This window comes from Schistocerca americana, chromosome 6 (genome assembly GCF_021461395.2).
Source record: "Schistocerca americana isolate TAMUIC-IGC-003095 chromosome 6, iqSchAmer2.1, whole genome shotgun sequence".
In the NCBI taxonomy this organism is placed as follows: domain Eukaryota; kingdom Metazoa; phylum Arthropoda; class Insecta; order Orthoptera; family Acrididae; genus Schistocerca; species Schistocerca americana.
The window spans coordinates 227,110,118-227,254,296 of NC_060124.1; positions in this window are offsets into that span (position 1 = coordinate 227,110,118).

The following is a 144,179-nucleotide window of genomic DNA, read 5'->3' on the forward strand; positions in this document are numbered from 1 at the left end:
TTGGTTCATCTGCCTTCCAAATGTGTACACAGCTGTTCCACGTATGCTTTTGAAAGTCAATTTCCAAAACTTTGTTACATCTGGTTTGTGTACGATAAAGATGGCATAGAAGAAGGGCACGTTTCCATTACGAAATCCCTGATGACGCAAACTGTTACTCTATATCCTGTTGTGGAAGTCTTCCTCGACTTCACTGAGCCATTGTATTGTCTCTGTGTGAATCTAGACGGCAGATAACGTCAGCATAGCCCCTTATCGTTCTGTCTCACCACGCACATGGAATCGCTCTAGATTCCACGAAAAAGCCTTTGTTGGACTAACGAGTCACACGTAGAAGATCCTTTTGAGTCAGCAGCGCCTCAGCACGTACGGAGGTTAGTAGCAGTCCTGAACACAGCGCCCACGTCACGATTGAAGTAACTTAAGAAAAACGTATTAATTCAAGCTGTAGCACATGAGTCCCCTTTGGCATGTCTCTCTATCTATCACTGTCTTATTGCAGGCGAAGGTTTCTCGCTTTCGGATCAGTGGCGCCAAGCAACCTGTTTGTAAACCGTTCTTACAATTTCGCATTCCTAGACTACATATACTTACATAAGAACCAACGTTTCACTATTTTTCCTTTTTATATGTAGAGGGCGAGCTACGGATACATGCATGCATGCCATACATTAGACGTGCATTTTTTAAATCAAAGCTTAAAATGCGAATTCTGCCACATTTGTCTCTTTCTCTCAGACAGTATAAAATGAGTCACCTTTTACGAAAAGAAAGTACAGAGTCACAGTTATTGAACTATATGGGAAAAAACATAAATTAGTTACAAAATACGGCGTGCGCACGCTTTATTCACCATGTAAACGTCACTACCGGTATTAGTATTTAGGTTAAGACATGTTCAATATGCCTGCCATCATTGGCAATGATGTGGCGCAGTCGAATAGCGAAATTCTGCATGACCCGCTGTAGTGTCGGAACATCGATGCCCTCGATGACCTCCTGAATGGCTGTTTTCAGCTCAACAATGGTTTTGAGGTTATTGCTGTACACCTTGTCTTTAATATAGCCACACAAAAAAGGAGTCGCATGTGTACAGATCAGGAGGATATGGCGGCCAGTCGAGGCCCATGCCAGTGGCCTCTGGGTACACCAGAGCCAGAATGCTGTCCTCAAAGTTTTCTCCAGGACATCAAACATTCTGCTGCTTCGATGGGAGTGGAGCTCCGTCTTGCATGAACCACATCTTGTCGAAATCAGAGTGACTTTGGATAATGGGGATGAAATTATCTTCCAAAACCTTCGGTAATCGCGTGCCATCAAGGAATATCTCACTGATTATTCCGTGACTGGACATTTCACACCACACAGTCACCCGTTGAGCGTGAAGAGACTTCTCGATCGCGAAATCCGTATTCTCAGTCCTCCAAATGCACCAGTTTTGCTTATTGACGAACCCATCCAAATGAAAATGGGCTTCGTCGCTAAGCCAAACCGTGCATGCGCATTCTAATTCCCATCATGCCCCGCGGCCAGCCGTGCAGTTTGAAGGTGCTAATGCAAACCGTTCAGAAGCTACGACGATTTTATTTCATATGGTTCAATAATTGTCACCCTCTACCTTTACAATATATCTAACGTTGTCATACATTTACGTTCTGAAAGCACGTGAGTCTCGCACTTTTACACACTTTGTGTTGCAGAGAGCGCCGTTATTCTGTGCTTAATACGAATCTACCCGTGGGACCCATTTCCTAGACGACTCAAGAAGGCGCTGCAATGTGGTACTAACAGTTGGAGGCTAATAATGCCCTTTATTATACATTTACTTGTTGTTTGCGGCATCACGCATGAGGAAAGGGCTAATAAAGGAAATTTGCTGTGACATTGAGTTAAAGCAGTCACAGTTTGCAGTGGGAACGAAGTAGCTGTAGATTGTCAAGACTGATTCAAATGTTTAAGAATAAAAAAAGGCTAGTAACATAACAATAATTTTTTAATTGGTAATTTTATGATCATGTTCTGTTTCTAGCTTTAATGAACGTTTTGATCAGAATTTCAGATAACTTTTAAAAGTTATTCAGGATTACGCAGTACCTCCAGACTTCGTTGCTTGTTAGAAAAAAGTCGTAAATATGTTCCAGCCGTCAGTTAACATCTGTAAATGTGTGGCTGATACTGAGAGAGCGGAAAACCGTATGTGCTGCTAGAAATTGGGCAGGGTTCTTGAGTCGGCTAATGTAGATTGTTCGGTGCTTAGAACATTTCTTTATAATTGTACTTGCCTGAAGATTTCTGCAAGAACATAGCAAGGAAAGGTACAGAATACGCGGAAAAACGTGTTAGAAAAACATTTACCTGAATCTGTTTCTGGTGTCTTTAATTTCTTTCTAATTTCCAGGTTATCCACAATATGAGAGATGAGATTGGCGATGCCTCCGTTTAACTTGCTGTAGACGAGACCACCGACTCACTGTAACATAGTAGTTTGACTATAATTGATAGTGAACCTGGAACACCTCATAATGTTCTTACAAGGGAAGCATCTACTTATCGGGTTACCAATTTTCATATTTTTCGCACGATCAAAGTACATACTTACAGGTAACGTATACTGCTCTTGTACGGTGCGCTTCTGACGCGCTTCGGAGAAATCGAGAGCCAAAGTATTACTAGTCTGTTGGGTACCATACGAGAGCATCAATCCCAGAGCAGCGGCGTTAGCACAGTCCAAAGTTTACTATTATTGTTGCATTTTTTTTTTGTTTGACCTACTCAGAACCACATATATAACTTACGTTTTCTTTCTTTTTTCTTTTCTTTCTAGTACTTTCTTCTTTTTATTCAATATCCACAATGTTTTCTTCTTTCTTCTGTCTATATTGCGCATATTTCTTTTCTCTTGATATCCCTTCGGAATTTTTACTTTTCTTCTTAATTTTCCTCTTTTTCCTATTTCTTCAGCCTTTATTTCCAATTCCCTCCGTTCTGCTTGGATTTATTTGATCCACGTCAATGATGTATTTGGGTCTCTATCAGGGAGTTAAAAATTGTTTTTATTATTCTTTTATTATCTATCCTTTTGGATGTCCGTGGAACATAACTCTCCTCTTATTCACTTTGTCTAAAATTCGTTCTAGTTTTTCATAGACATCTTTATTACTTTCTTGACTTCCATTACCCACAATCATAGTGTGGTCCCAAGATTTTCGTGACCATTCTCCTTCTTTTCTGTTTCACATAAAAATGCGAATGGATTTAACAAGAGGCATTCTGAAGCATAAAGGCACACTGGTCTAAGGAAGTAGTTTTAGAGCCGGAGTTTTGCTTGTACCGGTAAAGATTTCTTACTATACAAGTTTTTTGTTAACTGAAAACCCACTTTCATTTTGATATCTCTAGCTAAGTTAGCTTCTTTGTCCGAAGTATTTAGTTGGATTGTTTCAATTACGAGTAACTATTTAAATATTGAAGTCTTTTTTATTCTCCCACAATCAGTTTTCATGTTCTCCGTCGTATGATTTTCCTTCTTTTTTTTGTTTTTTTTCCCTAAAGATGAACGTTGGCCTGCTTTTGAAGATGTTTCTTGTGGGAGATTTGTCTGCATTGTTGCATCTTCTGTATAGTTCGCCAAACTGACAAGATCGTCTGCAAAAGTCAAACATAAATTCTCACATTATCCCCTTTGCTTCTAACGATCTTTTAAACTCTTCCCTTCCTACTATACCTAGACACAAATGAACAGCGGTGAGTATAATTCATCTTGTCTTACAGCATTTTTGATCATAAAAACTTCGAAGGTTCCACTTAAAAATTTAATTTTGAATTTTATAGCTTTTTCGTCAGTCTTTCATTACTATTATTATACCGACAGTGATGAAGGGTTCCCTAAGGTGTGATGTATTCAGTTACAGATAAAGAGAGTGTCAGTCATTTGGAGGGGGGGGGGGGGGCGGGCAACAGTTAGGGCTGACAAAAGACGGCTCGCCATTGAACTTGCGCATCATATGTGTGTTGCGCGCGCGGCGTTGCAGATGTGCCGGAAGCAAACCGCTGGAGCAGCGATGCGTGCATTCCATTCCAGGACCCACTGTGGCCCGTGCCGCCCACTCAGCGTGGGAGTGCAGGCTCCGCCTAAACAGCGCTTTTAATGATGCCGGCTTGTTTGTTACACACACACATGTCCACCCACGCAGCAGCTTCTGACGCGAGCGAAGCAACACGCTTTGTCGGCTGGTTCACTTTTCAGCCCCGTGGCCTGCATCAGCAGAACGAAGCCGTGTTCCATGAAGCAGCTATAGAATGTCACTGAAATTTTACTCGAAGAGATTATTTTTCGCGGAGAGGGAGGGTCGGGGTTCTGTGACGCAGTCATATACAACGTTCCCAGAATATTATTCCATCCGTTGGCGTCGAGCCATGACCTTATTGCGTTCCAAACTGGCAATCGCAACTATCCTCACTAAATCATCATTATTTAGATTTTGATATTCTAATAGCAGCCGAATTTACATGACTAAAGTATAGGGATCTGGCTGCGCCTGTTATGCAAACAACTATAACACTAGCCAGTAGTGAAAATGTAACTGGGATGAAATAAATGTTTGTTAACTATATCGAGCACATTGACAACGACAAAGACAAGGAAAAACTCGAATTAGCTCTCGTTTCCAAATTAAAGAATGGTGATTTTAATTATATTTATATTTTAGTAGCATTCATTATCAATCCCTTCTCACATAGGCTTCGAAATCCCACTGATGGTAGACAAAATGACGAATTTTCAGGAAACAATACCTGTGTATATTTTTTCATCATACATAGCCTGAGCTCGTAGCAACTTTGGAGGAGAAGTGGACGGGAGGAGCGGACCATAGTTTCAGTCTGATACAAGGTGTGTTCCGCACTGAAGTATTGTTAGTGCGTTTGGTCATTGTAATTGCTGTTGGCTGTGAAATCGGGGACCATGACAAGCCCTGGACTCCTCATGTACGTTGCACATCTTGTGTCTCGAGTCTTCTCATTCATGGTTGAATCGTAAAACATCTTTCACGGTCTTTGCTATACCCACGATCTGGCGAGACCCATCTAACCATGTGCATGATTGTTGCTTTTGTATGACAGCTCCATTAACACATGGTATTTCCAAGAAGAAAAAGTCTTCCTTGACATATCCTAACATACCGCCGGCCACGCGACCAATTCCTCACGGAGACGGACTGGCCGTTCCTGTCCCACCTGATCGTGATAGAGACGAGGGCGGTAGTGAAACAACTGTTGCACTATCACCTTCAAAACCCAGTTCTTCGAAAGCCGCCGATTATATGTGTAACGAAGAGTGTGCAGAGATTCACAAAATAACACAGCGTGAACTGAACGAGCTAGCGAGAGATCTGGAGTTGCCGAAAGGTAAAGCTGAATTATTGGCGTCAACACTGGAATTCTACGCCGGCCGCGGTAGTCTAGCGGTTCTGGCGCTGCAGTCCGGAACCGCGAGACTGCTACGGTCGCAGGTTCGAATCCTGCCTCGGGCATGGGTGTGTGTGATGTCCTTAGGTTAGTTAGGTTTAAGTAGTTCTAAGTTCTAGGGGACTTATGACCTAAGATGTTGAGTCCCATAGTGCTCAGAGCCATTTGAACCATTTTTTGAACTGGAATTCTACATCCCCATCTATGTGGATACTCTGCAAATCACATTTAAGTGCCTGGCAGAGGGTTCATCGAACCACCTTCACAATTCTCTATTATTCCAATCTCGTATAGCGCGCGGAAAGAATGAACACCTATATCTTTCCGTACGAGCTCTGATTTCCCTTATTTTATCGTGGTGATCGTTCCGCCCTATGTAGGTCGGTGTCAACAAAATATTTTCGCATTCGGAGGAGAAAGTTTGTGCTTGGAATTTCGTGAGAAGATTCCGTCGCGACGAAAAACACCTTTCTTTTAATGATGTCCAGCCCCAATCCTGTATCATTTCTGTGACACTCTCTCCCATATTTCGCGATAATACAAAACGTGCTGCCTTTCTTTGAACTTTATCGATGTACTCCGTCAGTCTTATCTGGGACCGAGCGGGGTGGCGCAGTGGTTAGACACTGGACTCGCATTCGGGAGGACGACGGTTCAATCACGCGTCCGGCCATCCTGATTTAGGTTTTCCATGATTTCCCTAAATCGCTCCAGGCAAATGCCGGGATGGTTCCTTTCAAAGGGCACGGCCGACTTCCTTCCTCGTCCTTCCCTCATCCGATGACACCGATGACCTCGCTGTCTGGTCTCCTTCCCCAAAACAAGCCCCCAACCAATCTTATCTGGTAAGGATCCCACACCGTGCAGCAATATTCTAAAAGAGGACGGACAAGCGTAGTGTAGGCAGTCTCCATAGTAGGTCTGTTACATTTTCTAAGTGTCCTGCCAATAAAACGTAGTCTTTGGTTAGCTATCCCCACAACATTTTCTGTGTGTTCCTTCCAATTTAAGTTGTTCGTAATTGTAATACCTAGGTATTTAGTTGAATTTGCGGATATTAGATCACACTTATTTATCGTGTAACCGATGTTTAACGAGTTCCTTTCAGCACTCATATGGATGACCTCACACTTTTCGTTATTTAGGGTCAACTGCCACTTTTCGCACCACTCAGATATTTTTTCTAAATCGTTTTTCAGTTTGTTTTGATCTTCTGATGACTTTATTAGTCGATAAACGACAACGTCATCTGCAAACAACCGAATACGGCTGCTCAGATTATCTCCCAAATCGTTTATATAGATAAGGAACAGCATATGGCCTATAACACTACCTTGGGGAACGCCTGAAATCACTTCTGTTTTACTCGATGACTTTCCGTCAATTACTACTAACTGTGACCTCTCTGACAGAAAATCGCAAATCCAGTCACATAACTGAGGCGATATTCCACAATCAAGCAATTTCACTACGAACCGCTTGTGTGGCACAGTGTCAAAAACCTTCCGGCAATCGAGAAATACGGAATCGATCAGAAATCTATTGTCAGTAGCACTCAGCCCTTCATGTGAATAAAGAGCTAGTTGTGTTTCACAGGAACGAAGTTTTCCAAACCCATGTTGAGTGTGTGTCAATAGACTGTTTCCTTCGAGGTAATTCATAATGTTCGAACACAATGTATGTTCTAAAATCGTGCTGCATATCGACGTTAACGATATGGGCCTGTAATTTAGTGGATGACTCCTACTACCGTTCTTGAATATTGGTGTGACCTGTGCAACTTTCCAGTCTTTGGGTACGGATCTTTCGTCAAGCGAACGGTAGTATATGATTGTCAGGTATGGAGCTAATGCATCAGCATACTGCTAAAGGAACCTAATTGGTATACAGTCTGGACCAGAAGACTTGCTTTTATTAAGTGATTTAAGTTGCTTCACTACTCCGAGGATATTTACTTCTACGTTACTCATGTGGGCAGCTGTTCTCGATTCTAATTCTGGAATTGTCTTAATAAGACGTTCTTTAACCACCATATGCCATTCCTTCCATTTTTCGAAAGTGAAAATAACTTGGTATTTTGTAGTGATGTATAGGGACTAATGGCAGCTATGGGCACTGACTATAAAAGTGATCAGTGGATGATGTTCATCGAGTCCCCAAAGCAGCTTTTAAGTGTGTGCTACTGCATAGCGACAAATTGTTACTATCGATTCCGATTGGGTATGCACCTTAGGGGAAAGAAACATATGATAACATGAAACAATTGTTATTTCGATGGAATTATGACAAGTTTAAATGGCATATTTCCGGTGATCTGAAAGTCATAGGCATATTACTTGGACTACACCACGGTTACGCCAAATTCTTATGGCTCCTGTGCCACTAGGGCAACCGTGCCAAAGGAAAGGAGATTGGCCCAAACGTCGGTCACCTAAACCAGGAATCTCTCAATGTTATGTACGAAGAGCTTGTCGAATGAAAAAAATAATTTTCCCTGCTCTTCACATAAAATTGGGCCTAATGATAAACCTTGTTAAGGCCATGGCTAAAATTAGGGAAGCCTTTCTCTATCTGAGCGAGAAATTTCCACGTGTTAGTGAGGCGAAAATAAGAAAGGCGGTTTTCGTGGGTCCCCACATACGCAAACTGCACAAATCATCCTGACAGGTGATGAAAAGTTAATTTGGAATGCCTTTGTTCAATTGTTAACAAACTTTCTAGGAAATGAGAGGCCATAAAACTACAAGTCTCTTATGGTAATTCTGCTGCACAGCTGCAATATGCTATGGTGCAACATGTCCTTAATGTTGCGGTTCCTAGATTTCCACTTGTACTTCTTTCCTGACAACTGTGGTATTCTAACTGACGAGCATGGAGAACTCCTCCACCAGCAAATTTCGGACATGGAAATGAGATACCAGGGAAAATGGAGTGCATCAACGTTATCCGACTACTGCTGGACACTAATCAAGCAGATAACTACAAACACCAGGCAAAGTCCAGAATGAGATTTTCACTCTGCAGCAGAGTGTGCGCTGATATGAAACTTTCTGGCAGATTATAACTGTGTGCCCGACCGAGACTCGAACTCGGGACCTTTGCCTTTCGCGGGCAAGTGCTCTACCAACTGAGCTACCGAAGCACGACTCACGCCCGGTACTCACAGCTTTACTTCTGCCAGTACCTCGTCTCCTACCTTCCAAACTTTACAGAAGCTCTCCTGCGAACCTTGCAGAACTAGCACTCCTGAAAGAAAGGATATTGCGGAGACATGGCTTAGCCACAGCCTGGGGGATGTTTCCAGAATGAGATTTTCACTCTGCAGCGGAGTGTGCGCTGATATGAAACTTCCTGGCAGATTAAAACTGTGTGCCCGACCGAGACTCGAACTCGAGTTCGAGTCTCGGTCGGGCACACAGTTTTAATCTGCCAGGAAGTTTCATACCAGGCAAAGTGGTTGCGGCTTCAGTGACCTTACTCCAAGGGATAACACCAAGATAAATACATGCATAAGTTTATATAGGCAATAACGTTAAGTTGTTACAACTTTATATTGCATTTTCATTAACATTTCCGTTATCACCACATCCAAAAACATAAAGATTATCTGCTTTCGTGCCAGTTACAGAAAAAAGTATAATTTTGTTGCCCAGTCACAATTTTGCTAATCAAACATGTTTCAGCACATTTGTGCCATCATATTTAGGTCGTGTCTTATACATCTCTAATTCTCTAGAAACATTCTGTAGGACCTTCTTTACAGTAAACATACCTGGGCATAGTTTTCTCGCAGTACAGTATGCTTATCAGCATATTCGTCTCTTGCAGAAAGGAGTCACAGAAATATGGTACATATACTGCTCGACATTACCTTGTTAAGGCGTCAAATTCAAGATCGCGATTTTCCTGTTCCTGCAGTGTGCTTAATCCGTATTGATGTTCAGCTGATGAAAACAGAAGACAATGATAAAATCCGGTACGTATATGGGACGTATGTCCTCAAACCAGGTAGTGCTTTCCCTTTTAGAAATAAACAATTTTACAACTGTTGCGAATTTTATCACTGTCGACGGATCACATTTGTGGATGCCCCTGAAGAGAAACGTGCGAAAACAGAAGAAATTGTGATAAAACATTTTTGGGCAGATTGGCTGTTTGCATAATAGTAGAACACACTCGTTAGCTAAGCTTCTATTCGTAGACCCTACAATACTGTACTTTATATCCATCGGACCATACGTCAGTTGATACTAACACCTGATAGGCTTAAAGTCACATACACGGACAACAGGTAAAAAGACATTACTCTGTTGCATTAATCTGTCTTGAAATGCATGAAAAGAAAGAGAAAACTCAAGTCACGAATTGGCAGTCATATTCTGAACGCTGCTAACCCGTAAACGAAAGCTAAGAAAACATTTCGATGCCAATAGGACGTTAAAGCCTAACCTCCTTTCTTCAATAGAGCAATCTTTCAACATTTAGAGTACACCATCGAAATCCTGCACAAAACAGCAATAAGCTAAAGAGAGACACCAGTTATCAACAACATAAACCAAGCCCGCCTAACAAAAATCGGAAAATCAAGAATTCGGATCGAGTACGATGTATGTCAGCGAAGTAATTTAGTGAAAAACGGTTCCAGAATAGGGATAAAGTTTTAGCCATCAGTGCCATGTTCGAAGCGATTATTGATTACAGTAAGCAAAATTAATCTCTGCCACGATGTCCTTGATTCAAGGCTACCAGTCGTGGCAAATTAATCCTCCATCTTCTGGTATCTATTAAACATAACTAAATTATTGAGCTGAAAAATCATAAAGTAAATTAAAATAGTAGCCATATACACCCACCAAAACAAGTTAACCATATAATTATGTCTTAGACTGTATTTTTTTTAAATATTACGCAAAGGAAAACTGCACTATATGTTGGCTCAGAACCGTTTATGGAATGAAAAAGAAACATTTTTGAAAAAGAAAAAAAGTTGCAATGTCTCACAACAGCAAAAAACATAAAATGGTGTGTTCAGTGCACTGTTCAATAACGTGTAGGTCTTCCATGAACCCTTAGACACTTTTGAATGCTACGGGCCATGCTCAGTATCAATTCATTGATGGCCTCTTGAGACATATAGCCCCACTCCTCAATGGCAGCATTCCTGAGAGCTTCAATCGTTAATGGAAAATGCTGACGAAATCGTTCTTTTGAGTAAGCTGCATGCACGCATGCTCTACGCAATTCATATCTGGTGAGCATGTGGGCCACTCCATTCTTCAGACACCACGTCCTGTCAGATTTCGAGCACGATGACGTTGGGCTTTATCATCCTGTAGAGTGAGCCCCTCCCCTACAGTCTCTGCAAAACCGCTGACTATGGGTCTGAGAATGTTGTTTTCATACACTATAGCAATCATGTTCCCTTCGACTGGAACGAGTGGTGTTCGACGGCCATACATCATACCTGCTCAGAATACGATTGTGCCTCCGGATTGTTGATGACGTTCCATACTCATTGAGGTATGATTGCGTTCCCCTCTATACGCCTCCATACGCGAACAGAGTTTTCAGGGTGCAAGCCTTTTCGCACTTCGTCCGTGAAGAGCGTTTAGGTCCATTGGTCTCATGTCCAATGTCCATGTGCTCCAGCCCATCTTACACGAGCACCCCTGTGATGTGGAATGAGTGGTGGAGTCTTGAGAGGTCTGTGGCTGTGCAACAACCTCCGCCCCAGTTTTGGTACCTACGGTTGTCCCTGTGGCTTCTCGAATCTCGCGGCTCACATTAGTCGCTGTCTTTGTAGGTTGTGGGTGTAGATATCATTACATACTAGTCCTGATCTCCTGTAGTTTTGCGTGGGCGGCCTTCGCGATGTCGATCCATTACTGATGAATGCGTTTCCAGGAACTTTTTCTACAGTTTGGAGACAATACTTTCATTGACGTCAGCTTGTCTCATGTTTTGTCCCATCGATGTAATGATTTTAATACGATCTGCCATGGAGAGCCTGTTCCGAGTCACTGCGCTGAACTATGGTGTCCACGGGCAACCGTGCATTAACAAGAACTCAGCTCTAGTGTACTGCGTTTGTTAACAAGCCGTGACTGTAGGGCCCCTGATGAAGCAAAGAGGCAACGACGAACCAGTTCGCATTGAAGAAAGTTCACTTGACGAAAGGTCTGTTCTGTCTGTCCCTAAAGACTGGAAAGTAGCACAGGTCACACCAATATTCAGGAAAGGAAATAGGAGTAACCCATTGAATTACAGACCAATATCACTGATCTCAATTTGCAGTAGGATTTTGGAGCATATACTGTACTCACACATTATGAATCACCTTGAAGAAAATGACTTATTGATACATAACCAACATGGATTCCCAAAATATCGTTCTTGTGCAACACAGCTAGCTCTCTATTCCCATGAAGTAAGCTGTCGACAAGGGAATTCAGACCGATTCCATATTCCTAGATTTCCAGAACGCTGGAATATTGCTGCGCGGTGTGGGATCCTTACCAGGTAGGATTGACGGAGGACATCGAAAAAGTGCAAAGAAGGGCTACCCGTTTCGTGTTATCGCGCAATGGGGGTGAGAGTGTCACTGATACGATACGCGAGGTGGAGTGGCGCTCACTGAAACAAAGGCGGTCTTTTTGGCGGCGAGATCTATTTAGGAAATTTCAATCACCAACTTTCTCTTCCGAATGTGAAAATATTTTGTTGACACCCACCTACGTAGGGAGAAATGAACATCATAATAAAATAAGAGAAATCAGAGCTCGAACGGAAAGATATAGGTGTTCCTTTTCCCCACACGCCATTCAAGAGTGGAATGGTAGAGAAGTAGTATGAAAATGGTTCAATGACCACTCTGCCACGCACTTATGTGTGACTTGCAGAGTAACCATGTAGATGTAGATTATGTACACAACCAGCTTCCCATAAACACAAAAGAACGTCCATGGTGACTCTTGGTGGGTAATTTGGAAATACGCTTCACTTTTGTTGATGATCATGTTTGGATGGCATCTGGAACGGGCTACTGTCTTATTTTCTGGACACAGAGCCCAACAGAAGCACGTGACAGTCGTCTAAGGATGACCCTCGGTCAGTACCCAAACCAAGTGCATCCAGGTTGGCTGGCAGTGGCATGTATCCCGTACGCCAGCTGTCTTCCAGGACATACAATAACTACAATGATGGGTCCTACCACAATATAACCTGCACCCATAGCCCACTACCTATGAGAGTACTCTACACACCAGCTATTGGCCTCCTCAAGATACAACGATCTTGCACTTCCTGCTGGTGCTCATCCTTTTCAACTCTGCTGGTACAACTCCCACTGTTCCACGAGAATTAGTCGCCTCCAGGCATTGACATCGAGGTCACCCCATACCAGAACACGGACTGGCAGGTCAACCAAAGTCATGAAAGACATCTAGCATGTCCTCGGTACGAAGGAGCGTCTGAAAGGTCGGTTGCTTCAGACTTGGCGCGTTGGTTACAGCGCAGCGGTCCTGGCTGGCAAAACAGATTTAGATATGAGCGTTCTCTCAGAAAGGACGCCCCCCTCCAACCTTCAGGTGGAGACCCCACTGCACGCTGACTGCTCTCCTAGCAGAATAATCTCGCATACTCACTTCCAGCATGCAGGATAGCAGTAGACAGAAACTTACTATGAATCAACGAAATTACAAAACCGTTAAAGTTTCACAGAAATTTATTCTTATTTAAATGGTGACCAGTTTCTGACTTTTGTCCATTATCAAGTGTCCTACGATAGCACCATAATGTGAGTACGCTGGCTCCATTGCTTGTACGAGTAGCTAAGTGCAAGACACTATTTGTGTACGACAGTTCAGTGCTGCATACTGTCGCACGCAAACAGTATCTTGCACTTAGCCACTCATACAAGCAATGTGGCCAGCGTATACACATTATGGTGTTATGGTAGGATGACTTGATAATGGACAAAAGTCTGAGACTGGTCGTTATTTAAATAAAGACTAACTTCTGTGGAAGTCTGACATTTTTGTAATTTAACTGAACAATCAATCGTGTGGCCTAATTTTGTGCCACAAGGGTTCCTTAAAGAGACGACCACCTTACTCACACACTCGCACGCTCTGTCGAGTTATCTCTGTCTATTAAACTTTTGATCGTTTTGCACCTGTTATGCTGCCAACCATTACGAATTCTGTACCTTTACTAATGAGGTTCTTTCGATCAAATGTCTTTCAACAGCAAATTAAAACAAACGATACTAGAATGTGAAGTAGGACAAATTTCTGGGAGCAGTAGACCTTACCGTCCGTTGTGGTTATAAACTGCACCTCATGGACCCTTCTATTTACTTTGATAACATTTCTTCTTCCCCATGGTTGGTAATTATGTGGTCCTTTAAGCCACCTGACATTATACGTGGTCCCACCATTCGTTTCAGGAATATTTATTCCTCGTTTTTAATCTCTATACGCTCATTTGCTGCTACTGTTCAGGTGTCTCATCTTTCTCAAACCATCTATATACAGGGTGGTCCATTGATCGTGACCGGGCCAAATATCTCATCAAACGAAAAAACTAGAAAGAATGAAACTTGTCTTGCTTGAAGGGGGAAACCAGGTGGCGCTATGGTTGGCCCGCTCGATGGCGCTGCCATAGATCAAACGGATATCAATTGCGTTTTTTAAATATAGGAACCCCCATTTTTTATTACATATTCGTGTAGCACGTAAAGAAATATGAATGTTTCAGTTGGACCACTTTTTTCACTATGTGATAGATGGCGCTGTAATAGTTAACAATTTTAGACGAACAGTTGGTATCAGGTAGGTTTTTTTAAATTAAAATTCAGAACTTAGATACGTTTGAACATTTTATTTCGGTTGTTCCAATGTGATACATGTACCTTTGTGAACTTATCATTTCTGAGAACGCATGCTGTTACAGCGTGATCACCTGCAAATACTACATTAATGCAATAAATGCTCAAAATGATGTCCGTCAACCTCAATGCATTTGGCAATACGTGTAACGACATTCCTCTTAACAGCGAGTAGTTCGCCTTTCATATGTTCGCACATGCATTGACAATGCACTGACGCATGTTGTCAGTAGTTGTCGGTGGTTCACGATGGCAAATATCCTTCAACTTTCCCCACAGAAAGAAATCCGGGGACGTCAGATCCGGTGAACGTTCGTGCTTCGACGACCAATCCACCTGTCATCAAATATGCTATTCAATACCGCTTCAACCGCACGCGAGCTATGTGCCGGACATCCACCATGTTGGAAGTATATCGCCATTCTGTCATGCAGTGAAACATCTTGTAGTAATATCGGTAGAACATTATGTAGGAAATCAGCATACATTGAACCATTTAGATTGCCATCGATAAAATGGGGGCCAATTATCCTTCCTCCCATAAAGCCGCCAAGGTCGCTGATTTTCCACTTGTCGCAGCCATCGTTGATTTTCCGTTGCCCAATAGTTCATATTATGCCGGTTTACGATACCGCTGTTGGTGAATGACGCTTCGTCGGTAAGTAGAACGCATGCAAAAAATCTGTATCGTCCCGTAATTTCAAAAATATTCAAATGTGTGTGAAATCTCACGGGACTTAACTGCTAGGGTCATCAGTCCCTAAGCTTACACACTACTTAACCTAAATTATCCTAAAGACAAACACACACAGCAATGCCCGAGGGAGGACTCGAACCTCCGCCGGGACCAGCCGCACGGTCCATGACAGCAGCGCCTTAGTCCCGTAATTTCTCTTGTGTCCAGGGGTAGAACTGTACACAACGTTCAAAGTCGTCGCCATGCAATTCCTGCTGCATATAAATATGGTACGGGTGCAATCGATGTTATTGTAGCATTCTCGACACCGACGTTTTTGAGATGCCCGATTCTCGCGCAATTTGTCTGCTACTGATGTGCGAATTAGCCTAGACAGCAGCTAAAACACCTACTTGGGCATCATCATTTGTTGCAGGTCGTGGTTGACGTTTCACATGTGGCTGAACGCTTCCTGTTTCATTAAATAAAGTAACTATCCGGCGAACGGTCCGGACACTTGAATGATGTCGTCCAGCATACCGAGCAGCATACATAGCACGCGCCTGTTGGGCAATTTGATCACAATAGCCACACATCAACACGATATCGACCTTTTCCGCAATTGGTAAACGGTCCATTTTAACACGGGTACTGTATCACGACGCAAATACCGTCCGCACTGGCGGAATGTTACGTGATACCACGTACTTATACGTTTGTGACTATTACAGAGCCATCTATCACAAAGCGAAAAAAGTGGTCCAACTAAAACATTCATATTTCTTTACGTACTAGACGAGTATGTAATAAAAAATGGGGGTTCCTATTTGAAAAAACGCAGTTCATACCCGTCTGACCTATGGCAGCGCCTCTAGCGGGCTAACCATAGCACCATCTGGTTTCCCGTTCAGGCTAGACGAGTTTCGTTCTTTGTAGTTGTTTTGATGCTTATTTCGTGAGATATTTGGCCCGGTCACTATCAGTGTACCATCCTGTATATCACAGACTCTCATTTTCACAGCTTCCGTTATGATTTCGTCTACTAGGACACGTTGCACACTGTTATGAAGGCTTAATCAACTCGTTATAGTCTCTGTCGCTGCCTAATGCGTATAACTGCAATTTTAAGCTCGGATATTTGTTTAAATGAATTTGTCAGTATGTTACATCACAATCATTTCATTGTGTTTGTAGTATTGGCTGTTTATGATCTAACAATATTACAAATATTGTCGGACATTCCAGGGCCTCACGTCTGCTTTCCTTAATACCAGAGTAATTTATTCAACATTAGTAACATTTTGTTTCTTTGCTTCTTTCAACAATACATGGTCTTTTCAAATAATTTCGGAACTTTGCCCACAAAATTTTTCTGCGCTTACCTCGTACTTATTGAGCATGATCTCCTTGGTAATATTCTCCTCCATAACTGATACACCGCTCCCAACGCCGTTTCCACTTCCGGAAGCTATTTTGGTACCGCTCTTGCTGGATCATGCGAACTGCCGTCTGCGAATTTTCTTTATATCGTTGCAAATCTTCGTCCTTTCAACGGAGTTTTCTACTTTGGAAACAAAAAAAGTCCGCAGAGGCCAGGTCTGGAGAGTACTGAGGATGAGGCACCACAGTCATTTCGTTTTTTATTTTTATTTTTTCTGTGCAGTAGTCACACAACAAAAGGGATGAAAGTGCGGGTGCGTAATCGTGATGCTACAACGACGGATTGTCTCGCCACATTACAGGCCGTTTCCTTCTCACATTATCTCGCAGGCGTCGTAACACGTCCTGATAGAATCATCGATTAACAGTTTGTCCCTGTGGCACGAATTCGTGATGAATTACTCCTTCGAAGTCTTCAGTTGACGCCGAAGGGCGTCCTGAAGGAGGATCCTTAACTTCCGTCCGGCCATTTTTAAACCGTGTGAACCATCCGTTACACCGAGGACGAGTTAAGCACTCATCATCGTAGCGATACGGCATCGTTTGGTGTTTCTCTGTAAAAGTTTTCTTCAGTTTCACGCAAAATTTAATGCGGACGCACTGATCTTCTAACTCCATCATCTCGAAATTGGGAAACTGTGCGTCACAGCGTCCTACTCAATACAGCACTGAGCAACAACTGACTGCCCGCATCTCGTGGTCGTGCGGTAGCGTTCTCGCTTCCCACGCCCGGGTTCCCGGGTTCGATTCCCGGCGGGGTCAGGGATTTTCTCTGCCTCGTGATGGCTGGGTGTTGTGTGCTGTCCTTAGGTTAGTTAGGTTTAGGTAGTTCTAAGCTCTAGGGGACTGATGACCATAGATGTTAAGTCCCATAGTGCTCAGAGCCAACAACTGACAGGCATACTTCAATGAAACATCCAGCTGTCACACATTAAACACAGGTGTGTGCAAGGGTACCAACCGTATTTCGCTCTAACACACCATTGGCGCGAAATTAACAATGTTCCGTAATTTTCTGAACAGACCTCGTACATACGAGAAAAAGGGATTACATCGTAAGCAATGTCTCTGCCTTATCAGTGGACAAACTGAAGTCCGTGTAATTTTATAACTAAAGCAAAAGGACTCCCGCCCCTTCCGGGAGTGGTACTGTATTAAGGAGTCTGGTATGGTGATACACTACTGGCCATTAAAACTCCTACACCAAGAAGAAATGCAGATAATAAACGGGTATTCATTGGACAAATACATTATACTAGAACTGACATGTGATTATATTTTCACGCAGTTTGGGTGCATAGATCCTGAGAAATCAGTACCCAGAACAACTGAAACGTCCCCTTTGAACAATTATACACGACTGTGCTTAACCTGACACACAATATTTTGTTAGCGCAACGCAATCTGACTTTCAGAAATCCCTACAAAAGAATGGGCCCTGACTAACATTAAACTATACCTTTCAGAAATCACTTACCTCACAAAAATCTTCATTACTCGAACTACTGCAATGCAGCGAGCGCCACTACTGCCAGCTAAATAAAAGATTCAAACTACGGAAGACACTAACTACTGATAGGGATAGTTAGCAAATGAAAGATTTTAATAGAGAACAAACAATGTATTTACCTTAATAGTCATAATATATATAGCAGTTCATGACAAATTACAAAACTCCGCCATTTCTCTCCCCACATCCACCACTGCTGGCGGCTCACCTCCAACTGCGCAACGCTACGCGCTGTTAACATCCAGCTGCCGCTGCTCAACACTACAATGGCAGACAACAATGCAAACTAGACACAGACTGCACACAGCACAGCCAGTGATTTTTATACAGAGGTGGCGTTACCAATAAAAAAACCTAAACAGCCTACTTACACAACCACCTCTGGCCGTAATAACGGCCTTGATACGCCTGGACATTGAGTCAAACAAAGCTTGGATGGCGTGTACAGGGGCAGCAGTCGAACATTTTCTGTATTCAGAAAGGCCCGTACAGGACTTGCAACATGCGGTCGTTCATTATCCTGCTGAAATGTAGGGTTTCGCAGGGATCGAACGAAGGGTAGAGCCAAGGGTCGTAACACATCTGAAATATAACGTCCACTGTTCAAAGTGCCGTCAAGTGCCGTCGAGTACACCATCGCAGACGCTCCTGCCTGTGATGCAGCGTCAAGGGTAACTGCAGACATGGTCGCCGAGCAGATAGTCCATGCTGCTGCAACCGTCGTCGAACTGTTCGTGCAGATGGTTGTTGTCTTGTAAACGTCCCCATCTGTTCCGTGTTACCCTCCCGAACCCACCGATTCCATATTTTGCTAACAGTCATTGGATCTCGAGCAACGCGAGCAGCAATGTCGCGATACGATAAACCGCAATCGTGATAGGCTACAATCCGACCTTTATCAAAGTCAGAAACGTGATGGTACGCATTTCTCCTCCTTACACGAGGCATCATAACAACCTTTCACCAGGCAACGCCGGTCAACTGCTGTATGTGTATGAGAAATCGGTTGGAAACTTTCCTCATGTGAGCACGGTGTAGGTGTCGCCACCGGCGCCAACCATGTGTGAATGCTCTGAAAAGCTAGTGGTTTGCATATCACAGCATCTTCTTCCTGACGGTTAAATTTCGCGTCTGTAGCACGTCATCTTTGTGGTGTAGCAATTTTAATGGCCAGTAGTGTATAAAGGGAGAATAATGTATTCTTAAATGAGAAAAACTGATGACAAGTTATAATGAGCGTAGTGGGTGTGACGATGAAAAAAATGTCGCAATCTAGAAAGACCTGGGGACAGCATCAAATCAGTCTTAAGCACTGGGGACTCGAAATATACTACTTAAAAACAATAAAACTACAAGGATTGATAGTTGCGGTTTGCACCGTTATTTAAACCAACTCAGAAAGTTTCGTGTAAAATTTTTCTAAACGATTTCTCTTCTTTTGTTTCAGTAGATAAACAATTACCAGGAATGGCTACACCTTAAAAGAGATGCCAGTACGTGGTGCGGTATGCAGAAACGAAATCACCCACTGCTGCCCAAAGAAATCTCCACCGTGAACTTCAGACGCAGCCACAAGGTGTTGTGACGATTGAGGCCTGGTATGACGAGCTCCTACCGCTGGGAGTGTAAACAGACAGCCACGTTCTGACAGAAAACCCATATCAGATGAAGTGGTAGAGAAGACAGACCTTCCAAAGGCCCATTAATGTCAGTTCGCCGAGCATCACGAGACCTAGACATGAGTCGCTCAACAGTTCACAAGGTGGTGCATTAAAGATCTCAGTTGTACCGTCTATGAAGTTCAAATCGTGCAAGCTCTGAAACCAAACAGCTTCGTCACGAATTTCCTATTGGGGTGCTAGACCGGACTGGTCAAAACGCCAACTACTGAAATGTCATTTTCTCTAACGAAGCAAGCTTTCAAACATGTAGGAAGGTTAACGGACACAACATTCGCATCGGGGTTCAGAAAAACCTCACAGTTTTCGGGAGCATGTCAAGAGACAGCGAAAAGGTGAATGGGTGGTGTTCGACTGATGAAAGACAGAGTTAAGACAGTCCAGTGCCTATGTTGTTCCGAAGAACGATGCATCGTTCCTTCGGACAGGCACTGCGGCGACTACAGCCGTTATAAAATACGTGAAATGTACTCGCAGTTGAGAATATGGACAATCATCAGTTGTATAATGGAATGACGAGACGTTGTACCAGGCGTGTTTAAGTACCGTTTTGAAATTAAAAAAAGACGTGCTAAGATATCTGAATAATTTTAGTTTTACATGAAAGCCTGTACCTTAATCAACTTTCTACATAATTTCCGTCAATATTGATGCACTTGTCATAACGTGGTACCAGTTTTTGAATACCCTCCTCATAGAAGTCTGCCGCCTGACTTGTTAACCACTGCATCACCACTGTTTTGACTTCGTCATCGTCTTGAAGACGCTGACCGCCCAGGTGTTTCTTCAAGTGCAGGAACAGATGGTAGTCACTGGGCGTATGATCGGTTCTGTACGGAGGATGATCTAGAGTTTACCATCGAAAAGATGTGGTGAGATCTTTGGTCTGATTCGCCACATGAGGAAGGGCATTGTCTTGCAGCAAAACGATGCCCTTGCTCAACATCCATGGACTGTTGCTTTGATTCTGGTGTGACGTAGGCCACCCCTGTTTCATCGCCCGTAACAATTTGGCTTAAGAAATCATCACCGTCGTTGTGGTACCGCTCAAGGAAAGTCAATGCACTGTCTACACGTTTGGTTTTGTGCACACCCGTCAACATTTTCGGTACACAACGTGCGCACAATTTTCGGTAATTCAAGTGCTCGGTCACAGTGCCATACAAAACACTATGAGAAATATTAGGAAAGTCATCCCGCAAGAAGGAAATCGTATAGCGTCTGTTTTCTCTTACCTAATTGTCCACTTCCTGCGCCAAAATTACATTAACGACCGAAGGACGCCCACTCCGTTGTTCATCATACACATTTGTGCGGCCATCTTTAAATGCTCTCACCCACTTTCTTACCATTCCATCACTCATAATGTTTTCTCCGTAAACTGCACAGATCTCACGATGAATATGGATCGCTTTTAGGCCTTTAGCACTAAAAAATCTTATAACAGCCCGTACCTCACAGTCGGCGGGACTCACAATTATCGGAGGCATCTTAAACACACAATATACAACGTAAACAAGGAAGAATCAGACTGTAATGGCGTCAGTGCGTAGATTAAGGTACACGCTGTCATGTAAAAATAAAATTATTGTGATATTTTAGCACGTATTTTTTCAAATTTCCGTAAGGTACTTACTTAAAAAACACGCCTCTTAATATGCTTTGCAGCCATCATGTTCAGGTACAAGAAACTCTTCTTAGAGCAGTTGAGAAGGCAGAAGTCGACAGATGAGGTAATGTAATGTGAGGTACCGATGACAGATGATTTGTTCGGCACCGGTATTGTGAGAAAGACCGCCTAAATTGTGGTCCTTCTCCGCGATTGGCTGCTGCATTCGGAAGTTGCGCGCCAAAATGATAATCTTCGGTTGTTATTATTATTATTAGACAAACTAAACAGCGTATTCACTTGTATTTCAAATTTAAAGCATCTCTCAATAGCGTGCTATCATTCCATTACTTCACAATTATTACTAACCAGCACGATAATAAACAACTGCTAAACGAAAAGGCATACGAAGCACTTCGAAGATTTTCGAGTCGCGCCTAACTTGGATGGTGGACGTAGTGGTTCGGCTTTAAGATCAGAGTTGGTTCTGAAACCTTCGAGGACAGACATGTTGTCTGCCGCGGTCGGTGTTAGTTAAGACTTTATTAGCAGACGTTACATTGTAAGTAGGCTGTTTAGGTTTTTATGTTGGTAATGTCACGTAGCGCACTGCATGAAAATCACTGACTGTGCTGTGTGAAGTCTGTGGCTAGTTTGCATTGTTGGAATATTGTAGTGTTGTGCAGTTGGCTGTTAACAGCGCATAGCATTGCGCAGTTGGAGGTGAGCCGCCAGCAGTGGTGGATGTGGGGAGAGAGATGGCGGAGTTTTGAGAGCGGATGATCTGGACCTGCGTCCATCAGAGACAGTAAATTTGTAGGACTGGTTGTCATGAACTATATATATATATATAATGACTTTTGAACACTATTAAAGTAAATACATTGTTTGTTCTTTATCAAAATCTTTCATTTGCTAACTATGCCTATCAGTAGCTAGTGACTTCAGTAGTCAGAATCTTTTATTTAGCTGGCAGTATTGGCCCTCGCTTTATTCCAGTAGTTCGAGTAATGAAGATTTTTGTGAGGTAAGTGATTCGCGAAAGGTATAGCTTATTATTAGTCAGGGCCATTCTTTTGTAGAGATTATTAAAAGTCAGATTGCGTTGCGCTAAAAATATTGTGTGTCAGTTTACCAGCACAATCATTCATTAATTTTTCTAAGGGGACGTTTCAACATGGACGTTTAGCTGAGAACAGTGTGATTGTAATTGCAGAAATATGCAGTTCATTAATTTGATGAAAAATATAAATTACTTATGACTCTAAAGAAGAATGTACTTGTGCAGTTTCCCATGTTCTGCTCATAAAAATCGAGTGACATCTCGTATAAGCGAACTGACTGGAAAATTAATTATTTCTAAAATAACAGTTACTCGCTAAGAGTTTCTTGCAGCCTCAAGATAACGGATTCACGACCTACGTGCTGTTTTCCGTGCACGGGACAACAACTGTAGAACACTGCAGGTTGGTGAACATTAATTAGAACTTATTCATTCCACTCAGGGCGGTGGAAGCAAATAGGCACCTCCCGTATACTCCAGTCTTAGTGCAAATGGGATCAGTAACACGTCATCTGTGGTATCACAGAGGAGGGATGAAGGAGAGAAATATTTTTCAGGGAAGGGGTTTATTATACGCACGTATAACTATCTCTCGCTCTCTCTCTTCTTCTCTTTTTCAAAGTGCCGTAATGTATACTTCGGAACAACACATGCACTGCAATATCGTATTATCCTCCGACACCGGGAAAGCGACTTGCAGTTAAAATGTCTCTCACATACGGGAAAATATATAATAGATATATGAGTACAGTTTGTAGACAAATGGTTGACGACATCTGGAAGTTTGCGTTTGAGCATGTCTATGGCAAGGCGATAGCTCGTGTTAAGCGGGAAATCCAGGTTCGAGTCCCGTACAAATTTTCAGTGTCGCCATTCCATTCAAAATGGTTCAAATGGCTCTAAGCACTATGGAACTTAACATCTGAGGTCATCAGTCCCCTAGACTTAGAACTTCTTAAACCTAACTAAGGAGATCACACACACCCATGTTCGAGGTAGGATTCGAACCTGCGACCGTAGCAACCTCGTGGTTCCGGACTGAAGTGCCTAGAACCGCTTGGCCACGGCGGCCGGCGCCATTCCATTATATAGTTCGTTGTTGTCCATATTCGCAGCTGCGAGTACATGTCATGTATTAAAGACAACATAGGTGAAACATTTTTCTTTATCGAGCAAGCGGTAAGGGGAACCAATTATCTCGATATGTTTGAGCAATTTGCTGTCCTTCAGCTTCTTCCCTTTTCAGATTTTCTAGTTTCCCTACCACGTTCAAGCTTCTGACATTCCACGCCCCGACTCGTAGAGCGTTATCCTTTCGTTGATTATTCAATCTTTTTCTCATGGTAACCTCCCCCTTGGCAGTCCCCTCCCGGAGATACGAATGGGGGACTATTCCGAAATCTTTTGCCAATGGAGATATCATCATAACACTTCTTCAATTACAGGCCACATGTCCTGTGGATACACGTTACGTGTCTTTAATGCAGTGGTTTCCATTGCCTTCTGCATCCTCATGTCGTCGATCATTGCTGATTCTTCCAACCTTTAGGGGCAATTTCCCACCCCTAGGACAAGAGAGTGCCCTGAACCTCTATCCGCTCCTCTGCCCTCTTTGACAAGGCCGTTGGCAGAATGAGGCTGACTTCTTATGCCGGAAGTCTTCGGCCGCCAATGGTGATTATTTATCAAAATTTAGGCAGTGGCGGGGATCGAACCCGGGACCGAAGACTTTTTGATTATGAATCAAAGACGCTACCCCTAGACCACGGGTACGCCACGAACGCACATTGAATGCGTGAATTCGTCATCGCCATACTGGCATATCACCCAGCGTGTTGGTACGGGGTGCCATTGGCTACACGTCTCGGTCACGTCTTGTTCGCATTGACGGCACTTTGAACAGTGGACGTTACATTTCAGATGTGTTACGACCCGCGGCTCTACCCTTCATTCGATTCCTGCGAAACCCTACATTTCAGCAGGATAATGCGCGACCGCATGTTGCAGGTCCTGGATACAGAAAATGTTCGACAACTGCCCTGGCCAGCGCATTCTCCAGATCTCTCACTAATTGAAAACGTCTGGTCAATGGTAGTCGAGCAACTGGCTCGTCACAATACGCCAGTCACTACTCTTGATGAACTGTGGTATTGTGTTGAAGCTCCATGGGCAGCTGTACCTGTACACGCCATCCAAGCTCTGTTTGACTCAATGCCCAGGCGTATCAAGGCCGTTATTGCGGCCAGAGATGGTTGTTCTGGGTACTCATTTCTCAGGATCTATGAACCTAGATTGCGTGAAAATGTAATCACATGTCAGTTCTAGTATATATATTTGTCCAAAGAATACCCGTTTATCATCGGCATTTCTTCTTGGTGTAGCAATTTTAATGGCCAGTAGTGTAGTGTAGTGTCGCAGATTAGTAAGGAGTTGGAAACGTGGAATATTGTCAAAGTTTCGTTGCCTATGCCGAGAACCTGAGGCAGTAGGTTCGCCAAGAGGTAAGAGGATTGCACATATATCGGAATGTGTCGTCACGCAGGGGCAATGGACTGGTTACACACAACAGGCGAGAGAGAATTGCTTTGCACGTGGGTTTGTGTTAGACAGAGACTTTCGTAGAGTGTAAGACAGAGGTATAGCGTCAGCTGTACTGCATTTCACAACTTCGCGTAAGTCTGCCGCAACAACACGTAACTCTGTCGCAGGAAAACGTAAGGGGCGAGTACGATAGGTGAATCAGCAGTATAAGTGGAACGAAAGCGTTCATTACAAACGAGCATGACGTCAGGACGGCGCTCGTGCTTCCTTTAAATAGGCCAGCTTTGATAGCAACAAGGCACTCGCAGTTGCAGTTAGCTGTGTACTGGGTCGCTGCGTAGCGTTCAGCTCGTTAATCGACATGCTAATCTTTATTAAGGAGATGTTGCAGTAAGGGCGGCCCATCCAGCAGCAGACGTGAGAGGACAGTACCAGGTCTGATCCTCTCTGCTGCCGCTGTCAATCATCAACCCAGGAGTAGCAGACATCGTGGCAGACTCGCTCGCTGCCAATGCTGACCACATCAGTGAGCCGCCGTCGAGATCGTGCAGTTCCTAGGCCGTGTGCATCTGCCGTCAGAACTGGGTGAGCCGACGACGCTAGGGTACTGCAGCCCGTTCCGCCCGTTCATCGTGGACGAGCCACCAGGAGGGCGGGGTTGGATAGAGCACACTCCGCACTACGAGAACGCTTTTCGTTCCGACAGCGCCGGGACTCCTACCCGGAGCCTCCTGTCCAACGTGGAGCCGGCCGGCCAGCCGGGCGCCACCAGCCACGCGTGACCGAAGTACAAAGTAAGGACATTCCTCCGCTACGTCACAGCACGCGGCGCTGCGCTTGAAAGACTGGTGCGGCCCAGAGCTGGTGTAGTCGCTACGAGTCAGCGAGGACTCGGGGAGGGTCATTGATATCACCAAGCTCAGCCAGCCTGTGTTATGCGGGCCACATTGTACTCGGCAGGAATAAAGGTGTTATGAATTAATCATGTTTCTTTGGCGTTTCTGACGTGTCCACAGTCATTTCCAAGCATCCTGACAACTGGAGAGGTCACCACTCGGCCTCCAGTCCACCGTAGGCGACCGGGACCACCGGGGTGCCTACAGTAGTTATTCACAGTCATGCTTGTGATGTGCTCTGTAATTCCGACGTTACCTTTAATAGACGTTGACGCCTGTTCTGCTGGATGACAGCACATGATGCGAACTAAATCGGAGTTTTGGTTGATTATCGACACATAACGTCTGGTACAGATCTGAGAGTCTGACATCTGTAGGTTTGGGTGTCAAAAACTGGGCATAGCGTCGAGGCGGTTGCCTGCACCTAGAGACGTTAAACAGTAGCAACATAGAAACGCCGCGAGGCAGACGAAGAGAGGAGGCGTTCCACGAGCCGCGGGTAGCGCCTGGAGAGAGAGAGGTAGCAGCAGCTTAGGAGGTGGGACCGCGCCGCCCCACCACCTGCCGGCTCCTGCCGCCCATCTATCGGAAAGGAACTGGCGCTTTCGCCGGTCCCAAAGGACGCGCACGAAATATATAAGGACGTATTAGCGTCGTCCCGGCGGGCCGCGCGGGGCCGGCAGATAAGGAGCTCCCTCTTGCTGGGGCGCAGCTTATGAAGACGAACGGAAGGGCGTTCGTCTGGAGGAGCCGTGCAGCGACGCCCGCCGTTCATTAGGCGGCTTACGTGCCGCCCACCTGCCGCTACGGGCGCTTCTTCTTCATCAGGACGGTCGCCAGCCGCCGAGGGACGCCCCCAGGGCACAGGGCCTGCGGGAAATTAGCTTTACCGAACCTTTTGACGCTCCTGCACCGTACCTCCATCCTTTCGACACCACGCAAGTCTTGTTACGCGTTGTCAAAAATTGCTTGTTCTCAAATGTCAGCAAATGTCACGCCCGGTGTTCACTATCTCACCAAAATCACGTAAAATGATAGTGTCTCCATTAGTTAAAACTTCTAGCCTGAGAGGCCGTGGTCTATCTGTAAAACTTCTTCCCGATATTTCGTTGCCAACTGCTATCAATATCTTCCGAAGTGAGTCAACGACTGACTGCCAGCTCTTTTCTTTTTTTTTTTCTTCTTTATTGAGTTTCGAGGGACATGAAAGGGAAGCAGCTGTTGGAAAAGGAGTGAGACAGGGTTGTAGCCTCTTCCCAATACTATTCAACCTGTATATTGAGCAAGCTGTAAAGGAAACAAAACAAAAGAAAAGTTTGGAGTAGGTATTAAAATCCATGGAGAAGAAATAAAAACTTTCAGGTTCGCTGATGACATTGTAATTCTGTTAGAGATAGCAAAGCACTTGGAAGAGCAGTTGAATGGAATGGACAGCGTCTTGAAAGCAAAACGAGGATAATGGAATGTAGTCGAATTAAGTCGGGCGATGCTGAGGGAATTAGATTAGGAAATGAGACACTTTAAGTAGTAAAGGAGTTTTGCTATTTGGGGAGCAAAATAACTGATGATGGTCAAAGTAGAGAGGATATAATATGTAGACTGGCATTGGCAAGGAAACTGTTTCTGAAGAAGAGAAATTTGTTAACATAGGGTATAGATTGAAGTGTCAGGAAGTCGTTTCTGGAAGTATTTGTATGGAGTGTAGCCATGTATGGAAGTGAAACATGGACGATGAATAGCTTAGACAAGAAGAGAATAGAAGCTTTCGAAATGTGGTGCTACAGAAGAATGCTGAAGATTAGATGGGTAGATCACATAACTAATGAGGAGGTATTGAATAGAATTTGGGAGAGGAGGAGTTTGTGGCACAACCTGACTAGAAGAATTGATCGGTTAGTAGGACGTGTTCTGTGGCATCAAGAGATCATTAATTTAATACTGGAGGGCAGCGTGGAGGGTAAAAATCATAGAGGGAGACCAAGAGATGAATACTCTAAGCAGATTCAGAAGGATGTAGGCTGCAGTAGGTACTGGGAGATGAAGAAGCTTGCACAGGATAGAGTAGCATGGAGAGCTGCATCAAACCAGTCTCAGGACTGAAGACCACTACAACAACAACATTGAGTTTCGATTTCCACCGTAGGGGGCGGGCTGGCTGCAGCTTAGCATGCCGCTGTTCAGCTTACAGAATTTGTTTTTGATAGGAGAAGATAATAACTAATAAAAACCGGCGATAAAATCGGAGACTTAAATGGCAACATGGCGGAAAATCGTGGAACTTAATACATAGAAGAAAGGGTTGATGATGCTAATAAAATACATATGAAGCAGACAGGTAAAATAATAGACAGACAAAAAACACGGCGACAGTCTGGCTTCTGTTCGCAAGAGGTATAAAAATCACGCCCAGCGACAGCACGATTCCTGTTCGCAAAACTTTTCAAAGACGAACTACACTGAACATTCACTTGCACACTGCACTAAAAAGTTATCACAAATATGACATACCACAGCCGAGGGCAGATGGGGGAACCTGGACAGATGATGGGAAAGAAAAGAGGGAAGGGGAGGAAAAATGAAGGGGAGGGGGGAAAGGAGCCGATGGAGGACGAGGACCAATAAGAGGGGGAGGGGGGGTGCTGGGCAGATCCGACGGGGAGTGGGGAAAGGCAGAGGAGGTGTAAGTAAGCTGTTTAGGTTTTTTTATTGGTAACGCCACGTAGCGCTCTGTATGAAAATCACTGGTTGTGCTGTGTGCAGTCTGTGGCTGGTTTGCATTGTTGTTGGCTATTGTAGTGTTGGGCAGCTGGAGGTTAACAGCGCGTAGCGTTGCGCAGTTGGAGGTGAACCGCCAGCAGTGGTGGATGCGGGGAGAGAGATGGCGCAATTTTGAGAGCGAATGATCTGGACGTGTGTCCATCATAGACAGTAAATGTGTAAGACTGGATGTCATGAACTGCTATATATATTATGGCTTGTGAACGCTATTAAGGTAAATACATTGTTTGTTCTCTATCAAAATCTTTCATTTGCTAACTATGCCTATCAGTAGTTAGTGCCTTCCGTAGTTTGAATCTTTTATTTAGCTGGCAGTAGTGGCGCTCGCTGTGTTGCAGTAGTTCGAGTAACGAAGATTTTTGTGAGGTAAGTGATTTGTGAAAGGTATAGGTTAATGTTAGTCAGGGCCATTCTTTTGTAGGCATTATTGAAAGTCAGATTGCGTTGCGCTAAAAAAATATTGTGTGTCAGTTTAACCACAGTCTTATACAATTTTTCTAAGGGGACATTTCATATGTCGACCCTTAGCCGAGGATACCTCACTGGAATCTTCTGATTTTTTACTTGTAGTTTGTGTAATTAGTGTAGCTTTTGTTTATTGCCAGCGTGCAATTGTAGAGAGAATCTCGTTTGTAGTTGCAGTCTTTCATTGTTGAACAGCAAAACAGTTGAGCATTCATGTAGATTTGCACCAAATATTTCGCAGCTGCGCTTGCAATTAACTAGATATTATTTTCAGTGCTATGCTAATATGTTCTCTTATTTTTGCTCTTCAAATTGTGCTTATCTGGGTTATCGTGTGAAATATTGTGACAATAATGGCGTGTGAAAAACGTAACACTAGGCTCCAAAGTAAACTGAGAAATAATAGTGACGACGAACGTAGCTTATCAGCACCACTGTGTAGTGAATTAACAGACATTCGAAGTATTAATTTGGTAATTGTGCATAGGGAAATGGAGCGGGTGGCAAATAATGGTGTAGACAATGAAACAAGAAGTGAACAGGGAAGCATTATCGATCGATCGGTCGGCAACAGCTCGCCTCAGGAATCCGAAATGACAGAACACAATATTGCAAATACTGGAGACTTAGGTTTTGGTTCCTCACCATTTTCTCAAATGAGTCAAGACACATTTTCTGCTTGTCAAAATGTGAATGTTGCCGGTGAAAATGCACTGCCAAAAAGCATAGAGAAACAGATTCCAGCCACTAATACATTATTATTGCAATTAATGCAAAAAATGGAACAAAATCAGAAACAAGCACAGCAAAAGTTTCAAAAGTTAGACACCATGCATGAACAAACACGTGAAGATTTAACTACTGAGTTACATAACATTGAATCGAAATGTCAAAAAGTCTGTAATGACGTAAAAACACAAATTTGTGAGCATTTTCAACCTATTGTTTCGCGGCATGAAAATGCCTTACAGAATCACGAAGCAACCATAAAAGAACTGCAAACTATTGTTCATGAAAATCATGAGACCTTGCAAGCTAAAATTGACTCAGTTGCATCTACTGCTTCGGTTACGCAACTTGCAAAAACTCAGGAAAACTTAAAGGACAAAGTAGATACTCTGAAACTTGGTTCAGAAAGATACATGGAGGAAATTAGTTCATTATCAGAGAAAGTAGTTGAACTTTTGGATCAGCTAAATAACTTATCTACGAAGGTAGATGATAATCTGAATGACACGAAACCGGTAGTCTTTAATGACACAGAAGAGTGCGAACAAATTAGGAAATTCAAACAAAATCAGAATCAAATTAATTCGCAACACCAAAGAGAAATCCGGGAAGTACAAGATCAGCCGACACAGGTAATACAAGAATTACGTATTTCAGAGGACACTCGCGCTCCAATACGGGAAGAGGGACATAGAAATAGGGAACAACCACAAAATAATAACACGGGGAACTTCGGAAAATATGCAAGAAATTGGCAAGGTACACCGAATTTTGAGATAGAACCGCCGACACGACGTAACAATGACCGATATGCTACTCGCCGACATGATGATTTGGACTATAAGCTGTTTATTACTACACGTAAATTCAAAACATTTAAGAATTCCGGCAACGACATTCATCCACAAGCGTGGCTTCATCAATTCTCTCATTGTTTTCCTCCCAACTGGTCATTAGAGCACAGATTAGAATTTATGTGTGGCAATTTAGGGAATGAACCAGCTGTAAGAATGTGATCGGTCATTCACGATAGCCACAGTGACGGAGAATTTTATCATGCCTTCCTCTCAGCATATTGGTCTCAAGCTACACAAGACTGAGTAAAACATAGCATCATAATGATGAAACATTTCGAACAATCTGAATTTTCCAGTCTTGTGAAATATTTTGAAGACATGTCGCACAAGAATCAGTACCTGTCAAACCCATACAGCCCCTCAGAACTCATCCACATTTGCTTAATCAAATTGCCTGAACATTTAAGACATATTATTTTTCCAGGACGTTGCAAAGACGACATTGAAGTTTTTCAGGGACTCTTACAAGAATTAGAAATTGACACTGACAATCGCAGAATGCGAAAACAGGAGCACAATAATTACAGGTCACATCCGTCACAATTCCACGATGACAGAAATAATAACTGGACACGATAAGGCTATTCTTGCAGTGCAAATCGTGACCAAAGCAGACACCAATTGTATGACAACCGTTGGCAGAATAATAGTTACAAAGAAGGATCGCACTTCCATAGTAATGACCATGACAGAGATAACCATAGAAACAGACAATATGGGAACCAAAACAATTATTATCATGGGAGACAGAATAACGTCAGACACAACAGTTCAGCGCGCAGTTACGATTCAGGGAGAAATTCTCAACCATGTGACCGACAAGAAAGAAACTATGGAATCTACCGACATGACGACTGACGATATAATCGTAACGGCAGACCTGAATTTCATCAGAACTGGCGGGATTCAAACAGGGCAGGGCCCTCTCGACAAGGTAAATTTGTAGAAGTTAGGTCTCCTAATCCTAATAACGGCGCACGCCAACAAAGAGACAGACAATGACTCGCACCGCAGGCAGCCGCGTGCGCCGGCTGGCTCAGAGAAAAATAACATAGACGCTAACCTTGAGAAAAATTCCAGTATTCTTTACCGACGTATACCGCACGATATTTGCGTTCAAGTTGAAACTCTGAGTACTATGAAGAGTAAAGGATTGCACCACATTTCACATGTAAAACCGTTTATTGAGACATAATCTGTTTTTTAACTTAGTCTTTGCTATAAAATTTTTCACTTTACATTACCAGTATGCTTTGTCAGACTTAGAAACTTTTAACATGCAACTATGTTTTAAAATAAACTATCCAGTCTAGAACCTAGGGAACATATTTAGACAGTATTTACGAGTGCATTGTTATAGTGAACAGACGACACAGTGTTATTGTGTGTGTACATTCTTGCTTGTTAGTTGCACGATTACATAACGACTATAAGGCTTACATACTTAGAACATATACTGGTACTGCTAATGAGATATTAATGCAACATTTTAGTTTACTTGAAAATACATTCTGGATTTAAATTACTTTCTGTGAGATACCAGATGACACTGTGGTTAGTTTATGTGACAGCTACACGATTTTATCATGACGCTACTAATGGGTGACCATTTACAATGTTGCTTTTGCGGTGTATCTGTTTTATATCTGCACAGTTTTTATGTATTATTCTGGAAAGCAAAACATGTTTTAGTAGTAACTTTTGTGGTATAGCTACAATGAGACAGCCTTTTCCCTAGCACAACAATACGTTACATTATAGTACTTTCTTGATCATGGTAAGGTACGTAATAACTATGATATCTATACACAAAGCATTTCATTTTCGTTTATGATGAGGTAAGTACATTGACTTCAGCAGAACTTTGCTTACAGAGGACGATAACTACGACACTTCCACAGAATTATCTTACAGCAAGACGCACATTTAGCGCTACAGGACATGCATTTGAGTGATAAATTTTGTACTTAACCATTTATTTTTCAAGATTTTTGAATTACAAAGAAAGTTTTGCGTGATACATTTCATTCCATTGCTGTAATTTGTAACACCTGAGGGTATAATTACATTAATCCCCAGGGGGGTACACGCTTACTTTATGTACCATGTGTGTGGCAAGCACAAGGAGCCCCAGCTAATATGGTATTTGCTTATACAACTTTACACATCGGTACCATATTTCTCTAACACATAAATTACACAGCTATCTGATCATTTAACTGAGAGAGACAAATATTTATTTTACTACATCAGTGACAGATGTTTACATAATTACACATTTGGATATCTTCACACTTATGAAATTGTATTTTGTCTGTACTTTGTGTAATGTTCATATTTTTTCGAAACCATTGTGATACTATGAGGGCTTTGAATGATGTATTTGGTATGGGATCACGATTTTTAAAGTACGTTGGAGGTAGATGACACTATTGAAATGAGCAGAGAATTTTTTTTAGGTTTTGAAATTCTTGGAGGAAGCTACGACGATTTTGAGATTTGGCTGAGGTTTTATAATGTTATGATGACGATGTGTATTACGCTGTTGCGGTATGTTTATGATCAATAAGCTGATGCTATATGAGGAATTTGATTATGCTACATATTTATTATGATGAAATATTGAAGAAGTGTCGACGAATATTTACATGTGTAACAAGGTAAGGAATAATGAGAAGTGGTTAGGGAATCTGGTTTGTGAAAAAGGATGTTGGAAACCGAGAATCGTACTTTAAGAGTTACGAAATGTGTGTATATGCGTGAATGTATCACTATGCTGGCAAAAATTTTTTGAACACTGTTATATTTACAGGATTTTGTTTCTACAGATTTGCAACGCAAATTCTCGAGCTGCGAAATTTTTATATGAGACTGTCACTGTAGTGCAAACTGGTGTTGTAAATATTTCAGTAAGAAAGTTAAGTGACCACCTTCACGTAATGCGTCGTGGGCACCCAGCTGCACGACAATCGCCTGGAAAAAAGCATTAGTGTGTGCCTTTCAAAGGCACAGGTGGAGGAAGAAAAAGAGGCCATTATCCTCGCTATTGACATTCCTTTGTAGAAAGCATTGCAAATACAACATGCTCATTACTTGGAAAGATAGTTACATCTGCACACCTGATTATGACAAGCATCTTTCTGCGAGAGTTGAGAGAATTTCTACTAACTTATGAAATGCCACCTGACTATTGAATGATATTTTTATGCTTTACTTTGTACATAGTTGCTTATTTCATTTGATATCTGCTTTCCAGCTGTGTTGCAACATTGGTTTTATAAAATAAAATAAAATGCATTTGCTAATGTTAACACTTTCTGCCAACAGATCTATTAAACAATAATTTTATGATCCACATTCTTCGAAAAAGGAGCACTTGGAATGGGAAGAACAATAAGAAGGGATTAATAACAGTAACTGCATACATAATTTTCTTTTCAACTACACTCCTGGAAATTGAAATAAGAACACCGTGAATTCATTGTCCCAGGAAGGGGAAACTTTATTGACACATTCCTGGGGTCAGATACATCACATGATCACACTGACAGAACCACAGGCACATAGACACAGGCAACAGAGCATGCACAATGTCGGCACTAGTACAGTGTATATCCACCTTTCGCAGCAATGCAGGCTGCTATTCTCCCATGGAGACGATCGTAGAGATGCTGGATGTAGTCCTGTGGAACGGCTTGCCATGCCATTTCCACCTGGCGCCTCAGTTGGACCAGCGTTCGTGCTAGATGTGCAGACCGCGTGAGACGACGCTTCATCCAGTCCCAAACATGCTCAATGGGGGACAGATCCGGAGATCTTGCTGGCCAGGGTAGTTGACTTACACCTTCTAGGCGTGAGCGGAAGACGGCCTAACGGTGTGCGGGACCGTAGCCCAGCTTCATGGAGACGGTTGCGAATGGTCCTCGCCGATACCCCAGGAGCAACAGTGTCCCTAATTTGCTGGGAAGTGGCGGTGCGGTCCCCTACGGCACTGCGTAGGATCCTACGGTCTTGGCGTGCATCCGTGCGTCGCTGCGGTCCGGTCCCAGGTCGACAGGCACGTGCACCTTCCGCCGACCACTGGCGACAACATCGATGTACTGTGGAGACCTCACGCCCCACGTGTTGAGCAATTCGGCGGTACGTCCACCCGGCCTCCCGCATGCCCACTATACGCCCTCGCTCAAAGTCCGTCAACTGCACATACGGTTCACGTCCACGCTGTCGCGGCATGCTACCAGTGTTAAAGCCTGCGATGGAGCTCCGTACGCCACGGCAAACTGGCTGACACTGACGGCGGCGGTGCACAAATGCTGCGCAGCTAGCGCCATTCGACGGCCAACACCGCGGTTCCTGGTGTGTCCGCTGTGCCGTGCGTGTGATCATTGCTTGTACAGCCCTGTCGCAGTGTCCGGAGCAAGTATGATGGGTCTGACACACCGGTATCAATGTGTTCTTTTTTCCATTTCCAGGAGTGTACTTGGTAATTTTTTTGGTAGAGTAAGTTATGGTGATGCATCACTCTAGTGTTAAGATGTGACATAGGTATTAAACATGGCCATTTTTACTGTAATATTTTTTCTGCTTGAGCTTTGTCATGTTAAGGTTTAAGTTATTGCATGTTCTGCTGCTGTTTGCCAGGCATAGTGCTACTAAATTTCAGTTTGTATTACTCTGTTAGGCCAGATTTACTACTGATTAATTTTTCTTGTTGCTGCAGATTGGCTCATATTAGTGATAATGTTGCATTTGCTTTGCTAACTTATATATATATATATATATATATATATATATATATATATATATATATATATATATATATATTGCTGCTTGCTTTGCCAATTAGAATTTTTTGTCATTGCTGTTTGTGTTAACTGTTTTGTGCTGCTGCATTGCCTCGTCCCTCAGTTTAGCATCTGAGCTCAGTAGATTTAAGTTAGCTTAAGATGGGGTAGGCTATATAAGAGAACGAGTTGTGATGAATTGGAAGAAATGCATTGAGAAGCTATAAGAAAATGGTTTGGCCAAAATAGTAGTGTACAGTGGAGAAAAACTATTTTTGAAAGAGGATGTGAACAGAATACAGAAAGCGTGTTTGGATAGGATTTTTTTTGGTGGAAACAAAGTTGAAATAAGAGAAAAGATCTACGGAATGAAGTTTCGGGTTGGACTGCGGTACCAAATATTACACTGAAAACAAACCCTGCCCTTTCCTCTTGTGTTATTCTGCTAAGTGTTTGTGTACGCTTGTGTATTTGTGTTTTTCCTGTCTTTATGTGTTTAGCTGATGAGAGTTATGTTGTAGAATTTTTCTAATACTATGTTATTTACTTTGTAAAGATGTTTATACATTATTTATCTGTTCTGCTTTCTTGCTCATATGTGAAGTTGATGTTTCAAATGTTATTCTGACCTTTTTGTATGCACTTACGTCATAATTTTTGTAAAACTGATGTGCATGTTTATTTCTATTTTTTTGTAAAGGCTGTTTTACTACAAATGTTATCTGTATTGTTATGTTCTTTAATGATGTATTTTGTACCTTTGTTATTGTATTCTTATGTTATAAAATTGTAATTGACACTAGTTCATCAAATTAAGTGACTTGTAAGTTACATTTCACTGCACACGATTCTGTTGGTCATAGTATATGGACAATATGTGAGAAGTAGGGACTGTTAGTGTTTGCACGTGTGTTGATAATTCAGCAAGGGACTGGTTAAAAGCAATGCTGGTTCTAAGGACAATTCCAAAAACTTTGTGCGTGCACAAGTGGTGGTTGATGGACTTGCTATATTCTCCGCAAGACTCTTCGATGGTGATTGTGCACCTGCACAGTCGCAACAGATGGCTGCTGGCCATCTCTACAAGGACTGCAGTGGGTCTGCACCTTTGATGACCCACCAATACTATTATTTCTACAAGCACTACAGTGGGTCTGCACCTCTGGTGGCCCACCAATACCATAATCTCTACCAGGACTACAGTGGGTCTGCTCTGTGATGACCTACTTACAAATATTCTTCAAAACTTCGACTGACTCTGCAGTGGGTTTGCTCTGTTGTGGCCCATTACCTGTCTGCATGTCAAGAGTCAGTACTGTCTTTCCGTTGGAAGGACAACACTACTTCTTCAAGACTGCGTGGAAATCCACTACTTCTGTGTGCATTTTCTTTTACTGCTCAAACTTTGAGAAAAACACTGCTATTTTACTGTGATGAACGATCGGGACTGTCTTTATGGACCATGAGAAATTTTAGCTTTTGACAAACATTGTATCAATAAGTGTGTTCATTTGATTTCTTTGTTATTGTAATTATGAAAAATATTTCAAATCTTTATTGGCTACTGCCCAAAACAATTTGTAAAATTTGTTGTGGGGAGCATGGGGGCTATGTAAATAAGATGTTTAGGTTTTTTATTGGTAACGCCACGTAGCGCTCTGTATGAAAATCACTGGCTGTGCTGTGTGCAGTCTGTGGCTGGTTTGCATTGTTGTTGGCTATTGTAGTGTTGGGCAGCTGGATGTTAACAGCCCGTAGCGTTGCGCAGTTGGAGGTGAGCCGCCAGCAGTGGTGTATGCGGGGAGAGAGATGGCGCAATTTTGAGAGCGAATGATCTGGACGTGTGTCCATCAGAGACAGTAAAAGTTTAAGACTGGATGTCACGAACTGCTATATATATTATGACTTGTGAACACTATTAAGGTAAATACATTGTTTGTTCTCTATCAAAATCTTTCATTTGCTAACTATGCCTATCAGTAGTTAGTGCCTTCTGTAGTTTGAATCTTTTATTTAGCTGGCAGTAGTGGCGCTCGCTGTATTGCAGTAGTTCAAGTAACGAAGATTTTTGTGAGGTAAGTGATTTGTGAAAGGTGTAGGTTAATGTTAGTCAGGGCCATTCTTTTGTAGGGATTATTGAAAGTCAGATTGCGTTGCGCTAAAAATATTGGGTGTCAGTTTAAGCATAGTCATGTATAATTTTTCTATGGGGACGTTTCAGAGGGGAATACAAAAGGACTTGGGAGGGTGGGAGAAGGGAGGCAGGGAGAGGTTAGGCGGGGAGAAAACAGGATGGAACGGGGGGAGAGGGAAAGGACAGAGGAAAGGAGAGGGGGGTGACGATCAGAGTTGATAGGAGGGATAAATAGAGGGAGAGAGGGCACCATCCGGGAGGGGGAGTTGACAGAAGCCATCTTGGGAAAGGAGATGAAGGGTGAGGAGATGAATGGTAGGGGGGACACAACAGTGAAGGCGTGGCAGAGGGCGGGGATGGGAGAGGAGAGGAGCATCCAGGGGGTGGGGGGATCAAGGTGGCGGGAGATGTAGAGCATGCAGATATGTTCAAGGAATATGAGCAGATGGGGGAAAGGAATGAGGCCGTAGAGGATCCGCGTGGGGGATGGGAGGCGTATACGGAAAGCGAGGCTGAGTGCATGGCGCTTGAGGATCTGGAAGGACTTATAGAAACTGGGGGGGGGGGGGGGGGGGAGGGGGCAGCTGTAGGTCATGTGGGACCGACTGTAAGTCTATCTCTGACTATCGTCATTATTCTCGATTGAAGGTAACCGACTGTCACATCTTTGCATCAACAATGTGACAATCAATGACCGCCATATCTTACCTAACTTTAAGCCTTCCTCTTTTCTATTAAAATTATTGTCGTGTTGCTGAATCTCTATAGCGTCTCTATACATGCCTGCATAATAAGGCGATGTCCTGGATAGCACACTCATCTCACTGAATTTTATTTCATGATCACCGTCTTTAAAAGCATGTTCCGCTACAGCTGATTTGACGGTATGTCCCAGTCGGCAGCTCCTTTTGTGTTCGGCCAAGTGGGTATTGACACTTCTTTTCGTTGTTCCAACATAAACCTTCCCACAGATACACGGAATTCTATACTCCCCAGCAGTTGCTAAGGGGCGCCGACATTATACACTCACTAACGTTTTTGGTGGGTCTAAAGATTGTTTCAACTTGAAACTCGGCCAGAACTTTCCCAATACGGTCCGTAATATTGCGAATAAATGAAAGAAAAACTTTTCCAACAAACAGTTGTTGTTGCTGAATATTGTCAGACGCGGCCTCTCAGCCCGGAAGTTTAAACTAATGAAGACGCTGACCGTGAAACCCTACACGTTACGATTAGAGGTGATACCTAGTTGCCAGCCACTGTGGCCGAACGGCTCTAGACGCTTCAACAAGGAACCGCGCTGCTGCTACGGTCGCAGGTTCCAATCCTGCCACGGGCACTGATGTGTGTGATGTCCTTAGGTTAGTTAGGTTCAAGTCGCTCTAAGTCTAGGGGACTGAGGACCTCAGATGTTAAGTCCCATACTGCTTAGAGCCATTTGAACCAATTTGATACCTAGTTTTTGTATGTCCATTCTTGTGACTGGAGGTCTGGTGGCCTATGGCCGTTCACTTTTGTAAGGAAATGAAACACTTACAGCCGCCTTTAAGGCGTTATTTATTGTGCAACTACCAGTTTCGGCGCTTCAGCGCACCATCTTCAGGCCTTAGTTGATGCTGAAGGGGTTATCACGGCCCACATATACACACATAAAAAATGTTTTGTAACACCTCGGTTCTACATCTACATCTACATTGATACTCCGCAAGCCACCCAACGGTGTGTGGCGGAGGGCACTTTACGTGCCACTGTCATTACCTCCCTTTCCTGTTCCAGTCGCGTATGGTTCGCGGGAAGAACGACTGTCTGAAAGCCTCCGTGCGCGCTCTAATCTCTCTAATTTTACATTCGTGATCTCCTCGGGAAGTATAAGTAGGGGGAAGCAATATATTCGATACCTCATCCAGAAACGCACCCTCTCGAAACCTGGCGAGCAAGCTACACCGCGATGCAGAGCGCCTCTCTTGCAGAGTCTGCCACTTGAGTTTATTAAACATCTCCGTAACGCTATCACGGTTACCAAATAACCCAGTGACGAAACGCGCCGCTCTTCTTTGGATCTTCTCTATCTCCTCCGTCAACCCGACCTGGTACGGATCCCACACTGATGAGCAATACTCAAGTATAGGTCGAACGAGTGTTTTGTAAGCCACCTCCTTTGTTGATGGACTACATTTTCTAAGCACTCTCCCAATGAATCTCAACCTGGTACCCGCCTTACCAACAATTAGTTTTATATGATCATTCCACTTCAAATCGTTCCGTACGCATACTCCCAGATATTTTACAGAAGTAACTGCTACCAGTGTTTGTTCCGCTATCATATAATCATACAATAAAGGATCCTTCTTTCTATGTATTCGCAATACATTACATTTGTCTATGTTAAGGGTCAGTTGCCACTCCCTGCACCAAGTGCCTATCCGCTGCAGATCTTCCTGTATTTCGCTACAATTTTCTAATGCAGCAACTTCTCTGTATACTACAGCATCATCCGCGAAAATTGAAATACAGATCAACATACAAATCATTTCCGCACTTTCTATTGCTCATGAAAACCACACACTGCATGTTGTACTACCATACAGCGAGACCTTCAGACGTGGTGGTCCAGGCTGCTGTACACTCCGGTTCTTCTAACATCCAGATGCACACCCTCTTGCATTGATGCATGCCGGTATTCGTCGTGGCATACCATCCACAAGTTCATCAAGGCACTGTTGGTCCACATTGTCCCACTCCTCAACGGCGATTCGGCGTAGATCCCTCAGAGTTGGTGGGTCACGTCGTCCATAAACAGCCCTTTTCAATCTATCCCAGGCATGTTCGATAGAGTTCACGCCTGGAGAACATGCTGGCCACTCTATTCGAGTGATGTCGTTATCCTGAAGGAAGTCATTCACAAGATGTGCACAATGGGGGCGCGAATTGTCGTCCATGAAGACGAATTCCTCGCCAATATGCTGCCGATATGGTTGCACTATCGGTCGGAGGATGGCACTGACGTATCGTGCAGCCGTTACGGCGCCTTTCATGACCACCAGCGGCGTACGTCGGCCCCATATAATGCCACTCCAAAACAGCAGAAAACCTTCATCTTGCTGCACTCGCTGGAAGTATGTATAAGGTGTTCAGCCTGACCGAGTTGCCTCCAAATACGTCTCCGACGATTGTCTGTTTCAATGGTTCAAATGGCTCTAAGCACTATGGGACTTAACATCTGAGGTCATCAATCCCCTAGACTTAGAACTACTTAAACCTAACTAACCGAAGGACATCACACGCTTCCATGCCCGAGGCAGCATTCAAACCTGCGACCCTAGCAGCAGCACACATCCGAAGTGAAGCGCCTAGAACCGCTCGACCGACGATTGTCTGGTTCAAGGCATATGCGACACTCATTGGTGAAGAGAACGTGATGCCAATCCTGAGCGGTCTATTCGACATGCTATTTGGCCCACTGTATCGCGCTGCATGGTGTCGTGGTTGCAAAGATGGACCTCGCCATGCACGTCGGGAGTGAAGCTGCGCATCATGCAGCCTATTGCGCACAGTTTTAGTCGTAGCACGACGTCCTATGGCTGCACGAAAAGCATTATTCAACATGGTGGCGTAGCTGTCAGGGTGCCTCCGAGCTATAATCCGTAGGTAGCGGTCATCCACTGCAGTAGTAGCCCTTCGGCGGCCTGAGTGAGGCTTGTAATCGTGAGTTCCTGTCTCTCTGTATCTCTTATATGTCCGAACATCATCGCTTTGGTTCACTCCGAGACACCTGGACACTTCTCCTGTTGAGAGGCCTTCCTAGCACGAAGTATCAATGCGGACGCAATCGAACAGCGGTATTGACCGTCTATGCATGGTTGAACTACAGACATCTGTGCATGGTTGAACAACCCGTGTACCTCCTTTCTGGTGGAATGACTGGAACTGATCGGCTGTCGCACCCCTTCCGTCTAATAGGCGCTGTTCACGCATGGTTGTTTACATCTTTGGGCGGGTTTAGTGACATCTCTGAACAGTCAAATGCACAATTGGTGCACGCAGACTATTTGTAACTGTGATGTCGTCTCTCCAATGATCAACTGTCAACTCATTTAACTGTGATTTCGTCTCTCCAACGATCAACTGAGTTAGCAGTTGGTAGTTGGAGTGACGACATCACAGTTATAGATAGTCTGCGTAAACCAATTAAGTTGGCCACTGCATGGTATATATGGATCGCGATAACCCCTTCGGCATCAACTAAGGCTTGGAGATGGTGCACTGAAGCGATGAAACTGGTAGCTACACAATAAATCTCATCATAAGGACAGCTGTAGGTGTTTCATTTTCTAACAGAGGTCATATCCGAAGCTCCCCTAGGTTCTCCTGATTTACATCAACAATTTAGGGGACAATGTGAGTAGCTCTCTTGAACTGTTTGCAGATGGTGCCGTCATTTACCTTTAGGTAAAGTCAGAATACGATAAAAACAAATTGCAAAAGATTTAGGCAAGATATCTATATTGAGCGAGAAGTGGCAATTGGCTCTAAATAATGAAAACTGTGAAGTCATCCATGTGACTACTAAAAGGAATCCGCAAAATTTCGGTTGCAGGATCAAACACCCAAATCTGAAGGCCGTAAATTCAGCTAAATACTTTAGGGATTACAATTACGAATAACTTAAACTGCAGTGATCGCATAGATAATGTTGTGGAGAAAGGAAACCAAAGACTGCGATTGATTGTAGAACACTTAGAAAATGCAACAGATCTACCAAAAGAATTGCTTACACCAAGCTTGTCCGCCATCTTCAGGAGTATTGATGTGCGGCTTGGTATCCACATGAGATAGTATTGTCAGAGGACATCGTAAAAGCCCCAAAAAGAACAGCTCGTTTTGCATTATCACAAAATAGGGGAAAGTGTGCCACGAATAGGACATACGAATTGGGGTGGCAGTCATTAAAACAAAGGCGGTTTTCGTTGCGGCGAAATCTTTTTTACGAAATTTCAGTCACCATCTTTGTCCTCAGAGAGTGAAAATATTTGGTTGGCGCTCACCTGCATGTGGAGGAATGATCATCATCATAAAATCAGAGAAATCAGAGCTCGCACAGAGATCTTTAAGTGTTCGTTTTTCCCGCGCGTTTTTCGAGGGTAGAACGGGAGAGTTGCAGCTTGAAGGTGGTTCAGTGAACCCCTCTGCCAGGCACTTAATTGTGAATTGCGATGCAGATGTAGATGTTTGAAGAAAAATATCCAGATACCCCTATGTAGTGCGGAACTGATCACCAGATGTCAGGAGACCCTCCATATCAACGACCTCAGTAGTCATTAGACATCGTGAGAGATCAGAATGGGGCGCTCCGCGGAACTCACGGACTTCGAACGTGGTCAGATGATTTGGTGTCACTTGCGTCATACGTCTGTACGCGAGACTTCAACACTCCTAAACATCCATAGATCCACTGTTTCTGATGTGATAGTCATGTGGAAACATGAAGGGACACGTACAGCACAAAAGGGTACAAGGCGATCTCATCTGTTCTCTGACAGAGACCGCCGCCGAAAATTGAAGAGGGTCGTAATGTCTAATAGGCGGACATCTAGCCAGACCGTCACTCAGGAATTTCAAACTTCATCAGGATCCACTGCAAGTACTATGACAGTTAGTCGGGAGGTGAGAAAACTTGGATTCCATGGTCGATCAGTTGCTCATAAGCCACACACACTCCAGTAAATGCAAAACGACGCCTCGCTTGGTGTTAGGAGCGTAAACATTGGAAAAACGTTGTGCTGAGTGAAGAATCACGGTACACAATGTGGCGATCCAATGGCATGGTGTAGGTCTGGCGAATGCCCGGTAAACGTCATCGTCCAGCGTGTGTGGTGCCAACTGTAATATTCGGAGGCGGTATTGTTATGGCGTGGTCATGTTTTTCATGGAGGAGGCTTACACCCCTTGTTGTTTTGCATGGCTCTATGACAGCACAGGCCTACATTGATGTTTTAAGCATCTTCTTGCTTCCCACTGTTGAAGAGCAATTAGGGGATGGCGACTGCATCTTTCAACATGATCGAGTTCATAATGCACGGCCTTTGGTGGAGTGGTTACACGACAATAAGATCCCTGTAATGAACTGGCCTGCACAGAGTCCTGACCTGAATCTTATAGAACGCTTTTGGGATATTTTGGAACGCAACTTCGTGCGAAGCCTCACCGACCGACATCGATACCTCTCCTCAGTGCAGCACTCCGTGAAGAATGGGGCGTCATTCCCCAAGAACCTTCCTGCGAGAGTGGAAGCTGTCATTTAGGCTAATGGTGGGCCAACACCATACTGAATTCCACCATTACCGACGGAGGTCGCCACGAACTTGTAAGTAATTTTCAGCAATGTGCCCGGATACTTTAAATCACATAGTGTATTTGTGAGTAACTGTATTCTAGATCTCGCGTACGTGGGAAGGTAGATCAATCGGTCGTCGCCTACCGAAGATCCCGAATTCAAACTGAGCTGATGAGAATTTTTTTTATCTGTTTACGGGTGAAACTCATGTATGTGAGAACATTTTCCTGACTGTAAAAGGATTTTTCGGAGTTTGTACCAATGTTCTTTTGGCAGACTACTTTCACTTCGTTAGTTGACTGTTATGTACTTATTTGTGAGATTATTTTGTTTATTACTAATTATTATTATTACTATTACTTGCGCTATTGTGATGTAAATGTTCCTTATTTTTCTGCTCTGATTGTATATTCTGTGAAGCTACAAATTTGCTCTATAGGTTTCCTACTTTCAAAGAAACGAAGCGAAAACGAACTACCAAGTTGCTGTAAACTCCAAACAATCCTTTTACGTGTCATATACACGTCGTCCCCTATAACACTTTCACGCGGAAAACAGTAAAGACAATTTTTTTTCGTTATGAAGGTTTGAACTCGGGACCCTTGGTACGAGGATGTCATGCTCTTCCAACTTCATCGCGAAAGCAACATGTTATAAATGCTCACAGATATGCATTTGAAATGCTCCGTAGTTCTCGTGTTGCTTTTAATTAACGTTTACGCCAGTTCTGCTGGACGTCAGCAGAAATCACGAACTAAAGCAGAGTTTTCGTTGATATTGTATCGACATACAACGTTTGGTACCAATCTGAGTGTCTGACATCTGCAGGTTTGGGTGTCAGTAGAGAAGCGTATTAGCGGAATGGGTCGCTCAGCAGATTAATCATGGGATGTTGCCTGAGTAATACACTACTAGCCATTAAAATTGCTACACAACGAAGATGACGTGTTACAGACGCGAAATCTAACCGACAGGACATGCAAATGATTAGCTTTTCAGAGCATTCACACAAGGTTGGCGCCGTAGGCGACACCTACAACGTGATGACACGGGGAAAGTTTCCAACGGATTCCTCACACACAAACAGCAGTTGACCGGCGTTGCCTGGTGAAACGTTGTTGTGATGCCTCGTGTAAGGAGGAGAAACGCGTATAATCACGTTTCCGACTTCGATAAAGGCCGGATTGCAGCCTATCGCGATTGCGGTTTATCGTATCGCGATGTTGCTGCTCGCGTTGGTCGATATCCAGTGACTGTTAGCAGAATACGGAATCGATGGATTCAGGAGGGTAATACGGAACGCCGTGCTGGATCCCAACGGCCTCGTATCACTAGCAGTCGAGATGAAGGCATCTTATCCGCATGGCTGTAACGGATCGTGCAGCCACGTCTCGATCCCTGAGTCAACAGATGAGGACATTTGCAAGACAACAACCATTTGCACGAGCAGTTCGACGACGTTTGCAGCAGCATGGACTATCAGCTCGGAGACCGTGGCTGCGGTTACCATTGACGCTGCATCACAGACAGGAGCGCTTGCGATGATGTACTCAACGACGAACCTGGGTGCTCGAATGGCAAAAAGTCATTTTTTCGGATGAATCCAGGTTCTGTTTACAGCATCGTGATGGTCGCATCCGTGTTTGGCGACATCGCTGTGAACGCACATTGGAAGCGTGTATTCGTCATCGTCATACTGGCGTTTCACCCGGCGTGTTGGTATGGGGTGCCATTGGTTACACGTCTCGGTCAACTCTTGTTCGCATTGACGGCACTTTGAACAGTGGACGTTACAATTCAGATGTGTTACGACCCGTGTCTCTACTCTTCATTATATCCCTGCGAAACCCTACATTTCAGCAGGATAATGCACGACCGCGTGTTGCAGGTCCTGTACGGGCCTTTCTGGATACAGAAAATGTTCGACTGCTGCGCCGGCCAGCACATTCTCCAGATCTCTCACCAACTGAAAATGTCTGGTCAATGGTGGCCGAGCAACTGGCTCGTCACAATACGCCAGTCACTACTCTTGATGAGCTGTGGTACCGTATTGAAGCTGCATGGGCAGCTGTACCTGTACACACCATCCAAACTCTGTTTGACTCAATGCCCAGGCGTATCAAGGCCGTTATCACGGCCAAAGGTGGTTGTTCTGGGTACTGATTTCTCAGGATCTATGCACCCAAATTGCGTGAAAATGTAATCACATGTCATTTCTATTATAATATGTTTGTGCAATGAATACCCGTTTATCATCTGCACTTCTTCTTGGTGTAGCAATTTTAATGGCCAGTAGTGTAAATCCATCGGGGACTTTCAACCTCTCTGAAACTTCCCCGGTCGACTGTTGATGATGCGAGTGTGAAGACGTGAATGAACAACCACAGCCAGATCGAGAGAGTTTGACGAATGCCTGCCATCACGTGTACGGCTGACAGTGAAATACAGAGGGTGTGGTATAACAGTTTAGGGAAGCTTTTCATGGTTTGGCTGTGGTCCACATATTACACACAAGGTTAGACGTAGGGCAAAATGCATATTTGTACTTAAACACTTGTACAAGGCCAAAAATATTGCAGTGAGAATAGTAAAGCTTCAGACTATTATGTACAACATGATGCTTGATATTGTGTGCAATTTTTGTTTGAAAATGCGCTTGGACATACATTTTATAAGGATTTGAATTTTTAATTACCATTCATTTATAATGTACTAAGAAGGGATCGGTTGGTAGGACATGTTCTGAAGCATCAATGGATCACCAATTTGGTACTGGATGGCAGTGTGGAGGCTAAAAATCGTAGAGGGAGACCAAGAGATGAATACACTAAGCAGATTCAGAAGGATGTAGGCTGCGGTAGGTACTGGGAGATGAAGAAGCTTGCACAGGATAGAGTAGCATGGAGAGCTCCATAAAACCAGTCTCAGGACTGAAGACCACAACAATAACAACAACTAATCAAGCAGTAAAACTTGTATTTCACAGTTTAAATCTGAATAAGAGGCTAATAAAACGCGTGGAACAGATTCTTGTTTAAGGTCATAGTTCCTTTGAAATTAATTTTTCAGTTTTGTGTTACACACGACTACTCTATAACGGAAAAGTGCTGCACAGGATTATTTAGTAAGTAATTCTAAAGAACTATGCCAAATTTCAGAATGTTAGCTTCTATAATTCCTGAGAAAAAGTACATTATAGCTCAAAAAAGTCAGTTTACAGCAATTCGCATTTAGCGTTTTTATTTCAATTTTTGACAATATTGCTATACCTATAGTGACTAATGATGTCCATATCTATAATCCTTATTCTCTTCCTCTTCTTTCTAGAGTAATCTCTTCCCCTGCCACCTTTCCCCAGCCAACTTATGCATTTTTTTTTTCTGCTGCCTGAGCTTTGTATAGTCGCGCTTCATCGATACTTCTGAGTATCTTCAGTGTGAATGCATCTGGATGGAAGCCTAGTCTCTGCAGGCACTTAATCCTACCTACATTTCCACTGTTGATCACTAGGCAGGCATTACATACAGCTATCTTCACAAAAATTGAGGACACTATCATCATATGTCTAAGCCACTTTGACTCACAATTACCACATGCAGCTGAAACATTAATCCATATGGGCAAGTATTTCTACATCAGTTAACCTAAATCCACTGGAAAACTCGTCTTTGCTGGCGGCTGTGACTGAGCGGTTCTAGGCGCTTCAGTCCGGAACCGCGCTGCTGCTACGGTCGCAGGTTCGAATCCTGCCTCGGGCATGGATGTGTGTAATGTCCTTAGGTTAGTTAGGTTTAAGCAGCTCTAAGTTAGGGGACTGATGACCTCAGATGTTATATCCCATAGTGCTTAGAGCCATAAACTCGTCTTTAGCACTGTACACAGCATCATCAATTCCTTTACTAATTTTCTTCTTCGATGAACTCAGCGACTTTGACGAAAATTGTTCTTCACGGTTAGGAACAGCATCTGTAACACTGTGATTTACATTTCCTGTGCGTTTTACAATTGAAATTCGACATTTACTCGCTTTTTTTAAATATGCGTCCACTGTTACGAACCATTTCTAACAAAACAGGTTGATATATGCAAAATAAAAACTGAAATAAGTTTTCAAAAAAAGACATATTGTAAAGAAAGGAACAAGCAAAGATAATTTTTCTCACAGCCTTCTAGACTAATCTGCAGTTCGTTTCGATTATGTGAGCGAGAAGTTAACTCACAAAAAATTTCTTGCATAGAGAAGGTGTGGATCACAGCATAAAAATTCGATTATGAAACTTTGCGATGTTAATCTTAAAGAATCACTGTAATAAATTACGCACCAAAAAAATCGAAGTTTTTTGCAATGTTCGCCCACCATCTGCCCTTAAGAAAAGGCATTAGTTTATGGCATTGTGTAATGTGAACAGAAGAGGATCAGTTAGGAGAAGATAATTGTTTGCGTCAGCATGACAAAGCACTCTGTTAGAAATTAGCATCTGTGTGACAAAGGCACGTGGACAATAATATTTCTCACACAGACTTCTGTGCCTATCCTCACCACAATCCAGCGGAACGCTTTGGATGAGTCAGAAAGTCGACCTGCTCCATACCGAGAGTTTCAACATCACAACTTTCTCTGGTTACGGCTCTTGAGGAAGAACGGGCTGCTATCCCACCACAAACATTCAGACACCTCACGGAATGTCTCCTGAACAGAGTTGAAACCGTCATAAAGGAGAAGGGCGGACGCACCCCATATTAATGTCCAACAGTAGGTAGCCAGACATTTTTGATCACGTAGTGTTTGAACCACACCAAGTACGTTGATATTAAGAAATGTCTTAATAACAACTCATTCCTGTCAGAAGAATGGAAGAACTTATAGAGACATTTTAATTGAAAGTCGCTTTCCTGGTGTCGGCTGATAAATACGAAATTGCAGTGCCTGTATCGTCATTCCATTATGCAGGTGATGGTTGCCCATATTCGCAACTGCGAATAAATTTCATGTATATCATAACGGCTGTAGTCGCCATAGTGCCTGTTCCTTCAGACATGCATACATCTCCAAAGGAACATTGTGTCGTAGTTCTGAGCAACACAGGCACTGAAATACAGTATTGGTTTGCTGACATCGGGCCAGCGACTTTTAATTACAATGTCTCCCCTGTACGGTAATGTACATAATGAACGTACGAGTGCAGGTTGTAGATAAGATGGAAATCCGAGTCACGGTCGGCACAAACATTCATTGTCGTCATTGCATTATACAGTTGATGGTTGTCCATATTCGCATCTATGAATACATTTCATATATATCATGAACGAAAGGTTCTGTACAACTGGTAAAGAAACCAGACTGCAGCTTTAACAGTCGAAAAGACACAGTAGTGGAAATGTGAATGTGATACGATTGAAGCTTATCCCCGATTTTATTGAATGTGTACGAGAGCAAGCTGTGGAGGAAACCATGGGGAAATTTGGAAACGGCGTTAAAGTTCAGGGACAACTAAACTACAAGAAGGGTGATGGAATGTGGTCCATTTAAATTAGGTGATGCTGAGGGAATTGGAAAGTGAGGCACTAGAAGCAGTGGCATCAAAATAAGTGATGACGGCCGAAGTAGAGGGGATATAAAATTCAGTCTTGAAATAGCAAGAAATGTGTAAATTTGTCAACACCGAATAAAAATTTACGTGTTTTGATCTATTTTTTGAAGGTATTTGTTTGGAGGGAAGCATTGTGCAAGAGCGAAACGTGGACGATTAACAGTGCATCCAACAAGCTAATAAAAGCTTTTGTATTATGGGGCTACCGAACTATGTTGAATATTAGATAGGTAAAGCTAATAATTAATGAGCGTTTTCTGAATGGAACCAGGGAACAAAGAAATTTGTGGAGCTACCTGACTAAAAGAAGCGACCGGTTGATAGCATAATTTCTGCAGTGTCGAGGAATCCTCAGTTTTGTAATGGAGGGAAGGGTGGGGAGCTAAAGGCTAGAGACCTGTAAAAAAGTTCAAATGGCTATAGGTTGCAGTAGTAATTCAGACGTGAAAAGACTTGCGCAGGATGGACTAGCGTTGAGAACTGCAACAAACGAGTCTTCGGCTGAAGACAACAACAGCCACTAGTGGTTACGTTTATGAACATATTTAGGTGATCTATATTACACCATAAAAGAGACGTGCATTATCAAACACAGATATTGTCGTAAGAACCTTTGAGAATTCTTACATTACGACATTCGTAGGTATAAGTAAAGATGCCTCAAATATTAACGATGGCTACACTTGCTAATGTACATTACACTGTGCCGAAATTGCTACCTGCGAATGTCCACGTAATTTGGCCTGTTTAAGACGTTTAGGCACAACCTCGTCCCAGCACGAGAGAAAATCGAAAGAAAATTAAATAAAGAAAAATAAAACTAGTGTTGCTAAACACTAGTGGAGGAACGCATCAGAGACGTGTCTGATTCATCAGAAGTGCACAGGTAAGGGTAAACACTGAATTAGAGTACAGGGTGAACATTAATAAAACCGATGAACTGTGAGGACGGATTCCTCCTGGACGTGGAGGAAAAAAAGTCCTGTGAACATGTGTGCGGAAACGGACGGTGTGCGTGCAACGACAACAAATCGTCCCGGTACATAGTACAGAACCGCATCACGTCCACGTCACAACAAGTGTTCAAAGTGGTCTCTACGGGGATTCATTGGATGCGTTCACATGTCGGATCATGGATTGCCGTACACTTCCATCTCCTCGAATAGCGTCACAAGCATCGTGAACGCACTGTTGAACGGTATGCACATTAGGAAATTGTTCAACATACACAAAGCGTTTCAGATGGCCACAGAGGTCAAAATTCAGGGGATTTAACTCCGGCGATCCACCAGGCCATAGTCAGGGCCTCCGCGTCCTATCCAACGTCCGGGGAAGGTGTTGAGCTGTTGAGGTGTCGACGAAATGTAATGCGGAAGTGGGCTGGTTCTGCGGCATGCAGAAGACACATAAACTGTCGTTTTGCCAAAGGCACTTTCTCAAGCAGCCCATGCAGAGTGTTCCGCAGGAAGTTCAGTGCATTCCTTCATCGAGGCGTTGTGGAATAATAACCGGTCCAAGTATGTGGCCGCCAAGAATCCCTGCCCACACATAGGTGCTGATGAGAGGCCTCAACGATTCCCCAAGCACTGGTTACAGCCCATTTTCGTATCCCGCCTGGATAGGCGGTGCGTGGGTCTGCTCCTGTATACTGCTTCTGTAACATAGGCCGAGAGTGAAGGAAGCTAGTAGGAGCAGGAGAGGTGAAGCACTTCGGTACTGCAGGTAACTTTAAAACTTTTAATAGAGTCAAAAACACAAGTAAGTATCTAATGCATACATAACTTTGGCTAGGATGAGCACGTAGGTGTGAAGCCGTAGTCCATGTCTAATCGTGTGAAGTCAGGATGACTGTTCTGTATAATCTCAAAACTAACAAATACTCGTTTCTGTCCAAACTTTAACTGAACGTAACTAACACAAAGTCTCAGTAGCAAGGTAGCCCACTCATTAGTAGAAGCGATATTTTCAGGCCGTCTGCTCTTGATGAAATGGGCCGAAATGAAGACGGCACTCCCTGAGCTCCAAAGCGTCAGCCAGAGGACGCTGTGGTGGGCGTAGTCAGTCTTCTCTCGTAGTGCCAACTTACGAGAGCGTGCACCTACGTTGCAGCATCGTAACTATCGACGCCACATCAGTGACGATTATGCAGGTTGATGATGTCAGTTCTGGTAAAGATTGCTTCGTCGGTAAAGAGGACTGATGAGAGAAGTCCCATAATTGTGATGGTCTGGTGCAAAAACCATTGACGTAATCCTTCCCGTAAAGGCAAATAGCTGCTGATAATCCTTGCACTCTTGCAGGTGATAGTAGCGCTTGAAATGCAGGATACACATAATCGTACTTTGGCTTACACTTTGTTGGCGGGCCACTTGCCTGGAAATTGTACTAGGATTCGTCTCAATAGCCTGTAGAACCTGATCCTGATGCTGACACAATAGCTCCATATTTAGCAATTATATACGACCACTCGCTCACAGAAAGATACGCACCTAAAGACTGGAAAATTGCTTAAGTCACACCAATACCCAAAAAGGGAAGTAAGAGTAATCCGCTGAATTACAGGCCTATATCACTAACATCCATTTGCAGCAGGGTTTTGGAACATATACTGTGTTCTAACTTTATGAAATACTTCGAAGAAAACGATTTATTGACACATAGTCAGGACTGTTTCAGAAAATATCGTTCTTGTGAAACACAACTAGCTATTTATACTCAAGAAGTAATAAGTGCTATCGAGAGGGGATGTCAAATTGATTCCATATTTTTAGATTTCCAGAAGGCTTTCGACCCCGTTCCTCACAAGCGCCTTCTAACCAAATTGCGTGCCTACGGAGTAGTGCCTCAGTAATGCGACTGGATTCGTTATTTCCTGTCAGAAAGCTCACAGTTCGTAGTAATAGACGGAAAGTCAACGAGCAAACCAGAAGCAATATCCGGCGTTCCCCAAGGAAGTGTTATAAGCCCTCTATTGCTCCTGATCTATATTAACGTCATAGGAGACAATCTGAGTAGCCCTCTTAGATTGTTGGCCGATGATGATGTCATTTACCGTCCTGTAAAGTCATCAGATGATCAAAACGACTTCCAAAATGATTTAGATAAGATACCTGTATGGTGCGAAAAGTGGCAATTGACCCTGAATAAGGAAAAGTGTGAAGTTATTCACATGAGTACTAAAAGAAATCAGCTTAATTTCGATTACGTGATAAGTCACACAAATCTGAAGGCTGTAAATTCAACTAAATACTTAGGGATTGCGATTACAAATCTCCTAAATTGGAACGATCACATAGATAATATTGTGGGTGGAGCAAACCAAAGACTGCAATTTATTAACAGAACATTTAGAAGGTGCAACAGGTCTACTAAAGAGACTGCTTACACCAGGCTTGTCCACCCTAAACTGGAGTATTGCTGTGAGGTGTGGGATCCGCATCATGTGGGACTGACGGATGACATCGAAAAAGTACAAAGAAGGGCAGCTCGTTTTGTATTATCGCGAAATAGAGGAGATAGTATCACAGACATGATACGTGAATTGTAGTGGGAATCATTAAAACAAAGTTGTTTTTCGATGCGACGGGATCTTCTCATGAAATTTTAATCACCAGTTTCCTTCCCCGATTGCAAAAACATTCTGTTGGCACCCACCTACATAGGGAGAAATGATCATCACGATAAAATAAGAGAAATCTGGGCTCCCACAGAAAAATTTAAGTGCTCGTTTTTCCCGCGTGCCGTTCGAGAGTGGAACGGTACAGAGACAGCTTGAAGGTGGTTCATTGAACCCGTCTGCCAGGCACTTTATTGTGAGTAGCAGAGTAATCACGTAGACGTAGATGTAGATGTAGATCCTCTAAATCTCATATACGCACAGTCCGCCGCCTCCCTGCACATTCGCCTGTCTGAAAGGACACATGATCAACGAACGCACTAAAACGGCTTGAAATGTTGTGTGATGTGGATTGTGTCTGAGACGGTACTTGTTTTTGTACACCTGTGCTGCCTCTTGACCGTTCCCATCTGCTTGGCTGTACACAAACACCATCTCCGCTTGTTCCCGACACGAATACCGGCCCATTCTGCTCCTTACACTTCGCTGAATCAATCACACAGCGTGCAACATACAAGAAACACACGGCATATGTTCCTTGTATGTTTCGGACTGTGTGATTGATTCAGCATAGTGTAAGCAGCAGAATGGGCCGTTATTCGTGTCGGGAACAAGCGGAGATGGTGTTTGCGTACGGCTGAGCAGATGATCTTTCATTCGTCAGTTTCATCTACCGTGGCAACGATGCATTTCCGGACCCATGTTCATAGGATCTTTCTTCGTCCATTTACAGGCAGAAATCCGTCCCTGCAGTTTGGGGGTTTTAGTAATATTCACTCGTCAGACGTACACAACACGTAATAGAGATATTATCTGAAATGGCAATTAGCCCTCCCAGCACTATTGCATACCTGCAGATTAAATGGATATCCACTCTTTTATAATTAACTTTCTCTTAACCATGAGCATAAGGTACAACGGGGACGAAGCAACCCGTTGCTCTCGATAATCGTATCAGAAAATGCTTCCAGACACTTTTATGATGTGTTTATCGCATTACTGGAAATAAATCTATATTAATGTGAATTATCTTGAACCGAAGATTTCCAGTATTAATTACCAAAAATAAGTATAGCACACGATATGTTATTCAACCACTTAAGCTAATCTCCAATACGCTCACAACAGCGACCCTAGCGCCCATCAGTACTTCCAAATACCTCTGACGTCGAAATAAAAAATTCTCATATACCGTAGGTTACTTACAACTTCAAAATTATCACGAAGTCGTTAATACAGGAAATAGAAGGATTTAAAAAAAAAGAAATAAAGAAAAAGAAAACAGATCTTGACGTTTAATTCAGAGACGTAATAAGTTGTTAAGTCAACAGCAATAAACTTCGCTAAACACAACCTCTGGTATTCAGTTATCTACTTATTCCTTACTTGTTACTATCTTTAGACATAAAATAATGTTCAGTGATTCTGAAGGTTGGTTAAAGTGTTCTTAAACATTATCCACCTCTTATTTTAACTCAACACTTCACTCAAATCTCTTTCTGCTGGTTTGATGATTTGGAGCCAATTAAGCAATTCTTTGCACGTCAATTTCACCTATGAGAATCTGTCAGTTCGTATTCTATACCGTATCTCTGACTTTATCGAATTTTCTCTACTTGTAAAACTAAATTTCATTAAATTCTCTCCCTTTTAAATCAGCTATAAAATGATTCATATTTTTTAATGAAAATGAAAACTCGTGGAATTTTATATTAGATTTTACGTATTATACACTCCTGGAAATTGAAATAAGAACACCGTGAATTCATTGTCCCAGGAAGGGGAAACTTTATTGACACATTCCTGGGGTCAGATACATCGCATGATCACACTGACAGAACCACAGGCACATAGACACAGGCAACAGAGCATGCACAATGTCGGCACTAGTACAGTGTATATCCACCTTTCGCAGCAATGCAGGCTGCTATTCTCCCATGGAGACGATCGTGGAGATGCTGGATGTAGTCCTGTGGAACAGCTTGCCATGCCATTTCCACCTGGCGCCTCAGTTGGATCAGCGTTCGTGCTGGACGTGCAGACAGCGTGAGACGACGCTTCATCCAGTCCCAAACATGCTCAATGGGGGACAGATCTGGAGATCTTGCTGGCCAGGGTAGTTGACTTACACCTTCTAGAGCACGTTGGGTGGCACGGGATACATGCGGACGTGTATTGTCCTGTTGGAACAGCAAGTTCCCTTGCCAGTCTAGGAATGGTAGAACGATGGGTTCGATGACGGTTTGGATGTACCGTGCACTATTCAGTGTCCCCTCGACGATCACCAGTGGTGTACGGCCAGTGTAGGAGATCGCTCCCCACACCATGATGCCGGGTGTTGGCCCTGTGTGCCTCGATCGTATGCAGTCCTGATTGTGGCGCTCACCTGCACGGCGCCAAACACGCATGCGACCATCATTGGCACCAAGGCAGAAGCGATTCTCATCGCTGAAGACGACACGTCACCATTCGTCCCTCCATTCACGCCTGTCGCGACACCACTGGAGGCGGGCTGCACGATGTTGGGGCGTGAGCGGAAGACGGCCTAACGGTGTGCGGGACCGTAGCCCAGCTTCATGGAGACGGTTGCGAATGGTCCTCGCCGATACCCCAGGAGCAACAGTGTCCCTAATTTGCTGGGAAGTGGCGGTGCGGTCCCCTACGGCACTGCGCAGGATCCAACGGTCTTGGCGTGCATCCGTGCGTCGCTGCGGTCCGGTCCCAGGTCTACGGGCACGTGCACCTTCCGCCGACCACTGGCGACAACATCGATGTACTGTGGAGACCTCACGCCCCACGTGTTGAGCAATTCGGCGGTACGTCCACCCGGCCTCCCGCATGCCCACTATACGCCCTCGCTCAAAGTCCGTCAACTGCGCATACGGTTCACGTCCAAGCTGTCGCGGCATGCTGCCAGTGTTAAAGACTGCGATGGAGCTCCGTATGGCACGGCAAACTGGCTGACACTGACGGCGGCGGTGCACAAATGCTGCGCAGCTAGCGCCATTCGACGGCCAACACCGCGGTTCCTGGTGTGTCCGCTGTGCTGTGCGTGTGATCATTGCTTGTACAGCCCTCTCGCAGTGTCCTGAGCAAGTATGGTGGGTCTGACACATCGGTGTCAATGTGTTCTTTTTTCCATTTCCAGGAGTGTAGTTTATTTAGTCTCTTTTTTTTACAATAAACAAACGTCGTAATGTGAACGAGTGACGACAAAACATTGTTCCCAGAATAAGCAGGGTGAACAATCAAAAAATGAAAGTTAGGCGTACGCACCACCACCCCCTTACTGCTCAACTTAAAAGTAGGTGGTCAAAAATTCAGTTTCTCCAGGTGTTGGCTTATCGCGTTCCCATTTACAAAATCCTAATTTAATGTCAACCTTCACGCTAAATTACTAAAATAATGGTAGCAGATTGGATTTTCGCGTTCAACTAGGGTACTACTATCTCAATTGTCACATCACTATTACTCCTTACGGCCGAAGTACAGTGACTATAAGTGTGCATTCCGGTCCGTATGTTCCTGCGCTTGACCCTCTGATCAATTAGAAATCGAGACTACCGCCCTATAAACCACCACGGTATACACAACACATGTCACTCCCTCGTAATACGCATCTGCATAAAAATACACTAGCGCCTAACACTGAACTACCTTAGAGTGTGTCTTCCTCACTTCCTCAATGGCATTTTGCAACACCCATTGTACTGGCGTACACAGCAACCACAACGGACTCACTCACAAAGACACAGAATTCAAAATTCAAAACTGTCCTAACTAAAATTCCTGCCAGACACCAAAATCAGCGTACCAGAATCACTTGACTAAGTCCGTACACAATCCCCGTCATGCACAAAATAAAATACGAGGAGGCCACAACTCTGAACCAAATTCGGAATGTATTTCACTCGTAGTACCCAACAATAAGTTACAGCAACACGTCAGCTCTTTCCTTTCTGAACTTTTCAACCAAGAACAACTCAAATTACATTCACAATAAAATTCTCGGTAATTCTCAAACCCACAAAATAATCACTATACTTCCCATCACCTGGGATCGATTGCGGCACTTGTAAATGTGTCCCAACTATCATGCAGTAACGAACAGGACCTTGGCTCCCTCTCTCTTCGACTCTCAATACTGACTGACTCTATTCCCATAAAAAACAAGGTGTTAATCACTCGTTAGAACGAAAACAGATCGCTGCCACTATTTTTAACAATTACAAATGAACATTTTGCAGCCGTCGGTTATTCCTTCAGCGAACAGCTTGCCCAGGATAATCTTTCGGCGTATCCAGTCGCTGCTGCAGTCGACGAATCAAGGATGATCTTTATAGCTTCCTTCAGAATGCTTGTGTGGCTCGACATTGTACTGGATTTCTACAACATAGGTGTTAACATGGATCTTAGGTACAAAAATATGACATATCGCACATCAAACTCTTCAACTTATTTTCCGGCTTTGATCGCAATAGTCTGAAACAACAGAATGCATGGTGATGGTACTAAAGGCAAAAAAATTAATTTGACACGTCACAACATCTCTGCGGCATTGTAAAACAGAACGTATAAAGCCCTGTACACATCGGCACTGGAAACATGTTCATGCCGCCACAGTGTTTCTTGCAGCTTTGTTTCTTGTCAAGGTCTCCACCTGGGTGACAACGTTTTTCACATACTTCGTTATGTTTAGTGTTGAAGACCACGTATCGATATGTGATGCTTTGCTGTTAACACCATAGGGTCGAGAAAACCAAAACAAAGGTATTGTTGTCGCTGGTGGATGAAAACATCTTATAGATGATGTAGTGGAAATAACATGACACGGGAGGTGAATGTTGAAGACGGCCCCAGTTTTAGTAACTTTGCTTGGATGTCATCCTCCCAGTCTGAAATTCTGGCGAATATGATATCACAATTTGCTTAGAAACAAAAGACAAAAATTTCAGGAAAACATTTCCAGTCAAAATGGCTCTGAGCACTATGCGACCTAACTTCTGAGGTCATCAGTCGCCTAGAACTTAGAACTAATTAAACCTAACTAACCTAAGGACATCACACACATCCATGCCCGAGGCAGGATTCGAACCTGCGACCGTAGTGGTCGCTCGGCTCCAGACTGCAGCGCCTAGAACCGCACGGCCGCTATGGACGGCGGTTTCCAGTCACCCAAGCAGAGATTTACTCTTCGTTGTTTGACAATGGAAGATTTATAACATAGCCTAGCATATTTATTTCACATTTCGAAGCAAACAGTGTCTTAAATAGTACACTAAGTTTGTGGAGCACTGATAGAAGGTCCAAATGATTATATAAAGATAAAGGTAGCTGAATAAAATAAAAATGGTATAATACACATTTGTTAATGAATCGTTGCTATATATGTCAGAACAGCAGGGAACAATCGTCGTACAATACTATTTTCTCGGCAGTGTCATCACTGTCTACGTTGCTCGTTTCGAATACGTGAATCTGTGCATGTAGATTATAACAAACCAAGATTTACTGCAACATCCTGGGATGATCGAAATTTGCAGTACCACCTTCTTTTCAGTAATGTCTATTCTGACTTTCGACTGCAAATTATGAGTTTCGTGTTTCCCAAATAATAGTGCTATACACTGATGCATTTATTAAACCTTCTATCTCTCAGAATTTATCCATAACGTAATAACAATACTATGAATTTCTCTAAGTTAATGCTGTACTGCGAATAATAGTTATCATACAGAGTCCATTTTTCATGAGTTACAAGTAATTCAGATTTTTCAAAATTATTATTTACGTAATTGTTCATGAAATTTATTTATTCACTGAATATAAAATTATTATTATGCTTCAGAAACATACTTAACTTCTCGTAAATACATTAACATTGTAGAAAAACCTAAATATTTTAGTCGTGGCACATTTAAAAATTTCAGGATTTATACAGTATTTCATAATTATTTAAAACAGTCTATGTTACAAATTTTGTCCTGACATTTTTGTATTCTTCCGAATACGTCGCTCTGTTTAAATTATTCGCTTCTGAGAAACAGGAAACCGGTACAAATATTAATTTAAAACATTACAATTCTTACAACATACCAGAAGCTTATCTTCTAATGAACAGAACTGATAATGCACGAAGGCATTCAGAATAGTAGGGAATCGACTTCTAGCAGGTAATTTGTTCGCCAAGCCCGTGCTCTTTGTTTCAGTCTGTAGTTTGCAACAAGTAAGAATGGATATTGTTTTTGTCTTTAACATACGTTCTTTGTGTAACGTGACCACTCATATAGAGAGGCTCTCTTTAGTGTAAAAAGAGTGTTTACTGTTAAATTTTAGTACTCTAAGAAGAAACAGAAATGTGGAAGGAAATATCAGAGAGTGTCAATGTAAAATGCTTTCTTACTATGTAATATAAAACCCAGAACCTCTGTTTTATCCCTAGACAAAGAAGACAATGAGCCTCATAATTGTAACTACCACAAATATGAGTTCCAATTCTTATTCAGAATAATACATTTCTATGAATAATATATTTCTATGAATTGACGTGGCTAGTTTAATAATAGAAGAGTGCACATCTCAGATAAATAACTGCAAGTATGATTATCTAGTAAACCACGGAAAGGGCGACATTATACTATGCCCCAGTCATCTCTACACATACTAAAAATTCCAAACTTTTATGAAATTCTATCACTGTGTGATAAACTAATGATCCTAAATATGATCACTTGCTCTACCTCTGGAACGCAAAACATCAGTAATTCTCCGTAACATGGATGCGACAAGTCCTTGGAAGGACTCCGAAGATGTGTGGCAATAGGTACTACCCACAGTTCAAGAAATTCTCGTAAATTGTGTGTGTAACAGAGCTGGTACTCAATAGATTCCCGAAAGTGTTCAATCGGGTTCCGATCAGGTGAATTTGGTAGCCAAGAGTTCACTTACATGCTTCTCAAATTAAAGCAGCACCATTCTGGGCCTGTTACATAGACAGATGTCTTCCTGTAAGGTACTATCTTGATGATCTCCGTTCGCAGTTCGCGGTCTAGTAGGCAGCATTGCTACCTCTGGATCACAGGGCCCCGGGATCGATGCCCGGTTAGATCGGTTCTCCTCCCGGGGACTGGGTGTTGTCCTTATCATTTCATCATCATTGAGGAAAGTGGTGAGACTGGACAGTGAAAACATTGGAAGTTTGCACGAGCGCTGATAACGACGCAGTTGAGCGCCCCACAAACCAAATATCATCATCATCATCATCTTGATGATCCCATGCCAACAGTAATCGTAATGGACAATGACGTTCGGTCAACATGTGAACACATATGGGTCTTCTGCTTTATAGCTTTATGTTCAAACATTTGTGCCTGCACCAGCATTGTACTCTGTCGTCAGATCTCTAACAGATCGCTGCCCACCCTGTTTTACAAAGTGGAGAAGCCTCCCACCTCCAAGGCCTACGGTGAGACGGGGATGTCCTCCATCTAAGCTACTACTCGTAGTTTCACGGTCCTTCATCCACTTTCTGTAGACTATCACACGATAGCAGGCGAACAGCTGATCACCTTGGCCTTTTCGAAAATTATAATTCCCAGTTACCGGCCTATAACAATAAGCCCTTCGTCAAAGTCATATCATTACATAATTCTACAACATAGTGCCTTATATTTTCACGTTACCTCTTTCACAATTTTTATAGTAAATTCAGATTAGAAATGTATATGTACTTAAGGTTTAATAACAAGTACATCGTATTTATTCTACTGATGTTTGTTTATTTCGAACATCATTCTTGCTAATAAACTATGGATAATTGTAGAATGTGGTGCCACACAAAGTGGCACCACACAAAACTGGCGTTAACAGCATAGGCACATAGGGAACACACACGACACACATCTGTATGTCCACGGTATTGGTGATAAGTTGAGAAAACCATCCAGAAACACATGTGCTACAAAGCGCCACTGTTTCCTGCGCATGTACGCCGACATTAACATGGGATATGATCACCATGCACACGTACACAGGCCGCACAACGGGTTGGCATGCTCTGGATCAGGTGGTCGAGCAGCTGCTGGAGTACAGCGGACATACTGGTGGAAAATTACGTCCCGATACACCTGACCTGTTACAGTTCCTCTGTCAAAGACATGCAGGGGTGTACGTGCACCAATCATAATCCCACCCCACACCATCAAACCACGACCTCCATACAGGTTCCTTTCAAAGACATTAAGGGGTTGGTATCTGGTTCTTGCTTCACACCGGACGAAAAACCGGCGAGAATCACTGTTCAGACTATGCCTGGACTTGTCCGTGAACATAACCTGGAACCACTGTTCCAGTGACCATGTACTTTGTTCTTGACACCAGGCTCTACAGGCTCTCCAGTGAGCAGGGGTCAGTAGAATGCACCTTGCCGGTCTCCAGGAGAATAAACCTAGTCTGTTCACTCGTCTGTAAACTGTGTGTCTGGAGACAACTGTACCAGTGGTTACGAGAGATCACACTTTGTGGCACACGGAGGGCCTGTGCCACGACCTACTGTGTTTGACCAGACTCCAGTCGCCCTAGTATTCCACCCCTCATAACGCCATCAATATGTGTTCCTTGAGCCTTTTTCAACACATAAACACCATTAGCATGTCTGAAAACGTCTGCACACTTACTCGCTGCACCGTACTGTGACATGCACCAACACACCTCTGCGCATGTAAACTGCCGCCAGAGCGACCATGCGACGACCGCAGGTCAAATGCACCGCATGGTTTTACTCCGAGGTGAATTAAACCCGAAAACCGCCCACCAGAGAGTTGTTTCACCATGTATGAACATTATCCTTGATTTATGAACATGAATGTAGTTTACGGCTTATTAAGCCGTGTTCAGGAAACAACTGACTGCTTATGATGCCATAACCGAGCACTAGCTAACAATGTAAGATTAAGTAATCTAATTGTTGTGTGTAGCACTGTCCATTGTCTAAAGTTTAGTATATAATGGAAAAAAATGTACTCAGTTTAACAGTACCATAGAAAATCCATTAAATCTGTAATATTGTGCAGCATAATTATTTATTGTGTTTAACATTATACACTGTGTGAAGTGTAATTTCAACATTAAGAAACAAGTTCGATGTACAACACTCTATACAAGTGATTGTATCTGCTGCTATAATGTATGGTTACCTAAGAACCAGTGTCTCTTGCAGACGCTAGTCAGTTGTTTGCTGAAGATGGCATAATAAGCCGAAAACTAGTTCGTAATAAACAAAAATCAGTAGAACAAAAACAGTGAACTTGTTATGGAACCTTAAATATGGGTATGTTCTACCAAGAAGTAACGGAAGAATCCATAATTAAAATACACATGTTTTGTCGTTTTATAGTCAACGCTCATTATTTGAAATATTGGAATGCAAATTTGCTGCAAATCATTTCAAATACTATTGTAAGACACGTTGGCGAAGTCAGGGTTTTTGCTACGTATAATAACAATCTCTAACCAAAGATAATCTCGACATGGCACTAACATCATTGGTACGCGTGTGCCAGCACACGGAATTGCAAGATGACTGCGGGAGAGACCGGACATGGGTAGCGGCAAAAGCATACGCAAAACTTTGTGCATAAATTTCGTAGCGGTAAAATGCTGGGTTAGGAGGAGGAGATTAGTGTTTAACGTCCCGTCGACAACGAGGTCATTAGAGACGGAGCGCAAGCTCGGGTGAGGGAAGGATGGGGAAGGAAATCGGCCGTGCCCTTTCAAAGGAACCATCCCGGCATTTGCCTGAAGCGATTTAGGGAAATCACGGAAAACCTAAATCAGGATGGCCGCAGACGGGATTGAAACGTCGTCCTCCCGAATGCGAGTCCAGTGTGCTAACCACTGCGCCACCTCGCTCGGTGCTGGGTTAGGCATTGTGAAGATAACTGGCAGTAGTGTGGCAACAGTACAGTAACGATATGAGAAGAGCTCAAGAGCACTGATGGGATAAAAGCACTGTGTGTCGAAATATATTTAATTCTGCTCGTAAATAGAAGGAAGAGTCTGTTACCTAACACTTGGCGCCATCGAATCATCACGCCGTTCCTGCAGCAACTCTACATCAAATTTAGAAGTATCAAAAACTTGAACTTACCAATGTATTAGAATCAACACTGAACGTCACAGATATTTTGTTCACTTCAGATTTTGTCCATGTCAATAACTTTCCCACGTAATCACTAGCTATAGTAGGATCCTGTTACCATAATGTAATAACTGAGTGTCACATAAGTGAAAGGATTAGAATTTTTCATTGTGGATGAGCCAGACGGTAAATCTTAAATTTTCTTTGTTAAGAGAAAATTGATACTTCACAATTTTAGTGTCAATTAACTTTCGCAAATTTAAGTTCTTTCATTACTTTATTTTAAACAAAAAGATTTGTTAATCATTTGAATCAGATTTTCAGGCAAAATAATAGTACACAATGTATTTCAATAGTGTTATATAACTTTTTGTTTTTAACTGTATGTTGTGTGTTTCTGGTAATGAGTTTTGTTAATCGGAAAAAAATTGATTAATAAATCTGGAAGATAGGAAGCATAATAGTGAAGTAACGTTTCCTATAATTACTGTTTACATTCCACAATTAGAAAATGACATTTCATTTCCAATAATTACAAAGTGTTAAGTGTGAAATTAATTAACTTTCAGACATTTTATAGCTTTCGCATTTTTAACTGAGCTCTCACGCGTCCATTGAACGTTACTATCTACAGAAATTTCAGTTATTATTATTTAAATTCGTATTATCGCTTAACATAAACAGTTTCATGATTGTTACTCACACACTCGCTGGCGACCGCAGAGTTTTATATATAAACAACTCTAGTTTTGCTCAATTCCAATTAAAAATTAATCTTATTCTCATTAACAACACAAAATCAATTAACACAGTTATACATTTTTCTAATTTCGATCAATATTACCGCAGTGCATTTCGTTGGCATAATAACTTCCGGCTGCACGCTCATCCGCATTCTGTAGGTAATAAATTCTTCGCAATAGATGGCTTTTCTGAAAATTATAAAACATTAGGTACACTTTTCATTAATTATCGAAGATTGTGGCTGCTTTAAAATTAGTTTTCTTATTTGCGACCCGTATTGTAGCTGGATGGTCCCCTACTCGTCTCCGCTCAGCTTATACGGGGTAAGTCACTTGCACTACAAATACTGCGGATTTCGAAAGTGCTATCAAGATGCGGTTTCCAGAAAAATGAGTTGGTCGTATGGGCTCGTATTGTTAGCGAATCAACAGATTCTAATAATAATAAGAAACTGTATTTTTTGTACAAACATACACTCTTTATTACATGGAAAAAGGCCTATTGACATTAAGAAAGTAGTATAAATGAGAATGTCAGGGGTGTTTGTTGCAGGATTCTAGTGCGAGTCGTTTATGAGATATTGCGTTTATAAAATACCACAATACCTGTGGTAGCACACACTAAAGAACAGCGCAAGTGCATACACTAGTTGCGGGGATTGTGACCAGTAACGAGACTATTAATCATCACAGGTTGTGTCCAAAATTACCGCCGGCAGCGGCAATAGACGCTTCCAGTCTGGTATGGAACAACTGCTGTACACGTTCTAGCACTGTAGCGAAGATATCCCAGCAGGCTGCAGAAATAAGTCGTTGAATATCATCGGGTGTAGTTGGTATGTCCTTTTTGACAGCGTCTTTCAGCTTTCCCCACAGAAATTAGTCTACAGGCGTTAGATCTGGGGAATGGACCGACCAAGGCACAGGTCCTCTGCGTCCATTCCAACGATTTGGTAACCATCCGTGAAGACATGCTGTGACACTTCTTGCATTACGGGCTAGACAGCCATCACGTTGGTACCAGAGGTTTCCCCTAGTCTCCAGAGGAACACGTTCTAATGTCCATGGAAGATGATCTTTTAGGAGGCTACGATTCCTGTGCGCGTTCAGTGATCCGTCTATCTACATCTACATATATACTCCACTAGCCACCAAGCAGTGTGTGGCGGAAGGCACTATTCGCGCCAAAGACATATTTCCCCCCTCTGTACCACTCGCGGACCGCGCGAGGGAAAACGACTGTCTGAACGCCTCAGTACGAGCTCTAATTTCCCTCATCTTTGAATGGTGATAATTGAGTGATTTGAAAGTTGGTTGTAATAATATATGCTCTACGTCCTCGGCGAAGATAGGATTTAGTGAGCAGCGCGCCGTCTATCTGCAAGTGTGTCACACTTCAAACTTTCTATGAGATTTGTAACGCTCTCGATGGCTAAATGTGCCAGTCACGAATCTTGCCTCTCTTCTTTGGACCTTCTCAATCTCTTGAATCAGACCCAACTGGTAAGGGTCCCATACAGACGAACAATAAGACTGGACGAACTAACGTATTGTAAGCTATTTCCTTTGTTGAAGGACTGCATCGCTTCAGGATTCTACTAATAAACCGCAATCTAGAGTTCGCCTTGCCCGTTACTTGTGTAATCTGATCATTCATTTGAGATCATTTCGAATAGTCACACCCAGATACTTGACGGATGTTACCGCTTCCAAAGACTGGGCATTTATTTTGTACTCTTACATTAATGAGGATTTTCGCCTTGTTACACGCAATAGGTTACACTTGCTAATATTGAGATATAACTGCCGGTAATTACACCATGCATTTATTTTCTGCAAATCCTCATTGAAATGTTCACAACTGTTGTGTGATACTACTTTCCTATAGACTACAGCATCATCGGCAAACAGTCTAATGAAACACGAGCCAATGAGCTGATCTTTCACTATATCAGACCACATTGGTCATATGTAAAATCGGTAAGCGGATCTAAATCCCCTATTCAGTCACTCGTTGACCACGATGGCACCGAAACAGAGGACGACCGAAGAAAGGCAGAAATACTGAATTCAGTGTTCCGAAACTGTTTCACTGCGGAAAATCGTAACACGGTCCCTGACTTCAGCCGTCGCACGGACGCCAAAAATGGAAAATATTGAAATAAACGATATCGGAATTGAAAAACAACTGCTATCACTTAGTAGCGGAAAAGCATCCGGACCAGACGAGATACCCTTAAGATTCTACAGTGATTATGCTAAAGAACTTGCCCCCTTTCTATCAGCAATTTATCGTAGATCGCTGGAAGAACGTAAAGTACCTAGCGACTGGAAGAAAGCGCAGGTCGTTCCCATTTTCAAGAAGGGTCATAAATCAGATGCGAATAATTATAGGCCTATTTCGCTTACGTCAATCTGTTGTAGAATAATGGAACATGTTTTGTGTTCTCGTATTATGACGTTCTTAGATAATACAAATCTTCTTCATCATAACCAACATGGATTCCGCAAACAGAGATCATGTGAAACTCAGCTCGCCCTATTTGCCCAAGAAATTCACAGTGCCGTAGACACTGGCGAGCAGATTGATGCCGTATTCCTGGACTTCAGGAAGGCATTTGATACGGTTCCGCACTTACGTTTAGTGAAAAAAATACGAGCTTACGGAATATCGGACCAGGTTTGTGATTGGATTCAGGATTTCCTAGAAGAAAGAACACAACATGTCATTCTTAACGGTTCAAAATCTGCAGATGTAGAGGTAATTTCGGGAGTACCGCAGGGAAGCGTGATAGGACCTTTATTGTTTACAATATACATAAATGACTTAGTTGACAACATCGGTAGCTCCGTGAGGCTATTTGCAGATGACACGGTTGTCTACAAGAAAGTAGCAACATCAGAAGACTCGTACGTACTCCAGGAGGACCTGCAGAGGATTAATGCATGGTGCGACAGCTGGCAGCTTTCCCTAAACGTAGATAAATGTAATATAATGCGCATACATAGGGGCAGAAATCCATTCCAGTACGATTATGCCATAGGTGGTAAATCATTGGAAGCGGTAACGACCGTAAAATACTTAGGAGTTACTATCCGGAGCGATCTGAAGTGGAATGATCACATAAAACAAATAGTGGGAAAAGCAGGCGCCAGGTTGAGATTCATAGGAAGAATTATAAGAAAATGTGACTCGTCGACGAAAGAAGTAGCTTACAAAACGCTTGTTCGTCCGATTCTTGAGTATTGCTCATCAGTATGGGACCCTTACCAGGTTGGATTAATAGAAGAGATAGACATGATCCAGCGAAAAGCAGCGCGATTCGTCATGGGGACATTTAGTCAGCGCGAGAGCGTTACGGAGATGCTGAACAAGCTCCAGTGGCGGACACTTCAAGAAAGGCGTTACGCAATACGGAGAGGTTTATTATCGAAATTACGAGAGAGCACATTCCGGGAAGAGATGGGCAACATATTACTACCGCCCACATATATCTCGCGTAATGATCACAACGAAAAGATCCGAGAAATTAGAGCAAATACGGAGACTTACAAGTAGTCGTTCTTCCCACGCACAATTCGTGAATGAACAGGGAAGGGGGGATCAGATAGTGGTACAATAAGTACCCTCCGCCACACACCGTAAGGTGGCTCGCGGAGTATAGATGTAGATGTAGATATTTATGAGCCATAGACGCTGACATACCACCTGACGAAGACAGCGAGGATTGTCAGCAGACCAACAGCACATATTTTGGCGGTTTACCTGGTCATAATTGGTAAATGTGGCTTCATCAGTAAACAAGATACATGAGACATCTGGAGTACATAACCGTTACCAAGCAGCTCTTGATGGAGAGAGATGAGATGCGGGTGGAACCTATGCCGATGGAGAATGCATAGGACACTTGTCTGACTCATCCACTTCCTCGTACGATTGCGCAGGAGCTAACGTGCGGATCAGTTGCAACAGCAGCAAGAACATTAATTTCCTTCTCTTTTGTCGTCATTTGTTTCCTTCTGTCACGTTACTGGTTGAAGAGGTTGACAAATAACTGCCGAGATAGTTGACGCCTATTGAGATACACCGCGCAAGAACGAACTGCTTTCTTCTTACACTATACATACATCATGAGCAGGTTGTGAATTTCTGCATTAGTAAATTCCATCGTCCACTCATGACCTACTTTTGGACTGTCACACTATAACTGACTAGCAATCGCAAAGCACTCAAGGAACACACGAGCACAAAGTAAACAAATGTAACGTCATCGTTTCTGGCAGGTACGCAGGTTGAATGACACAAGCAAGAGTTGGTGTGGAAACTTTCCAAAATACTGTATCTCGAAAACAACTCGCACTATAATCTTGCAACAAACACCTCTGACATTCTATTTTAACCTATTTTAGTTTATTAATGTCAGTAGCCATTGTTCTATTCGAAAAAGTGTATGTTTGCACAAAAAATATACTTTCTTGAAATTATTACAGTCTGTTGATTGGCTAACAATGCAAGTCCCTGGTCAGCAATCCATTTTGTGGAAAGCGCACATCAATAGCGCTTTCCATTTCCGCAGTATTTTCGGTGCAAGTTTTAGGTGATTAGCCCTGCATAAGTACACTGTCCGTAACGTGACAATGCTCTCAACGCAACCAGGCCCCAAACAGTCTCGAGGTTGGCTTTGGTCATAATGTTCTGGTGCATCAGTTTACAGCGCTTCGTTTGATTTATGCTGCGCCAGTGCCCTTTGAAATGGTGGCCGTTCTCGCAATTTACATATTTGCCGAAAAGTACTATTCATCTGCTAATCTATCCTCTTGCTACTGTTGCACCTTTGTCAGATGTTGAGGAGGGTCTTTGACGCTGTCTCTATTCGTGTCTAATCGTTCCTGTCATGTTACGAGCGGACCCTGTCTTTTCCCCGGTGTCCAGAAGAGGGCAGCAAGCCACAGCCACAGACGTGGAACTGTGCAGTATTGTGCAGAGCACCACGTTTTCGTGTTTGGTGGCCCACGCCTGTCAGTAGGCAGCTGATAGTTGTGGTCAGCATAAATTATAGTGCGGCAGGAGCCAATGTGGCGAATGCTGGTGTCTGTTGCGCTGTTCATGACAACTGTATATAAAGAAATTCTCTACTACACGCTGGGGCCATGGTGCATAAGACAGTGATATTTTATTCCACTGTTATTATTCAACTCATGCACAGGTTGTGACACGAGAGGAAGGCCTCAGCCATGGTCAACTAATTCGACTCATATTTGGCAAGTCGTCAGCGTAAATCTTAAAATGATAGACTTTAGGATGTTTTGGCTCAGCACTATTGAGCCATGCTGCGGCTTACGTTGGTACTGTTTGTAGGTTTCCGCCCTCTGTTGGAGGCCAGACCGTACCGTTTAGTTGGCATGGTTGTGGTTGTTTCTCTTCTTCTCGTGTTGACTGGTGCCACTCCGTTTTGCAAGCGTTGCCTGTCCACTAGTGGCAGAAGCGGCGGTTATCGATATGTCGTAACTGTTTCCCTATCTTTGGGGCGAGGTCGTGGTTTTTCCATGTTGTGTGAGTTAGGCAGTTCGGTTGGGGACTCACGAGGAGCCAGGTCCGCGCAGTGTGAGTACACGCAGGGACTGCTGGCGGCGCGTGTGGACTGCCGGAGGGATGGGCTGTGGTCACGAGGGTGCACAACTGGATCCAGCAAGCTTTAAGATGAGTGCATTTCAAATCCAAGTAGAGCGGAGTCCGTTATCCTTATGGGCCCTGTAGTACGTTTTTGATGTTGTGACAGATTACCATCGCGCGTCATGTGCAGTTTGGTGGATCTGCGTACCGCTTAGTACTTGAAGACCCTACTGTGTTAAAAGCACTTGGATCATTAGACGGTGCGGCTACTCAAATGTGAATTGATAAAGCAGTGAAGAGATATGTTTTATTTTGCCAACCGCCGTCAGAGTTGTCACAGTGAGTTCAGTGTGCGTTTGTGTGCCTAATGAATTTGATGTCACACATTTGGTACTTGGTTTTGGCTCGCCTTGCGATTGTTTCTGCAATGACGTTTAGTTGCTGATTCCGGTTGGTTACATTTCGGTTTTACCTCGCACGCAAATCTAGTGGGGTTTTAGTTACTGTTAGTTTGTCTGGTGTTCTGTACTGTGACTTGTTTGTTCAGATAATCGGGTTTGTGGAATCTGGCGGAAATCTGGTAGTGGTTCCTTTCTCGTTCCGGGCGTCCTAAACACAGTGTTCTGGGGACATAGTGCAGACCGCCGTTTCCGGCTTCGGCGTATTGTTCCATCGTTGCATTTGGTTTATCGGGCGTTAGGTAGCTGCAGAAAGATTATCATTAGTCATCCGTTAGACTGCCACTAGTCTCTGTTACCATCTTGTGAAGTGAATACAACTCTTGGCTGCCTGTCTCATCGCTCGCGAAATTGTTTGTTGCCGTAAATTTCAGAGGTCGATTCCTGGAGCCCCGTCTGGAACAGTTGCTTTTTTTTATACTATTTGCTATTGTATTCGCTGTTTTACAGAAGGTTTCATATTTTTTTAAATGTTATTGCCGTTCCTGCCGTGTAAGGCCTTCAGCCGTGATTGTCGTCATTTGCCTTAAAATTCTACTTTGTATTTGTGTTTTATCAGTAAGCCTTAAAACCTTATTTACTTCCTGGCGTCTGATATCTTCTGCTGTGTTTGTGGCCACTTACCTTTTAATATTTCAATATCTGTAAATTGTAATTCCAGCGGGTTCTTAAACATTCTTAATTTATTGCCATTCTTGGCGTGTAAGGCCTTCAGCCGTGATCACAGTGGATTGTTTTTTTAAACATTATCTGTATCTATATTTTATGGTGATTTGCTAAATTGTAACGCACTCAAAACATTATTATTTACACAGTTGTTTATTCCTTTATTAATAAAATGGTTCAAATGTCTCTGAGCACTATGGGACTCAACTGCTGTGGTCATAAGTCCCCTAGAACTTAGAACTACTTAAACCTAACTAACCTAAGGACATCACACACATCCATGCCCGAGGCAGGATTCGAACCTGCGACCGTAGTGGTCGTGCGGTTCCAGACTGTAGCGCCTTTAACCGCTTGGCCACTTCGGCCGGCTTTATTAATAACAAGAGGTATTTTTTTATTTATTCTTGAGTCTGGGATTACTGTTTTAAAAATAAATGTGTGTAACTGAAAAAGGAAACCAATAGTAACTGATTACGGCCACGTCCACAATCGTAAGCGAATCCTGCCTTTCTTCTTAAACCAGCTTTCAACCATTCCGTTTTTTGGAAAACCACCCATAAAGTTCGTTGAGCGCATATGACTCAGAACCGATAAGATCGGTGGTAGATAACTGAAATCTGAGCACTTTTCATTATCGTACACTGACGAAAGCTGTGCGAGGTAATTGAAGGTCTGTAGGCGTGTTTCTACATCTGAAAGACGATGTATCTCGTCACGTACAAGAAGGTGTAATTATATGAATGACGAAAACTAACTACACTTAACGACGGTTTATTCAGCACTTGCACATACAAGAGCGCGGAGCGAACTGCCTCTGGCCAGAACACATACAGTATATGTAAGGCTAGAGAACATTCTAGTACAATGATTCTTGACATTTTTGGATACTTCTAGACTGTACTCGAACCGTATATAGAAATTAATATTATACAGCCCAGGTGATGGTTCAAATGGCTCTGAGCACTATGGGACTTAACATCGATGGTCATCAGTCCCCTAGAACTTAGAACTACTTAAACCTAACTAACCTAAGGACAGCACACAACACCCAGCCATCACGAGGCAGAGAAAATCCCTGACCCCGCCGGGAATCGAACCCGGGAACCCGGGCGTGGGAAGCGAGAACGCTACCGCACGACCACGAGATGCGGGCAGCCCAGATGAGTTTTGAGCTCACGACCCTCCATGCAACATGCAACATAACCACTACACCACGGGGCTACTCAACTTCTTCTGCGACATTGCTCCCTCCTTAAGAGAAAATCGTCTCGGTGTTACGTCGTCCTAGTCCTGGAACGAGTCATCGGTCCCGCATACTCCGACTCCTGATGATTGATTATCACACTGGCGATGATCTTCTTAGAACTTATTTTGCCGCTACGCTCATCGTCACCTTTCCGCTTGTTGCCTGTCGCTGGAGCTTCGAATTTATCCCGGGTAGAAGGATCCTTATAGGACTTCATTCGAAGGACGTGGACCGTATCTCTAATATTTCGTCGTCTTGTGTCGGTGCCGAAATCTTCAACTTCATAACGTCAGACAAATGTCTTACAACCTTATAAGGTCCAAAGTAGCGCCTGAGGAACTTCTCAGAGAGACCAACCTTCCGAACAGGAGTGAAGATCCAGACGAGGTCACCGGGCTGGTAGACAACAGGGCGGTGGCTCGCGTCACACCTTGGGCGATAGTTTTCTTGAGCCTGCAGCGTGCGGAGTCGAGCTAACTGCCGAGCTTCCTCAGCTCTGGTCAACACCTGGCCGATGTAGTCGCCGTCCACGTCATCAGGATGTAACGGAAACACAGTGTCCACCGTCGTAGTCGCCTCACGCCCATGCACCAGGAAAAATGCCGTAAATCCTGTGGTGTCTTGTTTGGTGGTGTTGTATGCAAACGTCATTAAAGGTAGCGCCTCATGCCAGTTGCTGTGCTCAACATTGACGAACATTGATAGCATGTCGGCCAAGGTCTTAAGGCGTTCAGTAAGCCCGTTAGTCTGCGGATGGTAGGCAGTCGTCATGTGATGAGAAATGTTGCACCGACGTTTTATCTCTGTCACAAGATTCTATTGACAAACTTTCCCTCGATCCGTAATTAACGACCTTAGGGCACCGTGTTTAATACAATGTCTTCCATGATGAATTTGGCTATCTCGGATGCTTCGGCTGTTTTCATGGCTTTTGTAATGGCATAGCGTGTCAGATAATCAGTACAAACAATAATCCATCTATTGCCACCGTTGGAAATCGTTCGAGGAGGTCAATCCCAACACGCTGGAAAGGCGTTTCGGCTGGAGGAATTAGTATGAGTCGACCAAGTGGTTTCTGACAAGGGAACCTCCCAATCGCACCCACCTCAGATTTAGTTATAAGTTGGCACAGTCAATAGGCCTTGAAAAACTGAACACAGATCAATCGAGAAAACAGGAAGAAGTTGTGTGGAACTACGAAAAAAATAAGCAAAATATACAAACTGAGTAGTCCATGCCCAAGATAGGCAACATAAAGGACAGCGTGGGCTCAGTAGCGCCCTGGTCCCATGGTTAGCGTGAGCAGCTGCGGAACGAGAGGTCCTTGGCTCAAGTCTTCCCTCGAGTGAAAAGTTTACTTTCTTTATTTTCGCAAAGTTATGATCTGTCCGTTCGTTCATTGACGTCTCTGTTCACTGTAATAAGTTTAGCGTCTGTGTTTTGCGACCGCACCGCAAAACCGTGCGATTAGTAGACGAAAGGACGTGCCTCTCCAATGGGAAGCGAAAAGATTTGATCGCAAGGTCATAGGTCAACCGATTCCTCCACAGGAAAACACGTCTGATATATTCTATACGACACTGGTGACGGCATGTGCGTCACATGACAGGAATATGTTGTCGACTCACCTAACTTGAACACTTGGCGAATGGGTAAAAAGATTCTTCTACCTTGACCGATTTAGGTTTTCTTGTTTAGGTGTAGCGTCCCCATACTGCGGCGCAGTTACCTCGCATCGAACGGACGGATAATAATTGTCTGAAAATAAAAAAGTAAACTTTTCACTCGAGGGAAGACTTGAACCAAGGACCTCTCGTTCCGCAGCTGCTCACGCTAACCACGGGACCACGGCGCTCCTGAGCACACATTGTACTTTATGTTGCGTATCTTGCGCATGGACTACTCAGTTTGTATATTTTGCTTATTTATTTTCGTAGTTCCACACAATTTCTTCCTGTTTTCCCGATTGATCTGCGTTCAGTTTTTCAAGCCCTATCCACCGTGCCAGCTTATAGCTAAATCTGAGGGGGGTGCGATGGGGAGGTTCCCTTGTGAGAAACTGCCTTTCTCTTCTGGCACTCTCAACAGTGCGACACATAGTGACTCCTAAATAAACCTGGCCAGAAAACTCTCTTCCGGATTCTATCGTTTGTCTTAATAAATCCTAAATGTCTGGCCTCAGGTGAGTCAAGGAATTTCTGGAGAACATCTAAACGCATGTGTTTAGGAATCACTGGTAGCCACCTCTTTCGAAACGGATCAAAGTTTTTCTTGCAAAGTAATCCATTAACTACCTTAAATTGTCCTTTCACATCCTCTGACCGATTTAAGGCAAGCATAATTTGAGATATATTGGCGTCCTTCCTCTGCTCAGCAGAGAGGTCCTCGAGTGCAGCGAGACAGTCACTATCTTCATCAAAGTCTTGATGGTCTTGCACAGAGTTTCTTGAGAGACAGTCGGCATCTTGGTGTTTTCTTTCACTTTTGTGCACTATGGTACTGTCATACTCCTGAAGACGTTGTGCCCACCTGGCGAGTCGTCCTGTTGGACCCTTAAGACCTGTCAAACAACAAAGTGAATGATGGTCTGTAACAACTGTGAATGGCCTTCCATAGAGATACTATCGAAATTTGCACATGGCCCAGATCACAGTAAGACATTCTCTTTCTGTAGTTGAGTAGTTTCGCTCGGCTTTCGTAAGTGTCCTAGAAGCATAGGCTATAACCTTCTCTTTTCCATTAGAAATTTGCACCAGAACAGCACCGATCCCATACCCGCTGGCATCTGTGTGTAGTTCTGTATGTGCTCTCTCATCATGCAGACCAAGTACAGGGTCAGTCGTCAGAGCTTTTCGCAACACATCGAAAGAATCTTGTTGAGCACCACCCAAGATAAATTTAGCATCAGCTTTCAACAACTCTTGGAGTGGCCTGGCTTTGATACAAAAGTCTTTGATAAAACGATGGTAATAAGAACATAACCCGAGAAAGCTTCTCACATCTCTAATACTTTTGGGAATAGGAAATTCCGTATGGATCTCACCTTTTCTGAGTCTGGCCGCACACCTTCGTTTGACACACGGTGTCAAAGTATTTTAATTTCTTTTGCTCCAAAGAGACACTTTCTTGGATTAAGTTTCAGTCCGCCTTGTTGGAGACACTTAAGAACGGCCCTCAGTCTTTTTATATGTTCATCAAATGTGAGAACACTGTAATGTCGTCTAAATAACAAAGACACATCGTCCACTTCAGGTGACGTAGAAGATTATCCATCATCCGTTCAAAAGTTGCTGGTGCATTACACAAACCTAACGGCATTACCTTAAACTCATACAGGCCCTCAGGGGTGATGAATGCAGTTTTCTCACGATCAGCATCATCTACTTCGATTTGCCAGTATTCGAGTACATGTCCATGGTTGAGAAAAACTCAGCCCCCTTCAGACGATCTACTGTATCGACAATTCGTGGAAGGGGGTAAACGTCGAATAAACTTGTTGTAGCTGGGATTCACAGTCATAAAAAAATTTTTGAAGGACATCATCTTTCCACCAGTGATTGTTATAAGTTTTTATTACAGTCACTGACGGAAAGATGATGTCCTTCAAAAAAGGGTAAACGTCCATTTTAGTTATCTTATTAAGCTTCCTGAATTCAACACAAAAGCGCCAACCGCCATTCTTCTTCCTGATGAGGACCACTGGTGACGACCATGGGCTCTGCGAAAGCTGAATGATGTCATTCTTTATCATTTTCTCTACCTCGTCGCGAATTATTCGACGTTCTGTTGCTGACACATGGTATGCTCTCTGGCTTATTGGTTGATGGTCTCCAGTGTTAATCCGATGCTTCACCGTCGATTTGTCTAATTTGATCCTCACCTGTGGATTGAAGCTTTCAGAGAACTCTTGAAGAATGGCAAGTAGCTGCTTCTGTTGTTCCTTAGTGAAATCTGGTAATAGTCGAGCTAGAAGATCTTGCAGTGGTAGCGCTAATTTCGCCCACAGACTCGGCATGGGAGGTTTCTATGAAGCTTAGCTGTTCTCCAATTATCGGGTCAGCGTTTGCCACGCACATGCGTCTTGGAAGGATCTGCGGTTCTCGGCGACAGTTAACTATCCACAATTCACCGAATCCGTCCTTAAATGAGACGACAGAGGCTGGGATGACCAAGTTATTCTTCAGTGGTATGCTTCTCTTACATTCTACTACAAGATCCATGGGTTGATGCATAGTATGACACGTGGCTGTTACCTTTCTAGCGCTGACTGCAGCAATGATCACTTCATCCAGCACACGTAGTCTCCACACACTTGGAAGCGCATCTTCCTGTTCACAGTATCTCATCTCCTCTAGCATAATCTTCGAGCGACCACAATCTGTAATTGCCTGAGAAGCTTCCAAAAATACCCATCCGAGAATGACGTCATGACTACACTCTTGTAAGACGATGAAATCTAAGGGCTGTGTATGGCCACTTATACCCACACGAATGACACATCTTCCTGCAGGATTTACATATTTCCCATTAGCCACCTTCAGCAGAGACGGTTTTCTCCAACTGGCGACGGTACTTCTCTGAAATGACTGAATATGATGCTCCAGAGTCCACAACAGCTTGGGCTGGTCGTCCATCCATGAGGATATCGACGTAGTTTCCTGTCATTTTTGTAGTGATCGACGGCGGAGAATTTTTCTCTTCGACGGCCTCACCTCCAAGGAAGGTCGTGCCCTTTAGTTTTCCAGGTTGCGGCGGCTAGGTGATCGGCTGGAGTTCCTAAACGGCGATGGAGACCTTGATCGGCGTGTTGGAGAGCGTCTTCTCCAGCGGCTAGCTTGAGGCGATGGTGACCTAGGTCGTCCTGCATCCACATCTTCTTGTTTATCTTCGTCGTCCCAGAGTTGGTGTCGGCTAAGGTCGGTCTGCTGTCTTCTGGCGCGGGCGTCACCAAATATCCGCCGCCTTTCCCAAAAATACCGCACCACATGCCCCGGTCGTCCGCAGTGGAAACATACTGGTTGATTATCCTGGGTACTCCAGACGTCAGTCTTCCTCGGTGCCCAAACAGGTTCCTCATGCGGCTTTGTAGGAACGTAACTCCGCCTGGGTCTCGACTTTTTCACCGTTTTAAAGGGAAATGAAGCACGAGAGATTGAGTTCAATGTCTGTTCCACTTCCTCCCTTATGACCTCTTGAAGCGTCTCGGTTTTTTGCTCGCCGTGCAATCCAAGTGCCTTCTGAACTTCCTCTCTCACTATCTGACGAAGAACACTTGTGAAATCAGTTGCTTCCTCCAACACAGACATCGATACGACGTTTGGAAGCCGTTCAAACTTCTTGCATGTAAGTCTTTTTTGATGCATTGTCTCGAAATACTGGCACCATTTTATGAAGTCGTCTGCTGTCAAAACCTCCTTCAGGAGTAGGGCTTGATACATGTCCTCAGCAACACTCTTCATGAGATGTGCAACCTTATCTTCCTCCTTCATTCTAGGATCCACTATTTTACACAGCTCCAAGACGTCTTGAATGTTGGATGTTGTAGTTTCTCCTAGACGCTGTGCCCTGCACTTTAATTTATCTTCAGCTTCGCACATCTGTCGTTGAATGTCGCCGAAATACTACCGCAGTTCCGCCTGTAATACTTCCCAGCTTGTGAACTTCTCCTCGTTGTTCTCATACCATTACTTGGCAGTGCCCTCCAAGTAGAAAAATTTGTTAGCCAAACACAGTGTCATCCCTTTTGTTAGATTTGGCTATACGCTCATATACCTTCAGCCACTTGTTTGGATCTTCGCCATCGTCACCAGAGAACCCGGAAGGATGTCTCATGTGGTGGCACACAATTGCCTTTATCGTAACGTCCTCTTCTCCTTCTGTCTCCTGTAGATTGCGATCTTTTAAAACAATAAACTGGTAGCCAAGACGGCAGGAATTCTTTTTATCCCATGATTACCTGTTTCAGCGAAACTAAAGCCGCCATCATTGATCTAGAGAGGACAGAAAACACTAAAAAAGTGGGCTTTGATTCCAATTATGTAACATGTATACATATAAATTTAGTTAGATACCTTAGGAAACATACAGGTTACAACATCAAGGGAAACAATGGTGATGTTAATAGTTGCCTACAATACGCAGGCCTTACAAAATTGTCGTAACTAGCACATAGGCGTCCAAGAGAGATGACATTATAAATGTTAAGTGTCTTCATCACATACATGCACAAGCTCGTGGTGGTTGATAATGCATCAAGACTAAAGAAAAATCAAGATACTTCATAGGAACTGTCGACTTGGAAAAAGCATTCGAGAATGTCAAATGGTGCAAGATGTTCCAAGTGATAATAAAAACAGAAGTAAGTTATAGGGAGAGACAGGTAATATACAGCATGTCTAAGAGCCAGGAATGAATAATAAGAGTGGAAGACCAAGATTAAAAAGGGTTTAGAACAGGGATGTAGTCTTTCGCCCTTTCTGTTCAATCTATACATTAAAGAACCTATGATGAAAAAAAGGTTCAGGAGTGGTATTAAAATTCAATGCGAAAAGACGTAATAATAAGATTCACTGCTGATATTGCTGTTCTCGATGAAAGTGAAGAAGAATTACAGGCTGTGCTGAATGGAGTATAAGTCTAATGAGTACAGAATATGGATTGAGAGTAAATCGAAGAAAGGCGACGGTAATGAGATGTAGCACAAATGAGAACTGTGAGAGAACATCAGGATTGATTGTCACGAAGTAGATGGAGCCAAGGAATTCTGTTACCTGCCAGCAAAACAACTAATGACGGATGGAGCAAGGAGGACATCAGAAGCAGACTTCTACTGGCTTAAACGGCTTTCCTGGCTAGGGGAAGTCTACTGGTATCAAACAAAGGTCTTAATTTGAGGAAGAAATTTCTGAGAATGTACGTTTGGAGCACGGCTTTGTATGGTAGTGAAACATGGTCTGTGGGAAAACCGGAACAGAAGAGAATCGAAGCATTTGAGATGCAGTACTGCAGATGAATACTAAAAATTATGTGGACTTATAATGTAAGGAATAAGAATGTTGTGTGCAGAACCGGAGAGGAAAGGAGTATATGGAAAACAGGAAGGACAGGATGGTAGGACGTCTGTTACGACATCAGGGAATAATTTCCGTGGTATTAGGGGGAGCTGTGGAGGGTAAAAACTGTATAGGACGACAGAGATTGAATGTATCCAGCCAAATAATTGAGGACATAGGTTGCAAGTGCTACTCTGAGATGAAGAGATTGACACAGGAATGGAATTCGTGATGAACCAGCATAGGACCACTGAGAAGACTGATTACTCAAAAAGAAAGAGAAGAAGAATAAGAAGAAAAAGGAAACGAGCTGATGGTACGGTTCGAGTGTGGTGCAGAACCCACGAAACCGTGGACCCAAGTAGTCAACAAGGCACTGTGGAAGCTGTTGGTCACTGCATAATAGTGTGGGCTGCATTTACATAGAATGGATTGGGTCCACTGCTCCAACTGAACAGATGACTGACTACGCATGGTTATGAAACTTCCTGGCAGATTAAAACTGTGTGCCGGACCGAGACTCGAACTCGGGACCTTTGCCTTTCGCAGGCAAGTTCTCTACCAACTGAGCTACCCAAGCACGACTCACGCCCCATCCTCAAAGCTTTACTTCTGCCAGTACCTCGTCTCCTACCTTCCAGACTTAAGAGAAGCTCTCCTGCGAACCCTGCAGAACTAGCACTCCTGAAAGAAAGGATACTGCGGAGACACGGCTTAGCCACAGCCTGAGGGACGTTTCCAGAATGAGATTTTCACTCTGCAGCGGAGTGAAAATCTCATTCTGGTATACGTGGTTATGTTAAGCTGCCTGGAGACAATTCACGGACTTCATGTTCCCAAACGACAATGGCATTTTTGTGGATGACAATGCCCCATATCACCAGTCCACAATTGTTCACCATTCGTTTGAAGAACATTCTAGATAGTTCGGGCAAATGATTTGACCACTCAAATCGCCCGACATGAATCCTATTGAACATTTGTCAGACATAATCGAGAGATCAGATCGCACACAAAATTATGCACCGGCAACACTTTCACAATTATGGACGTCTATAACGGCACCATGGTTCGACATTTCTGCAGGGGACACTCAGCGGTTCGTTGATTCCATGCCGTGTCCAGTTGCTGGGTTACGCCGTGCAAAAGGTCTGACACGGTATTAGGAGGCATGCCTTGACTTTTGTCGCCTCAGTAAATGTAGCCATAAGGATTCCTGTCTTTTACTGCTTTCCTTGTCTGCTGTTGTGTAGTTGTGACGACTGCTAGCATTGGTTGAGTAGTCAGTGAAGGTTTTTTCTGGTAGAGTATATCTCTAACTGCGAACCTTCTCATCTTAGTTATACAGTGTGATTTTTGGAACCTGATTGTAAAGCTATTGCAAGGTGCCGTGGTCTCCTGCCCTTCATTTCTTACATATTCCGACCTCACCATCATATTCTGCGTATGAAGACGTTTCATTCGAGCCCAGACTCGATAGGGTAGAGTCAATTTTACATATTTCCATTTAATCGATATGCAAATAAATAAATCGCAAGTGCGCACCGAGATTAAAAAGTCGAGGCTAGCGTACACAACATTGTAGTTCCTTCTCTAGATTGTCGCACAGATGACAAAATAGTAGATATCGAAATAGACGACAGAGGGATAGAAAAACAATTAAAAGCGCCCAAAAGAGGAAAGGCCGCTAGACCTGATAGGATACCAGTTCGATTTTACACAGAGTACGCGAAGGAACTTGCCCCTCTTCTTGCAGCGGTGTACCGTAGCTCTCTAGAAGAGCGCAACGTTACAAAGGATTGTAAAAGGGCACAGGTCATCCCCGTTTTCAAGAAGTGACGTCGAACAGATGTGCAGAACTATAGACCTATATCTCTAACGTCGATCAGTTGTAGAATTTTGGAACACGTATTATGTTTGAGTATAATGACTTTTCTGGAGACTAGAAATCTACTCTGTAGGAATCAGCATGGGTTTCGAAAAAGACGGTCGTGTGAAACCCAGCTCGCGCTATTCGTCCACGAGACTCAGAGAGCCATAGACACGGGTTCACAGGTAGACGCCGTGTTTCTTGACTTCCGCAAGGTGTTCGATACAGTTCCCCACAGTCGTTTAATGAACAAAGTAAGAGCATATGGACTATCAGACCAATTGCGTGATTGGATTGAAGAGTTCCTAGATAACAGAACGCAGCATGTCATTCTCAATGGAGAGAAGTCTCCCGAAGTAAGAGTGATTTCGGGTGTGCCGCAGGGGAGTGTCATAGGACCGTTGCTATTCACAATATACATAAATGACCTTGTGGATAACATCGGAAGTTCACTGAGGCTTTTTGCAGATGATGCTGTGGTGTATCGAGAGGTTGTAACAATGGAAAATTGTACTGAAATGTAGGAGGATCTGCAGCGAATTGACTCATGGTGCAGGGAATGGCAATTTAATCTCAATGTAGACAAGCGTAATGTGCTGCGAATACATAGAAAGATAGTTCCCTTATCATTTAGCTACAAAATAACAGGTAAGCAACTGGAAGCAGTTAATTCCATAAATTATCTGGGAGTACGCATTAGGAATGATTTAAAATGGAATGATCATATAAAGTTGATCGTCAGTAAAGCAGATGCCAGACTGAGATTCATTGGAAGAATCCTAGGGAAATGCAATCCGAAAACAAAGGAAGTGGGTTACAGTACGCTTGTTCGCCCACTGCTTGAATACTGCGCAACAGTGTGGGATCCGTACCAGATAGGGTTGATAGAAGAGATAGAGAAGATCCAACGGAGAGCAGCGCGCTTCGTTACAAGATCATTTAGTAATTGCGAAAGCATTACGGAGATGATAGATAAACACCAGTGGAAGACTCTGCAGGAGAGACGCTCAGTAGCCCGGTACCGGGTTTTGTTAAAGTTTCGAGAACATACCTTCACCGAAGAGTCAAGCAGTATATTGCTCCCTCCTACATATATCTCGCGAAGAGACCATGAGGATAAAATCAGAGAGATCAGGGCTCACACAGAAGCATACCGACAATCCTTCCTTCCACGAACGATACGAGACTGGAATAGAAGGGAGAACCGATAGAGGTACTCAGGGTACCCTCCGCCACACACCGTCAGGTGGCTTGCGAGTATGGATGTAGATGTAGATGTAGAAGACACGACGTCCACAGCAGTTTTTGTACGGTGGAGGCAACCAGCCCACTGGAAAGTCCATAGGAGGGTGAGTTAGCACGCAGTTGCGCCGACCAGCCTACCGCCCAGGGACCAAAACCGTTTTTGCCACAGAAAAGGGATAATGGCTTGTGTGTTCACCTTAAAAGCAAAACCCACTGTATTGCCGGATATAGACTGGGAGACTGAAACGTTCATAACGGGTGGCAGGGACAAAGAATCCAGTGAAATTTTTTTAAGTGGTTTATTTGAAAACTACCTTGAGCAGTTAAACAGAGAACTGACTCGTGGCAATAACATATTAGACCTTCTGGTGACAAACAGATCCAAACTATTTGAAACAGTTAACGCAGAACAGGGAATCAGCGATCATAAAGCAGTTACTGCATCGATGATTTCAGCCGTAAATAGAAATATTAAAAAAGGTAGGAAGATTTTTCTGTTTAGCAAAAGTGACAAAAAGCAGATTACAAAGTACCTGATGGGTCAACACAAAAGTTTTGTCTCAAGTACAGATAGTGTTGAGGATCAGTGGACAAAGTTCAAAACCATCGTACAATATGCGTTAGATAAGTATGTGCCAAGCAAGATCATAAGAGATTGAAAAGAGCCACCGTGGTACAACAACCGAGTTAGAAAACTGCTGCGGAAGCAAAGGGAACTTCACAGCAAACATAAACATAGCCAAAGCCATGCAGACAAACAAAAATAACGCGGAGCGAAATGTAGTGTTAGGAGGGCTATGCGAGAGGCGTTCAGTGCACTGACTTGGCAGAAAATCCTAAGAAATTTTGGTCTTATGTCAAAGCGGTAGGTGGATCAAAACAAAATGTCCAGACACTCTGTGACCAAAATGGTACTGAAACAGAGGACGACAGATTAAAGGCCGAAATACTAAATGTCTTTTTCCAAAGCTGTTTCACGGAGGAAGACTGCACTGTAGTTCCTTCTCTAGATTGTCGCACAGATGACAAAATGGTAGATATCGAAACAGACGACAGGGACAGAGAAACAATTAAAAGCGCTCAAAAGAAGAAAGGCCGCTGGACCTGATGGGATACCAGTTCGATTTTACACAGAGTGCGCGAAGGAACTTGCCCCCCTTTGCTGCAGCGGTGTACCGTAGGTCTCTAGAAGAGATTAGCGTTACAAAGGATTGGAAAAGGGCACAGGCCGTCCCCGTTTTCAAGAAGGGACGTCGAACAGATGTGTAGAACTATAGACCTATATTTCTAACGTCGATCAGTTGTAGAATCTTGGAACACGTATTATGTTCGAGTATAGTGACTTTTCTGGAGACTAGAAATCTACTCTGTAGGAATCAGCATGGGTTTCGAAAAAGACGGTCGTGTGAAACCCAGCTCGCGGTATTCGTTCAAGAGACTCAGAGGGATATAGACACGGGTTCACAGGTGGATGCCGTGTTTCTTGACTTCCGCAAGGCGTTCGATACAGTTCCCCACAGTCGTTTAATGAACAAAGTAAGAGCATATGGACTATCAAACCAATTGTGTGATTGGATTGAAGAGTTCCTAGATAACAGAACGCAGCATGTCATTCTCAATGGAGAGAAGTCTTCCGAAGTAAGAGTGATTTCGGGTGTGCCGCAGGGGAGTGTCATAGGACCGTTGCTATTCACAATATACATAAATGACCTTGTGGATGACATCGGAAGTTCACTGGGGCTTTTTGCAGATGATGCTGTGGTGTATCGAGAGGTTGTAACAATGGAAAATTGTACTGAAATGCAGGAGGATCTGCAGCGAATTGACGCATGGTGCAGGGAATGGCAACTGAATCTCAATGTAGACAAGCGTAATGTGCTGCGAATACATAGAAAGATAGTTCCCTTATCATTTAGCTACAAAGTAGCAGGTCAGCAACTGGAAGCAGTTAATTCCATAAATTATCTGGGAGTACACATTAGGAATGATTTAAAATGGAATGGTCATATAAAGTTGATCGGCGGTAAAGCAGATGCCAGACAGATTCATTGGAAGAATCCTAAGGAAATGCAATCCGAAAACAAAGGAAGTAGGTTACAGTACGCTTGTTCGCCCACTGCTTTAATACTGCTCAGCAGTGCGGGATCCGTACCACATAGGGTTGGTAGAAGAGATAGAGAAGATCCAACGGAGAGCAGCGCGCTTCGTTACAGGATCATTTAGTAATCGCGAAAGCATTACGGAGATGATAGATAAACTCCAGTGGAAGACTCTGCAGGAGAGACGCTGAGTAGCTCGGTACGGGCTTTTCTTGAAGATTCTAGAACATACCTTCACCGAAGAGTCAAGCAGTATATTGCTCCCTCCTACATATATCTCGCGAAGAGACCATGAGGATAAAATCAGAGAGATTAGAGCCCACACAGAAGCATACCGACAATCCTTCTTTCCACAAACAATACAAGACTGGAATAGAAGGGAGAACCGGTAGAGGTACTCAGGGTACCCTCCGCCACACACCGTCAGGTGGCTTGCAGAGTATGGATGTAGATGTAGATGTAGAGTAGATATTGTTTGGGAGAGCCCCAGCATACGCATTTTTGATGGACCTAGTGTGCAGTTTCAGAGTTCTCACAGGTGGACAGTAAATGCCTTAAGCAGATGCTATATATTTCCGGATTGGTCGGCTTAAACGGATTATGTGTAAGAGTAACGCTGATTGGCGGATTATTTCTGACACAATGAGCTGGAGGAGTGAGGGAAAGACAGCGGATGATATACCCTTTCGCTTTTGCGTGGAGAGGGGTCATTCCAGTGACACTCTTGCAGAGGGAATACGTAGCGGGAGCGAGTGCGCTCGTGCGTGAATGCAGGGAGTGAGGAACAAAGTCTCTACGCAGTACTGCACTGAGAGAGCACTTCTGTCGCTAGCAAATCGGAGTGATACTCTATACTGTGTTGCTCGCGATTAAGTGTTTGTTCACTGTGTTGGCTGCGACACTTAATGTGCGGTGTGAACACAGACAGAGTATTAGTTATCGCCTGCAAGCAAACATTTAGTGGCAATGCGGTGGACTGGTTATCTGACCAGTATACCACGCCAATAGGTAGACGAGGGGCAGATAGGAGTCCTTGACTTCATCAAGGCGTAGTGAGAGTTCGATTGGCGAAGGTCAATCCAGACAGAAAGAGATAGTTTTGTTATTTTTCAGCGGCGAACGACACAGGCAGCAGTCGTTGCATCTCATGGTATTGTGCGCTACAGCATAGGCGAGCCCCATCTTTCCTCCATTACAAATAATATACTTCATTCACATCACTCCATTACATTTCTCACATGCCAGCCTCGACCGTACTAAGAAAAATTCAATCAGATAAATATTCAAGCCATTCTCCCGAATAAATAATATTCTTAAAGAAAAGGGATAAAAAAGCTTTCCCACACTTTGTATAGAAATTTCATTAACAGGATTCCTATCCATAGAAGGTAAGCTCCTATTTCGAAAAGAACCCTGAAATTTGTGTATCAGTTTATAAATAAAAGTTTCACTTGGTTTTTTCAGATTTTGCAATAAATAATATTTTCCTTTCGTTTAGTGTTTTTCTTACACTAACTAGCAATATTTCAGTAGCCAAGTATCCCACTAGTTACGTAAGAAAATAGAATATTTTTATGTCTTTTCCTTGCAGCGGACGACTCCAGAAGATATTCAGGCATTTTTGGTACGTTAGGAGCGTCTGTCTGACTGCTGTAGTAGTGTGGTGTGGAAATTGCTTCCTGCAGGAGCCAAAGGGTACTTGTCAGATAAATCCATTGCACAATGCGTCAACATAACACCCACATTCTGACACTATTGGAGGCTGGTATTAAGAGGTTTGTTTCTTGATAGGTTCCCAATTATAATGTCAACTTGGCTGAGTAATATTGTTTAGCAATACTTGGATCTGTTTAACAAAAGTTTTCCTTATATTTATTTACCTGAGACCAATTGTTGTAACAGTTATTCCTAGGCAGAATATTGCTCTTTCCTGATTTTAACTGTTAAAAATATTTCTGTTCATGTTGTTTTGATATGTGGCTGTAAATAAGGCTTATTTAAAAACAAGCCTACGCTTGCACAATCCCCAGCACAACCCCAAATTCTGCGGTACATTTCTTACTCTCCAAAGGCACTCTCCTCTGATCGACATAACATTATCAGTTTCACAGTTCGCTACCTCGTTCAGTGTTGTGATTGTTTCATAAATAATGTGGTAATTTACGAAACAATCACAATACTCCAGGCGAAATAGGAACTTGAAGCATAAACATAAACTGGCACGTGAAGCAGCAGCTAGTGGTGGTTGACCAGAAGCAATTCCCTTTGACCGACTCTGGGCGCGCATAGCTGTTTCTGTGCTTCGAAACACGTTTGCCACATGTTGCAAACGTTGGTCGCCCAGTAATAGTAGGAAACTAAGTTGGAAACATGGTGCGAACTCGGAGAACACGTGGCTTAATGAATGTAACCGTCAGTGGAAATTAAAGCATATCTTAACAGCAGCTGAGGCACCATTAACAGCTGCGGCAGCGTAATGCAGAACATGCATGGAATCATTAAATTTGACGTAATTATGCCACAAGTCGATTATTGTAACGTCTCTATTTTGATAATTTTGTTTGTCCATGATTTCGATGTATTTTTCAAATGAAAGCATTGTCCGTTATGGGCTGTACGATTTTCAAAATTATTTATCGATGTTAGATTGAAATGACTGTGAATGTCTTGCCTAACGTAGTACACAAGGCTTCCTTTAGCACTATCACAGTACACAAGACACGAGAGATGCGAATTAAAACTGGAAGTCCGCGTTACTTGGACTTTTAGTGTTTCTAGATTATGCTAAATACAAACTATCGCCAGTATGCGAGAATAGTCTGTCTTATGAACCAACTGGTCATTAAGTCTAAGGTCTGTTTACTGGGATACATATTGCGATCCGACCTACGATGTACGGTGTGCAAACTGCTTCAGTTACTCAATGTTTCTGCATTATAGCAATATAATTTAGAAGAACTGCAACTGCCTACTAGTTATCAACTTTTGAAACGATGACTTGTAAGTGAAAAGGAAATAAAGCTATTTCCTTTTCACTTACAAGTCATTGTTTCAAAAGTTAAAAACTAGTAGACAGTTTATTATTGCGCCCTGAACAATGTTCTCTCCTGCAAACGCATACTTAAATAAATGTATCACATACGGTTATTCAAAATCAGGTACGTCTCTGATGAAATCTTCTCGAACTTTAATCCGGGCGCCTGTGCCGAAATTCCACGATGTTTCGCTTGAGTGTCACTCTCATGGCAGCGTGGCAGAATTTCGGCACAGCCGCCCGAATGAATGTTCAAGAAGATTTCATCAGTAGAATATGCATGGAAAGTCTACATGCACAAAAAGTACGTGCGTGTCATAAACTTTGTCTACAAAGATTCAGTACTATGTTCTCTTACTTAAGAACATCTAAGAAACGTAGAGTCCAACTTAGTTTCCAACGAACCAGTGCAGGAAAGAATAGGCACATTCACATTTGCAACCAATTACCGTAACACGTTTGAAAAAATATTTGGTGGACTTAAAATTATACCGAAATTAATTTGCATGCCGGTTGCTGAAAACTTTAAATTATAATTTAGTACATCATTTGTCTTTAAGAGACCCTTTCACTTATAGACCTAATACAGGATCCTAATGCGCTTCCAGTACTTCAGGGCAAAATAAACGTCGCATAGTACACATTCAGCAATTATGCTGACACAGCTACACGTTTCTCTGATACATTACTCCTCAAAGCGTGTGCTTTGCCTCAAGATGATGATGAGCTACAGGAACTCGTGATTTAGCAGTCCATCTGCTCACTCACACAAATCGCTCTCACGTAGTTGTAACTGTCTCCTGAATGCCCGCGGAGTAATAGTATAGCTGTTTCCATGGAGCCAATATCGTCACAGCTATTGGAGATCAATCATTCAGCCAGTAAGTAATGCGCTAGCTATTTGTTTTAATTAGAGGCGCTGACATGCAGCAACAGGAAGCGTGCCTCAATGCAATCTAATTAATTCAAAAAACGTTTAAAAGGGGAATATTATTGCCAGAATTTCGAATAAAACAGCGATAAATTCATATTAACATTTATCGTAATTGATGATGGGCACATGAGCACTACAATTAGATTTACGCCAACATCAGTAGAAACTTATGAATTGTGGGCTCCATCTGGTTCCCAAGTCGTGCAGCGGCCGTAAACCATAAAATTACCAAATCTGCAGAGGTCAAACATAAAGTGATACATCGAGAATTGGCTATGACAACGAGAAACCATAAGGGGGCGCTGCAAAACTTGGATAAAAATATGATAAATAATTTTAAAAATTTAAAAAAATTTTTAGATGGTGTGCTTCTCATCCATGTTTGTTCCTTTTTACTAATTTGTACAATCGCTTTTTGGCGTATATAACTGTACTATGTGGTTGACAAAATCTTTGTCAATATATCCATTTCATGTAAATATTTTAGTATTATATCATTATATTTCACCTCACTTTGTATGTCATAGCTCTTTCTTCTTCTTATTTTTATTTTAGCTGTATCTTTTCGCATAGAGGGCGGGTTTGCTTTGCAGCGCCCCCTTATGGTTTCTCGTAGTCATAGTCAATTCTCGAGGTATCACTTTATGTTTGACCTCTGCTTAAGACAGTATTACTACTTAGGGCACATATTGGTTGAAAGGTAAATTTGTATGTACATTTTAAATAGTTTAATGCGTCTATATACATATAATTGGTTTACGTTGTTTTATGTACATTTATTCATTTGGTCACTGTTATTAATTATTTTTATTCTTGTATTTGTAGCACTGATGATGACTGTTAATCGATTTGCAAAAGTGAATAAATAAAACATGATTTTGCGACTGGTTGCTGCATATTTGATAATTTTATCAGTGGAAACGTCATACACTGACATTCACAAGATAGTGTCGTTATTTACTGAGTGGTTGGGAAGGAACACAGTATTGTTACAAGGAACTTGGCGAACTTCCCATATGTGGACAGAAGGAACAATGAAAAGAGGAACAGTTGCACCACTTAATTACATGACACATTTACGGAGTGAACCATACGATTTATTATTATTATTGACTAATTATGTACTTCACGGGTAGGGAAACATGCAGAAAAGAGCTGAAGATACTACACAAACAAGAGGTCGTCCTGTCTGACAGCCCGAAGTCAGTACCTATTCGTACAAGTAGCCTCCGATAGTCGCCTACCACCACGCGCCCAGGTGGACAAAGAAAACACTGAGTAAATACAGTTAATTAAAAGGACAATACCTCGGGAAGAATATTAAAACACTTGAGCGACATGTTCAGCAGGGAAGAAATGCAAAACAGTGCTATATATGAACACAAGACACACTAAAGGTTATTTATCACCAAGGGTTGAAGTTCAGAAAGAAAAAAAACTAACAATATTAGATTAATTAAACTGGCGATGTATCGGAAAGAATATAAAACACTTTTGAAATATATTTAGCAGAGAAAATAAACACTATGCAAAGCTTTTTATTAACACAAGGTACCGAAAGTTTACCTATCGCCCCCTATCCAAATAAACAAAGGAAACACTGGATAAACTGGATTAATTAATCTGATAATAGGAAGGATATTAACACACTTCGTTAAATGCAAGCAAGAACTGGCATTATCGTCGGGAACGTTTTAATAGTCTCGGAATAAGAACAGCCGGTGACATTGCGGTCAGCCTCGCCAGTCACAACAGCTCATTTAAAGGTATCACACCCACGGTGGTCTCCAGAAAACAAGTACTTTGTGGCCCTGCAAGACACTCTCTCACACACACAACTTTCACCACCAGGAATCATGTTTCAGAACACAAGCTGTGTTCCAACCCCTCAGATAAGGAGCTTGTGGACTTCTTTGGACAGCGACCACAGCGTGTATCCTCAAGGCCGAAGACTGACGGAATTACGAAAGGTTGCTAACTGAGCACATTAACTATTATTAAGACTAATACTTGGTGTGTGAAACCGTTTAGATCAAATTGAAACAGGTGGTAGTGTGTCCACAGCCGATGATATTGAGATGTAGTAATGGCTCTGAGCACTATGGGACTTAACATCTTAGGTCATCAGTCCCCTAGAACTTAGAACTAATGGTTCAAATGGCTCTGAGCACTATGGGACTCAACTGCTGAGGTCATTAGTCCCCTAGAACTTAGAACTAGTTAAACCTAACTAACCTAAGGACATCACAAACATCCATGCCCGAGGCAGGATTCGAACCTGCGACCGTAGCGGTCTTGCGGTTCCAGACTGCAGCGCCTTTAACCGCACGGCCACTTCAGCCGGCAACTTAGAACTACTTAAACCTAACTAACCTAAGGACATCACACAACACCCAGCCATCACGAGGCAGAGAAAATCCCTGACCCCGCCGGGAATCGAACCCGGGAACCCGGGCGTGGGAAGCGAGAACGCTACCGCACGACCACGAGATGCGGGCTGAGATGTAGTACCAACGGTCGGAAATGCATATTTATTTTGTTATTGACATACATAGTGTGTACGGCATAACAACAACGTAGCTCACAGTAATTGTTCAAAGTTACGACCGCCAGTCTCAATGCATGCATGGCGACAGTGCATGAAGTTTTGCCACACTATCTCAAATATTCCTGGTGTCTGTTGTAACATGACACAGGCATCTTATAGACCTTTTTCTACGGGCGTTTCACAAACCGTCTTGATTTAATCCCCCAGAGGAAAAAGTCCCGCCGGCCGCTGTGGCCTAGCGTTTCTAGGAGCATCAGTCCGGAACCGTGCTGCTGCTCCGGTCGGTTTCTAATCCTGCCTCGGGCATGGATGTGTGTGATGTGCTTAGGTTAGTTAGATTCAAGTAGTTCTACGTCTTAGGGGACTGATGACAAATGTTAGGTCCCATAGTGCTTAGAGCCATTTGAACCATTTGAAAAAGTCCCAGGGTGTGAGATCTGACGATCGCGCCGTTCTCCCCTTCCACTCCAACGATGATGTCGTGTTGCTCAGGTGTTCACGGACATTAACATCGAAGTGTACTGTTGCAGAATAGCCTTGAAACCACGTCCTATCGCAGACAACAAGCGGAACAGTCTCCAAGAACTGTGGCAAAACATCTCGCAGGAACATCAGGCAATGTGGACCAGTCAAACGGAGAGGCAGCAAATGAGGTCTTATTAGGTGATCTCGGACAATGCTCGCTCATACGCTGGCAGACAATAGTTGCTGGTGGTCACCTATGTTTGTGGCACGCGGATTGTCCTCACTCCAGACATGGCTGTTGCAGGTATTGAAAACACCATCACGCGTGAATGAGACATCATCCGCGAACAATACAAACTGTACAAAGTTCGGCACTACAGTGGAAGATCCATTACAGATGTTCTTTCTGACAGGAGTGTAATACCTGTTCCAACAGTACTCTCGGCACTGTATCCTTCGAAGTGCATGGGGTCCCGGGTTCGATGCCCGGCGGGGTCAGGGATTTTCACCTGCCTCGAGATGACTGAGTGTTTGTGTTGTCCTCATCATTTCATCATCATTCATGACAGTGGCGAGTGTGGACTGAGCAAAAATTGAGAATTTGTACGGGCGCTGATAACCACATAGTTGAGCGCCCCACAAACCAAACATCATCATCATCAGCCTTCGAAGTGAGCTTTTCACGGGCAGATTGACGATGAATTATTGCTGTGTGGTCGGCCAAACTATCCAACACCATCTCCTTAAAGTCTGATGTTCGGACATGATTTTTGAGGGGAACCTTGGCCGGCAATCTGTGGAATGAACGACCCCGTCTCTCGTGAGCTGGTAGCGGCAGAGACAAAATAGGATGACGCCTGCTGGGAAAGCGTTCTCTGTACGGTCGTGCTGTTTTACGAGCACTACATCCTGCCGTACTATACATTAAATATGTGTCTGTCAACTGTCGTGACGAGTAACATTCTATCTTTGACTACGCGTCATCCACTGTACACAGTAACCCGCCTCACTACGGACACGTCACAAGTCTCCTGACGCAATGGACGACAAACACCAGGGGTGGCGGTGCGCATGCGCCACGGGTTAATGTGCCAGGGAGATGGATGCGATCATCACGTGACACACGTGCTGTGAGCTATGTTGTGTGCAGTACGTCTGTTTGGTGGTCAGGGGTGCATACTGTTTATTACCCGCTGCCTGTTCCTGTGTACAACAGACACCCGCAGAGGCAGTGGCAAGGGGGAGAGGGGGGGGGGGGGTACGGGGGCTATAGCCACCCCCCACCCCCCATGGAGCATCATATTACACTGCATAAATTTCAGAAATCAGCGAATATTTTACTCCAACAGATTCATTCCCTTTTTTATAATTATGTAACAATATAGGTTGCAATGTATTTCAAACACATTTTAACAAAAGAATAAGAACAGCAAATAGCTTACTATCTAAGCCAATAAATATCATTTAACTTAAAACTGGCGTCTTATTATTTATTAATACACATTTTTTTTACCCTGTACTCCAAAACATTTACCAGAAACCACTTTAAGCAAAACCAAATGTTACCAGTTTGTCGGTGGAGGACCTCAACTCTCCTTTTGTTAAGCGGTATTCCATTCCACCAAAGACCCCCCACCCTTGACCGACTTCTGGAAACGCCCCTGGACACCCGGGATCTGTGCGAGAGTGCTGCAGAACTGCTTGCGCCGTTACAGTACAACAATACATGCACTGAGAATCGCGGTCATCGCTTTGAACAATTACTGTGAGTACGTTCTTGTTATGTGGAGTATGCTGTGTATGTCCACAACACGATAAACACGCGTTTCCGACCATTAGTTCCCTATCTCAATACGAGTATAATCGGTTGTGGAACCACTATTACCGGTTTCAATTTGACCTCAAAGGCCTGGGACACCATTTAGAATAGAAAGGGTGGGAAAAATGAATTCAATCTTTCAAATGTTAGTCATTTCTCCGCTGGCCTGCGTGGCTGCCCATAGCACGCTGTTTCCATATTCTAGCACCCTGCCAGTCCCCCATCTGAAGTGCTTTCCCTGACTATTGTTGTTTAGTCTCAGGTGGTTCCCTCATTGTTACACACCACAGCTGTCGATCTATCTAATGCAGAGCAGAGCATTTGCGTAGCGGTAGGGAGTGAGGGAAATGCGCGCGTATTGCGTGGTCGCGACAACCCTGTGTTGAGTGGCCACGTAAGTGGTCCTGACAGTTGGGATACCAGTTACTTTGGAATAAGGCTGGGCATCTAGGACATATTGTTAGAGTAAAGGACAAGGACAGCGCTCTGCTCATGGATGATTTTAATGCCAGGATTGGAAATCGAACAGAAGGGTATGAAAAGGTTATGGGTAAATTTGGAGAGGATATGGAGGCCAACAGGAACGAGAAACAACTCTTGGATTTCTGTGCCATATGGGCTTAGTAATCACAAACTCCTTTTTTAAACATAAGAACATTCATCGGTATACTTGGGAAGGCAGGGGAACCAGATCTGTCATTGACTATATAATAACAGATCAGGAATTCAGGAAGGCTGTGAGGGACACACGTGTATTCAGTGGATTCTTTGATGACATTGATCACTATTTAATCTGCAGTGGAACTGGTATTGTGAGGCTGAAACTGCAGGAGGTCAGGTCCATATGTAGGAGGATAAGAGTGGAGAAACTTCAGGATAAGGAAATCAGGCACAAGTACATAACAGTGATCTCGGAAAGGTACCAGTTAGTTGAATGTAGTCAATTACAGTCATTGGAAAAGGAATGGACAAGGTACAGGGACACAGTACAACAAGTGGCTAAAGAATGTCTTGGAACAGTAGTGTGTAAAGATAGGATGAAGCAAACAGCTTGGTGGAATGACACAGTAAGGCAGCCTGTAAAAGGAAAAAGATGGCTTATCAAAAATGGCTACATACTAGAACTCAGATAGACAGAGAAAGTTATGTTGAAGAAAGAAACAAAACCAAACAGGTAATTGCAGTATCCAAGAAGAAATCTTGGGAAGACTTTGGAAGCAGGTTGGAGACTTTGGGTCAAGCTGCTGCAAAACCACTCTGGAGTGTAATTATCAGTCTTCGAAAGGGAGGTAAGAAGGAAATGACAAGTAGTTTGGACAGGTCAGGAAAACTGCTGGTGAATCCTGTTGATGCCTTGGGCAGTTGGAGGGAATATTTTGAAGAGTTGCTCAATGTAGGTGAAAATACGACCAGTAATGTTTCAGATTTCGATGTACAATGGGATAGGAATGATGATGGAAATAGGATCACATTTGGGGAAGTGGAGAAAATGGTCAATAGAGTGCAGTGCAATAAAGCGGCTGGGGTGCATGAAATTAAGTCGGAACTGTCCAAATACAGTGGAATGTCAGGTCTTAAATGGCTACACAGGATAACTGAAATGGCGTGGGGGTCGGGACAGGTTCCATCAGACTGGACGAAAGCAGTAATCACACCAATCTTTAATCATGGAAACAGAAAAGATTGAAACAACTACAGAGGTATCTCTTTAATCAACGTTGTGGGTAAAATCTTCTCAGGTATTGTTGAAAGGAAAGTGCGAGTATTGGCTAATGGTTCAAATGGCTCTGAGCACTATGGGACTCAACTGCTGTGGTCAGAAGTCCCCTAGAACTTAGAACTACTTAAACCTAACTAACCTAAGGACAGCACACAACACCCAGCCATCACGAGGCAGAGAAAATCCCTGACCCCGCCGGGAATCGAACCCGGGAACCCGGGCGTCGGAAGCGAGAACGCTACCGCACGACCACGAGATGCGGGCAGTGCGAGTATTAGTTGAGGACACATTGGATGAAAATCAGTGTGCGTTTAGGCCTCTTAGAGGTTGTCAGGACCAGATCTTTAGCTTACGGCAAATAATGGAGAAGTGTTACGAGTGGAACAGGGAATTGTATCTATGCTTTATAGATCTAGAAAAGGCATATGACCGGGTTCCTAGGAGGAAGTTATTGTCTGTTCTGCGAGAGTATGGGATAGGAGGCAAACTTTTGCAAGCAATTAAAGGCCTTTACATAGATAGTCAGGCAGCAGTTAGAGTTGACGGTAAATTGAGTTCATGGTTCAGAGTAGTTTCAGGGGTAAGACAAGACTGCAACCTGTCTCCACTGTTATTAATATTATTTATGGATCATATGTTGAAAACAATAGACTGGCTGGGTGAGATTAAGATATGTGAACACAATATAAGCAGTCTCGCATATGCGGATGACTTAGTTGTGATGGCAGATTCGATTGAAAGTTTGCAAAGTAATACTTCAGAGCTAGATCATAAATGTAAGGACTATAGTATGAAGATTAGCATCTCCAAAACGAAAGTAATGTCAGTGGGAAAGAGATATAAACGGATTGAGTGCCAAATAGGAGGAACAAAGTTAGGACAGGTGAACGGTTTCAAGTACTTAGGATGCATATTCTCACGGGATGGCAACATAGTGAAAGAACTGGAAGCGAGGTGTAGCTAAGCTAATACAGTGAGCGCTCAGCTACGATCTACTCTCTTCTGCAAGAAGGAAGTCAGTACCAAGACTAAGTTATCTGTGCACCGTTCAATCTTTCGACCAACTTTGTCGTGTGGGAGCGAAAGCTGGGTGGATTCAGGTTACCTTGTCAATAAGGTTGAGGTTACGGGTATGAAAGTAGCTAGGATGATTGCAGGTACTAGTAGATGGGAGCAATGGCAGGAGGGTGTCCACAATGAGGAAACCAAAGAAAAACTGGGAACGAACTCTATAGATGTAGCAGTCAGGGCGAACAGGCTTAGATGGTGGGGTCATGTTACACGCATGGGAGAAGCAAGGTTACCCGAGAGACTCATGGGTTTAGCAGTAGAGGGTAGGAGGAGTCGGGGTAGACCAAGGAGAAGGTACCTGATTCGGTTAAGAATGATTTTGAACTAATAGGCTTAACATCAGAAGAGGCACCAATGTTAGCACTGAATAGGGGATCATGGAGGAATTTTATGAGGGGGACTATGCTCCAGACTGAAAGCTGAAAGGCATAATCAGTCTTAAATGATGATGATGATGACAAAAACCCTGGAGAAGCGCCAACTGTGAAACAGAGGGTGCGGGGGGGGGGGTGTCTGTTTTGACAGCCCGCGGCTGCCCCCCCCCCCCCACCCACCCACTCTTCCCCCAACAAGAAGTCGCCGTTGCGGGGCCCCCCTCCATCTTGGCCCGCTCCATCTTGGTTCCGTCACTTTTAGCTTTTATGTATTGCCATTAGCAGCATGCTATTTCAAGGGCATGATCCACTGAAGATTTATCACAAACACGTCACCCTTGGTACGATTTCTTATAATTAAATTTCAGTTAATGACACATCAGCAGCAAAAGCCTTTCGGAGTCCTTAACATTAATAATATTGATAGTCGAAGGTGAAATGTTACTATCAAAGGGTGGGTCACATCGTAATTCCCTTATAGGTATATTACAGATCAGAAGCTTGAAGATTCTTCTGGCCGAGCCCATCTTACGTAGGTCGCAGGCCAGTAAGTTTCAATACCTTCTTCACAGAAATCGCGTCTAACCACACCGCTGTCTATCCAAAGATTAGTAAAATTATTACTTAGACAGGTTCACTCCACTCAAGCGGTCGAATAATAGATACTGAATAGTGCTTCAGGAAAATTATCTTTTTGCGTAACTATGTGAGCTAAAACCAAAGGTCTTTTCCTATTCGTTTATCGAATACTATGCGAACCAAACATTACTGTTAACACAAATATCTTTAAGCACAATTATCTCTGGTAAGCACATAAAAATTCCAGGATGCAGGAAATTATTAATTATGGAATTTGTGTTAAGTTTAGATACCTCTTAAATAAATGATGATGTTTCACTGATATACCCTATCAGAGCACTATGATCTGAAAATCATTCCTAGATTCACAGTTTATATCACTTCTCGTAAACTCGATAAGTAGGAGATTAAACACTATTTTCTTTTAGAGTCATAAAGTACACAAATTTTCATTCAGTAAACATCACCGTTCTTCCTGATATTCAGACGCATCTCAGTATAAATAAATTGGAGTCATGAATTTCCAAATAATTAATTCCTTAACACTTTTCTCTTAAGAAGACATGAAATGTTTTATTTCATGACACCATAAGCAGATGACTCTTACGTAAGTATTTCAATGTACATCTGTTCTTTCAGAATAGCTAACAGCGTAATCTGGGAAAGTACAGAAGTTACAACATTACATTTTTGTTTATGAAACATAATTTCATTGTTAAAAACATAGGCCACAGCATCTAAGGGAAGCTTCCGACATCTTCTCCCTGCGCACGCCTGTCGGCTCTCAGATGTCTGCGTCCAGCGACTTCAACATTCCGGTCCAGGTGGAAGATTCCTTCTGCTGCCGCTTAGCTGCTGCGCCGCTCATGAAACATATGAAACAACAAACACACACACATCTGTAGGTTTCAAAACGAAAATTAACATAATTTATACAAACATTGTCTGATACACTGTACTTAACATGAACATTTTCAGGCGGACACTCGCCATATGTCGTTGCTGCGCTAACCGACACTGTAAAAAACGCCTTGTACCAACGCAAAAGTATCCACCATGGCTGAGAGGTTAGATCTATCATATTACGGACCCGAAGGAAGGAGGTTCGATTTGTGCTAAATGTTAATATTCTTTTTCATCTTCACGTTTTCTAACACACTCTAGGACCAACAATCACATTCATAATCGTCCTTGTGCGTAGCTAACATGCTATATTTAATGGTTTCCGTATTTTCACTTGCGTATTACGGAAATACGCAGTTTTAGTGGTACTCCATATTGACGATCACTCCAAAACGCTTCATTTTTGGTAAGGTTTTTTCTGCTAAAATGTCGGAAAACGTAGGTAAACATCAAATGCAAGAAAGTTGGTGCAGTTATCACGGAACTGCAGTAGCAGTGGACATACACTATGTGATCAACACTATCCGGACACCTGACTGAAAATGACTTACAAGTTCATGGCGCCCTCTATCGCTAATGCTGGTATTCAATATGGTGTTGCCCCTTCCTCAGCCTTGATAAGAACTTCTACTCTTGCAGGCATGCGTACAATCAGATGCTGGAAGGCTTCTTGGGAAATGGCAACCCATTCTTCACGGAGTGCTGCACTGAGGAGAGGTATCGATGTCGGTCGGTGAGGGCTGTCATGAATTCGGCGTTCAAAAACATCCCAAAGGTGGTCTATAGGATTCAGGTCAGGACTCTGTGCAGGCCAGCCCATTACAGGGATGTTATTGTCGCGTAACCACTCCGCCGCAGGCCGTGCATTACGAACAGGTGTTCGATGGTATTGAAAGATACAATCGCCATCCCCAAATTGCTCTTCAACAATGGGAAGAAATAAGGTGATTAAAACTTCAATATAGGCCTGTGCTGTGATAGTCCCTCGCAAAACAACAAGGGGTACAAGCCCCCTCCATGAAAAACATGACCACTCCATAACACAACCGTCTCCGAATTTTTCCGTTGGCACTACATACGCTGGCAAACCACCTTCACCGGGCATTCCGCCATACCCATACCGTGCCATCGGATCGCCACACAGTGTACCGTGATTCGTCACTCCACACAACGTTTTTCCACTGTTCAGTCGTCCAATATTTACACTTCTTACACCAAGCGAGGCGTCGTGTGGCATATACCGCCGTGATGTGTGGCTTATGAGCAGCCCGCTCGATCATGAAATCCAAGTTTTCTTACCTCCCGCCTCACTGTCATAGTACTTGCAGTGGATTATGATGCAATTTGTAATTCCTGTGTAATGGTCTGGATAGATGTCTGCCTATTACACATTTGGACCCTCTTCGACTGTCGGCAGTCTCTGTCAGTCAACAGACGAGGTCGGCCTGAACGCTTTTGTGCTGTACGTGTCCCTTCACGTTTCCACTTCACTATCACATCGGAAACAGTGGACCTAGGGATGTTTAGCACTGTGGAAATCTCGCGTACAGACGTATGACATAGGTGACACCCAATCACCTGACCACGTTCGAAGTCCGAGAGATCCGCAAGCGCCCCATTCTGCTCTCTCACGATATCTAATGATTACTGAGGTCGCTGATATGGAGTACCTGGCAGTAGGTGGCAGTACAATGCACCTAATATGAAAAACGTATGTTTTTGGGGGCGTCCGGATAGTTTTGATCACACGTACGAAAATTGACACTTTTTACTCGGTTCTGATTACAGCTGAGGAGGAAATTTATAAGAGGAATACGAAGTACTTATGACCAACATAACCTACAGAAAGAATACATCGACACTCTGGTTCCGGTCATTTGGAGACATCTACGTCAATGTTTTTTTTTACATTTCAGTAGCAGCTACTTATGAGATAGTCTATGATGTCAGCAAAATGGTTCAAAGGGCTCTAAGCACTATGGGACTTAATATCTGAGGTCATCAGTCCCCTAGACTTAGAACTACTTAAACCTAACTAACCTAAGGACCTCACACACATCCATGCCCGAGGCAGGATTTGAACCTGCGACCGTAGCAGCAGCGCGGTTCTGGACTAAAGCGCCTAGAACCGCTCGGTCACAGCGGCCGGCTATGATGTCTGCAGTGATATATGTGAAGTACCACAATGATGTTATACTAGATGTAAGGAAGATAATTTCAGTAAGCTTTGATTACTGAAATGTGAAATACGTCACATAGGTTACTCGATAAATTCCGCTAATAGTTTGTCAGAGGGCGGACGGTGTGATCTTGGCCAAATGGTATTTATTTATCATCAAAAAGCACCAACGTAACAGTCATACATCAACAATGTAATTAGAGATAGCATGAAAGTTCGCAGCGAGAAATGGATCAGCATTATCCCACAGATGTATTCTCAGTTAAGCTTGTTTAGTCCTAGTCCAAAGGTCTTTCCATATATTGTTTCTGTGGTTGTGCAAATGTGAGTGAATGCTGTTCTCTGATAAACATTACTCTGTTCAGCTCCAGTTTCAGAATACATCTGTGTTTTATATTTTCTTTTTATTGTTAGTGTTGCGATGCCTACTACCTTTCTACCTTTCCAAGTATCTGTACAATCAAGGGCTCCCTGCGAGTATGGTCGCAGTCACTGCCTTTCCACAGTCTGCTTCCAGATCGGAAACTAACTTGAGTTCTTGACGGCATCCTCAATATTTTATTCGTCCGCAAACTATGGTGAGCTCTTTTCCTTAATGCCGCCTGGGACACCACCACTGCGCCAGTCAGTAGGGGTTAGGAGGAGCAGGACAACTAATGAAGAGGTACTCAGTCTAGTAGCAGAGGAAAGAGCATTATGACATAACTTGACTAAAAGAAGAGCGGCTGATAGCACACATTCAAAGGTGCCAAGGAACATTCAATTTGGTTATGTTGAGAACTGTAAGAGAGGGTAAGGGGGTTCAAACTATATAAAGAAACTAACAATACTTGGCTACAGTAAATAGATTCAAGTGGATATACGCTGCCACATGTGATGCCTCCTATCGCTGCCTACTGGTACTTTCACGATCAGCGAAAATGTAATGTCCTTTTTTTCTATGCCCAGTCAGTACTCTTCACATCGTCGAAGTACGTGAAAGCGAGGTGACACAACGCTATCTGTTATTACAGTCAATATTTGTTAATAATGTCTGCTCTTTGCACTAATTTGAGTCTATATTCGGGACTACACAAATCTTTTAAACTCTCTTTCGTTAATAAGTTTAGATTCAAATTATTAGTATCGTCTAGCTGCGTTGTTTAGAGGTTGCCGCCAAATACACTCATTAACAGCTACTAGGCGGCCGATTCGCGTTTTCTACGTTGTTTAGCGGTTGCGGGTAGCAATCATCCCACGCTAGATGAGGAGAACCCTACGTCATAGTGACGTAACGCTATGTCATCGTGACGTAAATAACCTAAATCAACTACATGAGCGCATGTATCGATCGTTGCTGTTGTACCACTGAGGTTGCACCGATAACGTGAAGGCTAAATGTAAATAGACGCGTACAAACGAAGTGACAGCAGTTGTATGTTCAGCCCAGTTGAATTAGTTACTAAGCTGTAATCTTAACAATTTTGGATGTTATTGTATGTTTCTTGATGTAATGAATGTCTGAACGAAGGAACCATAACAATAACGAAAGTCAAAAATAGCGTCTAGTCATATTTTTAAAAAAAATCCAATTAATTGTGCATAAATGATGTGGATAGAGACGTGAAATAGAGAAAAATTAAAGTGTTTCATATTTTTAAAAAAGCCAATGGATTGTACATAATTATTCTGGGAAGAAACGTTAAACCGAGAAATTAATGTGGTTCCAAAGATAATTCCGAATGTTGCTGGAATCTCAATTTTTCCTTCATGCTGTAGATCAGCACAGAAACTTTTGCTCTTCAGAAATAAATTATTGCTGATGATTATAATGTACTGACCTGTTATAACATATGTCATTATTTTTCTTTATCCGTTGTATACTGTGAAAAAACAATGACATGCAAGTTACATTTACCAGCATTTTAAGCAACTGAAAGCAGTGAGTGCTGTCACCATTATCAGCTATTTTTTGTATGACTCTTAGGCAATATGGAAATAGCTATAGTAATTATGCCAAACATCCCCAAAATGTATACCATGTCCATTGAGAGAATAAACAAACCACAGTGTTCCACCATCGCATATGAAACATCACTTAGAGCTGCTAAAAATTGTGGTCTGTTCAGATTAATTTGTTAAGTAGCTCACCCATTGTGACAGTGTTCAACATCATTTCGCAACTACTAGGAATCTTATTTTTTTATAGTTGATACTGCTTAAATATTAAAATGTGAGTAACAATTATAGACGAAATGTCATTGTTTTTTTCGCCGTATACAGGGTATGGAAGTGAAACGTGGACGACAAATAGTTTAGACAGGAAGACAGTAGAGGCTCAAAAATGGCTCTGAGCACTATGGGACTCAACTTCTGAGGTCATTAGTCGCCTAGAAGTTAGAACTAGTTAAACCTAACTAACCTAAGGACATCATCCATGCCCGAGGCAGGATTCGAACCTGCGACCGTAACGGTCTCGCGGTTCCAGACTGCAGCACCTAGAACCCCACGGCCACTTCGGCCGGCAGAGTAGAGGCTTTCGAAATGTGGTGCTACAGAATAATGCTGAAGATTAGGTGGGTAGATCACATAACTAATTAGGAGGCATTGAATAGAATTGGGGAGAAGAGAAATTTGTGGCACAGCTTGACTAGAAGAAGGGATCGGTTGGTAGGACATGTTCTGAGGCATCAAGGGATCACCAATTTGGTACTGGAGGGCAGCGTGGAGGGAAAAAATCGAAGAGGGAGTCCAAGAGATGAATACACTAAGCAGATTCAGAAGGATGTAGGTTGCAGTAGGTACTGGGAGATGAAGAAACTTGCACAGGATTGAGTTGCATGGAGAGCTGCATCAAACTAGTTTCTGGACTGAAGACCACAACAACAACACACAGCGTATAAAGAGAAATGATGACATGTGTTATTATAAACAGGTTGCATTATATATTATAATCATCAGCAATAATTTATTTCTGAAGAGCAAAATGTTCTGAGTTGATCAGCAACATGAAGACAAAATTAAAAATTGCAGCAACATTCGGAATTATATTTGGAACCACATAAATTTCTCGGTTTAACGCTTCCGCACTGAAGAATTATGTACAATCCATTGGCTTTTGTAAAAATACGAAACACTTTAATTTATCCCTATTTCACGTTTCTATAGACATGGTTTATGCACAATTAATCGATTTTTTTTTAAATGACTACTCCCTTTTCTTACTTTCATAGTGCTTATGGTCCCTTCGTTCAGATATTCGTTATGTTCATGAAACACACAATAACATTCCACATTCTTGGAATTAGAGCTTAATAATTAATTATTTCACGTTTCTGTCGACACAATCATGCATAACTCATGGGATTTTTCAAAAATGACTACAAGCTTCTTTTTCTACTTTCATTATGTTCATGAAACACCTAATAACATCCCAAATTCTTTGGATTACAGCTTAATAATTAATTATTTCATGTTTCTGCCCACATGATTTATGGACGATTCATCGGATTTAAAAAAAATAACTGCAAGTGATTCTTTTTTTTACTTTCGTTATGTTTCCGTCGTTCAGACATACATTATGTTCAAGAAACACGTAATAACATCTTAAATTGTTAGGATTCCAGTTTAATAAGTAATTGAACTGGGCTGAACATACCACACAACTGCCGTAACTTGGTTTCTACACATGTATTTACATTTAGCTTTCACGTTACCGTGCATCCTCTGTGGTACAACTGCGAAGATCGATATACGTACTCATGAAGTCGATTTAGGTATATTTACGTCACGATGACGTAGCGTTACGTCACTATGACGTAGGGTTCTCCTCACTTAGCGTGAGATGAATGCTACTCAGCGGTTGCCACCAAAGAAACTCATTAACAGCTACTAGACGGCTGATTCGCGTTTCAAACTGAAGTGATATTTTTGATCAGCGTAGCACATGTACGAGTACATCGAACTAATTCGTTCGACAGATACAAGATTCATTTAACACAGCACGATGTTCTGTCCATTGAAAATTATTCCCTTTAATATTAATGTGGAATAAACTATTATTATTATTAATATTATTATTATTATTTTACAGCGATAACCGAATACACAGTTCACTTCTCTTGATACTCAGTTCAAAATCGTAGGTCACTATAGTATTTCCTTAATTCGCGTTTTATTGACGGCGTTTCTTTGATACGATTCGCTAGTATGAATGATCGCATTTTAAATCGATAGTAAATGTCCAAACAGCGTCTATAATCGAAGGCAAGTTGCGACGCGATGTTTGAATAGTAGCTTCGGCAAAAACTGAAGTTCTTAAATTGGAATTAATGATATCAATCTTTTACCAATTTAGACGTTCGCTGGATGTTAGCGTTATCTCAGTTCTGTCAGTTTTCGTACTTTTGGCAGTAAACTAAACGAACAGAAATTTACTTTCAATAAGCCCGACTTCCAATAAAATTAACTATTTCACACAGTGGCGCATGAACTTAAGAGACGCTAATACACAGCACTCGAACGCTAAAAGATTCGACAGTAAAATTCCGAACACAAAGACTCCCAGATGTCAAAGACTGCCAAACGCTAAAGAATCGCAGACGCTAAAGACGTTAACAATACACGCGTTGTGTTTCTATAGCAGTTGTGAAACAAAAGTTCGTTAGAAACTCTTTGAATGAAGTCCCTTGCTACTTGGCATATAATACTCTATTCCACTGGCTCTAATTATTATTTTATTTAATTTTCTCTACTTTATAACGGAAACTTATGATTTTGTATGAAATATAGGAAACGTTAATGGTCAGTTCCAACAAATTTTTAGTTTTAAAAAATACCAGATATATAACATGGTGTTACACACAGCTATACAAAAATGACGAGGCTTGCACAGGATAGACAAGCATGGTGAGCTGCGTCGAACTTGTCTGCGTGCTGAAGACCACAACAACAACAAGAATATTTCAACCTGCTTCAGAGAGACTGCATCTACCATTTTCGGCGCCTGTCACTAGGCTTCTAATTTCAGTTACATACTTGACAACTGGAGGAACCAGAAGTGCACTAAAAAGATCGTAGTGCAGTGCCAAACAAAAGAAGTGAAGCACCAGAAAAGACGGTCGGATGTCAATACAACTTCGACACACATACACCATCGGCGCGTATCAGTGCATTATTGCTTTTGGTGTTTAGTGTTGTCACAAAGCCTGGTAGGGTACACGAGTATAAGGGCCGTGAACTGCGTCAAACCCTAAGTCACCATAGTGAAGGCGATGCAGTGTACTAGTGTGAGTCTTTGTTATCAGCGTCTGTAGGATTTTGGAAGAGGCTTTAGTGTGGGTCTCCATTTGGCCAGCTTTCGGGGACATTCACATGTCGGGGCATTCGGGGGCATTTAATGGTCGATCACGTCTGACTACTACAAAGGAATTTCGCCTTACCGTGCACCAAACCCCCTTCACACCTGTGCCAGCAATCCGGGAACACGCAAAGGACTTCCTGCAACATTCTGCGTCATCCCTCGCCATTGGATGGAAACGAGCAGCAGCCAGACAAGGGAATTACCAGCCCACACATAGGGCGCCGCTAACAGCACAGCACAAATGGCTACATTTGGAGTGGTGCTGTGACTGAGAAGCACGGATTGCTGATGAATCACGGTTCAGCACTGCCCCAGATGACCAAAGTCGGCGAGTATAGCGGCTACATCGGGGAAGACCCCATCCTTCCAATGTTCTAGAGGCACAACGGTGTTACTCTTGACGTCAAGGGGTGGCCAGGCATCGGGTATGACTTCAGGTCAGGGCTGCTAGCGATTGAGAGACCTCTGACGAGTTGGACAGCGCGACAAGGACACGCAACGTCGTCAAGTGTCACCTCTGATGCGACAGTCTCCTGCTGGCATTTTTCAACAGAACCATTCTCGTCCACACACGGCACATGTCTCTATGGACACATGGCCAGGAAGTTCCCCGGTAGAACACGTGTGGGAACAGCTCAAACGTCAACTCCGTCCCAGGACCAGCACAAAGAGTATCAAGGATCACTTGCAACAGTTGTGGACCTGCTTGCCTCGGGAAAGGACCAACCGCTTTATGACAACCTTCCCTACCTGGGCTGCTGATAAAATATCGATATATCGTCATGCCTACGACTAAAAATTTTATTGACATATATCGCCTTTATTTTCCGCAGCGTTACATCGATATATCGATACCTAATTGCAGCATCGACTGACGATATTTTTATTCTATATCATATTTTTCCGCAAGTTTCGATAAACATTTGAAGTTGTTCTTTTGAAATTGTAGTAAACCATAGTTTTACTTTCACTGTGTGCTTTCATAACGTCCAGTCTTTTTCTTTGACTGTGTGAAGCAAGTACAGGTGACACAAAAGAAGAAGTCCGATTGTACTGGAGAGGGGGGGGGGGGGGAGGATGGATGACTATGTGAATGGAATAACAAGATTTCCGATGTGAAGAAATAGCACACCAGTTGCGTTAAAAAAACAATTTTAAACGCAAACAGTGTGCTAATTCTTCACATCGACATTCTTTTACAACAGTTGCTGAAAATGATGAAACAAAAATCTAAATGACAGGATTGGTCTTTGCTGTGGGCGGAGACGTGTGAAGGGAAATCCCGATGTAATCGGCGCTCGGTGCTACCAACAGAAACTGCAACGTTTAACTTACCACACAATTTTGATACTACAACTGCTAGGTCGCTGGCGTTTGCAGGAACGAAAAACCAGGAAAATCGACATGAAGTGTTCCAGAAATATCCGACATGTGACGGAACCGAAAGATCGGACACCTTCTATTGTGCCAGTTACCTGCAGTTACCATTGTCATCAAAGTGGTTATCGCCAAGCGTGAACGTGCATCGTTTTCATTTCGGTTCTTGCTCTAAGGGGGATAAGTAGGATGTTAGCTTGTTGATGTACAAAATATCTAACAATAAATCAATACATAAATATACAGTTCTAAAACTAGTAGTATATTTAGATTGTGCAGCCGATATTTGTTTAGGCCGCTAAGTCGATATTTTTTCCGTCGATATATAGTTAATTTTTTCCAATGTGTGATGAGCTGATAATGATATTTTTTAAATATCGATACGTCTGTTTCCAATATTTTTAAAAATATCAACAGTCCTATTCCCAATATTTACATTGTGCAGCCGATATTTGTTTAGGCCGGTTTGTCGATATTTTTTCCGTTGATATATAGTTATTTTTTTTTTCAATATGTCATGAGCCGCTAATGACATTTTTTAAATATCGATACTTCTATTTCCAATATTTTTAAAAATATCAAGTCCTATTCCCAACCGAACCAGTGCATGCTTCGAAGGCCGGCGGTGTGGCCGAGAGTTTCTAGGAGGTTCTGTCTGGAATCGCGCGATCGCTACGGTCGCAGGTTCGAATCCTGCCTCGGGCATGGATGTGTGTGATGTCCCCGGTTAGTTGGGTTTAAGTAGTTCTAAGTTCTAGGGGACTGATGACCTCAGATGTTAAGTCCCATAGTGGTCAGAGCCAACCATGCTTCCAGGCCAAACCGGGTGCAACGTCATACTGATTAGTGGACTCGTACTGTCTAATTCTTTGCAAATTTATCTCGATTTCGTTATCACTGAAATAACTTCACACACCCTCCTTTCAATCCCTCCTCCCTTCTAGGTGCTTCAGTTTTTCTGTCAGGCAGAGTACTTCCCTTATCGGAAAGTGTAATCCTCCACTGTGTAATTGGTATCCCTTATCTGCTCGCAATCGTAACTGCAGGACCCTAGTGAGCCATAATTACACAGCACTCTTAGCGGTTGCTTCTGCACAGTGAGTGCATTCCGTTGGCGGATACTGCCGTCGCTGTTTCTCCCCCCCCCTCCCCCCCCCCTCATCGCTCAGCATATATATAAGGTGACCTACATAACAGGCAATGCAGTCAGAATTTTCCTCGACATATTCTCGCTCTAGACGTCGCCTCTTGGAGAGATACAGCACGCCACCGGTTTTACGAGAACTATAAACCCGCGTAATTCGCCAGATGGAATACTGCTCCACATCGAGCGTATCTGTTCCTCCCACCTGTTCTTCGGTGGCAGATCTGAGCGTGCCTCGTATTTCTGACCTGCAGCATATCCTGCAAATAAAGCAAATAAAGTTTCGTTTTATGTGTTTGATTTCTTGAGACCTGCTTTTACGCCGGTGTCAGACGTTCTCTGTGGTGTAATGAAACTAACGAGAACATTCCACGCCGCGAAATTCTCATTTACCCACGAGTGAGAAGTGTGAAGGCAGCTCTAGAGAAGTATCAGCAGAAGGAAGTATACATAAAGGGAGAATCAAACTGATTGATTGTCAGCTTATAGAATCCGAATGGGAAAACATGTCGTTTTGCGAGATTAAATACTCTTCATTTTCGGAGGCACCATTTTGGCATCATTATTCACGCTCGGGTCCTCCTGAACCACGAGAAACAGGTCAAAGAGTATTTCAGATGTTATCAGCCTTTCTCTCTGCTTACATAACTTCCTTCACGCAGAATGGGCTCTTTGCCTATCCTTTCCAAATATTCGCAGTATTCTTTGGATTTTCTGCCTGAACAATTGTCTACTGCTTAAATTTCTTTCCCGTCTTTTATTTCCTACTGCGTTACCCCTGCCTCTTCCAGGTATTATTTTATTGCTGCGATCCGTTTTATTAGCTCTTTTCAGGGTTTGTCTGTTTGATGTAATTGAATGCAGTATTTTATTTTTAAAAAAGTACATGAAAGCTTATGCTCCTCAGTGACTAGACCGCGTCCATTTCCTCTTCTAACTCCTCAACTAGACGTTTCTATCCTTTTGTTGGCACCATTTTCAAACATCGTATGACGGCCTCGAGTGTCTGAAATCTATTGAAAGGCAGCGACGCGTTCACGTACAAATGTGTGGAACTGCATACTTTCAGTACGGGACAAGTCAGTCCACATTTTCAGAGACTCTCAGAGAATATAATCAAAAGCCAATCACTAGAGAGGAAAACATGAAATTAATCAGAATAAACAATAAAAGATAGCTTCTAACCTCACAAGAAAATAAAACGTACTATTCATATCAGTCAATATTAGAGTAACTTCCAACAAATAATCACTAGAATAATACCATAAAACCCCTTTCCCCTCACTCCTCCGTAATCCCCTCCAAATAACCAGTAAGCCAAAAATCCAAACAGCTGTACTCCTGCCTCTTTATCCACTCCCTGAAAGCTATTAGATCCACATTCTAATTTCTGCAATATTCCCTCCCCCCCTCCCCCCCCCCCCCCCGACCTTCCACGAACCTATTCCCATAATACGTCTTAACACGATGATATCATCTCTGAGGTAAAAAACAAAAAAAGGATGCAGGTATCATACCTACATCTATATACAAGGTGTGAATAAATTTCCTTTACAGGCTTTGACGACAGGCTCCTTACACCAAAACAATGGAAAAAGTTCAGTTAGGATGGTCTCTAAAATGCATGGCTTTAGAGCTAAGAGTACTTGTTCAATACGAAAGAAGTGCTTCACGTGGTGAAGATGAGGAGCTTCTCATAGCTTTTAAAGTATGCATTTTAGAGCTAATGTTTACTGTACATTTTTTTCTTTTTTTAGTCCATTCTACCTGCTACCAAAATATCAAAAGTAAAGACCTTGCAATAAGAGATATTTTTCACAGTATCGAAGCTGAAAAAGTGGTCATAGATCTTAAGGCCCGCATTTTAGTGCCCATGTTTACTAGACTTTTCCTTGTATTGGTGTAAGGAACGTGTCCTCAAAAAATTTAATTACACACTGTACAGATAGATAGAGAGGGAGAGAGGGAGAAAGAAAGAGAGAGAACAGAAATGAACAATCGTTAGGTTTGCATCATTTACTTCGTATGGTTGGCAATACAAAGAGAAACAAGGAAAGAGGCACCAAGCGAACGCTCAATTACGACAGAAATCAGTCACAGTTGCAGTAAGAAATTCTACAATTATTGCCAGACTAGTAGTGGCATTTCACAGAAGCTAGCTTACGGAATATAGAAACTACAAACCTAAAAGATGGTGACTTCGAAATGTTTTGATACTTTACAAGTGAAGTGGCAGTTCGACCTCTAATCTATGACCAGAAGAGAGGAAATGTAGGTTTCGAACTAAAAAACGAATAACAGTAGCAAGTAAATTATTAACATAAAACTTACGACTTGAACTGTTTTCTAATCTACAAGCGTCGCAAATAGAAATAAAACTGCGTTAATTTAGATTACGTCCACTGAAGATGCCTTAATACAGAAATTGGAACGCGTCAGAAATGTAAATAAATATAGACTGCAGCAAGAAAAAGTGTTTCAGTTTATAAAACGAAAATTTATATGCCTTCTGCGAATAATGGCCACACCAAAAAACTTTCTTCGGCTGTATTAATATGTAGGTAATATTCGGTGGCTAGTTCATAGGAAAGGAGGAACAGGAAATAACAGTGTTCGCTACTTCTGCTCCAACAAGGTTCTCAGAAGGAATCAGTGGTAGATTTTCGGGAGAAATTGGAAATTCAGAAAATGAATTCCGTCTAAAACACTACATAAAACTTGACATTCTGTTGAAAAGTGATACTGCCTTCCCTGATTTGTGGTTTGGAAAGGAGCACCCATTGCCATACTCCCCGACTTGAATGTGCCGAATATACCCCCTGCTATAAGCATGGTTCGACTTTATCTTCCCAATCACAGTGAAGAAGGCCAGGCGCGCTAATACACACATAAAAAAAGTTTTGCATAACCTCGGTTCCGAGAGTTCCGGAACCTGTACAGAAAATTGGAATAGAGATCAACATAACCATCATTTCAGCGCTTTTTATTGCTCATGAAAACCACACATGTTGTACCACCATACAGCGAGACCTTCAGAGGTGGTGGTCCAGATTGCTGTACACACCGGTACCTCTAATACCCAGTAGCACGTCCTCTTGCACTGATGCATGCCTGTATTCGTCGTGGCATACTGTCCACAAGTTCAGCAAGGCACTGTTGGTCCAGATTGTCGCACTCCTCAACGGCGATTCGACGTAGATTCCTCAGAGTGGCTGTTAGGCCACGTCGTCCATGAACAGGCCTTTTCTATCTATAGCAGGCATGTTCGATAGCATTAATGTCTGGAGAACATGCTGGCCACTCTAGTCGAGCGATGTCGTTATCCTGAAGGAAATCATTCACAAGATGTGCACATTGGGGGAGCGAATTGTCGTCCATGAAGACGAATGCCTTGCCAATATGCTGCCGATATGGTTGCACTATCGGTCTGAGGATGGCATTCACGTGTCGTACAGCCGTACGGCGCCTTCCATGACCACCAGCTGCGTACGTCGGCCCAACATAATGCCACCCCAAAACAGCAGGGAACCTCCACCTTCCTGCACTCGCTGGACAGTGTGTCTAAGGCGTTCAGCTTGAGAGGGTTGCCTCCAATCACGTCTCCGACGATTGTGTGGTTGAATGCATACGCAACACTCATCGGTGAAGAGAACGTGATGTCAATCCTGAGCGGTCCATTCTGCAAGTTATTGAGCTCATCTGTACCGCGCTGCACGGTGTCGTAGTTGCAAAGATGGACCTCGCCGTGGACGTTGGGAGTGAAGTTGTGAATCATGCAACCTCTTTCGTATAGTTTGAGTCGTAACACGACGTCCTGTGGCTGCACGAAAAGCATTATTCAACATGGCAGCGTTGCTGTCAGTGTTCCTCCGAACCATAATCCGTAGGTAGTAGTCATCCACTGCAGCAGTAGCCCTTGGGCGGCCTGAGCGAGGCATGTCATCGAGAGTTCGAGTCCCTCTGTATCTCCTCCATGTCCGAACAACATCGCTGTGGTTCACTCCGACACGCCTGGATACTTCCCTTGCTGAGAGCGTTTCCTGGCACAGAATAACAATGAGGACGCTATCGAACCGCGGTGTTGACCGTCTAGGCATGGTTTAACTGTAGACAACACGAACTGTGTACTGCTTTCCTGGTGGAGAGACTGTAACTGATCGGCTGTCGGAGCCCCTCAGTCTAATGTGTGTAAATAAAGAATGCAAGTGGGGTCAATTTCAGTCAGTTAAGTTATATATTGAAAATACATTAATACTGAAAAATTTCAAAGAAATTGTATTGATCAGGCAAAAAATTTGCAAAACTGTGAATTCTGAATGACTGGAAAACTCTGTTGATACATCAGCAACACAAAAATGGAGACAGAACGGATGTAATAAATACAGAGGGAATGATAATTAAATGGGCACCCTAGCTGCAACCTGGCGTTGATATACTTCATTGGGGACATGTGAAAAATATGTGCCCCGACCGGGGATCTCCTGCTGACATGGCAGACGCTCTATCCATCTGAGCCCCCGAGGGCACAGAGAAGAGTGCGGCTGCAAGGTCTTATCCCTTGCGCGCTCCCCGTGAGACACATCCCCAACATGTCCACACCACTATATTCGTAGTGCGCCTAATAGATGTTTTGCCCATCATACTCATTACTCGTGGCAGATTAATCTACCAAGTCCCGTACGAGTTCGGGCATAGCGTGTGCGTTCGCACAAGAAGGCCAATGGCCGGGAAGCCATATTTTAATTATATATGATGGTAGTATCTGTTCCCGAAAGAACAGTTATCGTAGATGAGCATGCAGCTTTGCTAGAATGAAATGATAATTAAATGGACACCCTAGCTGCAACCAGGCGTTGATATACTTCATTGGGGACATGATGAAAATGTGTGCTCCGACCGGGACTCGAACCCGGGTTCTCCTGCTTACATGGCAGACGCTTTATCTATCTGAGCCACCGAGTGCTGCTATGACTTATCCCTTGCACGCTCCCCGTGAGACGCACATTCCCAACATGTCCACACCACTTCATTCGTAGTGCGCCTAATAGAAGTTTGCCCATCATACTCATTACTCGTGGCAGATTAATCTACCAAGTCCATTTAATTATCATTTCAGTCTGGCAAAGCTGCATGGACATCTACGGTAACTGTTCTTTCGGGAACAGATACTACCGTCATATATAAATACAGAGGGACTTTTCTTAGCTTTGACACAAAATTATCATAGTCTTCGAATGAGCACAACAAAAACTTGAATTAGATGAATGCGTGGTATCTGTTCTTTTGGATATATCTGCAAGAACAGACACCACGCAGAATCCGCAGCTGTGTTACATATAATTTAAACTTAACGGTGGAGGGGAGAGAATGGAAAGGAAAGGGATTACTGATGTCAGTTGCATCGGGACTTCATGCGAAATCAGCAGCAACGAGCGAAAATGTGCGCCACACTAGGATTTGAACCCGCAACCTCCTGCTTACTAGGCAGTTGCGTTAAGTTCTACCGAGCGAGGTGGCGCAGTGGTTAGCACACTGGACTCGCATTCGGGAGGACGACGGTTCAATCCCGTCTCCGGCCATCCTGATTTAGGTTTTCCGTGATTTCCCTAAATCGCTTCAGGCAAATGCCGGGATGGTTCCTTTGAAAGGGCACGGCCGATTTCCTTCCTCATCCTTCCCTCACCCGAGTTTGCGCTCCGTCTCTAATGACCTCGTTGTCGACGGGACGTTAAACACTAATATCCTCCTCCTCCCGTTAAGCTCTGCGCCATGCGGACACAATATTTATAGCAATTGCGCGGACTTTCTCCACACGCCTCCTGCCCTCGATGGGCAATGCGCCCACCACCTTCCGTGCGGGTGTACAGTCACGTTCGATCTCCCGCAGTAATCTGAAAGTGACGAGCACGGAGAGCGTGGAGGGGGACGGCGCATAGGTAGCGCTAGGACAGGAATGTGGGTCGGCCAGGAGGCGTGCCGAACAGTCCGCGACAGTGCGAAAAACACTGTGCCCGGGTGGCACAGTTTCTAATGCAGTTGCCTAGTAAACAGGAGATCCCGGGTTCGAATTCCAGTCTGGCACACACATTTTCATCTGCCGTCGCTGATTCCGCATAAAGTCCTCATGCAGCTAAAATAAATGCAAATGTTGTGTGATTAGGGCCTCCCGTCGGGTAGACCGTTCACCGGGTGAAGGTCTTTCGATTTGACGCCACCTCAGCGTCGATGGGGATGAAATGATGATAATTAGGACAACACAACACCCAGCCGGGAATCGAACCTGGGCCCTTAGGATTGACATTCTGTCGCGCTGGCAACTTCTTTTTTTTTTTTTTTTTTTTTTTGTTAAATCTCATTTTGTTGGCGTTAGTTTGTTGCATCTGCTCGGGGCGGACGTCGTAAGACATCCGTTTAAGTTATTTGTTGATCGATTAACTCAGTTCTTTTTATTACAGAGGTCAGCTAACCCTCAGACCGAACACGCTGAGCTACCGTGCCGGCATCACTCAGCTACCGGGGCGGACCTCATGCAGCTGACGTCCATAGTTCCTTCTCTTTCCTTTCCTTTCTCCCACCTCCACCTACCTTTTGCATAAATACTTGAATGCAAAGTTGGTGAATATCATGAAGGATTCAGCAGAAAAAAATTCAATTCCTGAAACCAATTCTGTGGCGTTAAAAAATTTAAATAAGAGTGTAATTTGAAACTGCGTATTTTAAAAAAAAGTTTATGACTAGTCGACTGTAAGTCCCTCTTTCAAGTTCTGAAAGAACTAGTCTGGAATTCAAAATCACTGCAGTTATTAGTGAAACACTAAACAGTGCAAAATGTAAGGTAAAGTTGAGGGGAGAAATTCTGAAAGGTTTTGAAATTAAAACAAGAGAAACAAGATGGTGGGCTTTCACCATTACTTTTCAGCTGTAACCTAGGACTGGCTAAAACTGAAATGTGGGTTTGCAAATGTCGAACTAGTCAAAATAGGAAGAAACAGTATTAGGATGCACTGAATAGCTTTAGCACACAGTCTGGCCATTCTACATAAGAACACTTAAATAGCGCGATATCAAATAGAAATTCTTAAAGAAGCTCCAGAGACTTTAGCACATCAAATATTTAGTCTAAAACATTCAGAAAACTGGCCTAGAAAAGACTATGAAATTTGTTGACACAAAATGGTAACGTCTTGTAGGCTCACAAAAACTACATTTTAGAACACACCAGAAAAACATTACAACACAGCAATCAAACCACAATGTCTTTATGAGGCTGAAACGCTCATTTTAAACAGAAATAGGAAATCCAAAAGGAGGAATGACAAGTATTCAGAAAAATTGTAGATCGTCTTTATATTTGAAACAAATACCAACATCGGATATGAGAAGAGCAGGCTTAAAATCCTGTGGGCATATTAAAAGAATGGAACCAATCAGATTAACCACACCGATTGTGGAATTCTGCGATACATGCAATAAAGCTATAACCAAAAAAGTGGAAAACGATAGGTGCAGTTAAAGCAGACCTGAAGAAAGCTGGAATGAGACAAAAAAAAAAAAAATTGGCGGAAAATTCACGATTGGGCGGTTGGCGTGGTACAAAAGCCCTGGAAGACCGAAACAGATTCACGTGAGGAGCGGAAAAGAGCCCATTCTGAGACAAGTGGTGGTTTTCAGTCCACAGACGGGTTTTATGCACCTCTCCAAGCTATTCTACCTTGTGCAAGACTCTCCATCTCCAAATAATTACTGCAATCTTACAACCATTTGAAACTGTTGCTGCATTCAATCCCTGGTCTCAATCTACGAGTTTAAACCCCGCGTTCCCTCTACCTCCCCCCCCCCCCCCACCACCACCACACACACAACTTCCCACAGTACTAAATTCATCTATCTATATCCGAATACCGCTCCAGCTACCGCCGGGTCTGGGTGCTGACGAGTCCTCTCCATTTGGCTCGGTCCTTCCACCACTTTTCTTCCTCCACTTGCTGCCAGGTCACACCTCTCCTTTCAACAGATCTTCTCACTCCCATTTTCCACCGTGTTCTTGGGCGCCGTCTAGGTCTTTTCCCATCCATCTTTAGTTCTTCCATAATTTTGGGGAGTCTCTGCCCATGCATCCTCTTAACATGCCCATACCATCTTAATCTCTTTCTTTCAATTTCTTCTCTCATACTTTCTTGTTTGAGGTCCGTTCTAATCTCTACATTCCTTACTCTGTCCATTCTTGTTTTTCCCTTAACTGCTCTGAGAAATTTCATTTCCCCTGCTTGCAGTCTGCTCCAGTCCCCTTATGTCATTGTCCATGTTTCTCCACCATAGGTGACAATAGGGATGTAATAATTCTTATGCATAAGGAGTTTTGCTCTTTCTGAAACTTCATTATTCCAAATCAGATGTTTTATTGTTTGGTAGAAATTTCCTCCCCTCTGTAACCTCCTATTAATTTCGTTAGTTATTCTTCCATCCCTAGATATTTCACTCCCTAAATAAGTGAAACTTTCTACCACTTTGAGGGGTTCTCCATTCAAGGTAATATTTCCGTTGATTCCTTTCTCTCTTCCAAATACCATGACTTCACTCTTATCTTTATTTATTTTTAATCCATACCTTTTCATTATTTCCTTCCACGCATCAAGCTGTAACTGTACATCTACCTCCGTATCACCCCATATTACCATATCATCTGCAAAAATCATCTTTTTGTCTTTTTCTTTTACTATATCTTTAACTGCCCTATTCATTCCCTCATCACAACATTAAAAAGCGCAGGAGATAGAATACTTTCTTGCTTAAGTCCTTGTCTTATTTCGAAGTATTCAGAGTTCCCCAATGGTGTTCAAATTCTACAATTGTGGCCTCTGTACATTGTCTTTATAACATTAATGTATCCATCTTCTATATCTATCTTCTCCAGTTCTTCCACCATTAAATTCATGACTCCTTCATATCTCAAAATGTACCAGTTCAGCAGCCCCTTCTTCTATTCAAGTTGTCAAGTTATGCCATAAATTTCTTTTCTTTCCAGTTGGATTCATTAACTCCTCGGTAGTTACGCGATCTACCCATCAAACTTTCAGCATTTTTCTGTAGCATCACATTTCAAAAGTACTATTTTCTTTGTACCTCAAGTACTTATCATCCACGTTTCAAATCCGTATAAGTTTACTCTCCAGACAAATACCTTCAGGAAACAAGTTAGTTTGTGTGGCCATCCTCCACAGCAAGCATATAAATACTTGTTTTGCAAATCAAACTGCGCCGGCCGGTGTGGCCGTGCGGTTAAAGGCGCTTCAGTCAGGAACCGCGTGACCGCTACGGTCGCAGGTTCGAATCCTGCCTCGGGCATGGATGTGTGTGATGTCCTTAGGTTAGTTAGGTTTAATTAGTTCTAAGTTCTAGGCGACTGATGACCTCAGAAGTTAAGTCGCATAGTGCTCAGAGCCAAATCAAACTGCCTTTTCCTGGTGCTAATTATTTTGTTTAATCCATACGCATTTCGCCTTCTACTGTTTTACGGCATCATCAGTGGGATCTATAATGATACAGTTTTGTTAGTCATAGATTATCAAACAGTTCACTTCGCGATTTTTTGTAAAACTGAAATTACTTACCTCACATCTGGTCTGGAGGTCGCACTACCACTTTTATCACTGTTGAAACCTATGTTGTCCCGCAGCACAGGCAACTCTTTGATCTAAGCAGCCCTGGGAAGCCCATTATCTTGCCACGTACAAATACTCCTTCTGCAAGGGACACAGATGCTCCTTTGTTACCAGCAGGATATCCTGTAGGACAGGGGTTACCAAGCCCATCTGTGGAGTATGGTTACCCTAGTATTTCACCATTTAGTGAATCTCCTTATTATACTGAACAACTTGGAAATGCTAGGCCTTCATCGTATGACCCATACAGTGCGAGGTAAGTCTTGTAGATAGAAAATCTGTTGGATAGCTTCCACATTTTTATTTATAATTGCTGACAGTTACATTAGTTAGATTTTCTGTAAAAAGCGATGTATTTATTTTTATACAGTCCTCAGAATGTAGCCATTGGCCTGACTGATGATTTGTTTGTTTAAAAGGGTTTTTGTTCTGTTGTTTTATTAACTCCCTTATTACCATCTGATTGAGTGCAGTTCTGGAGAACAAATAAATACTTAAATGAAAACAAGGGTAAAAAGGCTTGTGTAGCCTGTACCCCCATGAACCATGGACCTTGCCGTTAGTGGGGAGGCTTGCGTACCTCAGCGATACAGATGGCCCTACCGTAGCTGCAACCACAACGGAGGGGATATCTGTTGAGAGGGCAGACAAACGTGTGGTTCCTGAAGAGGGGCAGCAGCCTTTTCAGTAGTTGCAGGGGCAACAGTCTGGATGATTGACTGATCTGGCCTTGTAACACTAAACAAAACGGCCTAGCTGGGCTGGTACTGAGAACGGCTGAAAGCAAGGGGAAACTACAGCCGTAATTTTTCCCGAGGGCATGCAGCTTTACTGTATGGTTAAATGATGATGGCGTCCTCTTGGGTAAAACATTCCGGAGGTAAAATAGTCCCCCATTCAGATCCCCGGGTGGGGACTACCCAAGAGGACGTCGTTATGAGGAGAAAGAAAACTGGCGTTCTACGGATCGGAGCGTGAAATGTCAGATCCCTTAATCGGGCAGGTAGGTTAGAAAATTTAAAAAGGGAAATGGATAGGTTAAAGTTAGATATAGTGGGAATTAGTGAAGTTCGGTGGCAGGAGGAACAAGACTTTTGGTCAGGTGAATACAGGGTTATAAATACAACATCAAATAGGGGTAATGCACGAGTAGGTTTAATAATGAATAAAAAAATAGGAGTGTGGGTAAGATACTACAAACAGCATAGTGAATGCATTATTGTGGCCACAATAGACACGAAGCCCATGCCTACTACAGTAGTACAAGTTTATATGCCAACTGGCTCTGCAGATGATGAAGAAATTGATGAAATGTATGATGAGATCAAAGAAATTATTCAGGTAGTGAAGAGAGACGAAAATTTAATAGTCATGGGTGACTGGAATTCGAGAGTAGGAAAAGGGAGAGAAGACAACATAGTGGGTGAATATGGATTGGGGGAGAGAAATGAAAGAGTAAGCCGTCTGGTAGAATTTTGCGCAGAGCATAACTTAATCATAGCTAACACTTGGTTCAAGAATCATAAAAGAAGGTTGTATACATGGAAGAATCCTGGAGATACTAGAAGGTACCAGATAGATTATATAATAGTAAGACAGAGATTTAGGAACCAGGTTTTAAATTGTAAGACATTTCTATGGGCAGATGTGGGCTCTGACTACAATCTGTTGGTTATGAACTGTAGATTAAAACTGAAGAAACTGCAAAAAGGTGGGAATTTAAGGAGATGGGACCTGGATAAACTGACTAAACCAGAGGCTGTACAGAGTTTCAGGGAGAGCATAAGGGAACAATTGACAGGAATGGGGGAAAGAAAAACAGTAGAAGAAGAATGATTAGCTCTGAGGGATGAAGTAGTGAAGGTGGCAGAGGATCAAGTAGGTAAAAAGACAAGGACTAGTATAAATCCTTGAGTAACAGAAGAAATATTGAATTTAATTATGAAAGGAGAAAAAATAAAAATGCGGTAAATGAAGCAGGCAAAAAGGAATACAAACGTCTCAAAAATGAGATCGACATGAAGTTCAAAATGGCTAAGCAGGGATGGCTAGAGGAAAAATGTAAGGATGTAGAGGCTTATCTCACTAGGGGTAAGATAGATACTGCCTACAGGAAAATTAAAGAGACCCTTGGAGAAAAGAGAGCCACTTGTATGAATATCAAGAGCTCAGATGGAATCCCAGTTCTAAGCAAAGAAGGGAAAGCAGAAAAGTGGAAGGAGTATATAGAGGGTCTATACAAGGGCGATGTACTTGAGGACAATATTATGGAAATGGAAGAGGACGTAGATGAAGATGAAATGGGAGATACGATATTGCGTGAAGAGTTTGACAGAGCACTGAAAGACCTGAGTCGAAACAAGGCCCCGGGAGTAGACAACATTCCATTAGAAATACTGACGGCCTTGGGAGAGCCAGTCCTGACAAAACTCTACCATCTGGTGAGCAAGATGTATGAGACAGGTGAAATACCCTCAGACTTCAAGAAGAATATAATAATTCCAATCCCAAAGAAAGCAGGTGTTGATAGATGTGAAAATTTCCGAACCATCAGTTTAATAAGTCATAGCTGAAAAATACTAACTCGAATTCCTTACAGACGAATGGAAAAACTGGTAGAAGCCGACTTCGGGGAAGATCAGTTTGGATTCCATAGAAATGTTGGAACACGGGAGTCAATACTAACCCAACGACTTGTCTTATAAAATAGATTAACGAAAGGCAAACCTACGTTTCTAGCATTTGTAGACTTAGAGAAAGGTTTCGACAATACTGGAATACTCTCTTTCAAATTCTAAAGATTGCAAGGGTAAAATACAGGGAGCGAAAGGCTATTTACAATTTGTACAGAAACCAGATGGCAGTTATAAGAGTCGAGGGACATGAAAGGGAAGCAGCTGTTGGGAAGGGAGTGAGACAAGGTTGTAGCCTGTCCCCGATGTTATTCAATCTGTATATTGAGCAGGCACTAAAGGAAACAAAAGAAAAATTCGGAGTAGGTATTAAAATCCATGGAGAAGAAATAAAAATGTTGAGGTTCGCCGATGACATTGTAATTCTGTCAGAGGCAGCAAAGGACTTGGAAGAGCAGTTGAACGGAATGGACAGTGTCTTGAAAGGAGGATATAAGCTGAACATCAACAAAAGCAAAACGAGGATAAAGGAATGTAGTCGAATTAAGTCGGGTGATGCTGAGGCAATGGGATTAGGAAATGAGACACTTAAAGTAGTCAAGGAGTTTTGCTTATTGGGGAGCAAAATAACTGATGATGGTCGAAGTAGAGAGGATATAAAATGTAGACTGGCAATGGTAAGGAAAGCGTTTCTGAAGAAGAGAAATTTGTTATCATGAAGTATAGATTTAAGTGACAGGAAGTCGTTTCTGAAAGTATTTGTATGGGGTGTAGCCATGTATGGAAGTGAAACATGGACGATAAATAGTTTTGGGCTCTGAGCACTATGGGACTTAACTACTGTGGTCATCAGTCCCCTAGAACTTAAAACTACTTAAACCTAACTAACCTAAGGACATCACACACATCCATGCCCGAGGCAGGATTCGAACCTGCGACCGTAGCAGTCGCGCGGGTCCTGACTGCGCGCCTAGAACCGCTAGACCACCGCGGCCGGCTGAGGCATCAAGGGATCACAAATTTTGCAGTGGAGGGCAGCGTGGTGGGTAAAAATCGTAGAGGGAGACCAAGAGATGAATACACTAACCAGATTCAGAAGGATGTAGGTTGCAGTAAGTACTGGGAGATGAAGAAGCTTGCACAGGATAGAGTAGCATGGAGAGCTGCATCAAACCAGTCTCAGGACTGAAGACCACAACAACAACACATTCAGGTCTTCGTGTTTTCGCCCTCCACACACTGTTCACAATGTTTCTCACTCTTTCTTGTGGTGGACTATCGTTCTTCTGTCACTCGATACAACTATTTCGTCGTACACTTCTTTTCACAGCGTAACTATTGCGATTCCATTACGTGTTTCATCGTCTTTGGTATGTTTACCCATGCGTCGCCATCCTAACGAAGTGTATGTTCGTTACTATCTTCTGTTTATGCTGTTTATACCGTGTGTGTGCGTATGAGTGAGAGAGAGAGGGAGGGATAGAGCCGATTTTTTTTTTGGGTGGGGGGGGGGGGGGTGGCGGTTATTTCATTGAACACTCCTTTTTGCGAACATTATTCTATTATTTTATCTATTAGTGTAAATAATGAGTTGCTTGGCATGTGTACTTGGTCATTCAACAGGATTTTTCTCTCTGCTTTGGTTTTATGTTTGTGGTAATTTTCTTGCATGGTCAGAAGGTGCTTTTTATTGTTGATTCTAATTATTCTAATGTCATCTTCTCTAGTGGTTGGTTTGTGGTCATTTTCTCTTAGGTCTTCTGTAAATATGGAGTGGTTTGCCCCATATTTCCATGCCCTCATGTGTTCCTTGTATCTGACATCAAATGTTTTCCCAGTTTGCCCTATGTATGTGCCTTCACAAGTGTTACATTGTAACTGGTATATACCTGCTTTCTGGTATATGTCTCTGTTTTTTGTCAGTTTTTGGGTGAATTTTTGTATAAAATTGTCTGTTGTGTATGCTATGTTTATTCCCTGTCTTTTGAAAATGTTGGTGATTTTATGAGTGAGTTTGTGTTTGTATGTCATTGTGTACCATCATGTGTTTTCTTTCATCTTTTTCTGATTATCCCGTGTAGTTGTTATGGGACTGCGTGTTTGTGTTCGGTTCTGTTGTGTTTTTGTCTGTGGTTTGCAGCTTTCTGCTTTTATTTTACTTTTAATTTTGTTGTTTAACGTTTGACTGTGTTATTATTGTAGCCATTATTTTGTGCTATCCGCATTTTTATGTCCAGTTCTTTTTGGTAGCTTTCTTTGGTGAGTGGTACTGTGTTGAGTCTATGGAGCATGTGTCGAAGTGCTACTTCCTTTTGTGCGTGTGGGTGGTTCGAGGATTGGGGAATGATAATGTCCTTTGCTGTGGGTTTACAGGAAATTTCAAACATATGCTTATTGTTTTCTTTTTTTCTTTTTATATCCAGAAAGTTAATTTGGTTGTTTTGTTCTCTTTCAATTGTGAATTTTATATTTTTATTTATCTTGTTGATGTGAGTATGTAGTTTTTCAATTTTTGTTTGTGGTTCATCTATTAAGCAAAGGATGTCATCCATATACCTAAACCAAAATAATATATTGTATTCTTTTGCTACTATCTGATCGATGTGGTTTACAAACCTTCAGGAAAACTTCCTCCCACTCAAATTTATATTCGATGTTAAGAAATACCTCTTCTTCAGAAACGCTTTTGTTCCCAGTGTCGGTCTACATTTTACATCCTCTCTATTTCGGCTATCATCAGTAATTTTGCTGCCCAGAAAGTAAAACCCATCTACTACGTTTCCTAATATAGTTCCCCAAGCATCACCTGATTTAATTTTACTACATTCCATTATTCTTGTTTTCCTTTTGCTTACGTTCACCTTATATCCTCCCTTCAAGGCAATGTCCATTCCGTTCAATTGCTCTTCCGTGTCATTTGCTGTCTCCGAGAGAATTGCAATGTCATCAGAAAACCTCAACGTTTATATTCCTTCCCCACGAACATAAGATTCCTTCTCCAATTTTTTGTTTGGTTCCCTTTACTGTTCACTCAGTGTACCGTTTGAAAAACAACTTGGGTAGGCTACAAACCTGTCTCACCGCCTTCTCAGCCATTGATTCCTTTTCCCATACTGCCTTCTGGTTTCTGTACAAGTTACAAATAACCTTTTGCTCTCTGTATTTTACCTCTTCTACTTTCAGAGTCAAAGTGACAAAGTAAAATCTCGTCACCAGAAGTACTGTTGCTCCGTTGGGGCGGTGTGTGGGCTCTGAGGCAGAAATCAAAAGAACGAAAAAATACGAGCTCTTAGAGAAATATTGTTATATATTCAACTTTGGTACAGAGCGTCCTTGTCGAACTCCAAATACAAGTCCTTGGCAAATCTGGGAAGAGTTAAACACGTTATCAGTTCTCTACACAGTATAAACGAATGTTCCGAGGCTAGTTCAGATGTACTACTTTCGTACGTTGCGACTGCGCTGTGATGATTCTCGATTACTGCATACTGGAGCTCCTCGACAACTGGGCAAGAACTCGGCTACAAGTGGCTAGAGTTGAAGCTGCACAGTCTCTTATCCACGTGGTCCGTGGCGCTGGTGTGCCTCAGCGCAGGGGTGTGGCACCCATCCGGCCAGCGATTGTCCGGCGATGGCCGCTGCCTCTCCCGTTGTCACACCACAGCGGAACCTCTAATGCCAGCCTCTGTGCACGGTCGATTACCTTCCTATGTAGTACCGACTCGTTATGACACCACAACAATTACAATCAGTCTATTCCAGTCAACGTTGTCAAAATGTTTATCTAAGTCTATAGATGCTATAAACCATGGTGAGCCGTGCGTGGCTCGTGTTCGTGCCATTTGTTATTTCACATTTTGTTTTTACGGTACTGCCACCTCATTATCTTAATTTTCAATTACTGGTGCCACTGAGTTGCTGCCTTGCCTGCCCGCGAGCGGCAGCAGCAGCGCTTATCGATATAGGCCCTCCTGTATTATCTTTGCTGGACTGCTATTACGAGGGTATTTCGGAAAATAAAGATACACCGTACGCCAGAGGAACGGAAGAGTTTTGGCGAGCAAGTTGGCAACACTGGTGTTAATCTTGGACCGTTAGCTTTCTCCTCGCGGTCGTTCGGCAGTTGAACGTTCTTTCTGGTTGGAGTAGGTCGTGTTTAAAGTGGCTGCGCCGATTCAGAATCCCGCCAAATGCGAAGTGCGTTCCGTCATACGTTTTCTTCATGCAAAACGTCAGCGACCAGCGAATATTCACAAAGAAATTGTTTTTGTTTATGGGAACATTATGAATCGACAAAATGTAACGAAATGGTGTCGTCATTTCTCTGAAGGTAGGACCGATGTTCGTGACGAACAAATAACAGGTCGGCCATCTGTGATCTCTGATGCCCTTCTTCAGAGAACAGAGGAAGCAATTCGTGCGAATAGACGTCTCACGTTGAAAGAATTGCATCGGATCATACCGGACGTGTCAATGACAACTCTTTATGACGTTGTGACTGTCAAGTTAGGGTACAGGAAATTGTGTGCGCGCTGGGTTCCAAAACTGTTAACGGAAGAAGGATGAGCTTTGCACTCGACTTCCTCACACGCTATGCTGAAGCAGGTGATGAGTTCCTTGATTACATTGTGACAGGTGACAAGACGTGGGTTTATCACCATACACCTGAATCCAAGCAATAATCAATGCAATGGCGCCATTCGAATACACAGAAAGCCAAGAAATGCAAAACGTCGATTTCAGCGAAGAAAATCATGGCTTCTGGTTTTTGGGACAGACAAGGCATTCTTCTGTTGGAATTTACGCCTCCTGGAACGACAATTAATGCTGCTGCATATCGCCAGACTCTGAAGCGTCTTCGAAGGATAATTCAAAACAAACGCAGGGGAGTGCTGACAAGTGGAGTCCGCTTGCTTCACGACAACGCTCGGCCTCACACAGCGCTCGTAACCAAAGCACTACTCAAACAATTCAAATGGGACGTATTGGACCATCCGCCATACCGCCCGGACCTTGCACCCACTGACTTCCGTCTCTTCCGTTACCTAAAGTCACATCTTGGTGGAAAATCATTCCACGACGATGAAGAGATTAACGATGAAGTTGAAATGTGGCCCCGACAACAGGCGGCAACCTTCTGACTGTGGGATACAAAAGCTTGTGCACCGACTCAACAAATGTTTGGGTAATGGGGGTGATTATATCGAAAAATAACAAATAATCCGGTTAATAAGATGTAACTGACGTTTTCTAAATAAATGTTCTATTTAAAGACTACGAGCCATTGTATCTTTACTTTTCGAAATGCCCTCGTACTTTCCGGTCGTCGTGTGTTGTGAGTTAGTTCTGACCTGGCAGTGTTTGAGTTGGCACGCGGCACAAGTTCAGTCGGGGCGCAGCAGCAGAAGTGAGATCCGGACCGCCATGACTCGCCCGACGGTTGCCGACACACATCTTTAGAATGGGGACGACTTTGGTTGGTCGTCGGTTGGTCGTCTTGCCGGACGACGTGTATTTGGCCGGTGATCGCTTATGGGTTGGCTGTGTGTGCCGACTCGTGATTCGTCCCTGTTATTGTACAGTCACTGCCGTTAGCATTGTCTAGTTCTTCGTGCAAGTGTTCGTGAGACTGTGTGTAGTTTGTGTGATTTTGACTGACAAGGTATTTTAAACGTCGTCGGCGTACTGGCTCTGTGAGTCGGTCGGTTGGCGTGGATCAGCGAGGAATTCTCGGTGGGGCGTAGTTTGGCCGGGGCCTGCTGGCAGTCTCTAGGTGGTGTCGGCGTGTGTGACGCTGTTCCCATTGGTACGAGGTCCGTGGCTCACCGACCCTGGGCACGAAAGTTGATTTTTGATTTCACCTACCAGCAAGTCTAGACTGTTCACATTGTGTCGTCTGGAGTTCGCTGTCGGCTGTTGGAATATTCCCTCGAGCAACAACTGGTTTTCAAGTTGCAAAATTCTAGCCATCCTCCGGTGGAGTTTCTCTGTATTTGGTTATTTGAACTGAAGTGCACCAGCGGAATCTTCTGCGTTGTGGCCGTTAACGTTCCAGTTACCTGCCCTGAGCGCTGACGTAAATTTCAGGCAGTGTGGTTTCCTCATCATGTTGTTGCTGTCCAATACAGTGTGTAGTTTGACAGCTCCGTGTATGATTGGTTGTGGGCGCCAGTATCTTCTACGTATTGTTCCGTTCAACTCCCTGTTATGCCCTGGTCAGGTGAAGTGGAAGTTATCTTGTCAGTGAGTCTGCTGACTGTAGGTCAGTTGGGTTGTCGTCGGATGGTGAATAGTTGACCCGACTGCCTGTCTCACCTAAGCGAACGTTAGTATTTGAATTACAGGCTGACCCTCGAACATTTGGGCGCCATTGTGTGGACTGCCTTTTTTTTTTAATTTGTTCTTGTTGTTGGTACTTGTATGGCTTCTAGCCGGTTTTGTGTTTTAAATTAGAGATGTTTTACTCTTAAGGCCTTCAGCCTAGTTTATTATTTCACACAAGCCCTTTGGTATTTAAAAAAAAGAATTGAATTTCTAAGTCTTTCGCCTTCAGCCGATTTGAATTTAACTTGTTTACTTGAACCTACCGAATTTTTAAGTCTTCTGCCTTCAGCCGGTTTGAGTTTCAGTTGTTTGTTCTTAAGGTCTTCAGCCTAAATTAAATAACTGTTTCATGTAAGAATTTTGGTACTAAAAAAAATTATGTTTTGGAGTTTTAAGTGTTCGGCCTTCAGCCGATTTGAACTTAACTTGTTTACTTCAGCCTAATTAAAGAACTATTTTAAGATAAGGCTTGCCTTTTAAATTTCTGTTTATGCTTGCGATTTAAGGTATTGCCCTTCAGCTGTTTTTAAATTAAAGTAGCTTTCAGCCAGTAATTAAGTCCAAAAGATTAAATCTGTGTGTTTAAAAAATTTTTTGGGCTCTTGTAATGTTTGGTCAAATAACAAATTTTTATGCTCGAGTGGCCCCTTTCCACAATTTATTCTATCTGTCCTGTCCTGCTGGTTTAGCAGGGCATTTCACATGGTTTGCCTTTGCTTAAACTAACTCCAAATGTAAGTCATAGGGTCAGTGTTGCCTGACGTGTTCCAAAATTTCTCCAGGCTCTACCCCCACGTTGAATTCTACAAGTTTTTCCGTTCTTCAGTCAGTTATTCGTATCATTACTTCGCAACCATGACTTATTACACTTATAGTTCAGTAATATTCGCAGCTGTCAGCGCCTGCTTTTTTTGAAACTGTTATGTTCTTTTTGAAGTCTGAGGGTATTTCGCCTATCTTATACATCTTACATACCAAGTTGAATAGTTTTGTCATGATTGGCTCTCCCAACGATATCAGTAGTCCTGAGGAAGTTTTGTCTACTCCAGGGGACTTGATTCGACTTAGGTCCTTCAGTTCTCTGTCAAATTCTTCTGGCAATATCTCCTATATCATCTTCACCCGCTTCCTATTCCTTCTCTTTAATGTTACCGCCAAGTTCATTTCCCCTGTATAGCTCCTCTGTGGTCCTCCCACTTTTCAGCTTGTTCTTCTTCCCTTAATATTAGTTTCCTATCTCAGCTTTTGATATCAATATAGCCCCTTCACTTTTTTCCAAACGCCTCTTTAATTTTCTGGTAGACAGTATCTCTCCTTCCCCTAGTTACATATGGTTCTTTAGCTGCACCTATATTTTGGGTTTTCATCAATCAGATTCAGTATCTCCTGTGATTTCCAAATATTTCTATTACGCCTTGTCCTTTTATTTTTTTGATCATCTGCTGTCTTCACTATTTTATCTCCAATGCTGCCCATTCGTCTTTCACTGTATTCCTTTTCCCTGTTTCAGTCAATCTTTGCCTGTCACTCACTTTGAACCTCTCAAGAACATCCGATTCTTTCAACTTGCCGAGGTCCCATCTCCTTACAGTTCAAAATCTGGTTACAAAATCTCTGTCTTCCATTACGTAATCAGCCAGTAACCTCCGAGTGTCTCCAGGTCTCTTCCACACATACATCCTTTCTTCGTGATATTTAAGCCACGTGTCAGCGCTCAGTAAATATGCTTTGTGCAGAACTCCACCACACGGCCTCCTCTTTCGTTTCTTTCCCTCAGTCCATATTCTTCTACTTTTTATCTCTTCCTTTTTCTACTATCAAATTTCAGTCCCCATCACAATTAAGTGTTCCTCTGAAGGCTGATAAAATATCTGTTTTACCATTTGTAATTTATTACTAACTACACTTTTTTCTTTCTTATGTATAATTCAATTTCAATTTCTTTTTCTTATACAATTACAGAATTAGAATTAATTTCATATTTATTAGAAACATAACTTTAAGGAAATAAATAAATGGAAGAATTTTTAAAGAGTTTTAGTTCTACAAACTTCCGAAATACTGGAGTAAATTGGGTCAGCAACGTCTGTTAATCAATAGAACAAAACACCAATCCAGGTGACTCGTTTCGGGCCGAGACCCATTTTCAAATCTACAAAACAAAGTCGAATATTTATTTTCCGATTATGTCAAGAAAATGTGTACTGTACATTCACAGTGCATACAGGTAGCTCTGTAACGTACATTCACAGTGCATGCAGATAACAGAATTATCTGTATGCACTGTGAATGTACATTATTCATTTTGTTGACATCTTCGGAAATGCTATTTTCGACTTTGTTAAGTTGATTTGAAAAAAGGTCTCGGCCTGAAACTAGTCATAGAATGAAAAATAAAATATTTGCAACGTGGACCGATTTTTTCGTCCTGTTGGGTTTAATTTCTGTCCTAGTTTCCTTTGGTAGCTCACAGTAGGATTTAAAAACAATACGGTAGCTCAGAAGGTTCATAAATTCGGTGACCATTGACTCAGAGCAAATGTCTCCCTTACAATCTTGATGGAAATTACCGACTTCTGGATTAGTTCAACTATGATCAGCAACATTTATGGACAATACCTCCACACTGTTGCACCATTACTGTGTATTCAGCATCTCTTGTCCTCACTGCCGCTGCACGTGAAATCACGAGTAAAAGTTTTGTCAAAATCCATATACATCAAGTGTACGTGACAAAGAAGCGTAGCCTGTGATGCATGAATTCCTATACTTTAGTTGCCCAGTATTTGAGAATGAGAGCACTGAGCGATTTTAAACCTGTACGAAAGTTTCTTTCGCTGACAGGCACTAAAAAACCGTGAAAGGAAAATAGTTTCTCGCTTACTACTTATCCGCTGTTCATGCAGCAAAATTGCCGCTTGAGGCATGACTTTATAATTTATTACTTCTTTACTACCAACTGTATTCGCGACACATATTGCAAACAGTATGCAGATATAGCACTAGATGAAACTGCGAAATTATATCATTGTAAGACACGTAATTCAGAAGATATGAGCAGTCTGGAACCGCAAGACCGCTACGGTCGCAGGTTCGAATCCTGCCTTGGGCATGGATGTTTGTGATGTCCTTAGTTAGATTTAACTAGTCCTAAGTTCTAGGGGACTAATGACCTCAGCAGTTGAGTCCCATAGTGCTCAGAGCCATTTGAACCATTTTTCAGAAGATATGACGTCATAGACAATGAGATGCATGACAAACTGCGACATGGCGTATGACGTTTGAATTTATTACAGTTTTGCCACTAACTCTGTTCGCAGTAAATTTCTCAAACAGTACGCACATATGTCGCTGAATGTACCTAAAATATTGTATCGTTGTACGATACCTAGTTCAGGAAATATGACATCATAAACATTACGTACAGTTCCAGACGCCGCGTGGTACGGGCGTTGACGCATAGCTATAAATACACTAAAGAGCCAAAGAAACTGCTACACCTGCCTAATATCGTGTAGGGTCCCCCCGAGCACGCAGAAGTGCCGCAACACGACGTCGCATGGACTCGAGTAATGTCTGAAGTAGTGCTGGAGGGAACTGATACCATGAATTCTACAGGGCTGTCCATAAATCCGTAAGAGAACGAGGGGGCATCCCGTCTGTATTTGAATATGCATGTGTATACCAGTTTCTTTGGCGCGTCACTGGAAATAACTGGGCAACGTTGGGTTTCTCTACTGGCTGATTAACCCTTTCCACTCGATTTTTTTACCCTCTTCTACCCCTAAACTCACAATATTTCCACTGGAAATAACCTCTGTTACTGACAGCTGATTTCTCAGTATGGGGTAGGATAAGGTTACGATTGTGGATAGGGCCGTAATCAGTTACTCTCGGTTGCACGTAAACTTTATTTAAAGAAATTAAAATTTTAAAACACTCTCTTAAAAAAAGACAACTGACTGTATGACAGCTAAAGGCTTTATCACAGGAAAAAAATTCGACAATTTCAGGGCCGAAGGCCACCAACAATAACCTCAAACAACAAACGGCTGAACGTCTCAATTAGAAGTCAGGAAAACAATTCCAAATAGCTCACTTCTCAACAAATACCTTGCTTTTAAAACAAGTTTGCTTTAAAAAAACTTATTGTAACACGGCTGAAGGCCTTATTATAAAAGAAGTGAAATTATTGCTCGGCTGAAGGCCACACCAACAATAATTAGAAAATTACAAATATCCTTAAAACGAACATCACTATCTAAGGGATGAGGACAAGCGGTTCTCAGCAAGTGTTCCAAGGGTCAGCCTGGGAAGGTAACTCAAACGTAAGGTAAGGTGAGACAGGCAGCCAAGAGTTGTACATTCGTAACAGGTTGACAACTCAAACTAGGGGCAGCTTAAGCGCCGACGGACCGACTAACCAATCCGCCTGACGTCAGATCGCCGGTACAACGATGGAATTTTCTTAGGCAAGGGCGAAGAGAAAGACAGCACTACGTCTTCAGAAAACACCCAAGGCCGAAGGAAACACTAGAACCAAGGCAGACCTCCTAAAAAACATACACAGTACAATATGAGAGGCTGTCGAACTACACGCCATGTCGGACAGCATCAACACGACGAGGAAAGGAACACTGCCGGAAAAGTTCGCTAACCTCGAGGGCAGGTAACTGGGGCGTTACCGGCCACAAGGCAGAAAATACCGCTGTTTGCACTTCACTAATAAGAATAATACTAAATTCAATGATGAATGACAAATAGAGAAAGACGGCTGCAATATTTCACCACCTCGAAACACTTCACTCGTTGCCGCCAGGCTCAACGGCCCAGGGAGTAACAACCCGCCGACCAAAAGCGAGATCTCAGAATAATCTAGGTTGCATTAGCAGTTAACTCTTCAGTCAAACGTCTAGTGTTCGGTGTGTAACGAAGTCGTCGCTCTCGCAGCTACTTATCCTCGATCCGGCAGTGACAGCACGCCGCCAGCGGCCCCGGCTTGCTCTCGCGCTACACGGACCTGCTCGCTGCTGCGCCTCAATCGAACTGAAGTCCGCTCGCAACTCTCCACTCCACACACCGCGACCCTTAAATACTAGCGGACGCTCCAAAGATAGTACCACAGTACTCGTATCGAAAAGCGCTGCTGCTGCCACTCACGAGCAGGCAAGCCAGCAACTTAGTGAAGCAAGTAAATTCAATAAGAAACGAGATGTCATAACCGCAATGACAAGATGCCAAGCAATAAACGGCATGAACACGAGCCATACAATGAAATTATACCAAGGCTAAGTAGAAACTAAACTCTAAAACAAATTACACATATAACACTGAAGATGTCATGTTTTGTCTTTCGTATCATGTAATTCGCCACTTTGTCGTCTTATTCCTTCAAGGTTCGATATTTTTCGAACCATTCACCGGGTTGGAGTCCCAGTTCTGTGGATCCTGTGCTGCAGTAGTAAACGGTTTCCCTGCTACCACAGTTTATCTTTCTGTTACTGCGAACAGCACAATCATTACTGTTACTCTTTTCGTTGGAATAAATGAACTGTGGCTGTTCTGATAGTCTCTCTTTTCGTCATCGAATGCATATGGTCTTTCCCTCATTCTTCCGTTTGTGTTCCGTACATTTCGAAGCAGAGTATTAAAAGTGCCACTCTGTATCTTTTGTGACTCAGTTTGAGCCGGCCGCGGTGGCCGTGCGGTTCTAGGCGCTCCAGTCCGGAGCCGCGCTGCTGCTACAGTCGCAGGTTCGAATCCTGCCTCGGGCATGGGTGTGTGTGATGTCCTTAGGTTCGTTAGGTTTAAGTAGTTCTAAGTTCTAGGGGACTAATGACCACAGCAGTTGAGTCCCATAGTGCTCAGAGCCATTTGAACCATTTGACTCAGTTTGAGTTTCTGGTTGCCAATAGTAACCAGTAAGTTTCCTTTAAGTCTATGGTCACAAACTTTCTGTTAACAGATCACCGGTTTAGGTCTATAATGACCATCATCAGATCCGTTTTATAAAAACAAACTCCTAATGTACTTTGTTTTTATAAAACAGATATGATGATGCTTATTATAGACCGAAACCGGTAATCTGTTAACAAGAAGTTTGTGACCATAGACATAAATTAAAAGAAACTTATTGTATATACGGGTCACTGTTTTATTCGCGACAGTGTCGCAGCTTGTGAAAATAGTATCCAAATTGAACAGAATGAAGCCGTTGATTACTGCTACATGCAACAACCAGAAAAACATCTTACATCATCATTCTTTTTGATTTCTTGATGAAGCCGTGGCATGCAAAATATTGATCAGATATATCCACTATACCCACATTTTTATTATTGTCACAAATGACTTTGGGCTTTGCGAATTGTTCCAAACAATAGCAGTTCGGCAAAAGCGTTTTGCCGTAGTTATGTTGTAAGTAGGCTGTTTAGGTTTTCTTATTGGTAACGCCACTTAGCGCTCTGTATGAAAATCACTGGCTGTGCTGTGTGCAGTCTGTGGCTAGTTTGCATTGTTGTCTGCCATTGTAGTGTTGGGCAGCTGGACGTTAACAGCGCATAGCGTTCGGCAGTTGGAGGTGAGCCGCCAGCAGTGGTGGATGTGGGGAGAGAAATGGCGGAGTTTTGTAATTTGTAAGACTGGATGTCATGAACTGCTATGTATATTATAATTTTTCAACACTATTAAGGTAAATACATCGTTTGTTCTCTATTAAAATCTTTCATTTGCTAACTATGCCTATCAGTAGTTAGTGCCTTCCGTAGTTTGAATCTTAGTTAGCTGGCAGTAGTGGCGCTCGCTGTATTGCAGTAATTCGAGTAACGCAGATTTTTGTGAGGTAAGTGATTTGTGCAACGTATAGGTTAATGTTAGTCAGGGCCATTCTTTTGTAGGGATTTTTGAAAGTCAGATTGCGTTGCGCAAAAAAATATTCTGTGTCAGTTTAAGCCCAGTCACGTAAATAATTTTTCTAAGGGGATGTTTCACATTTCGACCCTTAGCCGAGGATACCTCACTGGAATCTTCTGATTTTTTTCTTGTAGTTTGTGTAATTAGTGTAGCCTTTGTTTATTGCTAGCGCGTAATCATAGAGAGAATTTCCTTTGTAATTGTAGTTTTTCATTGTTGTACAGTAAAACAGTTGTGACATGCATGTAGATTTGCACCAAGTATTTCGCAGCTGCGCTTGCAATTAAGTAGACATTATTTCCATTGCTATGTTATCTTATTTTGCTCTTCAAATTGTGCTTTTCTGTGTTATCGTGTGAAATATTGTGACAATTATGGCGTGTGAAAAACGTAATACTAGGCTCCAAAGTAAACTGAGAAATGACAGTGAAGACGAAAGCAGTGTGTTAGCGCCACCGTGTAATGAATTAACTAATGTTCAACATAGTAATTTGGTAATTGTGCATAGGGAAATGGAGCGGGCGGCAAACAATGACGTAGGCAGTGAAACAATTAGTGAACAGGGAAGCATTATCGATCGATCGCTCGGTAACAGCTCGCCTCAGGAATCCGAAATGACAGGACACAATTTTGCAAATACTGTAGATTCAGGTTTTGCGTCCTCACCGTTTTCTCAAATAAGTCAAGACACATTTTCTGCTTGTCAAAATGTGAATGTTGCCGGTGCAAATGCACTGCCGAAAAGCGTAGAGGAACAGATTCCAGACACTAATGCATTGTTATTACAGCTAATGCAACAAATGGAACAAAATCAGAGACAAACACAGCAAAAGCTTCAAAAGTTAGACACCACACTTGAACAAACTCGTGAAAATTTAACTACTGAGTTACATAACATTGAATAGAAATGTCAAAAGTCTGTAATGATGTAAAAACACAAATTTGTGAGCATTTTCAACCTATTTCTTCGCGGCATGAAAATGCATTACAGAATCACGAAGCAGCCATAAAAGAACTGCAAACCATTGTTCATGAAAATCACGACACCTTGCAAGCTAAAATTGACGCAGTTGCATCTACCGATTCGGTTACGCAACTTGCAAAAACTCAGTAAAACTTAAAGGACACAGTAGATACTCTGAAATGTAGTTCAGAAAAACACACTGAGGAAATAAGTACACTATCAGAGAAAGTAGCCGAAATTTCGGATCAGTTCACTAACTTATCTACAAAGCTAGATGATGATCTGAATGACACAAGACCTGTAGCCATCACTGACACAGAAGAGTATGAACAAGTTAAGAAATTCAAACAAAATCAGAATCAAATTAATACGCAACACAAAAGAGAAATCCGGGAAGTACAAGATCAGTTGGCACAAGTAATACAAAAATTACATACTTCAGAGGACACTCGCGCTCCAACACGGGAAGAGGGACTTAGAAATACGGAACAACCACAAAATAATAACACAGGACACTTCGGAAATTATGAAAGAAATTGGCAAGGCACACCGAATTTTGAGATGGAACCGCCGAAACGACGTAACAATGACCGACATGTGACTCGCCGACATGATGGTTTTGGCTATAAGCTGTTCATTACTACACGTAAATTCAAAACATTTAAGAATTCTGGCAACGACATTCATCCACAAGCATGGCTCCATCAATTCTCTCATTGTTTCCTCCCAACTGGTCGTTAGAACACAGATTAGAATTTATGTGTAGCTACTTAGAGAATGAACCAGCTGTAAGAATGCGATCAGTCATTCACGATTGTCACAGTGAAGGAGAATTTTTATCATGCCTTCCTCTCAGCATATTGGTCTCAAGCTACACAAGACCGAGTAAAACATAGCATCATAATGATGAAACATTTCGAACCATCTGAATTTCCCAGTCTTGTGAAATATTTTGAAGACATGTTGCACATGAATCAGTGCCTGTCAAACCCATACAGCCCTTCAGAACTCATCCGCATTTGCATAATCAAATTACCCGAACGTTTACGACATATTATCTTGGCAGGACGTTGCAAAGACGACATTGAAGCTTTTCACGGACTCTTACAAGAATTAGGAACTGACACTGACAATCGCGGAGAGCGAAAACAGGAACACAACCATTACAGGTCACATCCGTCGCAATTCCGCGATGAAAGAAATAATAACTGGACACGACAAGGCTATTCTCACAACACAAATCGTGACCAAAACAGACACCACCCGTATGACAACCGTTGGCAGAGTAGTAACAATTACAGGGAAAGATCACCTCTCCGCGGTAATGACTATCACACAGACAATCAGAGAAACAGACAATATGGGAACCAAAATAAATATTATCAAGGGAGACAGAATAACTTTAGACGCAACGGTCCAGCGTGCAGTAACGATTCAGGAAGAAATTCTCTACCACGTGACCGACAAGAAAGAAACTATGGAATCTACCGACATAACGACAGACGATATGATCGTAACGACAGACCTGAATTGCATCACACCTGGCGGGATTTAAACAGGGCAGGGCCCTCTCGACAAGGAAGTTAGGTCTCCAAACCCCAATAACGACGCGCGCCAACAAAGAGACAATAGGCAATGACTCATACCGATGGCAGCCACAAAACGTACGTATGAAACTAACGACGCAGCTGCCGGCGTAGTTAGTAATTACGTAAAAATGGAAGACATTAGGGACATCTTACTCCAAGAACACGACGTAAATCATAACAACATTGCATATCCTGTGATTCACATTACAGTAAATGACGTAAAATTTACAGCAGTACTTGACTCTGGCAGTCCCATTTCAGTAATTAGCAAATGCAACAAATCGAACGATTGCCCCACACTTCCGTTACGTAAGATTAAATTACAAGGTGCAATCTTTGGAAAAAGTGTAGATGTACGCCAACAAACAAACTTAGAATTGTTTTGTCAAAGCCACAGCTTCTCTATGAACTTTCTTATTGTTCCATTATTGTCGACGGGAATTATACAGGGAGTAGACTTTTCGAATGAATGCAAAGCAATCTTAAACTTTCATGATGCTGAAATAAGTTTAGAAAAAGAAAGTAAGTCAGTAGCTTTGAAATTTGAAGATTGGCTCTCAGACCATGACGAAGAAATTAATCGGCTTTACCTCCTGTTCGACAACAGTTCGGAATTTTCGACGGAACTTGACACTAACAATCACTCTGCAAGTACTGACAGGATGATATCGATGGCGCATTTGATACTAATGAGTTAATTCAGAATAAAATGCAAACAATTGAGAATTGTAATGACACTGATAGGGAGGACCTTTTTGAGATTTTACAAGCACATTCCACAGTTTTTACTCACAAAACAGGAACAATCAAGGGACTTCAATACCAATTTCGTGTTCGTGAGCATACTAAATTTTGTGTTAGACCATACGTAATTCCGGCGCATTATAGGGACCGTGTTAGAACAGAAGTACAATCTATGCTTGACGAGGGCATTATTGAGCCTGCAGTAAGCTCATACAACAATCCATTACATGTTGTTGAGAAGAAAAATGGATCGATCAGGCTTGTCTTAGATTCGAGACAAATCAATACTATCATCATTCCTGAAACAGACAGGCCGCAAACGTTGGAAGAACTTCTTCAAAATTTTAATGGTGTAAAAGTGTTGTCTTCCATTGATCTCAGATCCAGCTTTTATCAGATCGAACTTCATCCAGAATGTAGAAAATACACAGCTTTCCTTTGTTTCGGCGTTTGTTATCAGTTTCGGAACCTTCCTTTTGGTTTGAACATTTCTTTGGCAGCATTCATTCGCGGGCTAAATTCCATATTTCCTGAGTTCTTAAAACGTCACATCATCTTATATGTGGACGATATTCTAATAGCAGAAGCTTCATGGGAACAACATAATCGCATCCTCAACAGTTTGTTACGTATTTTTGCAGAATCTGGAATTACAGTTAACTTGGAAAAGTCTGAATTCGGTAGGTCAAAGGTGAGGTTTTTGGGACATATTATTTCTTCTCAAGGCATTCAGCCGGATCCTGAAAAGTTAGAAACAATCAGAGCCATTCCAGTTCCATCCACAAAAAGACAAGTCCGCAGTTTTCTAGGTCTCGTAAATTTTTACCGCCGTTTTCTGAATATGCAAATTCTAGTTACACCAAAACTTTGTTCTCTCACTGGAAAAAATACTATTTGGAACTGGGATGAACAAGCACAGTTGGAATTCAATTCTTTGAAAGAATCGCTACTTAACACGCCAATACTAGCTCATCCAGATCTGTCACAAGATTTCTGCCTTAGCACGGATTCTTCTAAAGTCGGTCTGGGTGCCCATTTATTTCAAGAAGCCACAGAAAATGACACTACTGTTCAGAAAACCATTGCTTTTGCTAGCCGAGTGCTAACAAAATCTGAAAAAAATTATTCCGTTACTGAATTAGAAGCTTTAGCTATCGTTTGGGCATTTAACAAATTCCGTTTCTTTCTTTCTGGTAAGCACGTAAAAGTATACAATGATCATCGTGCATTACAATTTCTTATGTCTTCAAAATTAAATCATGACAGGTTAAAACGTTGGGCATTGTTTCTGCAAGAATTCGACTTCAAAATAGTCTACATTCCCGGCAAGGAGAACATTGTTGCGGACGCACTGTCATGCGCACCGGCTGGGCTTGAGAAAAGTAACACAGAAGGCAACCTCGAGAAAAGTTTCAGTATTCTTTACATTCAGAAAGTCGCCTTTGAAAACGTCATCACCACATCTTTAAAGGACATTGCTCATGAACAAGATAAAGATCCGATTTGGAAAGACATCAAAAGTAAATGGCATGAAAAGCCGCACACTCAGATTTGACATTATTATCTGCTTAGAAACAACATACTGTTCAAACGCTGCACTGTTGATGACAAGCTATGGGTACTTTGCATTCCTGACGATTTTGTTAATAAGCTCATTTGGTACATTCATTTCAGCTATGCACATTTTGGTCCACGAAAATGTTATCATATTCTTCGGACGACTTGTTATTTTAACAATATGGAAAAGAGAATTCGAAGAGTCTTGTCTATTTGTAAACTTTGTCAAAAGGCGAAACCATCTACTATCTCACATCGTGCTCCGTTGTTTCCTATTATTCCTTCTAAATTAAAAGAATTTGCTGCTGTCGATCTCTTGGGACCCCCTGTCAGAACATCGAATGGATTTTCGTACGTTCTAGTCGCTGATGAACTTACTTAAAAATTTGTTTCTTTCACTCCGTTACGTAAAGCCACTGGACGGTCTGTATCCAACGCGTTTATTATAAATTTCTTACGTGAAGTTGGCCACGTTGCTAAAGTCATTTCAGATAACGGACTGCAATTCAGATCTGCTGTTTAGTCACGCATGCTTCGGAATCATAATATCAAACCTGTTTTTATTTCATTGTACTCACCACATTGTAACCCGTCTGAAAGGATTATGAAAGAAATCAATAAGCTTTGCAGACTTTATTGTCACAGAAAGCATCAGCATTGGGACAGATATTTACACTTATTTCAAAATGTGCTGAATGAAATGCCTCATGATTCCACTGCTTTACCACCTACTCTTGTACTGAAGAATGAAGAACCACCGAACAGAATCAGAGAGCTTGTACCTTTCCCGAATACACGTGAACTTCGACACAAGGACATAATTGATTTGGCTATTAAAAATATAAAATCTGCAGCAGACAAAAGGAGAAAACTACACGGTAAAGCAAATGCAAAGAAATTATACATTGATCAGACAGTTCTCATTAAAGCTCATTCATTATCACATAAGAAGAAACACTTGAGTCACAAATTCTTTCTAGTTTACAATGGACCTTACAGAATCCGACATATACCACATGATAATTGCGTTAAAGTTGAAACTCTGCGTACTAGGAAGAGTAAAGGATTGCACCACATTTCACATGTAAAACCGTTTATTGAAAGATAATCTGCTTTTTAACTTTGTCTTTGCCATATAACTTTTCACGTTACATTACTCGTATGCTTGTCAGACTTAGAATCTGTTAACATGCAACAATGTTTGAAGTTAAATATCCAGTCAAGAACCAAGAGAACTTATTGAAACAGAAATTACGAATGCATTGTTATAGTGAACAGACGTCACAGTGTTATTGTGTGTGTACATTCTTGCTTGTTAGTTGCACGATTACGTAACGACTATAAGGCTTACATACTTAGAATATATACTGGTACTGCTAATGAGATTTTAATGCAACATTTTGGTTTACTTGAAAATACATTCTGGATTTAAAGTACTTTCTGTGAGATACCAGATGACACAGTGGTTAGTTTATGTGACAACTACACGGTTTTATCACGACGCTACTAATGAGTGACAATTCACAATGTTGCTTTTGCGGTGTTTCTGTTTTATATCTGCACAGTTTTTCTGCATTATTCTGGAAACATGTTTTAGTAGTAACTTTTGTGGTATAGCAACAATGAGACAGCCTTTTTCGTGGCATAACAATACATTACTGTACAGTACTTTCTTCATCACGCCAATAAGCATAATAACTACGATATCTATACGCAAAGCATTTCACTTTTGTTTATCATGAGGTAAGTACATTGACTTCTGCAGAACTTAGCTTTCGGAGGACGATAACTACGACACTTCCACAGAGATTATGTTGCAACAAGACGCACAGTTTAGCGCTACAGTACGCGTATTTGAGTGATTAATTTTATACTTAAAACATTTATTTTTAAAGATTTTTGAATTACAAAGAAAGTTTTCCGTGATACATTTCACTCCATTGCTGTAATCTGTAACACCTGAGGGTATAATTGCATTAATCCTCAGGGGGTTACATGCTTACTTTGTGTACCATGTGTTTGGCAAGCACAAGGAGCCCTAGCTAATATGGTATTTGCTTATACAACTTTACACATTGGTACCATATTTCTCTAACACACAAATTACACAGATATCTGATCATTTAACTGAGAGATAAATATTTTTTTTACTACATCAGTGACACATGTTTACGCAATTACACAGTTGGGTAACTTCACACTTACGAAATTGTATTTTGTCTGTACTTTGTAAACTGTTCATATTGTTTCGGACCCATTGTGATATTATGAGAGCTTTGAATAATATATTTGGTATGGGATCACGATTTTTAAAGTACGTTTGAGGCAGATGACACTTTTGACATGAGCAGAGAATTTTTTTTAGGTTTTGAACTTATTGGAGGAAGCTACGACGATTTTGAGAGTTGAGTGAGGTGTTATGATGTTATTATTACGATGACTATGTGTATTATGCTGTTGCGGTATGTTTATGATCAATAAGCTGATGCTATATGAGTTATTTGAGTATGCTACGTATCTCTTATGATGAAATATTGAAGAAGTGTCGACGAATAAGGTAAGGATTAATGAGTAGTGGTTAGGGACTCTGGTTTGTGAAAAAGGTTGTTGGAAACCAAGAATCGTACTTTAAGAGTTATGAAATGTATGTAAATGCGTGAATGTATTACAATGCCTACGAAAATTTTTTGGACTCTGTTATATCAATAGGATTTTGTTTCTACAGATTTGTAACGCAAATTCTTGACCTGTGAAATATTTGTAGCAGAAACTGCTGTCGTAAATATTTCCATAAGAAAGTTACGTGACCACCTGCATGTAATGTGTCATGGGCAGCTGCGCGACAGTTGCCTGGAAAAAAAGCCATTAGTGTGTGCCTTTCACAGGCCCAGGTGGAAAAAAAGAGGCCATTATCCACGCTATTGACATTTCTTTGTAGAAAGCATCGCAAATACGACACGCTCAAACTTGAAAACATATGATTATACTGTGGAGCTTTTAATTTATGATATTTACTAAAATGCCTAATGAAATGAGGAGAAACATTTTACATCTATTGTCTTTCTAGTTGAGAGTTTGCTCATTTTGTTTAATATCAAGTTTCTAGCTGCAGCAGCATTGGTTAAAATAAAATTTAATAGATGTACTACTATAAATATTTTATGCCTACAGATCCAATAAATAATTTTATGATCTATTCAAAAAAACGAAGGAGCATAAAAAGACATTTCCCTTCACAGGAATTGCATACGGAATTTTCTTTTCAACTACTTGGTAATTTTTTTGGTAGAATAAATTCTTGTGGTGCACCACTTTAATTATATAGACATTAAGATGTGAATATACATTTCCCTTATCTGCATTGTTGTCTTTAGTGTACTATTTTTTTTTTTTTTTTTTTTTTTTTTTTTTTTTTTTTTTTTTTTTTTTTTTTTTTTGTTTGAGCTATGTCATGCTTAGATATAAGTTATTGCATTTGCTGCTGCTGTTTGCCAGGCATAGTGCTACTAAATTTCACTTTGTATTACTCTGTTAAGCTAGTTTTACTACTGATTTATTTTTCTTGTTGCTGCACATTGGCTCAATTAGTTGTAATGTTGCATTGCTTGGTAATTTAGATTTACTGTAGCTTGCTTTGCAATTTTCCATTTTTTTTTTTTGTCATTGCTGTTTGTGTTAATTGTTTTGTGCTGCTGCATTGCCTGGTCCCTTAGTTTAGCATCTGAGCTCAGTAGATTTAAGTTAGCTTAAGAGGGGGTAGCCTATAAGAGAATGAGTTGCGATGAATTTGAAGAAATGCACTGAGAGGCTATACGAGAAAAGTACAGAAAGCAGGTATAGATAGGACTTTTTGGAAATAATGAAGAATGAAGGGAGATCTCCGAGAAGTAAAGAAAGTTTTGTTTGCAAAATACTACAGTAAAACAAACCCTGTCCTTTCCTTGTGTTATCCCACTATGTGTTTGTGTACCCTTGTGTATTTATGTTCTTCCTGTCTTTATGTGTTTATCTGATAAGACTTACGTTGTAGAATTTTTCTAATACACAGCTACATGAACTATGATGACGAATACTGTTATCCTCAAATATAATTTGCATTAATAATATGTTATTTACTTTGTAAAGATGTTAGACATTATTAATTCTGTTCTGTTTTAATGCTCATGTGTGAAGTTGATGTTTCAATAATTATTCTGATCTTTTATGTATTTACTTATGTCATAATTCCTGTAACACTGATGTGTATGTTTATTTCTATTATTTTGTAAAGCCCCTATTACTACAAATGTTATCTGTATTATTATGTTTTTAATGATGTATTTTGTATAGTTGTTATTGTATTCTTATGTTATAAAATTGTAATTGATACCAGTTCATCATATTATTAACTTGTAAGTTACATTTCACTGCACACATTTCTGTTGGTCATAGTATATGGACAATATGTGAGAAGTAGGGCCTGTTAGTGTTTGCAAGGCTGCTAGCCATCTCTACAAGGACTACAGTGGGTCTGCATCTTTGATGACCCACCAATACCATTATTTCTACAAGGACTACAGTGTGTCTACACCTTTGCTGACTCACCAGTACCATTATTTCTACAAGGACTGCAGTGGGTCTGCACCTCTGGTGGCCCACCAATACCGTAATCTCTACCAGGACTACAGTGGGTCTACTCTGTGATGACCTACCTACCAATATTCTTCAAAACTTCGACTGACTCTGCGGTGGGTTTGCTCTGTTGTGGCCCATTACCTGTCTGCATGTCATGAGTCAGCACTGTCTTTTCATTGGAAGGACAATACTACTTCTTCAAGTCGGTATGGAAATCCACTACTTCCGTGTGCATTTTCTTCTACTGCTCAGACTTTGAGAAGAAGACTGCTATTTTACTGTGATGAACGATCAGGACTGTCTTTATGGACTGTGAGAAAATTTTAGCTTTTGACCAACATTGTATCAGTAAGTGTGTGCATTTGATATCTTTGTTATTGTAATTATGAAAAATTTTATCAAATCCTTATTGGCCAGTGCCCAAAAAAATTTGTAAAATTTTTTGTGGGAAGCATGGCTGGAAGTAGGCTGTTTAGGTTCTTATTGGTAACGCCACGTAGCGCTCTGTATGAAAATCACTGGCTGTGCTGTGTGCAGTCTGTGGCTAGTTTGCATTGTTGTCTGCCATTGTAGTGTTGGGCAGCTGGATGTTAACAGCGCATAGCGTTCGGCAGTTGGAGGTGAGCCGCCAGCAGTGGTGGATGTGGGGAGAGAAATGGCGGCGTTTTGAAATTTGTAAGACTGGATGTCATGAACTGCTATGTATATTATGATTTTTCAACACTATTAAGGTAAATACATTGTTTGTTCTCTATTAAAATCTTTCATTTGCTAACTGTGCCTATCAGTAGTTAGTGCCTTCCGTAGTTTGAATCTTTTAATTAGCTGGCAGTAGTGGCGCTCGCTGTATTGCAGTAATTCGAGTAATGCAGATTTTTGTGAGGTAAGTGATTTGTGCAACGTATAGGTTAATGTTAGTTAGGGCCATTCTTTCGTAGGGATTTTTGAAAGTCAGATTGCGTTGCGCAAAAAAATATTGTGTGTCAGTTTAAGCCCAGTCACGTACATAATTTTTCTAAGGGGACATTTCAATGTCACTTGCCGACAGGTGTCAGAACACATTAGTATAAGAAATACAGCCGTGAGATCCCCAACATACGAGTTACAGCGAACTGAAGTTCGTGACGCCCGACGTGCGAGCCTGCTGACAAGGGAACCGCCCCATCGCACCCCCCTCAGATTTAGTTATCAGCTGGCACAGTGGATAGGCCTTGAAAAACTGAACACAGATCAATCGAGAAAACAGGAAGTAGTTGTGTGGAACTATGAAAAAAATAAGCAAAATTTACAAACTGAGTAGTCCATGTGCAAGATATGCAACATCAAGGATAACGTGAACTCAGTAGCGCCCTGGTCCCGTGGTTAGCGTCAGCAGCTGCGGAACGACAGGTCCTTGGTTCAAGTCTTCCCTCGAGTAAAAAGTTTATTTTCGCAAAGTTATGATCTGTCCGTTCGTTCATTGAAGTCTCTGTTCACTGTAATAAGTTTAGTGTCTGTGTTTTGCGA